This window comes from Ammodytes marinus (genome assembly GCF_949987685.1).
Source record: "Ammodytes marinus genome assembly, chromosome: 21".
NCBI lineage: Eukaryota > Metazoa > Chordata > Actinopteri > Uranoscopiformes > Ammodytidae > Ammodytes > Ammodytes marinus.
The window spans coordinates 3866188-4010366 of NC_137225.1; the positions used below are offsets into that span (position 1 = coordinate 3866188).

Below are 144179 nucleotides of genomic sequence, written 5' to 3' on the forward strand. Positions count from 1 at the left end.
ATGTGTCTCTAAACGCTCCAACTGCTCCAACCGCTCCTCTCGTCTTTTTGGTAGCGCCCCTCTCTGACATGCAGCGTGTGTGTGTGCGCCTGTGTCTGTGTCTGTGTGTGTGTGTGTGCAGCAGCATTACGGCCGAACTGTGGCGCAAAACAAAGTTTTCCCCCCGATGAAATATAGCGTCTGCTAAGGGGATATTTAGGATTCGGGTACGGTGACGTTGAAGAGATAGAAGTGTTTAAAACTTGGAAACTTATAGTCACGTGGCGACCGGTGGCCACACACACCCACCCTGCGTTCCAATACCCGATTGTGTCGTGGGCAAGTGATGGAGAGAGAGAGCGGCGGGTGTGTGAGAGAATAAAGGCTCCTCAAGTGTCAACAACGGCCCCCGGCTATTATTATCTCCCCTGAGCCGAACAGGAGGTGGAATAAGAGATTAACGGCGATATTTTTTTTATCGCCGATAAGAGTCTTGCGTTAACGCAGCACGTTAACGCCGATAACGGCCCACCACTAATAAATAGCTATATACATATTCTCCTCAACACTTCATATTGTAGAAAAGACTTGAGGCAGTGGTGGATGATGCCATATTTAGTAACTAGCTTCTTGTCCTTGAAGGTCTACCATATCTTCTGTAAATTCTCTGAACAGGAGGGGTATAAGCAAGGGAGCGTTGCAAGCTAGAACTTTCACCACTAGATGACGCCAAAATACACACATATTACACACTGTACCTTTAAAAATAGTGCAGGTCTGTTCAAAATGAATCATCCAGTGGTCACATATCAGGATTGGGAATGACTCATAAATTGTGACATACTTTTTATTCCTACTGGGGATGCAATACAACTTAAAATGACAAGGGACATTTTTTTCTTGTTTTTACACCGAAGCTATCACATTAAAATAAAGCTAAATTCAACATACTGTATAACACTGAACTCCAAGTGTCGACCTATGTAAGCTCAAGTAACAAATGTTCCCCTCAGTTTAAGCCATCAGACCAATAAGCATGCACACCCGCACTGTATATGTATCACTTACAAGATGTTAAAAGTACGCACATAAGAACATTTGGATGGCTAATACAGCTGAAGAAAAATGGGAAATGTTACTCTTTTTTTAACCCCAATGGTCAATGTTAACAGTCTAAATTAACATGTACTTCAATATCTAGTTTCTTTGAGAGGGCCAACAGTGCCTATATTCACAATGAAGTTCCATGGCCAATGTGGTTGAGTGTGAGTCAGCTATGTATACAGCACATACAGTCATTTTAATGTGTTTCAAATAAAACAGATATATATCTAGAATCATATACTGTATATATTACATAAATGTAGATTTCTCTTTTTTTTTCTTTGTTCACTTTTGAGCAAATGAACACATGAATTAGGAACAGCGAAAAAACCATAAGAAAGTCCATGAGAGTTATATCCAACACGGTACAGAGTCCATTTGTCACACCGGAGCGCTGCACCTCAGCTGGTGTTTACGTCGACGTCTGTACAAAAAGGTAATCCAACTTGGTTTTACAGGTGACGGGGGTTTAGAGTGGCTAATAACAATGTGCTGGTTGCAGTAGGGTGTGTGTGTGTGTGTGTGTGTGTGTGTGTGTGGAGGGGGTGGGGGAGTGGGGTGGGGCTGGGGGATTGAGTGGCCAACTGTGCTGTCCGCATGGTGAGAGGGGGGAGAAAATCAAAATAAAACAGGCAATCGTTCACTACGAGAGCAAACAGAGAGATAGAGAGAGGGGGGGGGGGAGATAGAGAGAGTGATAGAGAGAACTGGGTGCAAACCATGGCAGTTCTTGGATTTATAACAAGGCATCCCTCACCACACCACACACCAGAAGGAGGACAGCGAGTCCAATGCTGGATGATATTCTTGTACCTGAGAAGAGAAAACAAAAAAAACAAAGGATCAATCAGATGTAAAACAGACATGACATTGTCTGATGTAACCATTGCGATCTTCGTGAATAGACTGATGCAACTCTGCAAGATGGAAAGATGTACATTTTTTCAATAAAAACATTTAAATTATTTGATGTCAGATTCTATTTTTAAATGTAGAAGAAATTTAAAATCAGAACAAAGGTTTGTCAGATGATGTATACCCCCTTATGACATCATAATGAAGCCACACCCCTCATTACCAACCTAACTCATTACAACATCCACCTGTGATAAGCCACACCCCCAGATCCCACTGAATCTGACAGGCAGTCGGCCATATTGAGCAGGTCAGTAATGGCAGACTCACTTCAGCAATGGCACTGTGAGAAATATGAAGGGTTTTTAAGGTTTAATGTGACCTAGAAATTAAACTCATGTTAATTAGTATAACAGATGTCTACCAACCTTAACGGAATCAAGGACTTTCCCTAATCCTCACACAGTAGATGTGTCAGCCTAAACCTAGCCCAACCCTCCCAAAGGGTTGCCCCATCGTATTATGAATTTCAGTGTTAATGCCTGAATCACACATGAAAACCTTTGTATCAATGCAAAGGACAGTCGTAAACAACATACTGTATATGGTTCTTTGGTTTGGAAGGTTAAAACTTAAACTTCCACCCTAAAGCACAAAATGGAAAAAAGCGATACTTCAGCACTGACATCAAATGTCTTTAATGTGTAAACGGCTGCTAAAAAGACAACACAACTGCAAAGGCTGTGAACATTGCTTGTTTTTAAAGAACAGATTTGCACACATTCACTGCAAAATAAATCGTGATATCTTCTGTGTGGGAGTAATCACATTGCCTTCAACACCAGGCCAACCATTATTAGACCATTTCACATTTACATCCATCTGGTTTGTGACTCAACAGGTTATGGAGAGTTACTTTATCGACTTTATTGTTTCCCACTGTCAAGAAACCCAGGACTGTGAAGATGAATTGCTTAATACAGTAACAAAAGCATTGTGTGGGTGTTAAGATGGTTCATTCCCTCCTCAAACACATACAGTACATCATGCATTGGGCGCTCAATGTAATCCCAGAATTGGAATTTAAGGCGAGAAACAGGTGAACACGGTAACATCTTTGACATGACATTTTGCCAGTTGATTACTTACATTCAATCAATTCTTCTTTGTATTAGTTTTCTTTCAAAAACGTTTGATTTAATATTTAAAAAAATGGCAATATTTTGTTTTCAATATTTTGGTCGGATGTAGAATGCCTCATTTGACCTTGGGTATTGGACTGCCATTGTAAAAATACCAGGGACAAAATGAGCAGGGACTTTATCATTAGCTATATCCCTAACAAAGTCTGATGTGTTATTTTGAAAAATCTATCCGATTGTTAACAATAAACCAAATTTAAACCTGTGGTCAACATCATGGCAAATTAAATGTCTTACGACTGGTACTGGTTAACTGCACTTATTGTAACCAATATATGTTCTGCCCCATTTCCAGTCTGATGCTTATGTGAGATGCCAGCAGTTCGTTTTTGTCAGATTTTATTTTTTGCTAATAGTCTTTGGAGGCCTTCAACTTAAAGGAATACTTCACCCATACGGAACCAGCGTTCTATCATTATAAAATAACTATTATAATATAATGAATGAGGTTTTTCTTTCCTCAGTCTTCCCTTAGTCTTCCCTTGGCCCAGCTGTCCTGTTAATCCTGACCCTTACTGTAATGTCACAAGAAGGAAAATGTAGGGTTAGACAGTGAGACCATAAAACACTCTTCCTGCCTTTTCTCAGGCTAGGATGATCCGATTAAAATTTTCTTTGCACATTTATACTACATAGGATCTCCGAGTTCAATACACCTTCATATTCCAACCGGTGAATTAGGTTTTTAAAATGTCCTAATTTTCTTATAATAGCATAATGATCTAAATCTGAGTGAATCTAAGTGCCGGTGCTTGTGTTCTCTCCAATTTTTTTGCGGAATTAATTAGAAAAATAGTTTGCCACATTTGTGTGTACAATTATATGGCACAATGTAAAACCCAATGGACCAGACCGCCCATTTGATGTCTTTGCCCCTGTAAAATTTAAATGTATTTTACCTTTTTATTTTATTTGTTATGCAAAGATCTATATGATGTCAGATACTATGTCAAATCTCAATAAATAATTGTTAAACTAAATAAAAAATGTGTAGACAATAGAGACATTAGCCTCGTTTGAGAAGGAGCCGTCTTGCTCAGACCTGCGCAATTATGACGCATGTCTTGCTTAGCAGCTAGGTTGGACAAGTGTAACGTTGAGGCCGAAGCCTTGTTTTGTTTGTGGTGATGCTGTTACTGGTATTTGTGCCGCCGTGCACATGATGCAATGTTGCGAATGTTTTGTTATATGTTTATTTGCTTGACTGCGTGGCGCGGCATATTGCTGTTGGCGTCATTCTGAGGTATTTAATGTGCCGCTGTGCACACAATGCAAATGTGTTTTGTATTTGGCTGTTTGTGTGTGCTAATGTGTATTATTTGCGAGCTGCGTGCGTCTTAGAGCTGGGGTGGAGGATTTGGGGAGAAAATGGCAGTTGGGATAGAGATTTGAATCCAAATACCTCAACCGCTCCACTTGTTCTCTTTGGTCCCTCCCCTATAGTCCCTCCCTTACACGCTCTACACCAACAAAGTCGTGCCAAAGTGAATGGACAGTCCCAACAGCCAATAAGAACAGAGAATCGGAGCCTTGCTCTGAGTGGTCAAAGTGTACTGCTCATGTTAACTTTGACCAATCAGAAATCACATACCCCAGCTTTAAGGCATTGCTGTTGGCCATGCTGATGTGTTTGCGCTGCTGTGTACTGTTTGCAATTGAGTTTTTTGTAGGCTACACCAATCTGTCATAATATTTATGCGGGCCCTCCCACAAAATCTACATGCCCCCTGTATAGATTTGCTCTGGCGTCTGGTCATTGGGTTTGATGCTGTTCTCAAGCTTCTGTCTGTCTGCATGTGGTAGAGTTGTCCAAAAGAAAAATGATGCTCAGATACTTACTGATACTAAAAGTTAGTTTCTCTACAGCACACAACAACTAGACAGAAACAGTCTCCCCTTCGTACTCTATTTCATCAGCAATATGACAATATGTCACAGGTGTAGCTAATTTTTTTTTGCTCTAGGTTCTGATAGCTTAAGAATTGTTTGTGTTATTTAAAAAAATAATATTCATACCTCCTTATATTTGGGGATTTTCACTCCCCGCAGTATCGAAAAATGGTATTTAGGATCGATATTGGTACACTAGCATGTGGACACACTCAAGAACGTAATGAAACAAAATCGATTCATACTCCGTAATTAGAGTGGTCTGTCTGGCTAGATGTTGGAGCATCTCACTGTATGAATTTTCATATTAGTGGATATCATATCTGACTTTGGCTGGATTTCTCAGCTACAGCTTCTTCCAGTAATTTTTGTTACCTGAGGAAGTCATACAGTATCTGCATGCACCTTGGTGTGTGCTCTCTTTTCCATTTGCCAACTAAAACAATAAAAACCACTACAACAGCAAATCAATAATGCATGAACAACCGTCTCCCTGCTGCTGTGTACAAGTGCAGCTTGATCACCATATACACTGGAGTGAGAGCGGCGCTATTTATAGTCACTTCAACATATTTTATATAATATACATAAGTATATCTGGAACATGTCAGAACTGCCACCAATGAAATGACCCAGCACGGCTGAGTGGCAGTGCACTGACCCATCATGTTAGGTTATAACCAGAGGGAGGGCGAGTAGAAATAGTGCATTTGCTAGAGAGTACTATGTGCACAGAATACAATGATACTTGTTAGGGGCATAACATACGATTCGGTTTTGAATTGAAATGTCGAAGATACAATTTTAAAGGTGCACTATGTCACTTTTGGTGTGTCAGGGAAGTGAACATTTTCAAAGGTACGTATACTATCATAACTCAGGGTGTATTGACATTTGCCGTTTTTAGTTTGATTGAAACAAACTCAGGTGCACTTCCGCCCTCGGTGCGCAAAAACTTAAGCAGCACGGCCCACAGTTTGGTTTTCACAGATATTCTTAGTCTTATAATGATAGAAGTATTCAATACAAAGAATTACATGGAGAGTAAATCTGTTTTGTAAACTAACTGCAGGCTCTGCAAATGTCAACAAATCCCTTACCCCCCTGAAACTATAGTGCGCCTCTAAACATCAACATACCATCATACAACAACAACAACGACACAGCCTATTAAAAAGCGTATGACCTCATAAAATCACCTCCATTATCTTTTGTGCATTGCAGTATTTCAATACAGTATGCTGCAAAGAGGAATGCTTAACGGTCTACAAATATTGCATCGATATCACTTGACACTTATAAGAGCCATTCTCACAGGCCAGCTGTGCAAGTATTACAGACTTCTTGCAGAATTCTTACAAGTTGTGGTAATTCTCCCCAAGGCTCAATCAGTGTATAGCTCAACACAGTATTGCCACTGAACGGCTTAAATCATGTATAATGGTCAACAATCTGGAGGAAATATAAGAACAATTTGCAAGGGGGAAAAACACAGCAGACAGGAAAAAAATATTTCCCATTCTGCAGTGTTGTAAGGTGTTTTTGCCAGTTTTTTTTGTTGTGCCATTTTATAAGAAAGCTACCCTGAAGCAATCTACAAACACAGTGATCCAAGTAAAGTAAGACTCACTTGTGTCACTGTCCATACTGTTAATACCAAAGCAATCAAAAGGTTCACACTACATTCTTTACTAACTGGTTAATGGCAATATGTCTCAGCTGTATCCAACATAAATAAAAAAATATTTTGAAAAATAGACATTTTCCTCGACTGTGACTGAACACATTGGTCCAAACAAGTTCAGTCAGTGCTGTTAATGTACCGCTGATGGATTTTGTCACATGACAAAATAGCAGGACACTAAACACTGGATCGGCTCAATATAGAATATGTAATATTGCCAGGAAGTGCCATTTCACAAAGTTATGATTCATACATGAACACTTAACAATTGCTAATCGTAACGTTTTGCTGTAATTTCCCTTTTGGTTTTTGTTCCCCATTTAATGACTGTCGCCTCTCTTTCATGATCTTCTCAGAAAGATCTCCATGAAGACATTTAGATATTACTGTATATAATGAAATACGCTTCTTGTGATTTCAGCCTTTTTCCAGTAGTCTAAGTTATCCAATAACACTTGCTATTTTCAGAGCAGGATGAAGCTCAACCTCTTAAGTCGTTTAAAATATTGAAATTGTATTTTGTTTTTAGATATTGAAATTGTTGTAACATTCATTGTTATAGGTGCAATTTATATCGACCACTGTTAAGGATAATTCCCCGTTGCTATGGACCAAGAAAAACACAAAAAAATGTAACAGTCTAGATGACGTCCTACATTTTCATATGTCAATACAACAGGGAAAGGATAGCTTTCTTTTACAAACACAGTATCTGACTTTACGGTACAATATGTTCAGAATGGCATAGGTACGCTTTGATTACCTCCTGAGTGTTATCCATGCAAAAAAAATAAGAAAAAAAAGGGAAGGGAAGGGATGAATGGATTGGACATATAATCCCAATTAATTAAGTGCTTTACATTTTTTTTCTCTAATTGCTTTCACTGTCACAGGGTAGATTATTGTAAAAAGCTTGCTATTTAAGTGAATTAGCGCATGTTTTTTTTTACACACATTTGTATAATGTCTCTCTGTATTTGGTGTCTTGCTATGTGAGTCCCTTAGCTGGAGGCTGATTAATTATTCTCTGTGTGAAGGGTGTTTTGGCCCAGAGTGATGGCTGCTCCTCTGTGGCGCTCTTGTTCTCCCTAGATCACCTCAAGCCAAATGAGATGTGGTGGTGGAGAGGAATGAAGGGTCAAAGCCCCGCCATATCTCTCCCCCTAAACCCCCACCCACCGTTCAGCCCTATACAGCCCTTAGCAGGCCACACAATCCAGAGTGTCCCCCTGGAACATTTCCACCCTCTTAGAACCTTCATCCGCTCTGACACAAGAATCTAGTGAATGTCAACATGATTTAGTGAATATTTCATTTTTCACCATATTTTTTTTTTACTATGAGCCAAAGGCCTGCCTCATTTTCAAAGGATTACAAGTTCTCTTATTTATAATTTCTCCCACCCACTACTTCAAGCTCTGTTTTCTTCAAATCCAATCTCGTCTTTTTCTGCTGATGGAGAATAAACTATTCTGTTCGTTTCACAGCATTCTGCTGAGTATGGGTTGTGCATGTGTCATCGGTTACTTGGCTCTCATCGGTTCAGGTTGGATATTCCCCAAGACGCAGGTGAATCATCTAATTTATTTAAGGCCGATGACCATATAGCATGGTATGGAGCACACACATACAAGTAATAACAGAACAAAACAATGGCATACCGCAAGGACAAGATACAACAACCATTACCTATAACAATGAAGGCACTTATTTTACCAATACCTTTTTAACACTATATACTCTGTACTTTTTCCCATAATAATCATATAATCATACATTCACATTGTTAACATTCAAAAACATCATGCTATTCGTCTCCAAAACAATTGTAAAAAAAAAACACAGAGGTTCTCTGGTTTCTATCCAGCCCTTTATCAAACAGCATAGGCTGAACAGACTGTGTTCTAGTTTTTCCAGTTGTTAGTCAAGTCAGATGCTCATGTAAACAGCAGTGGTGATAGCCGGCTGTCAGGGGCCGAACCAAAGCTAGCCTGTGCATGTAAATCTTCAAACAAGTTCAAAGGTTGTTCACTTTGAGGAGGCTTACGCTTGTAGTTTTCTTGTGTTTACAAGACAAGGGGGCCAAATTAAGACCTTGGTAGTTTTGTATGAGTGGTGCACCACTTGAAATACATGTGAGACACGGCAGGAAAAACCATGTCCTTTTCAAGCACTGGTCAATGGCTTTCATAACATGTATTTTTTATATACTAGTATACATCGTTATAAAGTATTCTAATTAAAGTAATCAACTGGCAAAGTTTGCTGATTCAATCTGTACGTAATTTTTTTGTTCCCTTTTCACCTGCAATGTTGAAGCGTTGATATTTTTATCATCAGATTTGGCATCTCTTAACATTTGCCCCGTCCCAGCTGGATCCTCAATAAAGATGGGGACACCATTCAGCCCGATAGAACAGCTTTTTATGAGTGCTGCAGAGGCGGCTGTGCATCTCTCAACGTGTGCGGTTATAAATGCCTTTCACAGCTGCTCCAGGAACACTTCCTTATCAGGCCTTCAGGTAGGGCTGATGTTGTTCCTTATCACACAAGCCTTGTATGAGGACACGTGGATGGTGGTGTGGAAGATGACCAGGGGGGCCAGCCTTCCTGCAGCTGTACTGTAGTTTTCCATTCACATTGTCCAGATTGTTGACCCATCCTTTGATGTGGTTGTAGTCCAAGATGATGGCTGACTTGATCACTGATCCCAGCGCTTGTGTGCAGTCTCCTGAGGAAGACCAAGTTTGTGTTCTGGTGGGAGTGAAAGCACACTTTGAGGATAAGGCCTCTCTCCCTCTTGTTGGATGTTTTTTTTCTTTTACTGGGCCAACCATAGATGATGATCTTTCTCCTCGGGATTGGCTGGCTGAGTTCATGAGAGGTACAGCATTTGACATATGTGACATTGCTACCCCCCCTGAGTCCCTCATTCACATCAAATACAACCCACATCTTTTTTTTCTCTCTCCTGACCTTCACTGGTATGGCTTCCCTGTGGAGACCTGCATCTTCAAAGCATAGCTGGACGTGTGCTGCGGGGGCCACCCATATTTTGATGCCATCATGTGCTAGATTGCAGGGCAGATTTCACCAAAGAGATCCTTGTCAGTTCCAAGGTATGAAATATTACAGAAAAACCTTAACCCTAACTGGCTGCCAAGGATGTTCAACCCACACTACAATACAGCTCACAATGATACCCATCCTTGTTAATACATCGTAAAGGACTGTGAAAGACAGCATCCATAGGGTTTCAAAACAGAGGAAGAGGTTTTCATGCAGATGACATCCCCATAGTCTGAAATGGATGTAGACATGGCTGACTGCACAATTGCCCTTTTGCTGTTAATATCAAAACATGTCTCATTTCCCAAGTACTGAGGGAGCTTCTTGAAGATTTTAATTTTTTTTATTTGAGCTTTTCGTCCAGCCATAAGGCGAGACATTCATAGGAAGGCATGTAGTACATTTTTCAGTGGCTGGTCAGATGAACCCGTTAAACATAGAGGTGATGTCTTTAGCATGTGTCACTGGCTATCTGGTGGACTCCGGGTCATCTTTATGTTGTGCTCTGGTCGTCACAGTGTCGAAGACTGTTATTTTGCATTTTTTTTGCCAATAAAGTCTCTCTTTCAGCTCATCTAAATGGGAAATTATCTTCAATATATTCTTCTTCGGACCAGTTGAGAACTGCCCGCCCTCATGGCTTCAGCAAAGAGAAAACTAGGGTTTCTGTCATCTGCAGCTGCACCCGTACAGCATCCGACTGCTTACACCACGAGTAAACAATACAATTCAAGAACATTTCATTTAGGACGGATATGTTTTTGTTTTGTTTGTGTACTTGAGTCATATTTAGGTTCATGGAGGGCAGCTGCTGCACCTACACAATATTGCAAAATAACATAACAACAACATCATTTCAAGAGATAATTCTATCTATTCTCATTCTCTCATCTAGTGTGTGTGTGTGTGTGTGTGTGTGTGTGTGTGTGTGTGTGTGTGTGTGTGTGTGTGTGTGTGTGTGTGTGTGTGTGTGTTTCTGTGGTGCGTAAATCATTTTATCGCTTCCGGGTCAAAAATGCCCCTAAGGCCATATTTGTACCCTGTTAGTGTACAACTATCAAGGAAATATAAATAGCATTAATTTTACAATGTCATTTAAGCCTATAAACAAATCAAAAATTGTATAACAGTATGTAGTGCTGCATACATTTGTATTCCTGCACAAGCTTATTCATTTCACCACAACATTATATCATGACCCAAGAATAGGAACTACAATTTGGAGATTAAACCAAACTTGAGTGCACAGGAAATATGTCTGTAATCTGCTATTATTTTTTATTAATTATTTCATATTTTTTTATCCAAATGACCTTTGCCATCTCATGTTTTGTCCCATTAACCTCATGTCATTTAGACACGTTCCCAGATAACAGTAATTAACATTGTACACTTGCAAAGTTAGTATTCTATGAATACGAATGAACAGTTGTGTGGGTTATTAAAGTCTGACACTGTCGGCCCCCATTAGATTCACGTTGTGATAAACCGGAGTTGCCCGTGAATTGTACTAGAGAAGTCTTTTGTATTATCCCCATTGGATGCAAGCCACATTGGAATTTGGTTTGATTCTATGGTTTTTATACACCACATAGCTATTTCACCTTGCTCTCATATTAGCATGCATAGCTTGTGTCAGTTTCTTTTCTCCATTTGCTATATCCCTGGCACTTAAAATGCATGTAAGCCATCCACTACAAGTAGAAAGCAATGCTATGTCTAACGCTATTATTCTCATACATAAATCACAGACATTCTTTTTGCATAGTTTTTGTGCGAGTTGTTTTTCACTTTGGAAGTAACCTTGCCGGCGTGCATACTAAAGGTAAAGTTACCACCTCCATTCCTATGCTATTTTCAGGAAACAACAAAGGAATAACATTAGTGAATTATAATTTGCATTTTAATTGCTGAGCAAAGAAGAAAAATAAATATATATATATAAAAAAGGAGTCCAGCAATACAGCTGAATACACAAAGAAACTAACATCACATCCGTGTGGGCAATAGCTGTATTATTTTATTCATCCACATCACTGTGGTTAAAAGCTTCTCTACCCACTTGCTGTCATAGTTGGCTTAACAAGGTCACTGTGTCTTTGCACTCTTTTCTGATTAATTTACGGCTGCATTTGTACACGGTTATTCAGCTGGAGAGAAAGTAGCTCAAAGCAAAGTGAATGCTGAGATAAAGGTTGCCATGACAGCTATGATTTAAAAAAAGTCTGACTTTTGCTCAATGTCTCAGGGTTAACAGTTGTGCATGATGCCCCTTTGAGTTAGCATTTTCTTCATGTATTTCCCTGGCTTTTTTCCTCCTTGGTCCGAGAGACTGCAGACTGATTCATATGTAGGCATAATGAGGGAGAGTTTCTGTCTGAGCTAGGAGAGACCTTTTTCCGGTTTTATCTTGGTGCATTCTGGGTTAGAATAGACCCGCACTGAAGATACTCTTCACTTTGTCCCACTTAACCTGAACACAACACTCAACATTTTGCCAAAATGTTTTTGGCTCAGAGGAAATGGCTATGTGGAATATCAATTCCAGGCCAGCAATGCAGTGAGGTGAATCACCACAGCATCTCCACAGGGAGCTCAAACTGGCTTAGTGCCAATCCCATCTATTCCTGCTGATCCCTGGCCCGGCCGGCTGACTGACTGGCTAGCCGACTGTCTATTTGTACTTGCTTTCTTGCCTGGTGGCTTTTGTTATAAAATTTGCGGTCGGATTTGCTTGTTGACTGATACACAATTTAACCGACAGTCCGGCTGCCTGAGCCATGACTGGGGTTTTTGGCTGACCGACTTGGTTAAATACAATTGGATTTCATTGACTGTTGATCTGTGGGTGAGCGGCGAATGGGAAAACACAGTCTGGTGTGTGACACAAAAATATTCCGAAAACATTAGAATCCACCACATTTGAAGAAATATTACACAGGCGGTTTTATGTGTTTCAGTCAATATTACTGCAGCTGGCTTACAAACCCCTGTAGCCAAAACTGACCTCATCACCATGCAGCTAATGAGGGCCCACCATGGAGTAATTTTACTTTTGTTACAATTTAATTTTAGTATCAGCGAAGGTATGTGGAAATAAAACATGCAGAGAGCTTATGAAATATGATGTTTTGTTTTCTATAAAAGGTCACATATTATGCTAATTTTCAGGTTCGAAATTGTAAAATGGGTTTCTACTTTTAACCGTTTTTCATGGTGTAGCGTCCCTTTATATTTAGCACAGTGCCATTGCTGATCTCCTCTTTTAAGCCTCTGCTTGAAACGCTTCATTCTAGAGCCTATTTAAACCCCATCTTCCAGAAAGCACAGTAGGCTCTGATTGGCCCTAAATCGAACTGTTGGTTTGAAGCAAACCGTCAGTTTTAGACATTATATTGCTGACAGAAATGGTTCTAGTCTATACAAGTCGTGTTCCTGTGTAGTGTCTTCATACCCGCTGAGCACTCACTCAAAGATGTTAGCCAGATTCAAATGTATTCAAAAGACAAAAGTGAGAGCAAGGAAGGACCCACTCAAGCATCAACACCAACCTGAAAGGACACATTGACATTGCGTGCGGCTGCTTGAGCGATATGAACGCAGCCAAGCCAACCAGCAGCCTTGCCGCTCCTAACCACCAACTGCCGATGACTCATTGCTTCTGTTGCTGCCTTTGACACGACGGCCGCAGTATATATATAAAAAAAAGGCAGTTTTTAAAAAATGTGCCGTCTCCTAAAAAACAAGGTCAGTGATCTGTTTTGTTTGTTTGGATGAATGCTTGTGCAATAAAGCTGAGTCCATTTTTTTTGTGTGATGCGGATGGGACAAGGCTAGGGGACAAGTCTGGCCATGGGGGACATATATTTCTGTTTACTTTTTTTCTAACCCCCCCCCGCCCCCCTCCGCATTCAGCTCTGGTCACCTCTGAGCTTTTGAAAGAACAACACTGCCAGGAACAATGGAGGCCGAGCCGTGATCTAACAGCAGCTGACACACTGGTGGGGAGTAGCTGTGAACAAAACACTTTGCTTTTGCTACACTGCTGCAGCCAATCCAATCCAACCCCAGTCACAGTCCCACCCATCTGTTAAAAAAAAGTGCTTCATTGTTAACAGATGCAGCAATGCGGAAAAAAGAAATATATCTGCACTCCTAGGTTTAATTTCATCTCAAGCCATTTACCTATTGTTGATATTCGTCTGCCTCCAAACCTGAGCGTGGCAGTAATAGAACTCTATCGCCCACGGCCTTAACAGCCCCCCGTTCAGAGGCGGCGGCTATGGCTAAGGCATGCCTGAGCAGCCATAGAAAGACATTTATCAGTGTCAGACACACCGCACAGAGGTCTCACAACTCGGCAACACAGTTGTCAGCATAATTTGCCAGCCTCATAATCTCTCCGACTCCGCAGCTCCCCGGGGATTATTCAACTTTTTACCTCTATTCAGTGGCAAGTAATATCTCTCTCTCCCTCTGTTTCGCTTGGAGGTTGCAGATGTATGCCGTGTGAGCCCATTTTGAGCAGGGCCGAGTTAGTGTTTGAACTGGTTGAGAAAAAAAAGATTTTAGACTTTTAGGGATGAGGAGGTGTGTGTGTGTGTGTGTGTGGGGGGGGGGGGGGCGGGGGGTCCAATCATATTTTGATAAGTCAGAGAATTGAAAAGAATGCAGAGAGTAAATGAGAGAGAGTTTGCACTGAGTCACCTAATTGGAGAAATGAGAAATAGAGGGCTACTCTGTTGTTGTGATGTCATGAGGAAATCAGTTTCCTCAGTCATCTTTAATATGCTTACGTAGAAAACATATGAAGAAAGTGTGGACCATTTGGAAGTGCAATGTGCATGATTTTCTTAGAGACATAAAGTCAACTCACGTACACGTTAATATGTTATTGTAAGTGCTAGGTAAAGGATGGCTGATAAATCAAATGTCTTTTATTAGTACACACTTGCAACCAATGGTGTTCAATTTGGTGCATTTATTTTGTATCGGGTTAGTCATTGCTATTTTAGTTTAATTAAAATAACTTATTTGCATCTTAAAGTTGTGTATTATTAAAAAAAATTTAGAGTAAAATATTTTGATACAGACAGTAACGGCGTATAAAAAAAGCTTATAATGCACCGCAAAGATTGTTAAGTCCCTTATTTTAAATTTTCCTTGAAGGATTTTGTTCTCATTTGTCAAAGGAACCCACTGTAAAGACAGCTGACCTAAACCATAATGAAAGAGTTAATCCTCCTCCACCAGCTTGGTTTGCTCCTTTATATATACATATACATTGTGGAGGCTGATGATGTTTGCTCTCACCAAGATGACTCAGTTTGAAATTAAACTGCTCACATCTTGATTTCAGCCTCAGTGTGCTTGATGAAGGACAAAGGTAACATTGATATGCTTTGCAATCTGCTGAATGTAATTACAGACTGTTCCTCTATTAGAGACCCATGATAGAGACATACTGCGGTAAAGCTCATGAATTACATTTGTTCAAGTTCAATACAAATAATTATAACCTTAAAAGAAGGCTATAGTATACGTGAAACACTGTTGTGCGATTATATAATCTTTTAAAATGATAAAATAATGACAACAATAATCTTTTTTTTTCTCAGGGTTCCTGGTTCCAATGAGGTCATTTTCTAAATCTACTGACAGCTATATTTAAAGCAAATGAGGACAATTAAAGAGTCACATAAAACCCAAACTAAATAACTGTGAAAAATAACATTTAAAAAAAACGTTAAATGTTGGGCGAGACTGCTCAGGCTGAGGAAGCCTGCAGCAGGAAGACTCTCGGTAATAAGGTGCGTTTTTTAAAAATCACCAGAAGAAGCATGATTGAGAATCTCGGGAGCTACTCATAAGGGATGGACATTTCTAAAATATAGCTGGCGGCATGGCAATTTAGTGCCTTAAAGATTAAATGTCTTAAAATCAATTTTTTTTCTCCCAAAATGAAAGGTTGAAATGTGTTATCTCTTAGAATTAGTCAGGAGTTGAGCAGCACATTTTTTTTTTAAGTATGCTGGAGGCAGGCACTTGACTTGTAGCTGATCTCTGAATAAAGGGAATTGCAATTCTCCAAACAAGATGAAATAAAAAACCACGGCCATCTTCAATATCTGTGCTGCCGACTGAAAATAAATCCTTAATGTTTTGGCTGTGATCCTGAAGGCTGAAGTAAACAAGACTGCATCACCCAAAGTGCCATAGTTATTGGCTGCTCAGATATTGATGTATACGAGACGGGGACACACTGACATTCAACTCTTTGTCCACAGTGTCCACGTCAGTGTCAGAGAGCAATGGACACAGCACTCCTTCTAGGACAGGAACTTGATTTGTGAAAGTATGAGCAGTGTGCATACAGCCACAGAGGAGATAGGAGAATGTACGTACAAAGAGCAAGTATGTCAAACGTCATAGCCGCTTTTCCCTGGACTAGCCATTTCTCTTATATAATGCTTCACAGCTGGACTCAAAGTTCAATCAGATTAACCTTTGACGCTTGTCATGACCTTTTCGATGTGCAACCAGTCAGTTGACATCTTACTGTAAAGTTACCTGAAGGTAGCCTGGTGAGACCAGTCTGATCTTGTGAGCCTCACATTATGTTATCTCCCTCAGGTCAGTTGGGACTTTCTAAAATGTCCTTGGGTAGGTGTCCATTCAAAAATGACGAGGCCAATCAGGACCCACCCTCTAACCTAACGTTTGTCCCTTATAGTGGAGGCAGCTTTCGATTTGCTCATACAGTCCTCAATCTAGTCTCATGAGATCAGCCATATCTCACTTGTCGGTCCATGTTGACTTCCTCGACTACTAGAACCATTCAGGGGCTGCCTTTCACTAATGGACGGCAAGTGGGGAAGGTCTGGTCTGACTGGAGGCTAGATTGACGACTACATGAACCAATCAGGGGCTGCCTTCCACTAACGGACAGGGTTAGTGTTTCTCCTCTCCACAAAGATTAGAGAAAGTCCAGACAGATATACAACGAAGGAAATAAATGTAAAGCTCGCAAGATCAGACTAGTATCGCCAGGCTGACCTTAAAGAGGAAAAGCTCACAGTATTCTATGTTCCCCAGTTCCCCTGGATGGCACACCACCTGCATAAAAACAATCCGCGATGTTGGCAAGAAGAGTTCAGCACAGCAGAATATCAACACGCTGACAAGGCTGACGGTTTTATGAAAAGGCAGATGGTAACAATAATGCATCCTGCTACCGCAGTTGCAAGTTGTGGTGAAGAGATATATGCTTCACTTCGCATCTCAGGCAGGCTCATAGGGTTGTGAATCAATAACACAGACTCATCGATTACTTGGCCCAGCCCTCTAGGAATTCTAGTTATCAAATCACATTTTCCTGCTTGTACTCTTGTTCTGCAATACATACATTATGTCTTACATATTAGTCTTAGTAAGGTGTTGTGGGGTCACCATGTGATGCCAGAAAAGCTTCAATGTGCCTTGGCATGGATTATCCAAGACCCTGGAACTCTACTGGAGGGATGGACCACCATTCTTCCAAAAGATATTCACTCATTAGGTGTTTTGATGAGTCGATGCATATTGTGTCTAACGTATCAGTCTAAAATGTCACACAGGTGTTCAATCAGTGGAATGTGTTGTCTGCCATAAGGCCATAGAATATTATTCACATCATTTTCATACTCAACAAACCAATGTGATCCTTGAAGAGACCACTAGCATCAGGATATAAATGTTTCTTCATAGGATTAAAGGTGGAGTCGGTGATTCTGGAGATTGCTTGTTTTCCAATCGTGTTTTGCTCCTCACGATCTGCTGCCTGTCTAAAAAAATGCATTGATAATACATAGAGTATGCTCTGTAAACGGGCATGTTGCTAGCTACGGTGGGCAACCTTTTTCACATACCCTTTGCTTTACAAGTTAGTTTACAGAGCCTAGGCTGTGAATTCACACCAACTGTTGTTTTACAGTGTGCAGGCAGTACGGACAGGTAGCGGATCTTGAGGAAAATAGTAACTGATTTTGACATGAAGTGATTTAGACAACAAAGCGAAATACTCCAGAATTACTGACTACACCTTTAGAGTGATCACTCGCAAGGACTTTGTACTTATTTGTAGTGACCCTTTCCTTTATGGGGAACCAGACCAAGCCAGCAAGATCCCCTTCTCAGCATAACAGAGCAACTTGGGCAACCTTATGTGATATACTAATATGATGAAGGAAGACTCATCTGACCTTATCCCTTTTTTCACATCTCTGTAGATCAGTGTCTATGGTTTTTGCAGTTAATGTGCCTTCATCTTTGTAACGGTTTTATGCTCTGCAGCCCTATTATAATATCCCTCTTCAGACCGCATGTTCTTGCTGACAGTCTGATAAAGTCCTGCACTGACATTCTTGGTCACCCAAGGAAGAGTTGCTTTTCTGTTTTTCTTGACATATCAGCCTAATGCACAAACATCACGCTCATCTACCACGCCTGTCGACTACAATGTCCCATCCTGTTTACTGAAGTCTTTCCCACGGATCCAAACGCAAACGTCACTTTAGGCACTTTACTTATTGAAACATGAGCCAGCTGAGCAGTCTCTGTGACTTGAGCTTCTGCCATCTGTGCTCCCAACAATCAGCCATCTTTCAAAGTCACTTATATCTGTTTCCCCTTGCCGTCTTGATACAGAACCACAAGCAAACCTGGGCCTGATTGCCATATTTATTCGTGTCACAGAGTATTATTGGATGCTAATTGCTTAATTGTACCGTGCAGTGCACCTGTGCGGAAGCATCTGCACAGTTTTTTTTTCTCCACTCATTCAGTTTTTCAAATTGTCAACCCAGCAACCTTTTTTAACTAAAGTGTTTCTCATATGCACGAGGGTTAAATAATCTTTACACATGACAACACAAAAAACGATTTGAAAGGCTGAAGCTATCATGCCAGGCCAGTAGGCGGCATAATGTTTCACGTCAAACACCATAGTAGAACAGTGTGAGCATGGGCACTGACCCTCCATTGTTACTTTTTCTTTGTACTATTCTACATACTACAGCTGATCATAAAACATAGTTTGCATGTAGTAAGCATACCACTGGGGCATACTTTTCATTATGTATTTCATCATAACATCGTTCCTTGAAGTTGCCTCTTGCTTATTTATCCATTTTATTGCTAGTTGTTTTGACATGGATGTTCCGTAACTTCCCCCGCGCAGTGGCTTGTGGGTCAGAACGCCAAACAAACCTTGCTGATTTGCGCACTTAAAATGACAACCAGGTGAATTAATGCTGTGCCCTTCGTAATGCAACCCTACCCGAACGGGGCCTTACCTGAGACGCCGTTGTGTTTGTCTGTGTTGGAGGATGTGTGAGAGGTGGATGTGGAGGCCACTTTCTGGTCCGAGCTCATGTTGTCCTGGCCCAGAGAGGAGCTGGACTTCCTGGGCTTCTTGTCCGTCAGGTGCAGTGGGGAGCTCTTCTTGGGGGGCTGCGGTGGCCTCCGGGGCCTCACGGTGGCGTTCACCTTCAGCCAGGCCTGGACTTTGTAATCCACAATCTCCCCGTAGTTGGCTCGCGTCACCCTGCACTCGTATAGTCCCTCGTCACTCTTGCCCACTCTGGAGATTTGCAGCTTGTGCGAGATGTCGTTGCCCTGGACCTTCACTGTCTGTTAGGAGTAATTAAGAGAGGCCACCGTGTCAAAACAGTGGACCGTATGAATAGCACATGACGTTTCATGACACATCATGCAGCCTTATTCTACAACCTGCTACATGAGTTATATTATGTGACATTTGGACACAAATATACAGAAGAAGGTGGACAGAAGGACATAAGTGAAGGAAAATATACATTGTTGAGGGGCCACGGATTGTGGATAGGTTAAGACAGGTCAGGGTTAAGAAAGGTGGTTCTCAAGAATGTGTCATTAGCATATACACGTATTCCCTCCAACCTAGAGGGGTCCAGTATAGCAGCTTTTGTATTATAGTTCTCTACTCTGCTCTACACACCTTTGGTTCTAAGTCCTTTTCTGGAGATTGTTTTCAATTATAAGATAGTACCTCCTCTGTGGTGGTGGTCGGTTTAGAGCCTATGTGTTTCAACTCAGTCTTCATCAGGGCGATTATTTGGTTTTTGAAAAGTGCTGTGTCATAACAGGCTGTGTCATAGTTTGATTTATTAATTCAACATGTAACGTTAACCAACATGCATACTGTATATGCACAGTGATCTCCGCTCTTGCTGCATTTTCTTGTTGGCCACCAAGGGGAGGAACGGCTGTACCTCGAGGTTTTGTTGCCAGTTTTGGGGAAAAAAAGGAGAACAAAAACTAGAGAGACAACAAGCTCGAAGACTGGAACTGATCAGATGGATTGGTAGTTTGTTCTAACCAATCACCATTTAATATTTGGTACCATCTTTATTGGAACTAGGTACCAGGTACTTTAAAGCAGCTCCGAGTAACATTTAAATATCTTTTAAACAGCCTCATGTTTCCTCTCATAATCATAAATTACCAAACAAACGAGACCATCAGTGCAAATAAAGACATTTTTATATAGTTTTTATTACCGCTTTTGGTCTGATCGTACACCGAGTCCGATTTTCGGTTCGCTCGTTCAGGCTCTATGGTCACATATCCGTATTGGTCGCAGATTTCAGTGTGGCGCTGCAACGCAATTTGAGAAGCCTATCCCTCCAGGTGAGGGAAGGGGAGCGGGAGCCTTGTTTGAGACAGTTATATGTCGTCATAATGACTGATAACGGGGCTGAACCATCAAAGAAAAAAAAGAAAATGCAATGAAGAAAAGCTAAAAGGGAGAGTGATAGGCCGGCGGGAGGGCATTGCCAAGCAAATTAGACGAGCGAATTAGACTGCAGTGTTTACTCTTAAATGAATGAGCGGTAGCCTACTAAAACAAAGTTTACTTTGCCTCACCAGCATCATCAGATGACCATTATTCATCTGAAATAGTCATTATTTACAACAACATAAACACATTACCTCATCGTGATCCATACCAACTGCCGTCTCTCGTTCATTCGCTTTGTGTGAGGACACGGACTCTTTCAGCTCCATGAGAGGTGACACTGCATCAACTCATTGCAATCAGGTGTGTGTAGCACTGACTGGCATTAGTTGATGCTGTGTCACTAACCACTCTCACGGAGCCGAAAAGAGTCCGGTGCCCTCACACTTTCAACACACGGACATGCACTATATTGCTTCCTGATCATTTGAATCTCGCACGCCCGGCACGTGCTAGAAAACAGCTTCACGACAGCTGGCGTCGTAAAAATACTACCGCTTTTGTCCAAAGGAGCCGCCAACGTGCCATGTTACTCGTAGTGGCTTTAACATAGTGGAAAACCAAAAATGTGACTAGAGTAGAGATAGAGTAGGTATCATGTAATGGAAAAGTGCCTTATGTGTAACGGTGCCATGTACTGTACAGTGGTGTTTAGAAATGGGTGAATTAAATCAAATCTTCTATCACGGTGCATGTATGTACATTTATATTGCAATATCAATAGACTGTACTGTACATTTGATGTTTTAGAGAACATTTACTGGAAGGTCAACTGACAAACTGATTTTAGAGCTCATTTTAAAAACGAATAATAGCTTGTTAGAGAGAAGAAGAGAAGATAATTCATACAGGATTCCAATTCAATGCTCAGTGACAAAGGTTAGCTTAAGTTCATTTATTTCAAGGTTAGAGCTGGCATTCTATCTAACAGCTATTCATGATAATGTGTGCTCTCTATTTTGTATATGATGCTTCAAGCACTAAGTTACTGTTTAAGGCCCAGCTAAGTGACCCAGAAAGAGGACGCATAGAATGCAGGACACAGATCATGCAGGTACATTAAGGAAGGGAAACGTGTGCAGAACATGTCATCCTGATATTGGAGCCACTGAGTGTTGATGGAAGCAGAAAGGAGACCCAGCAAAGAGGAGAGAAAAGAAAGAAAGATCCTGGTGAATGGATTATATCATTATATAGCTTCATTGGACATTCCTAATTTCTATTTTAAATTTTTTTATTTTTCCTCATTGGTATTCAGACCACCAATATGTATGATTATACAAGACTATGTATACAGTATACTACAGTAGAAAGGAGCCCTTTTTTAAGAAGGTTGTTAATAAAGTTAAGATGTTTGGTTTTTAGAGAGATGCAACTTACAAAGCTAATTATAGATATGGCACAATTTGCATATTTATTCAAACATGTCTGAAAATGTTGCACTAAAGCAAATATTTGTTTTAGTTATCAACTGGCAAAGTCCTATGATGATATCTATAAGGTAAGTGTTTCACCCTTTTCACCTAGAGTGTCTCGCCGAAATGTGGCACAATGCACTCATAATAGAGGTTTACATTTTGTGGGACCTGCAGGTTGTTTGCTGTGCTTGGCTTTTATATTGTTAAACTGCGAGTATTATGGTTGTGCTGATTGGTGAAATAAATCGCTATCATTGATGTAAGGGACGATTGGCAAGTTTGGAGTCAAACTGCCTACTTGTCTCCCTCTCTCTCCCAGAGAGGAAGGCGCTTTAGTTAATAGTTTTTCTCACTGACTTTATAAGCCTGACCATCTCTGAGTGGCGTTCTACTGTAGATCGGCATCTTGGATGTTTTTTTTTACTCGCGTGTCTCACATAGAAAGGCTTTAATTTGAATCCCTGCAGCTGTCTCAGAGTTGCTTCATGCCTCAGCTTTGTCACACGGCAATACGACCTGAATTGTGTGGTTTGCGTCAGTAACAGCAGCCTCATCATCAGCGGACAGGTTTTTGGGTCAGAACCTTGCGGGAGTGGACTGGTTACAGACACACAAGTAGCAGGAGCGGGTGGGTCCAGGTTGAATAAATCAGGCCCTATAGCAGACCTCTAACTTATAAAAGAATCTACCTTTTGACAGAAACAGGTTAACGTATTGCGGGGCCTGTCACTACAATCTACATGACCTGACATTCACATTACATGACGAACTTCTAACACGAGGAGGGCTGTGCGGTTCAGTGGGCATAAGAAAACACACACATACAGAGTGACAGTGGGGGGGCGGGGGGGGGGGGGTAGAGTGGAAAGGTTGCTGGGGCATGAGCGCAGGGAGAGGGAACCACTCTTGACAGTAATAACACACTGCTGCCTCTGATTTCACTGATTAGCTCCTTTCTCTGGCTTGGAGGTGTATTGTTCGGGCAGGAAACAGCCGCTGTTGTGTTTGTGACGCAAGCCAATGTGGGTTTTTGTGACGTGCTCTCTCAAACTTACACTTATTTTGGTCCCCTCGTCATCGGGATCGGGCTCCGGGATCATCTCCATCTAGGAAAAACACACAGAAAAGCGAGAGGGAAGAGAGAATTAGGCAAAGTGATAGTATAGCCTGCTGAGTATGGCTACAGTGGAGCCCTCTAAGAGCCACTCTAAGAGGACACACTCAACCATATGGAATCGTCTACATGGTAGTGTCAGACTCTGTAAAAGCTAAGCAATTACCAACTTTTAACAACTTTTTCTTTTTTTTAAAGGAAAGAAAAAGGGCATCATATGTCCACTGACAGTTATAAATCTTTCATTCGGACATCGACACACGGTGTACAGACCGGGGCACTGCATTGCCGCTGGTCCGCCTTTAAAAATAAATGCGCAAAGATGTCACTCCTCTGATGCCACTGTTTTTGCAGTATTTTTAGATTTTTTGAGTAGTTCTGTGGAGAGGTTAAAGATAACTCCTGGAAAAAGCTGGTCCATGATGCTGTGTGACAAATGTGCAGCTGTCTGAGACAAATAATACCTCAAAACCTCCCTCAGACCAACGGCGTAGGTTTTGATTCAACATTGAGGGGACACACACCATAAGTAAGGGTCCTTTTTGTGGACAATTTTTTTAAGTGAGTGTGTGTGTGCGTGTGTGTGTGTGTGTGTGTGTTTGTTTGTGTCTCACTCCTATTCATACCTCTCCCAGTCCCCTTACCATAACCCCAACCACCCAGCTGTGATGCCTGAACCTAATCGCCAATTTCAGGAACATATGGCTGTGGAACCATTGGGCTGTGGGAACATATGACCCCCCCAAAGATAATATTTTCAGAAAGGCCTTATCACAAGAAATCACATCTTTATTTTTAACATAAAGGATGAGGCGACTCTCACAGGTCCCATATTGGGTTTTTGAAAGTAGATCGGTATTATATTTCTTGGGGGGACAAATGTAGCTCTTCTAAATATTAAGGGTGACATATCCCCTACATCCCACCCAAAAATATACGCCTTTGCGTCAGTCTCTGCGGTAAAGAGCAGCATTACCCATAAACAAAAACATGACAAATAAAACATGACAGAATGCCTGGAATGGCTTTTCAGTAAAGAAATAAATATATGCATAAAAACACAAAAAATACTCAAAAGCAGCAGCAGCGTAACCCTGGGGCTGAAGACAGAGCGAGAGAGAGAGAGAGAGAGAGGGGGGAGAGAGAGAGAAAAAAAGAGAGAGAGGCCCCTGTTTGATCCCCCTGTGGTATAATACGAGCACGGTGGCAAGCACTAAGCCTACAGCCTACATCATGGACTGGGCATTGATTTTAGAGGCTATAATTTATTTATGCCACATCGGATGCCAAATGGATTTGTGCCCGGGAAAAAATAAAACAAAAAGTCTGCTGACTACAGAGCTGAAGAGGAGCAAAAGCAATGCAGCAAGAAAGAAGGCTCGAGAGGAAGGAGAGGTAGTAGTTTCTCCAGAGGACATGGAAACGTTTTGGCATGGCAACGACAAAAAGGAGAGAGAGAGAGGGATAAGGTGGCTACTTATGAGCGTTCCAAGCAGAGACCATTCCTTCAAGTGCCGTAATTACCTTTGGAGAAAAAGCCAGCACATTTTTTTTTACCCCTCTGGGAGATTGTCTCGGCAGACAGGTGATTAATGAACGGAATTAGGCGCCATAGCTCCCCCTCCCCCCCTCTGTCCGCATGTATGCACGACTCTTACATCTCCTCTTCACAGACGGGACCTGGCATCCTCCTATTGTGTCACGCCAGACGTCTTTTAACGGGGGTGAAGGCAGGATTAATTGTCCTCAAGTCTTGGCGTCGGACAGTTTGTGTCTGGTCATCAATTTGAGCCTCCCTTTTTTTTTTTTTTTTTACAAACTTCCCAGTTAGTTATATAGGCTATGGGGCTGTGCAGTCTATATACAGTATATGTGTCACATCATGGGGAAGATGAAGTTAGCCCACTTGAGGATAGATTCTCTATCCCTTGCTCTATTAAAAAATACTACGGCTGCTGTGTTCAGGGAACAAACACGGCCACTGTGACATTTAAGGATACAACCTTTTCTTTTCATTTTATAAATAAAATAAATACTATAACTTATATCTTAAAAATTCATTTTTTTGGCATGTGTTTAAGAAAAAACAGTAAAAGCTGACAATAATTAACAATTGGTAAGCAACCACTGAAGCCCTGGTAAACGACCTTGCGAATCCCTTGAGAATGTCACTTGTGGCAGGTTCTTGTACAAATAGGGATGGCAGCTAGCAACCTGCACTGTTTATACAGTACACAGTGACATCTGCACTGACAAGGCCAAAGAAGGAAGGGATAAAGTGCAGAGGAATTTGGGCAAGATCCTGGGATGGAGAAGCATTTAGAACTGTCTCTTTCAAGACTATTTGAAAGAGTCAAAAGCTATTTATACATGTATACATGTATACAATATTCAGTATACAATATTTTTTTTAAGGACAATATCTCCCTGCTCTGTCTGCGGGTCGGCTGACTGCGCTTGCCTCACTCCCATATAAATAATAATCAATGTCAAACTTCACCTTCATCTTTCAAACGTTTTCCAAAAATATTTCATCCAAATTGACTCTTTGGGTTTGCGGACTCTTAAAACTAAAACATTGGGGCCGTATTTTACGATTTGTGAACCCATTAGTCACCCGGCACTGTACAAATGCAATTTAGGTAATTGTGACATAATGAATGTCCAATATCAATTTAGAATCCTGGCATTTATCATCCGCCATAAAAGGCATTTATCTTCCACTAAGAAGTTGGGTGTGTGTGTGTGTGTGTGTGTGTGTGTGTGTGTGTGTGTGTGTGTGTGTGTGTGTGTGTGTGTGTGTGTGTGTGTGTGTGTGTGTGTGTGTGTGTGTGTGTGTGTGTGTGTGTGTGTGTGTGTGTGTGTGTGTGCGTGTGTGGGTATGTGTGTCCTTTATCAAGAGAAGATAAAAGTTTTATAACCAATGGGCATTTATGTACTGCTTATCAGCGAGTCCAGAACAATTTGTTCCTACATAATGTGTGTAAAACGTTTCAAGAAGTAAGTTTCAAGCGTGTTACAGCTGTGCTTAAATTTTATTTTTTAAAGTTTCCAATGGCACTGTAGGAAGTAAACCTCCATTATTTTCCCATTTATATTTCATTTCCTACGCACGACTGAGTTCTGAGCCAAAAAGATGCGGCCGCGGCGGCGCAAGTATCTCAATTTCAATCGCTTGTCTCTTTATTGCAAAACCCCTTCCACCATGACACGCTGTCATCCTTTCAAGCGAGAATCTCCAATTGAGTTCATGTACATTTTAATCAAAACAGCACTATTGAGTATGCCGAGACTCATTTAACGTCACATGAAAGAAAATGGCTTCATCATTTTAAAACTGAAGTATTAGACTAGACCACCCTGGGTGTTGCTTTGATTGTATTACAGCTCCTACTGTGAGCGCCCTGACCCCTTGCCTGATAGACACTCACGACCAATGAAAACACTTTAAACCAGACGGAATATTTAAATGAGGTTATCCGGCGATCATTGGGTTTTTAACGCAAACACAAACACTCAAGGCGAGGTGAAACTCAGGTCATGGACTTCACATGACACATTAAACCCTGTAATCTTAAAAGCTATAGTGGGGGACAGAAATGTGCCATTATGTGTATATAAATATACTGCAGTGAAAAAGCTTATCACTAGTTTGCATAATATGATACCAGCATATAGTGGTATTGTAATTTACATTAAAGAAGACATCTAATTGTCTTTTAAATGTGACTGGATGGAATATGATTTCATTTGAGATGCTTCTGGGATGTGATATGCATACTAATCGTTCTCAAGACATTATGGATTTAAGGTGAGACGCTGCATGTGAAAAGGGTAATGTTTTTTTACTGATAGATACCATTGTGAAACGTTGTCAGTTCATTACTTACATTAAAACTGTAATTTTTCACATTGCAAATTTGGCATTATCCAACTCATTATGCATACATTTGCATAATTTTGAAATAATCTTCAGAATGGAAAGTTTAGTTGATGTAAGTGCTTTAGAAGTTGAGATTTTTCTTTCCGTATTGAAAAAACTAATGTTGATATAATGGCCGTTAAATATGGTTGTAATGTATGCAAACAGACAAGGTTTAGTCAAATGAAAACCGTAGTGTAAATTCTTGACCGTTGATGTATACTAGCATGAAAGAACACATGTTATGAAAGCAGAAAAGCCACAAAAAGTAAATAATAATGCCTAAAGTGTCTCATCTTGTATTGATGTGATGAACTGTGTGGAGCTCAGCGACAGGTGAGTTTCCCCCATATTAATGATGCATTTGGCATCTTCACATTTTTGGCTATTACACCTGCTTTTTTATTTTGCACATGTGGGAAATGAAATGGCTTGTTGACTTTGCTTCATTAATACATCCCACTCTCTCTTTGCCTCAAATACGCACACTCACGCATGCACACACGCATGCACACACACACGCACACACACACACACACACACACACACACACACACACACACACACACACACACACACAGACACACACACACAGACACACACAGACACACACACACACACACACACACACACACACACACACACACACACACAGCTGCACCGGCCTCACTCCTCAGATGAGTCTATTGATTATCCATCTGCCTTGAGCCAAAACAAACCGTTCTGTAGAAATTTCATTTGCGATAGTTAAGGACTCATCTCGCTCAAACATACTGTTAACGACTGAGTGATTACTCTACAGCCTTTACTGTGCACTGTGTGCCATGTTTGAAGAGTGTTCCTATTTGTGTCAGAATTCCGAATTGAGACCAAAGACCCACGTTTTTAACTTGGTTATAAACAAATCACTATGTACTACAAACTCAACGTATTGTCATTCAAAGATTTGAGTCAAACCAAAATGATCAAGCATGTCTTGGTGTGTTGTTTCTGTGACACAGTTACCATTTGACCTTTCTGAGCTAAATGTTGCCATCTGTTTTTTGTCAACCCCAACAGATCCTTAACATAAAAGTCAGAAACACCTTCAGTTTTGACTGCCCAATGTGTTCGAAGATCACCTTCCTGTAATGTTCTGCATGTCAATTCTGACCAATTGTAGACCGGCTAATGAGCCCCCGACAGATCCAACCAATGAGTGAAGACAACGTTCTCACATGGCTTATAACGCTGCATTTTGGTTCACCCCACAAACGATTGTAGATGTGTGGTGTGTGGCTTTGATATTGATTTGATAAGTAATTTTTCCTCATCAATGCTATTAATTGTTTTGTTACTGGACCTTTTTTCACTACTTAAGTTTACTTTTCATGTGCCATTCCCTTACCTTTGCACACCACGTTTGGTCCACCCCAGACGATCTAAAATGTGCTGTATAGATACTACATTTGATGTGATTTCAAATACATCACTGTTTTTCCACATCCGGTGTACTGAACCTTAAACCTCTAAAAACTCTTAAAAGCCCATATACTCAAAGCTGCTGGCTGTGCTCCCTGCACACCTGAGTCCATTTTGTCATTAGCCGCTGTCTCTTGTCTTGTCGTATTACTGCCTTAAATGAGACATAATGTCAGGAGATTTCCAGGGCAGCATCGTCCGTGGTTTGAAAAGCAGGAAATGTCTGAGGAAAAGATCTGAAAACACCATTTTCTTTCTGTCAGTCTCTCTGAATCAAAGAGCGATGTTTTTCCTCTGTAGGGCCTCCATTTCCACTGCTGCTTAATAACGATACAGGGGATCTTACTGTGTCTCCACCGATGGCAACATATTAGGGTCCAATTTCGTACCATAATAGGTTTGGTAGAAGACACAAATAACCCACAACAGTGGTCAGAGTGCTCTGACTTTGGATCCAATTATATCCACGCAGACACACACACACATACACACTCACACACTTTGATAGAACAAAATAAACTCATGACCCTGCTCTTAAGGGTGTGTATGCTGGCTGTAGGACATTGCAAGCTGAAGTGGAGGTAGATGAATCAACCTCTGACGCATTTTGGACATCACAAATCACAACATGATGTTTAACCAAGATGGGAGTATCTGCTGCAGATGCTTTGATATAATACGACTTGCAAAAAAGGCAGCACAGACGCTAGAGTCAGAGTGAAAGATGTGCTTTGATTTAATTTGATGAAAGTCATAAAGCACAGCTGCCATGATAAAAGCAGAGAACAATGCAGGTCTTTCTGTTCTAGCTCTGGAGAGATGGGAACTGAGAAAAAAGGCCAACAGACACAGCAATACAGAGGAGCATTGGCACTGATCCTCCTCACACCATCCTTTACAATCTACTGTCTCCAACTTGAAATATAGGGCATGTTAAAATGTCATCTTAAAAGAGAAAGCAGTCCTCTGAAAGCAACATTAATTGTCAGTATAGTACATTATTATGAATGCACTCCGCAAGACTTCAAATGCTTGCTTCAAGAGGGCACGCTCTTGAATACCAATGGGTATTTATCACGTTGTTGAATCTTACTTTACCAATATGGTTAAGTACGAAATGTTTCTCTTTTCCATTACATGGTACCGGCTCTTCTTTTTGGTAAAAGTGCCTGCTTCCTACTTTTTTGGTATCTACTCTGTCAAGGATGCAAACAAGTAAGTAAGTACCATGCACTAAAGGCTGATTGGTTAGAGATTGTTGTGTCATCAATGGGCGGCGCCCCGAGAGAGTCTACAAGCATCTCTCTGAAGAGGCAGCATTGCACATAAGCATGCTGGTTTATTTAACATGATGAAAAAGAAAATTAAACAAACTCGATTAAACAGCCTGCTATGGCATGACACATTTCTCAGAGTGGAAAAAAGGACCGAATATTGCAACAACACAATGTGACGAAAATCGCCCTGACGAAGACTGAGTAGAAATGTATAGGCGCTTAACGTTAGGCCCTTAACGTTAGCCGCTAACGTTGCTATGAAGACCAGCTGCACAGAGGAAGTGCTACCGTATGTTGCAATGGAAAGCTCTTAATGGAAAATACATTATGGACAAACTATGGTCAAGTTAAGACAACCAAAACATCTCGTTGAGGGTTAAGGAAAGGTTGTGTTTACATTTCATAACAATGCTTGGTTTAGACAAACTGCTGAATCTTCAGAATTGTATTGAGTATTGAATTAAGACGGCCTTCAAAACTTCAAATCCTTGTGAAATAGGCCCCCTCTTTTACATCACAGCAACATAATACAAGGGGAAACTTTACCATCTCCGCTTATATATCTGTGAAGGTTAAACTTTGCTACATGTTCTACTATTGTGAGACCACTCACTCTATCCACCTCTTCAAAATAACAGGGACAAATCTAGCATGTACACTCCTGTGAACTGTATAAAGTCAGACTTGATGTGGTCTTGCCTCAACTCAAAACAACAACGCTTAAAGTCATACAGTATCCTGTGCTGTGATGTACACCAAGCACAACACTGGATTGTTTAATCAGTTTTATTGCGAGCTCATTCATCTTGTAGAATACACATCTCGGTGTGTATATAAGGCATCCACGAAATTGACAGTGTATTGATGCTCAATGACACATCGCCAATTATAATGGATGTGTTTGGTGTTTTGGCCCTCCATCGAAGATCCATTACCCCGCCAGTACAACTTAATCACATCCAATAATGAGTAAGGACGGTTGCATGCATTTCAAATTCAATCGGTCCTCAAGCTGAGGCCCTGTGTGGCAGCGTGCCTCCTCCCCCCCCCCTTTAAAGGAACAGATAAACGCTATAGGGGGTGGACAGTTAAGAGTACATAAAGCACAGTTAGTTCACCCACTAAAGTGTTTTCTAATTGCAATGCTCAGTGACTTTCTGCTTGAAGATGTTTTGGGTCTAAGCTTAGTTGTTAACCCTAATTACATCCTACAGCTGACAAGGGTCCCATTCACATGCACAACACTAATCTCCTTCACAGCCCATTGGTTTATGACAAGAGCTATGCTAATTACATGTAAAGCCTGCAATTGTGCGTGCGGGAAAAAACACAAAAGCGCTAGAATTGTGTTAGAATTACTCCATTACTTTATCCAATGAAGGGGAAATGATTCTATGACAAGCCAATGTTACGGCAATTAGAGACCAAAGTAGTAGCGCTCTCGTGGAACTGTGAGATGAACTCAAAGCACAACTAGAAATAGAGGTACCGTAACCAAATGGTTCTGCACACTGACACTGAAGATTTTATGACGTCACGAGCACTGCATCCATATCAGCTCTAATCAATATGCTCTGACAAGCTTTGGCAAGTTGACAACTTGACAAAATCTAAATTGATTAAAGCGGCTACGAGTAACATTTAAATATCTTTTAAACAGCCTCATGTTTCCTCTGATAATCATAAATTACCTTTAACAGCAAACGAGACCATCAGTGCAAAGAAAGACGTTTTTAAATAGTTTTTATTACTCCTTTTGGTCTGGTCGCACACCCAGTCCGATTTTCGGTTCGCTCGTGCAGGCTCTATGGTCACATATCCGTATTGGTCGCAGATTTCAGTGTGGCGCTGCAACGTGAATTGAGAAGCCTATCCCTCCAGGTGAGGGAAGGGGAGCGGGAGCCTTGTTTGAGACAGTTATTTGTCGTCATAATGACTGATAACGGGGCTGAACCATCAAAGAAAAAAAAGAGAATGCAATGAAGAAAAGCTAAAAGGGAGAGTGATATAGGCTACGGGGGACGAGGGCGTTGCCAAGCAACGTGTATACAATTTCACGAGAGCGAAACTAGACTGCAGTGTTTACTCCTAAATGAATGAGCGGTTGGTACTAACACAAAGTTTGCTTTGCTTCACCATAATCAGATAACCATTATCTGAAATAGTAATTATTTACAACAACATAAACACATTACCTCATCGTGATCCATACTAACTGCCGTCTCTCGTTCTTTCGCTTTCTGTGAGGACACATCTTTCAGCTCCGTGAGAGAGACACTGCTCAACTCATTGCAATCAGGTGTGTGTGGCAGTGACTGGCATTAGTTGATGCAGTGTCAAAACCACTCTCACGGAGCCGAAAAGAGTCCTCACACTTTCAACACACGGACATGCACTATATTGCTCCCTTCTCAGTTCACACTCACGCGCCTGGCACGCGCTTTGCGACAGCGGGCGTCGTAAAAATACTACCGCTTTTGTCCAAAGGGGACGCCAACGTGCCATGTTACTCGTAGTGGCTTTAACTTTGACAAATACTTTTATTTGTCTCATATGCAGAAATATTTCAGCTAATTTCCAAAAGATGTCAGTAGACGCTTCTCTCAAACCTTGTCTTTCAATTGTAATGTATCTTAGAAAATAAATTTTTTGCCAATTTCTGGACTTATTTAATGAAGCATTGGAATTTAAATTGCTTTACAATTCGTCTTTAAACTGAACAATTCTAAAAAAAAAATCTTTTATGGAGATTTGTGAAAAATGTACAAATACTTTTTAACAAATGTATTATTATAATTTTTTTACTGCATTTTATTGCTCTAAAACTCACACAGTGGTGGGGATACAGTTATGGTGCCATTTTAGACTTGAATCTTCAGTTACATGCAGTCACATAAAAGAAAAAATATATATATACTGTACAATCACTCAACGTTTGTGTCATTTAAAATAATGTATCCAAACAGCTAAATATGAGAGCCACTCACTTCAACTGGTCACTCATTGTCTGAAGCTGTTATTAGTTGTGTAATGAAGCCATCGTTTTGTGCATTTGCCATAGCTCTCAAGTTTAAAAATGTTAATCAGTATGTTGTGAGGGGAGTCGCATTTTGCTTCGGTCTAAATTTCTTTCATTAATCATCCATGAGTTGACAGTGGTCAGACGCTGTGGACATATCACTTGTTTAAACAGTGTTGACACCAGCAAAGTCAAAACAGCCTGCAAGCAAGTGTGTCAGATATATCATCATTAAAGGCTCCTGCGTTAATAAGTCTACTGGACAGTTTAACAGCTCCCGCCAACAGGGAAAAGCATCTCCGGCAGTGAAAGGAATGACCTCATTAGCCAATCAGAGTGAGAGTAGACCTTCATAAAGCATCATTTGTTGCCATCTGAAATCCGAAGGTTCTGGATTATGTCTGGCTAAAATATGTTTAATCCTTACTACCATTTTTAGAGCATTGTTTTGGCATGGTGATTTACGACAGATACAATATGATCATATGTCATGTAATTTATTTAGTTTGATCATGTCATCCAACCCCTTTATTGTCCTCTATATGTCCTGCTTCTCGTCACTATCACATATCAAACAAATGCAAAAAATTACAAAAGTAGAAAATAAGTCTAAAAAAGTAGGGAAATCAAAAACGGTTGGATTTTAAAAATAGAGAATCCATGATGACAGCTCGTATTAGTCGTCGGTTATAGAACAAGTGTGATGAGAAGAAACAGTATTAGATCAGACATGAACACAGAACAATGTCATACACACACACACACACACACACACACACACTGACAAGTCCTTTAAACCAAATGACAATTGTCAATGCCTTTCGAAACCATATGAAGCTTAGCACAAGTTCAAACGGGACAGAATGACAATCGCCTCGCTTCTTTTAATTATTATTTTCTCATTTTGTGTCTGTCTGTCTATCCGCTGTCAGCTTTCAGTGTCAGATCGACCCTGCTTTTCTTTAAACGAATGGATTGTGAAATGAGCTACTTTTGCATGTCCTAAATCAAAACTGCTGTGTGCCTAACTTGAACAGGGCATACTTTGGGTGATCTGACCAAAAAACCCTGCAAGTAAATGATCTCTACATTATTCAGCATGTCGCCCCTTTAAATTTCAAACCTTTGTGGGTTGGCACATAACAAAGGTGCAACCAAATAATGAGAAACAGACTTGGTTGAAATGGGCATGATGAGCCAGCATGAAAATGAATCCCACCTTTGACGAGCTCCTAATTGATTTGACAGTTTAATATTTAGGTCCCGGCATGGCTTTTTTCCATTTTCTAGAGAGAGACAAAAAGGTGAAATGGCCGCGGGTGAGAATTGAAGGCGTTGGAAGGCAAACGCTTAGTCCCTGGAGAATTCTAAAATGAAATGAGAAACACAAAGTGAAATGTCAACTGAAAGCGACGGCCAGGCCGAATGACAAAGGACTTATTACCTGGTAACGGCGGTGAATGCCCTAATGAGAGCCAAGAGGTGACATTTGAGGAGAACGCTGGAATTTGAGACAGCTTTAGTTTGTGACAGCTTTTTTAAAGTCGAGTCAACTTTCTGCAATATGTCGTGTATGTGCCCGACATACAGAGGAATCAAAAATTACGTTTCTCTCCGACCCACGGTGCAATAAGTACAAAATGATCAAATGAGATAAGTAATGTATACAATTGATAAGTCTAGATAGTCCAAAAGTAAGGCAAACCCAAACAGTGCAGAAAAGTAAATACATTTAAATGTGCGATAGAGAACATTATTTACACAATGTGCAATATGCAGTAAACTGAAGAAAACTAAAGTGTACAATATAAGGGCATGAAGCTCAACTGTTCTATTATTCATTGTACATCAGCATCTCCGACTGACATCATTTAGAAAAATACTAGAACTGAGTTGCCCGGAAATCCTCTAGCCCCTGGACAGACCTTTCCATCATGGTCAACAGAGAACAGCATTTCATTTAGAAAAGGTGAAACTACAGAAGCACAATTAATGGGAAGTGCTTTTTCCCCTCCAGTCCCACTTTGTGATTTAGGTCACTTTTACATCAAGGTTTTTTTTTTCAAGCACAGGTCAATTTTGAGATTTTCTTTTACTATGTTGCTTCCATAACATGTATTTTTTTTATAATAGTATAAATAAAAGGTCCACAATGTACATTTAAGTGTTAATTCTACTAAACCCTTTTTGGTTTTTGTCAACTCCTAAAGCACTTCTATAAACTTTCCAATATCATTCTCTGATTTAAATTGTATTGCATTTGAAAATGCATTTTTAAGACCTGTACATAGAACTTTATTTGCTGATTAATGCAATGAAAAAGTCTGTATCCCAAATCTATTCTGTAATAAGTGTGGACACTAAAATTAAGTAAAGATTTGAACTCTGGCTTTATCTAACATGTAGTTTCTTTCTAGAGTTTAAAAGGATGCACATTTACGCATGACTAGTTGGATATTGCCAAGTTTGCACATTATCCAACTTCCAGACAAAATCTGCACTGTATATGGCACTTCTCTTTTGATACATTTTAATAAGTCAGCAATCTCGGTTGAAAAAAAAAATAAATAAAATGATGAAATCAGTTTAGAATTCAGGATCCACTTTCTGATGATCTTAGCTCAATACGGTACAAACACATTGAGGTGTACAGGCTGGATCACTAATGAGTTTCTCCCAAAAACTTGAATGGATTGAAAGTGTTACCCCACAATACTTTTTGATAAGAGTCTTATGTCTCAGTTCAAAGCATTCTAGAGGACCACTGTAATGGTTTGAGACTGTTGAAAAAAAATGGCCACAGGGGGGGTATTAATGGGAGCAGCACACGAAAAAGCTCTTTGAAATAAATAGATCACATTTACAAAATGCAGCCCACACAAGCAAGTTGCTGTGTCAAGTTCAATGACAATTAGCAGTGTATGTGTGTCAGCTTAAAAGAGAAGAAGTTTGGCAGCCGCTTCTTATTTTATAGTGTAAAAGACTATGTTTTTGATGCCAGATAAGGGGGAGGGACGGTTACCAATGATGTTTAATTGTCCTGACTCATAGTTTATGCTTTAGAGTTCAAGTACATGTTCTTCTTTACCCTTCAATCCTTTCAGCTGTTTTTTCCCAGACCTGCCACTAAGCGCTGGCAAATTAAATTTGCTGCGCCTGTTGGTCTGGAAACTCTCCGTTGAAGCTTTTAAAAAAAAAAAAGAAATCTGGACTCACGTTTCAATTGGTTCTAACTTCTAACTAATATGGGCGCGCCAGAGCCCTTTGTATGGTGCTCTGGGGAGGACGTAACCGGATGACGACAGTGACGTGCATGCGACGTCGAAGCCGTGATAGTAAACATCAAAGATGGCTGTGGATATGTTGTGTGAGTTTGAGACTGCTTTGGCCTCGACTCTTTACGATTTGGAAGACGGCACTCAAATATTTCATTAGCAAGTAAGTGAAATGTTCTGTTTTGCCGACCGACCACGGCAAACGTTTAATTTAACAGTTTAACAGCTGTTCGCTAAACGAACGGGGCTTACGTCACCTTGTGCATCGCTCTGATTGGTTGTAGTGCTATCAAACTGCCTGCAGTGGCATTTGAAATGCACGAGTAGGAGCCGCCCCTTGAGTTGGAAATTACTATTGATCGTGGCCAGACCCTCTATCGTTCAAGATATCAGGGTCTGGATTTCCAGGCTACTAGATGTATGGATGTTAGATTGAAATTGTGCCAAATGGTGACCAATTGAAAGATCAAGTTGCACTGATAAGTTCGCCAAAATGCAAACTACATGATAGAAGTGGGTAAAGCATATGCCAAATTGGGATGATCGCTGATGATCATATGCAAAGATGCATAATATGACCCAGTGTGAGAGAACAAACATAGTTGGGGAAACAAATAGAATCTCGCCATCTGTGATTTCAAACCCAATGAACTCTTCAACCCACCAATGAAACTGAAACAGCTGGCTAACATTCTATTTCCAGTATTGTCCACATGTTTCAATTGAGTCTTGTGTCATTTAAAACGGTAGGATGTAATACTTTTACACTCGTAGCATAATTTACTTTACGATTAAAATACAATACAACTTTATTGTCCAAACAATTCATAAGTTTGTCTTCTGCACGGCGGGCAGCTCCGTTTTCAACATCACAAAAATCAAGACAGAACCTAAACCAATACACACATTCAACAACAGAACACCACATTTTAAAGGTACACTATGAACCTTTGGCTGTGTCAGAGAAGTGAACATTTTCTAAGACATATTCTCAACAACAACTCTCGACAACTGAACAAACAAACTTTCCTGTGTGAACTTGGATCCCTGGAGTACTGTTTGAAGTTAGGAAGCTTCTTTAAAAGTGACTGTTTCACTATTGTTGTTGTTTTTTACAGCAGCAGGGACCACAGTTTTGTTTACAACCATATTCTAGTCTTACATTTGGTTCCAGGGGCCTTCAAATGATTTGGATTTGATGATGATATAATTATTCAATACTAAGAGTTAAATGATTGGTTTTGGAAACCAATGGCAAGTTCTGCAAATGTAAACGAATCCGCCTAACCCTGAAACTGAAAAGTGCACCTTTGGCCCATCAGCTTGCATTGGATCTGGGATTAAGCCGCACATTTAGTTACATCTTGACTGGTGCACAAAAGAGTACTGCAGTCTAACTTAAATACATTTTGGAACCCTATACCTCTGATTTACGGTAACCAAATTGTACTCGGTTTTCAGAAAGTGGTTATGGTCAGAGTAAATGTTGTTGGCCAATCATTGGTATGTTTTTATGGTAGTATGATTCCTACAGTTTTTGAAGTGGTTGACCCACTTTACTAGTGTAGCCGGAATGCCAAAACTTATATACTTGTGCTAAAGGCATTGCCATGGCTATAAAGAATGTCCCAGATTTAGTTTCTCATCTGCTACAATGAAGCCCCTGGATTTCTATTATGTAAAGTGCTTGTACATATACTTATTTTCTGTAAAGGAGTGACCCAACCATTTTGTATTAGAAAACCAACCCTTTCAATGCCAGTATTCATAAAGCAGTGGGCCTCCAGGGTCCAATAGCATTCTCCTTAGCAACACCTCTGATACAATGCCATCATTAAGGAGAATGGGGGATAAAATGCCTTGCACATTTGACTATACTAGTTTTGTGTCTTTTTAAAAGCACGTTTCACCACTAGCCTCCATGTTATATTACCGCAGAACTCGACAACTCAAGATGTAGTTTCCACACCCAACAGAACAGGATCTGAGTATTTCACTATTGATCGCTAAAAACTGCCCTATGGTTCCCACACTATTTCTCATTTTTGTAACAGCAAGACTGATGTGTGGTGCTTCATTGCAGAGGGATACCAATGGGAAAGTAGAGCAGAGGCATCTATCAATTCCCACCAAAACACCTTACTTGTTATGCTGTACAATGCGTTCTTTGAATAGTCCCTGTTCTCTGAGGAGATTTTCTGGTTTTCCAACAATGTGCTTTTGTACTGACAACCAGCGCTTGTGTGTTATTGTGAGTGGCATGTGCATTTTCTTTAACAATGCGTTACAGATAAACCAGAGCTCTGAAAACAGCCATTCACTTTTAAAGTCAATGGTACAAAATGTAACTACATTCAAACACTGGGTGTTGTTCTCTTTACAATAATTTTCAATCCAGAGAACAGTATGGAGTCCATCTTCTATGCACTGCTGATACAGTGGCAGGTACACAATGTTAATTAAATTACATCCATGATACCGTTAGGGCGCAGCCATACCATGGCATCCCATAAGAAATTAAGGATGAGTTGTCAACTGCTATATTGTTCAGATGTCCATGACTTGCTTTATAACAATACAACATAGTGTATCTTCCATGCTGTAACATTATTCCCCATATCCATGTAGAAACCCAATGCAAACACACACACACACACACACACACACACACACACACACACACACACACACACACACACACACACACACAGAGTCATTCCCTGGTGTCATTGCTTGCCACTAGATTAAAAGCTGTGAACTTTCAGTGGGCACAGTATGGTAAAATACTGACAGCAGAAAAACCTCTGTGTCTTAAGATGTGTGTGTTCCCAGATCCTGGCCTGTATAAGCCTTATAGAGCAGATGTCGTCAAACTGTGAGACATGCTTCCCCATGGTGGAAGCAGTGCATTGTGGGATAGACATGAGGCAGAGAGACTGTGTGAGGTGGAAGTGTGAAAGTGACAGGGCCGTGCAGGTGGTCTAAAAACAACAGGAAGTGAGTTATTACAGTTTGCCCTGCTGTTCTGGCGAGCTCTTCAAGCAGTGGCAGTGTCACACAGTTCATGGAGGTTATTAAGGTACTGTAAGATAAGATACAATATTCCTTTATTTGTACCACAGATGGGGAAATATATGTCAAATAAAAGCCCTGGTGCCCAAATGTCTATGTAAAAAATCTTCTCAGAGTCAAAGGGAAGTCAAATGTGAATGCTTAGATATATTTTTTGATTGACTTTTTAATTTACACTATCTGAGGTTTATCTCCAATTCTGTCGTACACAAACATAAATAATGCCCCCAAGAAGTCATGGTGAAAAAAAGACTTATGCTTCTGAGAATCACGTTTTCTAAAGTTTCAACTTGTAATCCAGTGAGATACAGGCAGAGCTGTGAACATCCACTGTTGTGATCCATACGATCTTGTGGCCATTAAGCCATGTTCTTCCAATCCATTTGGAATAATTGCTATAATTATGTGATGGCTGCTACTTATCCATATTATGGTAACAACGTATGATAATAGATCTAATTGGATGGAAATGAGTTGGCACATCAATCACACATTCAGGAGTTTCCATTCTTGTCATTTCGATTTGTCAGCGGTATTGATGTTGGCTGTATTCATTTGCAGGTTTAATTGTGATTGCAAACAAGAGTTAATTGAATCACAAAATGAACACGTTAGGAGTTAAAGAGGTATTGAGATGTGTGGAAAAAAAACAGTGCCATTTCAAATAGTCACAGTGGAAAACAAATGCAGTAGTACCACATGGTGCTTAAGGTTATTTAACAATGGCTCTTGGGGGTTTTGGAGGCGAAACCTTTTTGAGTTTTCCTCCAGTGAACCATTGCCAGGCAAAAGGTGTGTATGCTGCATTATTGAGAGGTAGTGCACCGGCAGCGCTTTGATTCTGTAAGCAACAGACCTCTTTAAGCGGATAGAAAAGTGTGTGTGTGTGTGCGCGCGCGTGTGTGTGCGGCCGTCCGTGTGTCTGTGTGTGTGAGAGTGTGAGAGACTCTTCAGAATGCTTTGCCAGGAATCCAAATCAGCTTTTTTGATGTTCAGATGCCCCAACTTCAGAGGGTAATGAAATAGTTATCACAGAAATGTTCGCCAAAGTTAAAAGGGGAGAAATGAAAGCATGGGGGAAAAAAATGGGGAGATATTGCACTTACATGTCACAGAGATTGTGAAACTGCTAAGCTTGAATTTGGCCACGCAAGTTATTTTTTTAAATTCCTGTATATCAGGCTCATATACTGGCATCATTAAAAGCATTATTTGTAAGACACTTTCATAACTCAGAGCATAGCACTTCTTATAACTGCCGGTATTAAAGCCTTCAATCAGCTGGGGGGCAAAATGCCTAGGGATGAGCGTTCTCCAAGTCCCAAAAGCACAAATCCTGTGCCCATCAACCTGACACCAATCTTTTCTGTAATGTTTAATTGCATGTTGCTGGTGCATAATGGATAGTGTTTCAATCTAAAGTAGAAACTCTCTCACTGGCAGGCATTAGTGTCTTAATTCATTTTTACGAGGTTGTGTGTGTGTGTGTGTGTGTGTGTTTTTGGGGGGAGGAAGCAGATATAATACATTTATAAAAATTAACTGTACAACCTAAATGTTTGCCGATATGACAGGAGAGGTTTGACTTTATTGAAGAGATGGTAAAAGTAGAGATTAATTGCAGTAGCTCAGTGGTGGTACTGCAAATGGTACCTCTGTATGATAGTGCTAACAATGATAATGGAACGTTTAGTTGATGGAAGTGCTTTAGAAGTTGAGATTTATCGCTCAGAGTATTACAATATTTTTTTTAGATATTGGCTAGATGGTTGTTTAGGAGAAATATACAGATGCAAACAGACAAGGCTTGGTAAAATGAACACCTTAATGTAGGCCTACATTTTGGGCCTTTGATTTATAGTATGAAAGAAGACTTGTTATGAAAGCTAAATAGGCATACATCTCAAAATGTAAAAGTGCTTGACAAAAAAAAAAATCCCTGCAGCGAAAAACATTTTTGTATGACCACAAACTGGCTTGTCCAACACTGAGCAAGATCGCCATCACATGTGTGGTGAATTCCATTGGCACCAGGATTAAGGCAAATCCTCTGCAAGGTATCTCTGTATTACAGTGGTTTGCTGTGTGCAAAAGGTGCTGCAGAAATACATAAATCAAGGTGGTGTGACAACAGCCAGTCACAGTTATCTCATAGTGCCGAAAGCACCTGTTTCAATTATGTTACTTCTAAGACCCAATTTCAATCCAATCTAAATAATCTTGCTTTGCACCGCTTCTTTTCAATGAAACACCCACTGGTTTGAAATTCTCTTCCCCACGAGTTGCTTTCAAGGTCAGATAAATATCACAACAGCCTGAGCGCTGCTTGCACTGGTTGTAGCGCCAACATGAAAACTAGAGCCTTCAGAAGTGATCGCATGACACAATGTTAGCTGCTATCGCTGCATCAAGGCTTTAGCTTTTGTTTTAAAAAAGCTATTAGCTTCGCTGCTAGCATATGTGTGCGAAGTTTGAAGAAAAATCCCTCAAAGCGTTCTTGAGATAGAGATCACAGGAATGGCCCAGTCAAACTGTGTTTTTCTGTACAAACATATATTTCTGAAAGCCATCCATATAACTAATACAAATAGGTTTAAAAAGGCAAAATATGATGGACTGAGCAAGTTTGATGGCAACATCCTTGAATATAAAATGATATCTACTTTGAGCTGAAATATGAACAACTTACAACCAAATCCATGTTGTACACTGCCACCTAGGGAATCATAAAAATCCAACTTTCCGCATGCACAAACATAATTAACGTTTATTTGTTTCTGCAGATGTAGTGTAGAGCAAATATAGAAAATAATGAAGTAAACATTGAGCTTTTGGACCGGAACCCCTTTAAATGGTACAGAGAAAAGCTGCAAATATGTAAATTCATATTTGTTTGTTTAATTGAATACGACATGTGGCCTACTTGTTTTTTCAATGGTTTTAATTACATTTGATCAGTGTATATTACTCTATCCAGTGATTTTAATGCATAATGTACTGTTGATGAATGATCTTACTTTAATTCATTTATTGTGATAACTTATTGAAAAGTTGGACTCCCTTTTTTTCGAGAAAATAGCACAAACAAACAATAAAACTACCTTTTGATTCATTCTGCTCCAGACACAGTCACTATACACAGTAGTAGAGTAGAGTTGCTCCCTAGACATTGATGATGATTCGAATCATCAGGCAAGTGCCCATTACTCAAATCTCTAGCTGTAAATTTAAGCTTAATTCTGTTGTTTTTGGCCATGTGAGTATACCCACAGAGCAACAGAGGAAAACAGGCAGGCTATTAACTGATGTATGTTTGCCCGTAATGAATAGAAGTGAGTGACTCCCGAGTCCCTGGTTCCTCTCATACCATTTGGGGCAGTGTAGTCACTTTGACTTTTATTTCTCAGCGATCATCATGAAATCTAATCTAATCCAAAAGGCCAAGAGTCCTATGTCCTAGGTTCAGTCCTGCATATTTGCGTTTTGGTCATTTCAGTATACTGGCAAATTTGTCTGATCATTTTGACAAATAAAGTATCAAATCAATGGGTAATGGGTACCGTACTTTTCGGCCTACAAGCCGTGAACTTGAACTTTTTCCCCGTTTTTCGACCCTGTTATCACACAGCACAGTATATATTCTGTAGCTACTGGGGATGGGCGTTAGTAATCGAGTACTCGAGTACTCCTCGTTTCAAATGATCTCGATTGGTGGATGAGGAAAATCGTTTTTTGTTTTTTTTAGTGTTTGTAGCCTTTAGGCCGGCCGGCGGGCCGCCCCTATTTTAAAATGTTATATACGTGTACAAAACGGCACAAAACGGATATAAAGTTTAACAAAATTAAATATTTTGATCCAAGTTAAATAAACTAAGCGTTGTGTCAAACAGAAACCGCAAATAACTGCCACCTCCGTGCAGCGCAGCCAGTGTGTGGTCTCCACAGCACCGCGGAGCTGAATGCGGTGCTGGAAAACTTGGAAAATCACGTAAAGAAGCCAGGCTGACTTCGGGCACATTCGAGCAAACGACATTTAAGAAGCCTTTATTATGGAATATAGGATTGAGATTCAAAAGCCGACGGTGTAACGTTCCGTTAACGAGGAATTAGTCGCGGTAATTAGTCACGGACAGGAGTGAGCATTACGCGGTTGGATATACTAGCCTACTACTTCTACTGCTTTGGTGAGTTATTTAGCCTATATATGTGTTTAAATTGTAGGACAATAATTTTATTGTATTTGCTGCCCTTCTTATTTTAAATGTCTATTTTGAATGTTAGCCAACTACAGCCCATGCTTTTTTTTCTCTCTCTTTTTTCTCTCTCCACCGCAGACCTACTCGATCGGTTTAAATTGTGGCCCGCTTATTTAATTACTTTCAGTTAGGAAAATGTGTTTTAAACTTGTGGAAAATAAATCCTTAATATCATATGGCAACTGTGACTGTTTGACATAAGCATTGAGCGCTTTATTGCGGTGAACCGTTGTTCTGTAGACAGATGCGTTGCGTCCTAAAAATAGAAAAAAGTTTAACGAGGAATCGTTTGATCCTCGAGGAATGCAAGCGATCACACGAGTAGCGAAAACACTCGTGCCCATCCCTAATAGCTACTATTGCACAAAATGGTAACACGTACGTTATGCAAATATGCAACTTGTTTGTTGAAATGTGGGAGCTTCCTCAAGCAGCCATCTCTTTCCCGACAATCCCCTCTGTGCATGAACTCTTACATATGGTAATTAAACATTATAACACCTGCGGCTTATTGTCCAGTGCGGCATATAGTACGGAAAGTACGGTATATTACTTTTTTATAACAAAATATATGTAATGGATGTGACGTTGTAATCCAGGACAGACACTAAAACATAACTCGAAGATATACTGTAACGTAGGTAAGACATGCAGGCTGTTTGAGTGTGAAGCCATTCCAGGTGAGCTGCACTGAAGTGTAGCTGATGCAGGCCATGAATAATGGAGCATTTCTCATGATTCTAGGTGAGGTGTTTTGATGAGAACGCATCAGTGAAAATGTTGAATATTTACAAGAAATGATAGACAGCAGGAACCAGCCGACTCATTTAAATACATATTTCTTCGATCCCTCTCGTGGACATATAGAGCGATCCCGGGGTAACCAGTCTCCGGTTTGGGGTCTAATGTCACTGCATTACTAGTATAAACCCAGGATGCACTCTCGGTGAGTGATACCTCCATCTTCTAGAAGATTTCAGCGACTCCCCTTTGATTGACGGGTTGAAATGACTTTCTTTACTCACCTAAAGTGCTTTCCGTCTGCTTCCACCTGGGGATATTGAATCAGTCAGTCCTTCCACACACACGCGCACACACACACACACACACACACACACACACACACACACACACCCACACACACACACACACGCACGCACGCACTTTTTGATGTTGAAAACAAATTATTTTACTCCGTCAAAGTGTCTGCAGGACTTCAGACTGTCATTGACCCTAGAAGTGTGGGAGTATTCCATTTTTCTATATAAGCCATGCCTTGTGACTCATCCTTCATATTATGTGGGTTTTCTAAAATGAACTAAAGTCTGGAGGACATGATTTCATTATCTCATCTCATTGTGTTGAACTATTTCCTTCAATTTTCTCAGCAAGCTGAACAAGGGAAAACAATGTCAGGTCGACTTTTGTGTAATTTACGGACACATTCAGGCACCTTGAAAGCAGCACACATATCAGTGTTGTGGCATCTCATCTGGGGGAGGGGGGTACGCAAGTAAAGGGGCCACAGGTAATACTTAAATAAAGCAAATAGCCAGGAGTGTCATTTTCAGGCAAATGCAAAAAAGTGCTGCTGCTTCCATCACCTCGGAACGCACCGTGGAAAATTGCCAAAATGTTAATCTGACTGTTGTACAAGCTTGCGACATTTTCCCTCTCCCCCCTCCACACCGACGGCAATCATCAGTTTATTTGTAGTTGTTCTCTCCGCTCTGTTTTCCTACACAGTTCCTCCATTTGCCATGGTTACATCATTGTTACAGACAAAGACAAAACAAAATGAAGACAGAAGAAACCAGATGCTCGGAGTAAATTCAAACAAAAGCTCACAGGATGACTTTAAGACTTATGGCTCTTTTCCGCTGGCACTCGCCAAACCTTGCCCAGCTGAATTGCTTTTCCATTACCACTTTCACTGTACAGCGCAAAGTGGGCTGCGTTGATAGCACTGAATGATGACGAATCAGCATCCTCATTCAGTGACCATTTAGCAACATGTAAATAGCCTCCACTGCTCAGCCAGACATCTTGAATAGCCTACATACAAGAAACACATATTTCAAACTATAAAGCATATTCAACACTGTCTCATTAAAGCTACAATGATTCCCTGCATAACAAGAATAACCTTTACAACCATGTGCTAATTGAGTAGCCCTTAGTCCACTAGCTCAACGCTAATTTATAATGGAAATCGCCATTGACGCGCCAACATATATTAGCCATTCGATCGCGGTAGTATTAAACTATACTGTAACTTTACACCACAGACGTATTATAAGAGCAACAAAAAGCAAAAGACGGCAGATCTTTATACTTTATCAACTAAGGGCGGCCTGTCATTCTTTTTTTTTCTTTATTAGGCCAACAGTTGTGAAACGTTAGGCTACAGTCAGTGGTCAAAATACATTCACACACATAAGCACCAGGGGGCGGCGCATCATTAGTTTAATGCGTGCCCACAAACGGGTCGCCCTGCTGTAAGAGAAGAGCAAACCAGACCAAACCAGACCGAACTGAGCCAGCACATGTATATAGAAAAGAAAACATTAAGGTGGCCATCTAAATTAGGTTTCAGGAGTCAGAGAATAATGTATGTAAAGACTTGGATGATTAGGCAGTGTGTCACAGGATGAGGTGGGTTTTAAAATGAGCTCATCCCGAAGCTTGCCGGAATAGAAAAAAGCAAACATAATGACTACAGCAATTTGAGGAACACAGAGATGGGTTTCAGGCTGTGTTTGAGGTGACCTTGACCCACTGAGTAAAGGCTCATTTAGTTTGCATTAAAACTCAATTCATTTCATATTAACATTAGTAATATTAAAAAGGCTTCATGTACTGCCAACCCCACTGGGAAATAACAGCAGCTTTATGTAGAGCTTATTATTTGCCAGCCATACAGACTGTATGCGGGGGTCATGCACGGTTATTAATTTCCAAGGGGAAGTGATCAGTTCTTGTGTGCTGGTGGAAATTAATCAACGGCGTTATTTTTCTTTACTTCAATAGAGGCGCATGATGCACAAACGTAAGTATGTGCTTTCATATACAATTCCTTTTAAGCTGTACTAATAACAACAAAAATGTATTGTAACATTTGATTACTTTACTACATGTAATGGAAATGGGGTTGCATGCAGTGTTTGTGTTTTGATGGCCCGTTTTCCTGAATTCTGTTGTCCATCATTAACACACTTAATTTTAGTATGTTGGACTCAAAACTTGACTAGACATAGTATACTCAAAGATGTTGAGTAACCTTTGTCTTGATAAGTGTCCAGTATAAAAACACCAGGTTAGAATGAGTTTGGGGAGTTCAATTGGTTCACATTAGTTAAAAAATGCAAAAAGCTCCTCCTTTCCCCTGTGCTCATTGCCTTCTCTGGTGCCTCCTTTTAAAAGGCTACTGCGCACTTTAAGTAATGTGCAGCAACCAATATGATGCTTCATTTGAAAAGCTATTAACTCTAACACTAACTACAGTCAACAATTAGCCTGTTTCAGTGCAGAGCAATTATGAGCTCCAGAATATCCAATGCAGCATGATGAGAAAACGGCCTACAGGAGGTTTAGTAAAGCTTGAAAAAAGATTCATAATTGTTTTGATAAATGTTTTATTTTTTGTAATGCTGTTGATTACAGTTGTCTTTTTTTTGTTATTCTTATTTCTTTTTTTTTCGTCCAGCACAAAAAAAGCTCCCGGTGTTTCACATAATAAAAGGTTCAGGGCTAAGATGGGCCAACACATTGACCACATGATGAAACATTAATATGCAGAGTGCCTGTGATCATACCGCCTGACCTTGGGTTTCAGACAATGAGTCGTCACAGTTCATTAAATCCACCTTACGATAAAGGACTGCCCACTTTGCGGAACTTATGACAAATGTAATTTCACTCTATAAAAAATGAAGAAGTAATTAAAAAAAGTACTAGGGTCAACAAGAAAAAAGACATGATAATACAATTTAAATGTAACTTCTTCTTGTGTTCTACCACCACAGCCTGTTTCCACGGAGCAGTACAGTTCGGAGTGGTACGATATGGTATGGTTTGGTACAGAACGGTTAGACCCTAGATCTGGCTTGTGTTTCCACTGCCAACAGCACTCTTACTTGGTAGGCGGGGGTATATGGTAACAATAATGACATCATAGCAGCACGTCACAGTGTAGCCGTCACAGTGTAGCCCGCAAATTAATACAATGAAGAGCAAGAACGTACGGTGGCGCTGAGCATTCACCAAATAAAAAAAAGTTTCAGAGCAGGATCTCGTAATTACGAGATAATATCTCGTAATTACGAGATAAGTATCTCGTAATTACGAGATAAGTATCTCGTAATTACGAGATAAGGATCTCGTAATTACGAGATAAGGATCTCGTAATTACGAGATAAGGATCACCCTCTCATTCATCAATAACGATGTCTGTGTGTGTGTGTGTGTGTGTGTGTGTGTGTGTGTGTGTGTGTGTGTTTGTGTGCAGACGAGGTGAACCTAGCTATAGGAAAACATAGGCAATAGCCTTGGTTTCCGGACTACAATGGGCCCCATAATCAATACAATTATTTTAAATATTTGTTTACTGTTCATTCATTAAGGCTGTTACATACTCCGCGAGAAGAAAGAACAAAGTTCTCGGTGACAGAGCTGCGAGAAGTTCTTTCTGGTCTGACATTACATACTTCACGAGAACTCAACTGCCGAACTCCTCACCGCGGCGCATTGTTACCATGGTAATTTACTCAGTAGCGCCAGCTGATTTCACTTCGCTTTCCTCATTGACTTCAGACTGACCAATCACACAATAGTTCTCGGACAAGCTGCGAGAAGAAAGTTCGGCCCGGGTGATGTGTCGAGAACAAGCTGCGAGAACAGCTAAACAAGAGCTAAGAGAAGAAAATGACGTCATTTTCTTCACGCAGCTCTGTCACCGAGAACTTTGTTCTTTCTTCTCGCGGAGTATGTAACAGCCTTTAATCAGCGATCGCATTGGGAAATGAGGGACACACTTTCACTTTTTATATGCAGTTTGTTCATTATGAGCCACCGGAGCCACCGTACTGTGTTGCCTCATCCAATCAGAATGCCCGGTGGGCTAGTTCACTTTTACCTCCTGTTTGTTACTGTATCGGAACGCAGTTTTATTGAATGCTTTGATTAAATGCAGTCGTTAAACTCGGTGTAATCCATGACTCATACAAACACATAAGAACTTTCTACAAGGAGGGCATGACAATGAGTATAGCCATGTCAATTAACTGTGTGCAGATATATAGTCACTGGGACTATTCAGGAGAAAAGCCCAGTCGGACCTCAGCAGCTGATCACGGGCGTAAAGCCGAAAGTGTGTCCCTCAGTAGCCTACCCGATGCGATCGCTGATTAATGAATGAACAGTAGCCTAAACAAATATTTAAAATAAGTTTATTGATTATGGGGCCCATTGTAGTCCGGAAACCAAGGCTATTGCCTACGTTTTCCTATGGCTAGGTTCACCTCATCTGCACACAAACACACACACAGACATCGTTATTGATGAATGAGAGGGCGATCCTTATCTCGTAATTACGAGATCTTTATCTCGTAATTACGAGATAATTATCTCGTAATTACGAGATATTATCTCGTAATTACGAGATCCTGCAGTGAAACTTTTTTTTATTTGGTGAATGCTCAGCGCCACCGTAAGAACGTGACAAGAGTTAGCACAAATTCCTCAAAAGACATCCAGATAAAGATTAATTGCTCTTTCCAAGGTGATAATACATTGCGGTTTATCTAGCGCAGGGGTGTCCAAACGGCCCGCTTTTTATTGGCCCGCGGCCGATTTTAAAAATATAATGCAATATGGCCCTTTGAAAAAAATATATATATATATTTTTTTTTTGCATTTCTTAGTTAACCCACTAGTGCAGGGGTGTCAAAACTGATTGATTGGCCCTTGGCACATTTTAAAAATATAATGTAATATGGCCCTTTTAATTTTTAAATAATCTAAATGCACTCATTATATTACAGAGAAATATGTCCCATAAAAGAAAAAGAGCACCAAGGCCATCCCAGAGGACCCTGCATAATATTTAAATTTAAATTAATATTATTATGGAAAATCCATGTGTCCTTCTCCAATAGCTTCTAATTCATCTGACACAGTGTTTAAATTTTTTTTCATACAAAATTCTTCAGCTTTAGCCTCTTAATTTCCCTCTCAAAGTGCACCAGATTCATGCATTTCACTTTAAAAACTTAAAAAAATCTCTAGTAGACTCTACTCCAACGAAAGGGTGACAAAAATAGGCACGGCACGGTACGCTCTGTGCCTGCTGGTAATAACATGTGTGAACAATTATAAATAGACATAACTTTATAATAATAATTGTTTATCAGGTATCTGTGGTCTGTGCCTACACACAAAAGTGATCCATGTAACAGTCAAAAGTTCCCCAATCCACTATCTAATATCTAACATTTGGGGTACAGGCACTAGCCAAGCAAAGGGCATAACTTCATAGTTCCAGGTAATAAAATCCATAAAATTAAAATGTAAAATTACCAACTACTATCTGCTAAAAGGTAGACATGGCTAACATTTTTTTTTAACCTTTATTTATACAGGTATATCCCATTGAGACCGAATACTCTTTTCCTTTCCCACGTTACCATTCACACACACATTCATACACCGATAGCAGGTTAACTATCAACATTCACACGAGGCAAGTTGGGTGAAGTGTCTTGCCCAAGGACACAACAACTATGACATAGGTGGCAGGGCGGGGATCGAACATCCAACCCTTTGATCATCGGCCAACCCGCTCTACCAACTGAGCCACAGTCGCCCCCAAACATGATGGCTTATAGAGCTGCTTTAGAATAAACAGACATTTATTACCATCTTTACCCCCAGGGTCAGAGGAGGAGATCGATATTATTTTCATCCAGCACACAGATGCTTAACCTAGCTTATCACATAGTCTGGAATCAAGGAGAGGCTTTTAACATAGCCGTATTAAAAGTAACACCAAAGCTGTCCTTTAATTGTTCACTTTAAATCCTTATTGACGTGTAGAAATGTAAACTCGACAAGTTATATCTGTAGTTGCTGGCGAAAGAGCTATTTATTGCCATGTCAAAAATCCTGTTGTTATTCTGAGGTGTTAAATGTAGGCAGACATCTCACTTGTTTGGCTTTGCAGAGCATCTTGGTTTCAGTTTATTTCTAAACACTTTGTTACAGTCAGTGAATATTCATCATCAAAACTAATTTGCTAAATAAACTAAAGCTGACAACATTCCATTTTACACACAACAGCTAGGGGTCCCAATTAGTTAAACATACACCAATCCATAGCATTAAGTGAGATATGGAGTTGTATAGAAACTGACAAAGGCAATGTGTTTTACTGTTCTCACTGCTCTGGCTAGTATCTTCAATGAACACTCGAGGCCAGCAGTTGTTCATCAATTGGCTTCAGCAAATGCTGCATGGTCAGGTTAAAGGTGTATGTATGATTGAAAGAAATTGATTGTCAGGTCCATCTTAAAGCATCTGAAGCCCTTTTCACTCACAATTGTATTCAAGCTGGAATTTGGGGAGGGGGGGTGGGGGGGGGATGGGTTGCATCCGACAATTGCTATATCTTCCATAAACCATCAACCCAGCAGGCATGTCCAGTTTACCCAACGTACGGGCAGCCGTTTGGAGTTGAAGTGGGAGCACTGGCACTTTTCTTTCAAGTAATAGTTCTGTCCTCTTTTCAAATGTACAACCAAGGGAAATACCATGAATACCTCAGCAAGGATCATCCAAAGGATTGCACCTTAATACCTGTTCAAGTGTCTTTTTCATCTCCCCTCTCTCTCCCTGAAGCTTTTTGAACCCCACCTTTTGAGTGTGACTATTCGGAACAACCATTACTAAACCACCGTTGCGCTTTAAACGTGACTGAGTTGATACCAGGACATAGGAAATGTACCAATGAATCCTCTGCAAGCCTCTCTCTAAAAGCCCGATTGAATTGTGGTTGAAACAAACTACTGTGAGCAGAGTAATTGCAGAAAAAAATACATTTTGGCCAATAGGGTTCAAGCATTAAAGGTGCACCATGCAGTTTCAGAGAAAGGGTATTTGTTTATGAGTTATGAGAATATACCTTAGAAAATGTTCACTTCTCTGACCCACCCAACATTACACAGTGCACCTTTAATGGCATGTATTCCCCATTTCTTATGACTGAATATACATTTTAGTCCTATCCCCTTTGAACATCATGAGGGGGAAATAAATAATACTGGAAATAAAAAGGAAAGACAGGGATGCAGGAAATCATTAGTTTGGCTCAATAAAAATATCCTTGCTGGATGCGTCGCGGCTCCGTCTGAGTTATGTCCCCCAAACAATCGGCCGTAATTGTTTGGAGGCGGCCCCCGATCGATAAAAGGGATTATTGGCACTGACAACACATGAGTACATATCAGTGTGTGATCAGTGTCATAACTGTTCTAGTGCAACAATACATTACATTTAATATCCTCCGGACTGCTATCCATGCCGGCGCAGGCCTGGAGCAATTAAAGGCAGAATCAATGCCCCGAGTCAAAACAGTGTGACAGCTCTATTATCCCTGGATATAGGAGGCCTAGTGGAGTCCCATTTCTCTGCTTCTCTCGCTCTCTCTCTCTCTCTCTCTTTCTCTCTCTCTCTCTCTGGTGCCCACACACACACACGCACACACACATGTTGTGTTTTCATCACTTCCGAGGACATTACATTGACTTATATTCGTTTCCTGGAGATTTGCTCTAACCATAACCACTACTTGCCTAACCGTTACCCTAACCTTAACCTAAACCTTAACCTAAACCTTAACCAAAACATAACTCTAACCTTACCTTAAAGCAAGTCTTCACCCTCAAATGTCATTATTAAATTATGGGGACTTCCATTTTGTCTCCAAAAGGAAGGTGCGGCACCACAATGTCACTGTGTAAACTGAGAAATGTCCCCACAACATGCGTTATAATCATAAAACCAGCCCACACACACATATCATACCCACACAGATTCTCTCTCATCCGTCTTTAACTATCTGCAGTGGAGTAGATACAAAGGCCTGCGTTATCACACACACATAATACACCAACCTTTTTATATTTTCAGCCATTTTCTTTCCTCTTTTCTTTTCAAGAAGGTATGTATACCATCTATCCATCTGCAATAATCCCTTCTGGAATTGTCTTCTACACTTTTCCCTCCATTACCTGCCTTTGCCCTTACTGTCTCCCTGTCTGTCAGTATCATTCTTTCTACCTCAGATATCCAGCCAGTCACTGTCAGCCGCATATCAGCGCTGACAAGGCTTTCATCCGTAATGTGCTCAGGCTCCTACCGCTATATACTCCAAAGGGACCATAGTTGAAAATGATTTTTATGCATGCGTTTGTTCCTTTTTTGACACTTAATACCTTGCTTCAATGGCCACTATAGCTACAAAAGGGCTTAAAATTATCTCAAATAAATCTTTCAAAAGTATAATCCCCCCCCCCACACACACACACACACACATACACTCAGGCAGCCTAACACCTATAAGGCCCGGAGATACTGAGCCGACCGAGCAAAGAAAAGAGCCTTTTTTTTACTACAGCCGTTAGGACATTGTGTTTTGCTAATGGAGGGGAAAAAAAGAAAAGAAAAAGGTGGCCATAAACAAATATGTAGAAACAAGAAATACCGTCTGGTGGTTTTTATGCCTCTGCAAGACATACAATTCCCCAACGGTGAAAGTCCAGTGGTGGTAGGCAAGGTGTTGAAGAAGGCAACGCTCCTAAGAAGCTACTGTATGGCACAAGGTCACTGCAACCTGACAATTTGTAAGGTCACAGTAACCTTCGACCTTAGAAAATCTATTCATTTAATCTTTGAGTCAGTCCAAATTTGACAAAAATCCCTCTAAGCGTTCTTAGGATATGACCTTAACAATAGTCAAGGTCACATTGATCTTGACCTTTGACCTCTAAGATATGATCAGTTTATCTGTGAGTAAGATTGGACATTTGCGCAAAGTTTGAAGAAAAATCCCTCAAAGCGTTCATGAGATATTGCGCTCACTAGTAAGGCCCGGGCAGAATTCATCTCAAAGACATTTGCTTCATTCTGTGTTATGACGAGAGAGATGGTGTCTCATAGCCTGGCATTCCCAGACCTGCCACTAGGCGCTGGCAAATTAAATTTGGTCTGGAAACTCTCTGTTGAAGCTTTTTCAAAAAGACCAGAAATCCGGGCTCACGTTTCAATTGGTTCTATCTAATATGGGCGCGCCAGAGCCCTTTGTATGGTACTCTGGGGAGGACGTAACCGGATGACGACAGTGACGTGCATGCGACGTCGATGCCGTGATAGTAAACATCAAAGATGGCTGCGGATATGTTGTGTGAGTTTGAGACTGCTTTTTAACTGCAATTTAACAGTTTAACAGCTGTCACCTTGTGCATCGCTCTGATTGGTTGTAGTGCTATCCAACTGCGTGCAGTGGCATTTGAAATGCACGAGTAGGAGCCGCCCCTTGAGTTGGAAATTACTATTGATCGTGGGCAAACCCTCTATCGTTCAAGATATCACGGTCTGGATTTCCAGGCTAGGTGTCTCACACATTGCTCCAAAATCAGGTTCAATGGTTGAAATGTGGTGACTATGAAGGCCACAGCATACAGTATGAGTCACATTACGTACAGTGCTCATCACACGCACCATTCATTCATTGTCCCGGATGGAAGCATCTGCGTTTATTATGTTTCTCCACTCATTCTACATATTTTTCCCCCTTTTAATTTACCACTGTCTTAGCAGCCAGACAGACAGACAGCTGTCTTTCTCACACACTCTGCCGTTGGATCAACACGAGGGGGTTCGCCTAAACAACCAGTGAGAAGGAGCGACCACAGCCAACACACAATGCCAACACACACTGCCAGAGCTGAGAGCAGCAATCAGCCACAGATGCTCAATGCTGGTGCCCATTATCTTCTAAAATAGGCCGGAATTGACAGGCTAAGTCTTGGCAATTTTGTGGGAGCCACTTAATTGTTCTTAAAATATATTTTGTCATATCTATTTATGAGGTAAATTACATGAATTATGTAAGAAAATCCCCACATGTCCCTCTGTAACTCGTTTTGCTGTTTATTCATTTCAATGAAAGGAGATGCGGCCACTAAAAACATGTACATAAATACAGTTCTTTCAATAAAAAAAGGCAAATTAAAATATGTTCGTAAGTCAAAATGAACGAGTGTTCAGTGTAAATTCCAGTCTGCGGTTGAACTTGTGCAGTCCATAAGTACCATGGTGGTTGGTAGGACTAATGCCAGCAGACGGACGGGGCTGAGTAATGAGGAAGTCACCGTACCTGCTGGCTCCTTCCATGTTTTTTGGTGACTTGACTGTCAGAATGTGCCATAATGAAGGGTTAGGGTTAGTGTAGCAACCTGTAGACTGCCACCGTCGACACGTGAGAATTTGTACTAGCTTCTGTAACAAATCCGATGTTTCATTTAACCCTGGAATATAAACTAGGTCCTGTTGTACTGCAATCTATGGAAGGATATTTGGCCCATAATCATAATATACACTTTAAGGAGGAAATAAAAATGTTGAGAATAAACTCAAATTTATTAATTAATAAATCAATAACTCATACGCAAAAACATTTTAAAACACACATTTTAAACACTCTCTCGAGGATAAATAAAAGTTAAATGAAAAAAAATGAAATGTAGCTTTGCCACAAGCTAATTTTGACTGAAACCAAACGTCCTCTAAGCTCCACTAATAACTGCGCTGCACTGTAATGAAAATCTGTCGCTTTTGTGCCCCACTTGAGATTGGTAACATTCCATACACTCACTCTATATGGCAAGGATACTAACCGTGATACAAGACTACATGTTTGTCAATTCACAATGAGCGAGCCTATGACAAATCAAGGGCTGTGTTTAATGCTTGCCACTATGTGACCGTGTTAAGGAATGTCAAAGCTAAACTGACAATAACGCCAAAAGCTCTCTCTGCCATTTCAATCAGGGGGAGACTTAAATGAATCAGAGGTTTTAAGAATGGAAAAATGTATTTATCGACATAGTGATGAAGACTACATTTCAAAGGAATCCTTGGCGATTAATGTCATGAATTTTAATGTCATCTGAAGGGGGGAGGGGTCAGTGAAGCCAAGGGTTGTGTAGAATGACTGATTCCGATTGGTAGGCCTATCATTAAAAGGACTGGAGGTGAGTGGGGTAGAGGAAGGGTTGCATCGATCAAACTGAAATGACGACTGACAGCAGAGAAAGACAGCGACATGGTGATTGGCTCACGGAGCTTGGGTTGAATATGATGCCAATGAGTCAGCTTCGAAAAAAATTTATTAAAGGTTCAGTCAAAAAAATAATTGTACCTTTGTACCTTTTATCTATACTACTATGAAAACAGACATGTTTTGGAAGCAAACTAGACAAAAATCGCAATATTTACCAGGGTGGTGTCTGTTTTTTTTTATCTTATTTTAAAGTTAATTTCCACAAACCTGAAGCAACAATCATCTTGATTAGTTTACAAGTTTACCAAAAAGTCTCAATCGGATGATAGTATACTGTATGAAAACTCTAAAACACAAAGTGTGTACACTACATCACTGTGTCAGTCTGTTTACAATCTCATGTCAAAAAATCAAAACATGGTCTCTCCATATCTGAAGAATGTATTTGTATTCAGTGACACCACTAGAATGCGAAGAGAGTGGGGGGAAAAAAAACCTGAGGCTCATTGGGACAGACAATTAATCTTTTTCATCCCTGTCTCCACCCATGCATTAATCCTGCCCTGCTACTGATTATGATTTATAATGACTTCATATTGCCACTAACATACGGTTATGAACCATTTTGAATCTCTAAAGATACACCACTGAGTCATTTAGATATATCTAATAAAATACAAGTCCTTTTTTTCTATGTTCACCAGCCTTCACAGTGACTCCACAATGTCCAGACAAAGCCAGAGATAATGATGTTCACTATATGAAATGTGTTTGGGTTTTGGCAAAGACTATGAATCTTCCCAGAAACCTTTAAACAGGGAGCGCTCCTTTGTCTATGTGTAGGCCTCCATTCACTGTGACTCGGCAGCCATTTTAGATTCTAGATTCAAGATTGACAGGCTTTATTTGTCACATGATCATACAAAATATGCAGTGAATGTCGTGGTGTGAAAAAAAAATACAAAAGAATTAAATGAAAATAGAATTAAATAGAATATAAGTTTTACCAGAATATATACACACAATAAATATAAGGTATTAAGTTACTGTGAGTAATTACATATGTATAAATAGATACAAATTAAAAATTAAAACTAGATCAAAAGGTAGATTTATGTAAGTTATATAGGATATGATAGAGAGAAAAAAAGGTGATTGGAAATGGTTAGAGGTAGAGCAATCTGGCAGTGGGCATGTAATTAGCTAGATCTCAGTAAAGATATGTGAATAAAGGGGGACTGCTATAGCAATTAGTGGAAATGAATCACGATGGCCAATAAAAGTCCACTACATTAGATCCAAGCCCCCTCAGGGAAAGCATTATGGGGCCACCAGTCTTGTGAGCTGAAACAAATCATCTTCCACACTTCTCCTCTGGCAATAGCCGGCTGCCATTAGGATCCAGGAAAAAAAAATACTGCCTTCCCCCGTATGTATCTTTCAGTTGTCCAGCCCTCCAGCTTTCACTGAAGCGTCCTACTGTCCAAAACAAACAAGCTTTGTACTTTTTTTTTTAAACACCAGTTTATCTGTACATTATTCCGTTAGTGTGCACCGCTTTCTCAGATGCACTTTTGAACTCTACACGATACAGTTGCTTTATCTATTATTCATTGTTAAACAAAAAAGAGATTCGACAAGATCTTGGAGGAAAGTAATTGCTCGTGATGAACTCTAGTGTATCATTAAAAGGTGGAGTGTCAGTGATTCTTGAGAATGCTTGTTGTTTACAGAGCCTAGGCTGTGTATTAACACTGGAATTTTTTTCAGCACACACAAACACACACACACACACACACACACACACACACACACACACACACACACACACACACTGTACGGACAAGGTAGCAGATTGTGAACAGGTAATCACTGATTTTGACAAAAAGGGATTTTCAGAACAAGTATTCTCCAGAATCACTGACTGACCTTAACCGTGGTTGTTTGAGTCGCTGCTGTTTCTGACGGTAGTATGGCAATGGAAGAAAATCGAGGATGACAAGCATGCCATGAAATGAGTAATATGATTGTTGACAAAACATTTTGCATTAATAAACACTTCAAATGTCCTTATATTTGATTGTAATTACAATACAGGGGTTATTATCAGTAGGCTACATTATTACCCAAGATGTATTTGTGGGGAGTCCTAACTGAACTGTTTTTAAAGGAAAACCCAGACCAACCAGACTCATATAATTTGAAGCATAGCATTCTGTCTGGGTGTTACATTGTAAAAGATATCGAGAGAACATCTGAAGCCAGGTACATAAATTTGATGTGTGTATCCTTGAGGAGTGACAAACGTGTTGAATGCATTTTCCTTTCTCCCGAAAACATTTGCAAAAGATGAGATTTTCGAAAAACCTGCAGTGTTTTTGATTTATGTCACACTGGCAGGCAGCCGTCTTCTCCCCTTGCCCTTGCTTGGCAGAGGGCTGTGTTTCTCGATGCGTTAACGCCACCGACTGCTGTGTGAGAACAGTTTGCAGGAATGTGTGTATGCATATATATCATCTCCTAAGTGCATGAGAAACAAACCTACAGTGTTATCTTATGGGTGTATTTTTCTCTACACTTCTAGACAAGCCATTGACTTCCATTCATTTGGGATTGTTCTAAAAGTAAATTGGCAGTTGTGTCACCATCTCCATGAACCTCAAGTCGGCATATTTTTTTCTGTCAATGTTGTATTACTGCAATTTTCTCACAGATGTATCTATTTGAAACGTTTATGTTTGTGATACAACATTTGAAGAGTTTGCTTTCTCATCTTCACACAGCACATAAAAGGCCTTTGTATATATATTTTCCTGCAATTAAAAAAACAACAGACATTTTTCCTACAAGTGTGCCGGGTTTATACTATAAACACTGAGGGGCTGATGAAAAAAAAGGCCAGCAATAGTAACACTAGATGGTAATCATGGTAATTATGAAAACATCAATTTTCCTTATCAAAAAACGTAAATGTTATAATTAATAGCACCGCCGCTAGGACATGTACAGGCAAGATTAATGGTGCTCTTAATGAGATCTCTGGCTCACAGACACCAGAGTATTGAGCTTCTTTTTTTTTTTTTTTTTGCTGAATTAAAACCTGAGAGCAACTTAGATGGATGCCTTGAGTCTATAACATGGACATCTCATAAGATGGAAGCCGAATTGGAAAAAAAATGGCGTACTATATATTTTTCGTGGAAAGGTGCTCAGTTTTGTTGTTGATTCAGCTTTTGGAAAATATATGTATCTGAATTCAAGAGCCAGTCTTATGATTGATATATTTGACACTTTATTAATTGGCTTATAACGTTGGGGGTGCATACATATTGGCTGATACATATCTGAAAAGTGATACAGTAGAAATGGCACTCAAAGATAAATCTACACCACATAACACCCACTCAAATTCTGTGTGAAATTTGATAAAAATCAATATAGCTGCAATCTTTGAAGGCCATTTGTTCTCTGTATGTCCGGGTTCCACCTGTCCCATCCCTCCCAGCTACCTCAATCACACCTCTCCTTCCAGCAATCTGTTTCCTGAAAACATTTCCAAACTATTTTCAACACTTGTGCCTGACAACTTTACAATGCATTTGCCATTTTAAAAAAACCATGAAGCCCTGCCATAAAGTATGCCAGTGGCACCGCAAAACCGCCCCATGCCAATTTAGGAAGAAAAAATGTGCGCTCACAGTACAGTTAAGGTGAGTGATGCTAATGTAACCAGCAGCAAGTGCTACTTTGAAAGCACTCATGCCCAGAAGTCCCCCCTTGGTTGAAGGCAGTGATGGAAGACATAAGTGGTTTTTCTTTACCAATATACAGTGTAGTTGAAAATAATCCAATTTTGATAAATGAACCTGAGCCAAAGTGAAAAATAATCAAAAGAAACTATAACCTCCTTGGGAACTAATGCTAAAATATTACCCAGTTATGATCACATGTTTATTGTTGTTGATTTTACAGCAGACTTAACCTTTGAGGATGTTTCTGGATAAGTTCTCAACAATTCAGGATCAACTGGATCTCCTAGATTTAAACATCCTATACAAGGAACTTTGAAATGTTTGTGAAACAGTCACATTTTCCTCTGATGATTCTAAATGACCTGTAACAGCAAACGAGACCGTCAGTGAAAATAATGCTATTTTTTATGGAGTTATTATTAATGCCTTTGCTTGGGTCTGAATCCCTACCAACTCAGACCAAATGATTTACAGCAGGCACACAGGAAAAGCCTGTGTTTATGAATGCTACTAGATCAAAGTTGACTTTGCTTCACCAGCGTCATATTACCATTATCAATCTGACATTCTTTGCAGCTACTTTACTGAACATAGATAAATATCAAATCCAAATGAATCTAACCTATTGCACGTATTTAATAACAATGGAATCAAAGAGTACCCATTGAATTTTAATTGCAAAATTGTCGTTTTGTTTGTTTTCAAAGTAGACAGTGCTGTATATAGATATTTAATTGCCTGAGTGGGGGAGTGACGTACAGTACCTGTCCATCAAATCTAATATTGAAAGTTATCAAAGGTCTCCTGTTACAATAGTAATTTTGCCCCAATAATTCTAATTAAAATAAAGTTGCAGAAGAAAAAAAGGAGAAATGTACATGTGCAAAAAACACAATCAACAAGGGTTGTGCAAACAAACAAAAACACGCGCCTGTGTCAGGCTGCACGGCACAGAGTGAGTGAGCCAGATAAAGGGCAGAAACGTTGGCAAGCTTTCCAACAATGGGAGATCCAATCCAATAGAGCTGACATCAAAGGGCTTGAAACCATCCGTATAGGCATTTTGGAGAAGCCATCTGATTCAATTTGAAAAAGGGGACTTCTCTCAGTCTCTGGGCAAGTGCTTTTGTGTCACCAAAATGGATTCCGTTTCCCCTTTGGTGACAAGTGTAACAGCGGGGTCAAGAAGAAAATAGTGACAGCAAAGGATCCACTGATTGAATTATCTGTTCCTCTGTTTAGGAAAAGGCAGACATGAGATCCAACCCCTCCTTTTATCTCTAGTGGTGGCTAGACATAAAAGTACCAGGGGCACCACATAAAAAACAAAAACAATAAAGAGACTTTTGTGTTTTTACGACCGTGTATAGCTGTGACAGTGAAATTTCCACCCTTTTGTGTACAAGGAGAGAAAACATATAATTCCAGGCTTTTGGCAAGACAATAACAAGGCTGTGTCCGACAGAAGAAGAAGAATAGGAGTGTGTGTGTGTGTGTGTGTGTGTGTGTGTGTGTGTGTGTGTGTGTGTGTGTGTGTGTGTGTGTGCGTGTGTGTGTGTAGTTTGGGGGATGTTCAGATCCCCTCACTAGCAGAAGAGAAAATGCATTTTCAAACTTTTTTTTTGTGTGTGCTAAAAATGGAAACGAAGCAGGATGAATTGCTTTTTTTGAGCCAAGGTGGAGAATGAAAACCTCGGTGATAAAACGCACTGTAATGGTGAGGCACGGATATTTTGTGAAATGAATACAAGCGTCGCATCAGCAGCCGCGGTTTTATATTTTCAATGCAATCCTCGCTGCCATATCAGCAATACAAATATATAATATATAAGAGCTTGTGCATTCAGATCGACGTGCAGGAACATAGTCAGTGTATATATATAAGCTGATTTCCATTGGTGTCAAAGCCGCCAGCCAACCTTAACACCTCCATCATTACAGCGTGTATTGCAATCTGCCTCTGCTATCGAACAGCAAAAGGATAAACCATCTCTCTAATCCATGTTTAATTTCCTGTCCCCCCTGTGATGTATATAAGCCCTCTCTCTGCCATCACTGGTCATTATCTGCTACTGATTGAAGCACCAAAAGGCATTTGGTGGATTATGGGAAAGCTGTTGGTAAATATTATGGCTCCAGTAAAATGTATGGACGGTGGGAGAGCATTTGTGATTGACAGGCATACTAATATATAACTTTTGTATGATTTTTTTTCCAGAGCCGATACCCTGTGGTAACCTATTATTATTATTATTATTATTATTATTATTATTATTATTATTATTATTATTAAGGGGGCTCGAGATCCTAATATGCTAAATGCATTTTTTCCATGTTTTTTCAACATTAATTTGGGTCCCAGGTGTGACTAGAACCTCCCAAAGTATGAGAAAAAAAACTACCCTATCTTTTTCTCCACTTCTTCTGAAAAGCTTTGTTCAAAAACCACAGTCAAGTAGTGAAGGCGTCATAAAGGTAGAGGCCACGCCCCCTCATTACCAACATAACTTCTAACCTCCACCTGTGATACACCACACCCCCCGATACCCCTGAATCTAACTGGCAGTTAGATTTAAACTGGTTTGATGAGGGCCAACCAGAGCAGACTAAGCTATTTGGAATGCAGGGCTTAAAGAGACAGGCTCTAAAACGGAGCATTTCAGACAGAGTGAAAAGAGGATATTTAGCTATGCCACTGTGAGATATATAAAAGGTTTTTTGGACTGTACATGATAAAAAAAAAAGTTGCTAGTAGAAGCCAAAATTACATTTTTGAACCTGAAAATGATCTTAAAATGTGACCTTTAAGTTATTGTGTTTTTGAAGTTCTTGACATTTCCAGCCAATATAAATGTCCATGTTGGTTGATCTTCACATTGATTGATACATTTCTATCTGTACTCATGAAATATGTTCAAAACATATTTTTTTTTACAATTTATAAACAGATGAACTCCTAATGAATAAACACTTTTTTTAAACTGAAAATCATACAAAGTTCAACTTTAATTGAGGCCCAGAGCTAACAAGCTAGTGTTAGCGCTCATTCCCCGAACATGGCCTTGCAGCAGGGACAGTGAGTCCACTTTGTTCATGTCGACACTCTGACCAGTAAACAAGACTGTCTCCATGCATGTGGTAAATTAGGGTTTTGTTCTTGTATGCATGTATGACTCTCTTCTAGTTATTTCCCCTGAGGCATCCTGTATCCTTATTGCATCACACCTCCCATATGTTTCTTCCATCTGCGCCCGGTCCACTCATCCCTCCCTCCCTCCCTCCATTAACCTCCTTCCCTCTGCAGCATGTCAATGAACCCAACATTGCCCCCACAATCCGACAATACAACACATTTCTCGCATCAGGTCTTCCTGGCAAAGCAGAATTCACAGGAAAAAGATCAATGAAAGAAAATACAAATAGATGCATTGTTAACCTTTCTGTGATTCCATGCATAGGCATCAAGAAGGCTGCATAGGCATTTTCGTGTTGTCCTTCTGTCAGAATGTATGTACTGTCTGTCTGTACGCCTGACCGTCCCGGGACAATCTTGTAAGCGCATTATCTCATGAACACTTTGAGGGATTTTTCTTCAAACTGGACACAAATGTCCACCCTAATTCACGGATGAACTGATTAGAATTTGAAGGTCATGCCACACCAACACAATATCTCAAGAACGCTTTGAGGGATTTTTGTTAAATTTGGCACAAACTCATACATGGATATCAGGATAAGCTGATTCAATTTTGAGGGGTCAAATGTCACTGTGACTTCACGTATTGTGAGCGCAATAACTCACAAACACTGTCCAGGATTTTCTTTAAAGTTTGCACACATGATGACTCAAAGATGAACTGAATCCATTTTTGAGGTCAAGGGTCAATGTGACCTTACATATTGTGAGCTATTGGTGACCTTGTACCATAGGGTAGCTTCTTAGGAGCTTTACTTTCTTTAAAGCATTGCCTACCACCACTGTAATGTTGCCGTTCTGCAACTGTGTGCCTGACAGAGGCATATGACTGCAAGGCTGTTGTTCTAGTCTATTGATTTCAGTGGTTTTCATAACGTGTCTCGCTTATTTAATCAATTTAACAAAAGATGAAAATGACATCTTCATGTGAGATCAGACCATGTGGCAGGCCAAGCAACACAAACACTGCAAGGCTGGTGGAGTGTCATAATGCCGTTAAAGGCAGACCAAATTAAAATTATGCAAATCCAAACAGACAAATAAAATCCTTGAAAAGAGTAAAATTATTCTCAGGGACCTTCAAAATATCAAACCGCATTATGTTTGTATTGCGTGACATTCCACAATGAGTCATTCTAGCGCTTTGATTTTTGAAAAGAAGAGAAAAGCAGACAGGCTTTCCGAATGAGATTTATCAATATGGAGAAGTAATGCTGGGGCGCTTTCTTTTTTCCATTTCTGAGATAGCACAGTGTCGGGCTGACAGAGCTCCATCTGTCACTTTCTCTCACACAACAACAGTCAATCATATTCCACAACACTCACTGCATTGCCATCATGGGACAATAAGATGCCCTCTAACTAGAGAACCTTGGCACAACCTTTCCTCGGTGTTGCCATTGTCAATTATTCACCACTCAAAACATCTATTATGCGCCTTTTAGAGTTCACTATAAAGCAGACAGATTGAGATAGTCTATATATGCTTTATTTTGTTCACTTATACTCCACATGTGTGTGTGTGTGTTTTAAGCCCTGATATACCTCCCTCCTCTGAGCCGTAGAGCTCCATTGTTGTCCAAAAACTTTTAAAGACACATCAGGTATGGTTGGGCGGTAGTACCCAAGGCGTATCCCAGGATATTTAAACATAGCAATGGTAATCCTTTAACTAGAACATTCTGTGGAAATGTTCCTTTAATTACCGTTATGAAAAAATGTGCAATGTCTGTGCAATGTGGGAACGTTTCTAATACATGCCTTATTAGTGCCTTATGATGTCATAAGGCTCTCATAAGGCATGTATTAGTGATTTAGTTTGTTTCCTTTGTTTGGACCATAGGTTGTATTGAGTTACATTGTGATGTGTTCAAGTGCTGTTCACTAAAAAAATAGATTTGGCGCAGGTAACTGTATGGTGTTTAGTTCAATGTAACTTGTAAAATGTAGTGTTAGGCCAGAAACTAAAGCAAGCAGGCTAAATGAGAGTAGAAATAGGTATTACCCAGCGGTAATACCGTGTACCCGGGAGAGAATTTGGGGAAAGGATTAAAGGTATGAAAAATTGGATTCCGCCAAACCCTAGTAGGTGCCATGTTTTTTCATACACAAACACACTGTAGTTTATTTAGACTCAAACCCACACACACTCTCTGCTGCCCCAAATACTAACAAGAGCTCCAGATTTGGATTAACCTTTCGCTGAAAATATATTTACCCCAATAATCGCGCTATTTATCCTGTTTAAGTAATGTCTGTTCAAATCTACAATGCACTAATTTACAGTAAAAACTTAAGATATGCTAATTGATTTTAGGAGGGAAACAAACAAGCTTAAAGTCACTTCAATTAGAGGTCAGACTATTGAGCATGCACAATCATATAAATACCTTGAGACTATCATTGACGATGAATTGAATTTTGAAGCTCTCTGTGAGGCTTGGTGTAAAAAAGGGTTACCGGCAGTTTTATTGTTTTAAGGAAAGTGTCACATTTTCACATTGATCCAACCATCGTGGCCATGTTTTATTGTGCTTTCATTAAATCTGTACTTTCAGTTCGGCAGGTTTGTCTCGTATAATATTAACAGAGAACACTGGAAGCCTATCCTTTTTATCCATAATTGCTATGGTTTTACACTGTCAACAATTTATTAAAAAAGTAGATCTCTAGAGTGTTACTTTTACTCTGAGCTGTCGCAAAGGTTAAGCTGAAGGAATGACAGGCAATACAGTTGTAGAGTCACTTGAGTTTCAACACTATGCACATTAGGGATACTTCAATTTTTTTTGTGTGTGGGGGGGTGACAGAAATGAACACAAGATCAGCTTTCTAACATAACAATGCAGTAGATGCAACAGCTTTCAGTGGTTTTGAAAGGGAAGCTGTCCTTCCATGACCGATGACTGTCGCCCAGCCTCTGACAGTGAGTGCTAATCAGTCAACTAGTGGAAAATGAAAGCCTGACGGGACTCTTTCATGTGCATGCCACACACACACACACACACACACACACACACACACACACACACACACACACACACACACACACACACACACACACACACACACACACACACACACACACACACACACAAGCATGCATTGCACACAAACACACACACACACAGCAAAGCCTCCCGCGGAGAACTCATACTCACCGCAAAACCATTTGGAAAGCCATTACAATCATTACAGACGTTTGTGTGTGTGCATAGAGCGGTTGACGGGGGGTTGATGAGAGCAGTTACCGGGGACTCATCATAGTGTATCACCCAGTGCAGTTATCTGACTGTGTAAAGCATTTGGGAGAGGCTGCTGCAGTTCAGCCAGTGATGGAGGGGCGGGCATTAGGACAGTAAGGTCACACAGAGAGCACCGTGGCCCCATGGATTTTATGCCTCCCATGCTGTTACACGCACTGAATTTATCAACCTCAACTGATTAAGGTGAGACACGGCAGGCAAAAGCATGATTTGTCAAAGGACTGGTCATTTTTGAGACTTTTGTCTATTTTGTTTCCATAACACGTCTTCTTTTATGTTAGTTTTAACAAAAGGTCCAAGACGAAGATTTATGTGTTTATTAGAATGAACCTTGTCGAGTGTTTGCGTCTGTATATGTTCTCCTATACAACCATCTTTAAGTAACGGCCATTATCTCAACTCTTGTTTTTCAATACTCAACTTCTAAAGCACGTACTGCACATCATCTAAACATTGCATTATAATTCTAAGCACTATCCTGAAGGTTACTAACAGAGGGCTTTGTTCATATCTTCTTAGAAAACATGCCAAAAGTGCATTTTTAAGACTTGTATAAAGTATTTTCGATTAATAAAATGCAAAATGGCTGTATCCAAAATTGGTTCTGTAAAACACTTTGGACACTAATATGTTTGTTAAAATGAAATCAATATCTGGTAAGGTTTCATGATAATTAGTAAGGTCAATTAAGTTAGATAAGTTAACAATGAAGATGATGATGATGAAGTTAACATTGCACCCTATTCTCCTGCTGTGCCTGGCCTATAGAGAGCGAAAGCTTGCTTTGGCTTGTGTGCGGTTTTTGTGTCTGGTTTATTTAAGTGTCATTTGTATTCTGACTGCAAGGCCCTCAGCTGATCCCTATCTCCCCTGCTATAGGGCTATGTCATCGCATCATATCCGCTTTCCTTTTTTTTCTTAATTCGTATGACTTTAACAGACACATCACGCAACCTTTTAACATTTCCCAGGTCTAGTCATCCAGGGCTTGAATCCAGCAGCACTATAGCAGCAGCCCGGCCATTCACTCACTCCAGGTGGTTTTTGAGGAATCAAATGCGGTATGAATTTTTAAACAGCAACACATCTGCGCCCCAGTCACCCAGCATCCTCTCTCTTCCTTTGTGCCTTTTCAGCTTGATCCGGCTTGGGATATTCATACTGTCGAGGTTTTACAGTAGCCTTTTCTGATATCCCACATATGCAAGGATATTTATCCAAAATCATTACATTTATTGTTAGCTTTTTTTTTCTATATATATACACAGGTACATGCAAGTGCAAACTCCGTCGTAAGAAAACAGCCTCAGCTTTTCTCCTGATATCCAAACATAATCCCCACACCAAATAGAATTACCAGTGGACCGCGTTGTAAAGATTTTGCTCAATAAATTGATCTTATGGCAAAACAAAAGCCGTAGGATTAGCGGGATAAGAAAAGAGAGCGAGAGAGAGAGAGATCAATCCCCAAGAAGAATCCAATCCATCTCTTCAGAATAGAAGGGATTTAGTTTTTGAAAACCAAACGGGGAATTTACTAAAGTATTGTTCAATTGAAATACATTGAAATGAGGCTCTTTGTCAAATTGTGACCAAGTGGCTATTTTCTGTTCTTGCTATGCTGATTCTGAGAGGCAGGTCAAAGTAGCAATGCAGAAATACCCAGCCTCAGGGTTTTACTTATTTATTGTCGGTGTATTTATGACCTTGGCCATGATTTTTCCTCTTGGCTGATTTACTGTTTATTACATCATAAGGGTAAGTACAGAGCTGACTGAGGGTGGTAAGATGAACAGAGGGAACATCTATATTAAGTAGATAGTTTGAATTAGGAGTTTGTGTTCAAAACTATTCAATTTATCATTTGCAATGGCATGCTCACATGATAGTTTGACGCAAAATCACTGCAAAGGGAAAACAAGGTAGACATACAGACTGTAGTTACCCAACCATTATGCCGGTGCCTTCAAGTCAGTTTAAGTTTTTTTTTATTGATTGTGCCTGCACTCTAGTTCAGGTCTGGCATGCTACACTGCTCTTAAAGCAAAATAATTATATATATTTATTTATTTTTGGTGGGGGGGTATAATAAATCTAACTAAACTAAAGGTATAAAGGTAACAATATGCAGCAAGTAAATCATAACTTTGAAGTATTGATAAATAAGGGAATATACATGTTTATATGAACATATAACTTAGATGGACCTTGACTTTAGCTTGGTTTATCAATGAGTATCATAATGTATTAACTGTACGTATGGTGAACTATTAAGATGTATGCAACCTGGAGGGGTCAGGATCCCGCCTACTTACTTTGTTTTGTTTTTCTTGTGAATCACTGCCTATCTTTTTTAAGGTTTCTAGAAAACGTGTTTTGAAATTAAATGAAATATCCATAGAAAATGACATTTGAAAAAGATGAAGCATCAATTAAAATGCCACACAAATGTCACCTTAATGATGTTGTTTTAAAATGAACGAGAACACAAGTTTACGGGGATCAACATCTCTAAAAAGTTGCTAAATGTTCACTCACAACATCTTAAAGTTGTTTACCTACAACATTACACTCGTAGCAGCTGCGGCATAATTAATATTTTATGGTTGCTTATAAAAACTCCAAAAACACTTGGTTAAGGTTAGGGAGAAGGCTTTAAGTAGAAGATGAACAAGAAAATCAGCAATGCAGTGAAGCAAAAGACATGACGTGAAGTCTTTTTATCAATATTAAATATAATATAAATTCATGATCTTTTTCGACTATGGCTTATTTTATTTGTTTGCCTAAACCTAACCATAGCCTTTAATCTGGACATGCTCTCTGATCAATAACATCAAAGCCATCATTCACCCTAACACCTCCCTTTGACTCCTGACTGGCAGACCAATGTAGCACTTTGTTGATTGAAATCATTTTTTATTTATTATTTTGCCTGTCAACATATTTCAAGGCAGCTATATTTTCCATTTAAAATAGTTGGCAACAATTGAGTCATATACAGGTGTAAGTTCTAGAAGACATGGTTGAGGTCGCAAGTGCACACTGCTGCTTCACTCTCAGCGGTCAAATGTTTTGTCTATTTTGCTTCCATAACATTTTTTTCTTTTAAACTAGTGAAATGTCCAAAATGTACATTTAGGTGTTTATTTGACTAAACCTTGTCTGTTTTTGTCTGTATAGTTCTCCTATATAACCATTTTTAACCATTATCTTAACATTATTTTTGTTCAATTCTCAACTTCTAAAGCACTTAGATCAACTAAACTATCCATTATCATTCTTAGCACTATTCTGAAGGTCATTACAGAAGGATTTGTTCATATGTTTGTAACTGTCTGATTTATGATACTATGTGTTATAAAAAAGCAAGCTGGAAATGCATGTTTGAGACCTGTATAGGGAAAATAATAGTTTTAATGCCATTTTGTCAACTGGCTAAGTTGCATGATGATATCTACGAGTTAAAAATGTTATCCTATTCACCTTGAAGTATCACCATCTCATTACTGATATCCTGCCCAGTTGATTTCCAGAACATAGAATATATTTAACACCAAAACATGAATGTCTTTACTGTTACATTTTTAACAGAATAATTGTTGAATGATAGACGTGCTATAGAAGCCCTCAGGCTTAAAATGTCCTCATAACAGAATCATTGAATTATCCTAATATCCATAAAACAATCCATACAATAATAATCATGAGCAATCATGCCCTTACATTGCCTCATTGTTTGTAGTATACAAAGAAAAAAGAGTGATGACCTATGACTTCTACAGCAATCTGCTCATGTTCTGTAAAGACACATGTCTAGTTCCAGAGCATCTTTACTCTTTGACTTGGATCAACAACATGACAAGCAGTGCGCAGACCCTGCCAGCAGCATCAACCCTGGATGTCGTGAATATGTGAAAGTTGTTTGTATCTGTGTGTGTGTGTGTGTGCGTGCGTGTATGTGTTTGTGTGTTTGTGTGTGTGTGTGCATAATTATGACCTGGCAGCGAGTCATTTCTAATCTTAGAGGAGAATCATTTAGCTCTTGTTGTGGAAGCGCGAGCCAAACACCAGCTCTCTCTCTCTCTCTCTCTCTCTCTAGTGACATGTTTAGTTGTTTCCTTTTTTCTCTATGCCAGGCCATTCTCACAGAATACCATGAAATGAGATTAAACTTTGCACAAGGAAAATGTATGAAGGCTATTAGGCAGACATGGGGGACTCGAGTCACATGACTTGACTCGAGTCGCAAATTTGAGGACTTGAGACTTGCTTGACTAACACTGATAAAAGACTCGACTTGACTTTGACTTGGTCTTCGTGACTTGGGACAGATGACTCGAAATGACTTGAATTTTTAAAAGTTAGATTACGTTAGAAATTATGTTTTATTTTGAAACATGATCGGGTGATTTTACAGCGCGCTGCACGGACAAACAGCGTCAGCAGGTCAACACAGGAGCAGCAGTCATGGAGGCGGCTAGACCTTTCTTTATATGTCCATGGGCTAGACCAAGAATAATTCACGTGAGCCTCCCACACGCTTAACCCAATCACAGTAAATATGATAATATTCTTGTTTTCCATGTTAAAAGTAAGCTACTTGGAAATTGAAAGTAGCCTAAATGTGGTTGAAAGAAAAGGAAATGTGCGGAGTTGATCATATGTGATAGATAAGGGGTCGCTATTGGATGCAGACATTATGAGATTCGGACCTTTGCTGTAAGAAAATGTTGTCAACTGGACCCATTTCAATTTTAGTTGAAGACCCTTCGGTCAGACCAAGAATAATTCAATTGTAGTTCAAGGATGATGTTGTCGATGACGGTATGAAGAAGAGAACTGTGGAATGCAGGTCTTTTAAATGTAGAAACTGGGTTAGATCATATGATTTTTGTATGACTTGACTTGTGACTTGCTTGATTCTCACCACAGTGACTTGGACTTGCTTGAGACTTGAAGGTTATGACTTGAGACTTGCTTGTGACTTGCACATTAGTGACTTACCCCCACCTCTGCTATTTGGTCCATTAAAACAATTTGATTTTGTAACTGCAAATTGAACTCTGCTGTAGTCTAATGCTCTCCATCATGTAAACAAAGAACATTTGAGTATTGTAGATTACTTTTTGGTTACTGGGAACTAAGATAATTTTGAGAGCAATCCATCTCCTGCTGCTATGACGACTCACTGGAGCAGAAAATGTGGATTCATCCACGGTTGAAATTAGGTCTTAACCAGAACAGAGCAGGCAAACATATTTTCAGCAAATTATTTTCGGCAAGTTTTTAAAAACAAAGTGTATCATAAATCAGACAATCAGTCTTATTTGTGGCTGACACAACATTTTATACTGTCAGACACACTGGAATGAGAGGATTCTATGGGGTTAGATTATGGTGTGGTTCAACTATTATAGTTGACCTACTTCATATTAATACAACTGTGGCAAATGTATTTGTATTAGTATTTTCAGCTCAGATTTAAATTTGGATTCATACCCTCTATTTTTTCACTACAAACAAAATAAGTTTGTATACACTTGCAGTGTCTTGCCTTGAATACCATTTTTTATTTATTTTTTTCTAGGGAATTCCAGCTAAAGATGAAAAAATAACCCAATCTCACAGTAGAACATTCATTTGTAAAGTTGAAAACTTGGTGCTGGTTGGTTGAAAGTTGAAGATCAAGTATCCGCCCGACACTACTATTTCACTGTGAACCTGGCTGCTGTCTGTTTTCCTAGGCTTTCCCTCTTTTCATGTCATCTCTTTCAAAGATCCAACAACTCTCACTTTTCATCCGTGCAGCTGATATTTGCATAAACATATTTGCATTCTAAGACTTTGCACTCATTTCCTCTAGATTTTCACGAGACCAGCTGCTTTCCAAGCTCACACAGCCTGGACTCTGTTCCCATCCAACACTGCAACACTGCAGAACACACACACACACACACACACACACACACTCTCTTCTTGTACTTCTATCTTTTTGAGGACACTCATTGACATTCCCTGGCCCCAAACTATAACCTTAACCATCAGAACTAATACCTGACCCCAACCCTCACAACAACAGCCCTTTGAAGAACTGAGTACCAGGCAAAATGTCCGCACTATACACAAATGTCCTCACTCCGATGGATTCAAAGCTTAAACTGGTCCTCACAAAGATGTCTGTACACACACACACACACACACACACACACACACACACACACACACACACACACACACACACACACACACACACACACACGGCGGCTTTCATTTCAAGCAGAGCTTCCTGATAAGAAATGTGGGGTAACAATGTGATGTCTGCATCAATAGGGCCACTTCAGCCCAACATCCAATAATAGTCATGTGGGATCAAAACACATCAAAGCCTGGCCGCTGCCACTATGAGAGCCCCGGCAACAATGGAACAATAATTAAAGCCATATGGATATCCAACCGCCCCACTTTTACGAACACACACACACATACACACCCCAACACACACACACACACACACACACACACACACACACACACACACACACACACACACACACACACACACACACACACACACACACACACACACATACACACACCCCAACACACACTCCAATCCCCCTTCCTCGTTGTCACAGAAATAGAAAACAGCACCGTTTGATGTCTGTCATGACAATACAATACAGAAGCCCTTCCAAATCTTGACATGCACGCCAGACCTGCCATACAATATTGTAAGCAAGTCATTTCCATCCAGCCATCCATTTGAATGCAGTATACACACTGAAGACACTCTCATCCACTAAGCAGCGACTCATTATTTGGGGGCGAGTGGAAGCTGTCAAATAGGCAGAAGAAGTAATGCAACAGCAATACATAACAAAAAATGCCAGCACACTTCCAATGCACTGTTTTAATGAGGCAATGAACAAGAATATGCTTTGGCTGTATTGATTGAGTCACATTCATGAATAATCAGGCTCATTTACTTACATTTTTTATGTAATTAATAGCCAAAATGAGCTATTTTTTTGCTCCCCCTACAGTACATGATTAATTATTAATGAATTAATAATTAAAACTAATTATTGATGGACCTGTGAGTGAAGGGGATTATGTTAGCTGTTTGTGGGAAAGAAGGGCCTTTTAAGCTATCAAATCAAACACAGGCACAGATTTCGGGAGGGGGGGGGTGGGGATTTTTTGACTGTCATGGCTTTATGTCAAATTGTAAGCCTATATGGCCTTAACAAGGTCTCATTCTGTATTATGATTTGTTGGTAAAAAATATGCATCCCAAAATGTTTGTGATATGTTTTAAATGTGCGAGATTACATATTTGAAAGCAATACAGAATACCTGAGAGCCTTACTTCATTATACAACATTACTTGTGTGTCATCGCCGGGAACCTTAATGTTGTCTTTTACTTTACAGAAATAAAGACAGTTCCATCAAGAATTGACGCAGAGGAGGCAGAAGTCAGTGTACACAATTTCACCAAAATGACGCTCAAAACTTTAGTGTGTGTGTGTGTGTGTGTGTGTGTGTGTGTGTGTGTGTGTGTGTGTGTGTGTCTCTCATGTTGAAACAAACCTTCGCCCATAAAAATCAAATATGAATTAAACTGAACTCGAACTGAAGTTACAAATCCAAATGTTTGGCTAAAACAATGGACATTGAAAGTCTTTATAATGATTTCCTATTTGCATGGAACTGCCTCTGCAGTGTGGAATTAAATCTAACAGTGGATCCATATAGGACAAGTCTAAAATTGAAGATAAAAAAAATAGATAAAAACAAGTTTGTAATCACTTAGCGGCTTGTGCTATTTGAATGTCGTTACATGTCAGTCCTTGTGAGGAAAAATCGTCCAGTTAACATGTAGTAGCGTCAGTGCCTGTCATTCCGGAGGCTGCTTCTGCACTAATGCACACGACGCTGCATGATGACATAAGGCGCTTGTGCGTAATAGCGCGGCACGGGTACTTGTTGTATGCTCCCCTTATTCCCTTTATTAGCGGGTGTGCTCTAAATAAAACTCGCCTGGTTCCTGATTAGGGAAAGGGAGGGGGGGTTAAAAAAATCTCCCTTGTACCTCTTCTGGATCCACGGTCTCCTCGCTGTTAGTGGGCTCCGGCTCTCTGACGAACCACCACTGGATCTCCAGATACACGGAGGAGGTTCCGCTCTGGAAAGCGCACGCCATTTCTATGTTCTGTCCCTCTTTCACCGTCATGTTGGAGGGCAGATCCGTGAAGCGACCTGCAGATGGGAGACACGGGAAACAGAGAGGGGGGGGGGGTGGTGTTGATATGATTTGGGGGACAGTTGGTGTGATCTCTGCACGCAACATATAACATAGCCATACATTCATCACTTAAAATGAACGGTCCGCAGAAGCTAGTTGGGTATACTCGCTCACTCACACACACACTCACACACACACACACACACACACACACACACACACACACACACACACACACACACACACACACACACACACACACACACACACACACACACACACACACACACACAGCAGCTGTGTTATTGAAAGCAAAGCGCTTGATAAAGGTACGTTATTGTCGGCGTGTCAGCGGTGGGGGCTCCCCTCACCACCAGCACCCCCCGCTCCCCCCATCCTGTCACAGATACTGATGCGTCTTCATTAGGGATTTACATAACGCACACTCGCACGCACCGTAGGCTACATTATTTAGATATTTAATTAAGAGCAGGTCGAGATTTCTATGGGATTTTTTATTTTTTTTTACCGTTGTTGTTTGTGCCATCCTATGATCTCTCAATATGAATCAGAAGCTAAATAAACTTTAACTCGCAGCTCGAGAGGGGAAAAAACACAAGAAAGCACAAACGGAGAAAAAAAAAAGCTTGAAATAATACATGAGTTTGGATTGAGAGAAGCCGAAGCGAGACTAGCCTGGGGGAGCGAGAGAGGGAGAGAGTGTCGACGATAGAGTGAGGGTATTCGTGCTCGCAAAAACTTTCGTTCCAACCCGTCATTTCAATGGTGTAAAAAAGACACCGAAGCGGTGTTTTGGGACAATTATGGGTTTGCATGTGGTTTAGGAATGCAGATACAAGGAGGAATAGGGGGGCGCAGAGGCAGTTTGAATGAGTTCAATCTCAGTCAGAAACGGAGCAGGGCATAATACGCTATACGCATAATAGTGGAGCGTCCGTCGTTTTCAGGACCATGGACAGCACAGCCGCATAGAGCAGCTGACCGCGGTGCTGAAACCAATGCAACGATCGCTTCACTTTTCATGCCATTGAGAAGAAGAAGTCTCTGAGAATAAGTTACGTTTCTTGAGCAGACTATCTATTTGGTTGCACGATTCTTGAAAATGCAAGAATTGAAGAAAAAAAGCCGTCCGCTGAAATGACTTGATCACACAACAGTCACCAGTTGCATTTCTTTTCATCACCACGCTATAATAATTTAAGAAAAAAACGCAACATTTTTCCATCTTTGATGGTGAGCTGTTTCCCTATCGTATGGGCTTATAACAATCCATCTCACTTAAAAGCCTATTTTACTGTTTACCTCCTAATAGAGGTCCCCTTTGCTTTTACCAGAAAAGGCTGCGCACTTTTAACACTTTCTCCTTCCACCAATGCAGGGCGGCGATCCCCGGACACGATCACACCGACACGGACTGTTTTGTAAAAGAAAGAAAAAGAGAAAAAGAAACAACTGCAATTCTTACCTTCGAAGCAGAATCCCAATTGCACACATAATCCGATTAGGAAAACAAATCCAACAGTATCGTGAGAGGTCCACATCATTCCAATATAGAGAAGGCTTTTTTCCTTTTTTACATCAGCCGAAACGGTGGTAAAAAAAAGAGAGACGAATCTATCCCCAAAAGAAAAAAAGATATATCGCCAACAACACGCCAGCAAAAAAATCAAACAGTTGCTGGGCGAGTGTTTTTAAACGGAGATTGCCGAAGGTGGAACATGCTGCCAAAAAAAACTACAGCTGTGTCGTTTGCAAGAAGTTTTTTTTTTATTCCCGCTCCTCTGTGTGTGTGTCTGTGCAGTAGAAACGGTGGTGTCGACTGCCTGGCTGTGCTCGAGTGCTGTGGATATAAAGCGGGTGGCTGCTGCTGCTGCGGTCTTCCGTCTAACGCTATACCGGAGACACGTCAGTCTAGTGGATCAGTGTGGTATCCTCACACACACACACACACACACACACACACACACACACACACACACACACACACACACACACACACACACACACACACACACACACACACACACAAAATAAACCTATAGAATAGTCCGCATCCACCTATAGTGTAGTATACACTGCTGTCACCTGGACCGCTCGATTTGGAGCGTTGTTTTGCGTCAAATGCAAACAAGTGTATCTCAAAGGGGGCATTTTATTTTGAAATGTTTGAATATTAACCGCCAAATGGAGTGTGCCTTGAGCATTCTTTTTATCACATATGTTTTAAATTCCCTGTGATAATGTCTCTTTAATAACATTAATAGAATAGAAAACGTCCCCTTTGAAATATACACAATACTATCATTTAAAGAAGAGCTTGTACATATTGAGTGTGGGCAGGGCCACCCATAAAGGGAGAGAAAGTGGGAACACTTATTGCTAGGGCCCCAACCCAGCATGTTTTTGCTAGCCAAAAGAAGCTAAACTTTATTTTGAACCAACATAGTCACAATAACTTTATTATTACAAAAACGATTTCCGTATGTTATAAGTCAAACATATCATATTTCATCTTGAAAACATAAAATAGTATGAGTCTTTTTTTCTCTCCTTAGTAGCCTTCACATGTAACGTCAAAACCGCCATATGCAGGTATGCTTCACATATAAATTTGACTTATACTATAGATGAAGGCAGTTTATTTTAGGTTAGGCTTTTTAAGTTAGTTGTTTTGTGTGTTTTGTCATTTTCCCTGGAACTTCGGAGATATTCCGAGCAGGAAATGTTGTACTGCCGGTTCAAAATAGACAAATGCTATATCTTATTTCCCTGTTCAAAAATACAGAGTGTTTTTGTGTGTGTGTGTGTGTGTGTGTGTGTGTGTGTGTGTGTGTGTCCACACTAGTGTCAGTGAACGATAGTCCACTGTTGGTAATGTGATGTGTGTGTGTACGTCCATCATGTGGCCCCCCCATCATGGAGTAAGTCTCTCTCCAAACACATGTCTGTTTAAGGAACGAGTAGCATGCGTAAAGGGGGGGCCCATTGACTATTCACGGGCCCAGCCATTTGTGTGACGTGGGCCTTAGTGTGTGGGTGTGTCCAAGTGCTTCTGCAAGCCCGTAGACACTGCGACAGCCTGTCCGAGTGGCTATAAAACAAGATTTGATCCCTTTGATTGATGCAAACAGGGGACGGGGACGGGGGGGACGGGGGGGGGGGGGGGGTTGCGACCCGGCAAAGCACAGGGGCCAAGTACAGCACGTCCTCTGAGTCATTAAGATAGAAGAGAGAGATTTTTTGCCAGTAATATTATTAGTCTCGTGAGAACACCTTGCCCTTTCTGCTGCAACAGGGTACAAACTGTGCCACTCCTAATATTTGCTCTTTAATTGATTCAGAGACCAATCAGGGGAATCATTCCATTTCCCCCCTTCCATCAACACATGTTGACGTTTTTAAAGTGACTGGCTGGATAATCGCTGGTCCCCCGTTGCCATTTTGGTAGCTGTATTGTACTTCGGGGTTTAAAGTGACACCGGCCCTGCGTTTCAAATCACATACTCACTTCTTCTTCTTTTTTTCTATATTACAACTTTTAGTATGCTGGTTGGCACATCACAACATGTAATTGGGTGTAGTCAGACATCCGGGTATTTTTTTGCATACTGCATTTGACAAGCATGTTTAGGGACATCCTAAATCTGTTTCTGGCATACTAAATAATATGGAAGCATAGGTAATGGAACACAGTGGCAGTAGTGACATTTAACAAACACAGTTATCCCAATGGTCTTGAATGACACATAAACAATCACCCGGATTGTTGTTGCTGTATCTGTTTTGCTAGGTACGTGTAAGACCGAGAAACATTCCACGAAAAGCACAAAAAAGGCAACATTTCACTATTAAAGTATTTTAAAAATACATAATTCATTTTTAATTATTCCAGTCATACATTTCCCCTACTTATTGAGCTTTTCTATATTTTTTTTATATTGTGTGTTCTCCATGAGAAACTATAGCCACCACCTCTTATCCAGCTGTAGCTCTGTTCAAGTGTTTTGTTGCCAATTAAGATTTTGAGGGGAGGGGGCATAATCTTGACGTTATTTAGACAGGGGGACAGTAGAGAAGTGACAGTGGATATGCGGTTATGTTTACATTTCAAGTTTTACTTAAAGCAATACTGACATGCTGCTGTGTGTATTGACGGGGTTATTGGTTATTGTAATTAATCATGCTGTCCGTACAGGCTGCAATTAAGAGTTTGCAATCTCTTGATCGGGAATAAATTATATCCCATAAATTAGACACATCAATTTATTTTCCAAAGTTATAGCTCTTTTATCGATAGTGTACATAATTAATGCACATACTGTATGGGTACCTCTTTATTTAAATACCAGTTTACAGAGTCTGTGCTGTGTATTAGCACCAGGTTTTCTTTTTCAGCACACACAGTACGGATCGTGAGGAGATGTTCACCAATTTGGAAAAAAAAGTGATTTTGACAACAAGCTGTATACAGAATCGCTGACTCCACCTCTAATGGGTAACCTGGGAACTGATATATGAGAAAATGCAGATGTTTCAACTGTACTTTATTTATTTAAAATTACCTCAGCTTACGTTAAATATATACAATGATGTTATTGATTTAAAATACCCCCAGTTTCTATGGTGCACTCCTAAGAGAGGTACCAGACATGAAATACATGTATCTTGTATATTTGTTTCCAACAACATGTTAATCGTAAACATAGAGTGAGAAATCATGGTTTTTCTCAATGATTTATCAGGATATATTTCAGCTATTGAATGTTATCATACAATGATCTGATGTTTTTTTTTCTCTCCTGTGGCCCTCAAACTCTTCTGTACTTCAGTATGTAGTGTAGTGTAGTAAAAAGAAAGAGTCTTTGATTTGGAACGCAGGGTAAGTTTGCACCTGTGTGGGAGTGGGGCTTCTCCAAAACACTGTTCATACCTGCACTTTTATGTGACCTTTATATATTACAGCTAATGAGCGTTTCTATTGATCGTCCCCCTTTTTTATTGTAGTCAAGTTGTGAGCTGTGTGTGTGTGTGTGTGTGTGTGTGTGTGTGTGTGTGTGTTTGTGTGTGTGTGTGTGTGTGTAAAAGGAGCCCGTGCTGTGGTCAGCTTCTGCCTCTTGTCAAGTCAAAGTCAGATGTTGACATCCGATAGCCAGAGGTTACTGGTGCTCAGAGTGCCTGACACAACACAGTAGAATGAGGGCACCTTAAGAGTCACCTTCTAAGCAGGTGATTCCCCAACATATAGGCCGAAAAGATTAAGTCCTAGATTGGCTGTGAATTTGGATCATAAAGAGATCTAATGTGGTGGTATGAAAATGCTAAATAATCTATCTATCTATCTATCTATCTATCTATCTATCTATCTATCTATCTATCTATCTATCTATCTATCTATCTATCTATCTATCTATCTATCTATCTATCTATCTCATCAAAAGTCAAGCCGATTTGCTTTTCACATATCAGAACAAACATCGTATGAGTTAAAATCGTCAAATGATTTTCAAGTGAAAGAAAAAGAAAAAGGTTCCAAACACATTTGTGAACAGCACAAAAAGAGGCTTGCTTCATACACTTTTCATTCTCTTTGATGGAATTCAGATGAAAAGTTGCCTCATTATTACAGAGAAATTATTTGATGAGTATGCAGCAAAGTTTTTTCCAAATTCAACAGAAAAAAATTCAGAATTGTTAAATTCAAAGTTGGAATCAACTGTGAACTTTTGATTCTTAATTTCAAAGTGCGTGATTAAAAACTCCATTTGAGTCCGAAAGCTGCAGTCCTGTATCAAAGAATGATATGATTTTAATAAGAAAAGCATCCAAATGCTAGCCTGGAAATCCAGACCCTGATATCTTGAACGATAGACGGTCTGGCGATGATCAATATTAATTTCCAACTCAAGGGGCGGCTCCTACTCGTGCATTTCAAATGCCACTGCACGCAGTTGGATAGTACTACAACCAATCAGAGCGATGCACAAGGCGACGTAAGCCCCTTTCGTTTAGCGAACAGCTGTTAAACTGTTAAATTAAACGTTTGCCGTTGACGGTCGGCAAAATAGAACATTCCACTTACTTGCTAATGAAAGATTTGAGTGCCGTCTTCCAAATCGTAAAGGGTCGAGGCCAAAGCAGTCTCAAACTCACACAACATATCTCTGATGTTTACTATCACGGCTTCAACGTCGCATGCACGTCACTGTCGTCATCCGGTTACGTCCTCCCCAGAGTACCATATAAGGGGCTCTGGCGCGCCCGCCAGATTTCTGGCTTTCTTGATAAAGCTTCAACGGAGCGTGTCCAGACCAACACGCGCAGCAAATTTAATTTGCCAGCGCCTAGTGGCAGGTCTGGGAATGCCAGGCTATCCAAATGCAGTATAAAATACCAATAAATCACACTTGGAATCAAATTTTATTTTTGTATTACTTCGCATACCAAAATAAACTTCAATAAAAAAAAGTTATTCTTTGACAATTTTTTTCCTCCGCCTCATCTCAGTACAGCGCCATTTCATTAGCTGTATATTTCCTCTAGGATATTCACTCACTATGCAAATAAAACATGTTTGATCTCATGATACAAATCCAAGCAACTCTTGAAAGATACACAATCCGGGAGCCTTGCTGTGAGAACGCTGCCATGTAGATGTGTGATAGTGTAATCTCAATAATCTGATACAGCATGTCCTTCTTGTTTGATTAAAGGATTGACTATGTGGAGCTACGAGCAACAAACCGTATAACACTAGACTGGAGCTAGCGTGTTCCAGACAACATGATACACTTACTGACCCCTATCTCTGCCCCTCTAGTCAGCTACACACTGTTTTTCCAAGTAAAAGAGAAAAATAAAATCTGCATCCGTTTCGTCCTAAAGGCCTGAATATAACCGGTTTTATGTTTTGTTGACCGCTAGCAGCTGTGTGAATGATGACTCTTGTCTGTCAAGAGCAAAAGCACAGAATAGAAAACATGTTGTTATACAGCGACATCACCCAGGGTTAAATGAACCCATGGAGCTACAGTGGCACCACATACACACAAAGTATAGGGCGGATAAGCCACCGAGGTCTTTTGCATTCATTTTCCTTAAACATGAAAAAAAAAATGTATAATTAAAGCTACAGTGCGTAACTTTTTTAATATAAATGAATGTTGGTTATATTCAAGCCATCACCAAACGAGTTGACACAGAGTTTATTAAGCCTATCAGCTCCACACACCTCTGTCTGTGTTTCTCAGTATGGTAGCGTTTACAAACTGGTGTCGCCCAAGAAGCGCCCAAGAAATGTTTCAGTTGTTGATTCTACTGCTAATAAAAATATTTAGATTCAAAACCCAGCAATCCAGGCAAATAACTGCACTGCTACATGTATAGGAGCGGACGTTGTAGTTGACAACCCATTCAAACTTCAAAAACATTTGATCAAAGTATACATTTTTGGAGGTGAAGATACATACGGTATATCATGAAAATAAATATCCCAATATATTGCTGTATTGATATTGGCACAGCCCGACTATCCATACACTTTAGCATTGTTAGACTATTATATTATGGACAGTTAAACATGAAGTATGGAGATGGATGCAGCAGAACCAGAGATGATGTCTGTTTCATTTCACACATTTTACCTTTTGAGAAACCTTGGCACTTAACGTTTAGAACACATTACAACCAACAGCTCAGCTTGAGATTGTGGGTGTTAGGTGGCTTGTGTGTCACATCACAGGGATGGGTCAACAGATCAGCGCAACTTTGAAACAGGAGATGGCTGTGGTCACACCAACAGTAAATGCTCAGTTTCATTTAACCGTGAGCACAATGTTTCCCTGACCTTTCTGAGTAGTTACTGAAACCTTAAAGTCAGACTGGTGTCAGATCAAAAAACATGTGTGGGAATCACATTTTTCTAAAATAGTGACTTGTAGCAGTGTCATTTTTAAAGGCAGTAAGAAATGAGACATTTGGTGATTTAGTTTGAACGGAGGACACTTGAGGTCATGAACCCATTGCCTCTTTGGTGGAGTTAGAATTCGAAATGCCGTCACTGGATGGATATATTTTACAATATATCTGACAAGGAAAGACAAATATTGGATATATTTAGGTTTGAATACATTTTAACACTAAAATAACGAATGAAGGATTCAGCATTGTGCGTTTGTGTCATAGTGGAGAAGGCTTAATGTGTATTCTTCATGGTGCAAAAAAAAAAAAAAAAATTCACAACATAATCGACCAATTGTCAAAATGAATAAAACCTTTTACAGACTTCATTTTTCTTGAGGACCTGGTCGACTTACTTTGGTTATTAATATTTTTAAATCGTGGCTACTGTTTGGCTTCTTTCTTTTTTTTGGACCAGCTCTTGTTTTGTTTATGAAATAACATCCATTCACTCTATATGTTTTTCGCTGCATTGACACAGCTGCTGCAAACATTGATCATTACTAAGAAACCCCCCCCCCCCGACAACTTTAAAAAACGTGAGCAAAAGTGTCCCCCTCTACTGCAGCAGACCTCAAGTGCATCTCCGCTGTCAAGACATACCATCTGCCCTGCTGCCAGTACAATAGCCATTAGGCCGTTGAAACCACAGTGTTAGCTGGAGCACTGCCAGCATCCATTTTGTCAGCCTGAGCACACTCCAACGCGGGCTAGGCTGAGGGCAACAGAGTGCATCAAAAAATAATTAAACACTTTTTCCAGGGTGATGATGCAAGCAGTAATTAATTGCCTTTTTGCATTCAGTAATGTTCATTAATGTTAACTCCCACAATAATAATACTCTTTCTACCAAACTCTCTCATCTCTCCCGTTATCTTGCCAGCCCAAGGTTTCATGCTTATAATATTATCGGGTTGCGAAAGACCAAGCAAGCATATGAATAAGATCCAAAGCTCCAAATAGCCATTGAATTAAAGTGCACCGTAAGCAATATCTACACAACACTAATGTGTACACAGAGAAGACTTAGGTGAGCCAATGTCTGTGAATAAAGGGTACATTTTTAACTAATAATTGATATTTATGGGTTAAACAATATTTTTTGTTTGTATTACAATTTGTTTCAGAAATGTTTGAATAATAAGGCAAATGTGTACATTTTTAACTAATTATGCATAGGCTTACATGTTATTTTTTTGTTTATTTAAATGTTGGATAAAGCCAGACTAAATATCATTATTTAATTTTTAAATATAGTAGTGTCCAAAGTTTTCCCAGAACAGATTTCTTTAACGCTTTCTACAGGTCGTAAAAATGCATTTTCTGTCCTGAAGTGCCTGCTGTGTCTTCTCGCCTTTTACAAACAATTAAAATATAAAAATGAAGTTCATCTGGATTCAACGGAATTGTTTATTTTGCGCTTCACTGCTCTGAAATTTGTGTATGATTGTTTGTTTGTTGTTTTTTTTTCGGGACGAATGGTTGTCAATTCTTCTTAAGATCATCAAGTTGTCAGCACACTGTCACATGTCAGATCCTTCCTGAAGCAGCCTGATGTCACAATGATGCAGTGCTGGTGTTGTGAGAGCAGCGGGAGAGGTGTAACAGACAAGTCTGAGTCGTGCCTTTGTACCCTTAATGCTGGCATGGTGTCACTTATGAAATAATTAGTCGAGGTGTGTGTGTGTGTGTGTGTGTGTGTGTGTGTGTGTGTGTGTGTGTGTGTGTGTGTGTGTGTGTGTGTGTGTGTGTCATTACTCAGTGTAACTGCTCAAAATACAAAAAAATACAATAGAAGTTTTACAAGAATATATCCACAAAAGAAAGATACAATATTAAGCTGCTGCAAGTATTTGCATGTTTAGAAGTGGTTGAAATTACAAATATTAAATAGATAACAATAAAAATTAAAAATAGTTAAACACTCTATACTGAGACACACATTGGGTTTGTTGTTGGTTCTTTATTCACATTGTGTTAAGCTTAGATGGAAGAAAAAGCCATGTATCTGGTTCCACAGGATGTCACCCACAGGTTTTGTGGAGGAGGAAGTATGCATGGTTTTGGATAAACAACGATGAGGGCTGACAGTGACAAGATGACACCTGTCAATCAAACAACACAGCCAAAAGCAGACTTTAAACAATGCTGAAGATATGACATCTGTAAAAGAAAACAGCTATCAAAATATATATTTATATCAAAATATATTTATATTTCTTTAAAAAAATATATAATATGTTTCTTCTACAGCAGCTGAGCACTTTAGTTTAGTCTGTATCAAACATTACTAAAAAAAGGAGGAATGACTGCATTTGTTAGGGACTATTTTCAGCAGCGGATGAATCTACATTTGGCGTTTCAGTGAGTGTTTGGGGCTGCATGATGGTGTACAGTATGTGGGATCAATAAAGGAACATGTCACTCAGTGCAACATTGTGGCTCACTGATGTGTTTAAAGGTCATATGCTGCTCTTTCTCAGTTTAAAAATAGATATTTAGGTTTCTACTACCAACTGTTTTAATGATGTAGTGTCCAAAAAAACTTTATATTTCTCACAGTCCTATTGCTGAATCTCCTGTTTTCAGCCTCCATCGAAAACGCTCCGTTCTTTTTAAGCCCAGCCTTCTGAAAATCCCAGTCTGCTCTGACTGGCCCTATATCTACCTTCCTGTTTGAATCTTACTGCCAGTTAGATTCAGGGGTATATGGGGTTGTGACTTATCACAGGTGGAGGTTGTACTAAGTTAGGTTGGTAATAAGGGGGGGTGCGGCTTCTCCTGTTATGACATCATAAGGGGAGAGAAAGCTGACTAAGGTTTTTGAACACAGGTTTTCAGAAAGGTGGAGAAAAAGAAGGAGTGTTGTTTTTCTGATACATTGGAAGTCTCTAGACACAATGGGGACCCATATTAATGTTGAAATACATTAAACATACATTTTGCAATAAAGGGGGCCTTTAATAATTGTTAGTTGGACAGCAATGGAGCTCTATGGCTCAGAGGAAGAAGATATATCAGACTATGGATACACACAACATACTTGTGAGTGAATAAAGTCCTTTTCTGCCATATGAGTTATATCAGTCTCAGACTGATCACTCTGTGGTTATTGGTTTGAAACCTCTGCCTCTGTACATGAAACGCTAAGTTAGTTTGTTGACTCTTAAGATAAAGCTTACCTCACGACTGTGTTCGCCAGTCAGTCTCTAGTGTGTCTGTGTGTGCTGTTTGTCGGTTAATCTTCATCAAAAGCTGTTTCCCTGAACGTTACCCTGTAAACTGAACGGCAATACAATTCTTCATACAACTATAAATAATAAAAAAAAAGAAGGCCAACCCAGAAGTTACAAAGCTCCAATTTGGGCTTGTAAATAGACATTTTCAAAGGCATGATTGAACAGCATTGTGCATAAAAAAGATATTGCAATGAAAGAGCACTACAAAACAATGAGCTTCAAATGCTTGAATGGTAACTGGTACATTGTCAGAGAATAGCAGACAAATTGTTACCTAAAGTGTAATAGTTTTTTTAAACGCATTGTCACCTTCAACTGCATTCACTGAATAGAATGCTGGATCAGCTAACCCATATTTAACGGAGCAACGCCATGCCTGTCATTTCATACGAGAGCAAACTTAGCTTTTATTCTTATAGGCAGATTAAAAGTTGAATGCTGAACTACTTCTTATCTGTCGTAGTAAGAAATGCTTCCATACAACCATTTGTATCAAGGGTATTCCTTCTCAACATGTTTGCAGTGGCTTTGCATAACAACTCAGATCACTTAAGCAACCATGCAAGTGTCAAACGTGGGGTTGACCTTAACAACATTGCACGTATAGACCGTTTCCTCAGATCTATGGCTAAACTGCAAAAGCCGTCACTGCTAAATGATCATGCGGACCATCACTGGTATCAAGGGAGGCATGTGTCCTCTGAGCAATGTGTTTTGGTATAAAAAGGACCACTGAACGCCGGATGAAAAATTCATGGGCCAACCTCAGACGTGTTTTGTAATCCTGAATTATCATGTCCCACTCTGTTTATGTTTGCTTGTCAGAAACCGCTTCATTCCTGCATCCCAGACTCACAACGGACTCCATTCTTCTTGCTGCTCTCTCTCTGGCTAAATAGATTTTCGGTCGCTCCAAGAACGGGGTCCGGTGCCGTAATAGCAGGACTAGAGGTGCACCCATTGGGTGTAGGTTTTATAAACAACATTTTGGGTATACATTAAACAGAAGAGAGTGTCAAATCACCTTGTGAACTGTATTCTGATCAATTTATATATACAGTATATTTTCTGTCTTTATACATGGTGAAAATTTATTTATTTATTTAAAGGAAAATATAACATGCAGGTACCCGATGACACAATTATAATTGAATACTAGAAAACCGCCAGCCTCGCATCGGCGGCGCCCTCCCGTCGGCCTGGCCCAAAACGCATCGCCGAAAACAGCCGCCACGCTCTTTCCTGAAGACAAGTCCTAAGTTTTGGTCAATGGCAGCAATGTTTCTTGAGCTACTTCGCTAAAAAAATATACACGTGTGTATGTCGGTCCCCTGAGGCTGTGTACAGAATTTGGTGATGATAAGTTGGAAATCCATAAAGTTAGAAAAGAAAAAACGATCTGTATTCAAAATCTGTTCTGGGAACATTTTGGACACTTCTATGTGTTAAAAATTAAATAATGATATTTACTCTGGCTTTATCCAACATCTATATTAAATGCATTGTGTCATTGAGCAAGGCACTTGAACCCAAACACTGCTCCAGGGCACAATGACCCCCTTCTGTATAAATGCATGTACAGTATCTCACAAAAGTGAGTACACCCCTCACATTTCTTCACATTTTTCTTTATATCTTTCCATGGGACAACACTGAAGAAATGACACTTTGATACAATGTAAAGTAGTCAGTGTACAGCTTGTATAACAGTGTAAATTTACTGTCCCCTCAAAATAACTCGACACACAGCCATTAATGTCTAAACTGTTGGCAACAAAAGTGAGTACACCCCTTAGAAAAAATGTACAAATCGGGCCCAAAGTGTAAATATTTTGTGTGGCCACCATTATTTTCCAGCACTGCCTTAACCCTCTTGGGCATGTAGTTCACTAGAGCTTCACAGGTTGCAACTGGAACCCTCTTCCACCCATTTATGACAGCATAACAGAGCTGGTGGATATTAAAGACCTTGCGCTCCTCCACCGTCTGTTTGAGGATGCCCCAAAGATGCTCAATAGGGTTTAGGTCTGGAGACATGCTTGGCCAGGCCATAACCTTTACCCTCAGCTTTTTTAGCAAGCCACTGGTCGTCTTGGAGGTGTGTTTGGGGTCGTTATCATGTTGCAATACCACCCTGCGGCCCAGTTTACGAAGGTTGAGTGCACGTGGTCGGCGTCGTACACAGAGGTTGGCTTTGGAAAATAGACGTATGAGTGCTGCCAGCATTGCTGAAGGGCTTGAAGGGGTGGGGGGTCAACCTGTCAGTGCTCAGACCATACGCCGCACTCTGCATCATACTGGTGTGCATGGCTGTCATCCCAGAAGGAAGCCTATTCTAAAGATGATGCACAAGAAACCCCACAAAAAGTTTGCTGAAGACAAACAGACTACGGACATGGATTACTGCAACCATGTCCTGTGGTCTGATGAGACCAAAATACATTTATTTGGTTCAGATGGTGTTAAGAGTGTGGAGCGGCAACCAGGTGAGGAGTACAAAGACAAGTGTGTCTTGCCTTATAGTCAAGCATGGTGGTTGGAGTGTCATGGTCTGGGGCTGCATGAGTGCTGCCAGCACTGGGGATCTACAGTTCATTGAATTCTAACATGTACTGTGACATACTGAAGCAGAGCATGATCCCCTCCCTTCATAAACTGGGCCGCAGGGCAGTACTGCAACATGATAACGACCCCAAACACACCTCCGAACGACCACTGGCTTGCTAAAGAAGCTGAGGGTAAAGGTTATGGACTGGCCAAGCATGTCTCCAGTCTTAAACCCTATTGAGCATCTTTGGGGCATCCTCAAACGGGAGATGGAGGAGCGCAAGGACTCTAATATCCACCAGCTCCTTGATGTCGTCATGAATGGGTGGAAGAGGGTTCCAGTTGCAACCTGTGAAGCTCTAGTGAACTACATGCCCAAGAGGGTTAAGGCAGTGATAGAAAATAATGATGGCAAAACAAAATATTGACACTTTGGGCCCAATTTGGAAATTTTTTCTTAGGGGTGTACTCACTTTTGTTGCCAACAGTTTAGACATTAATGGCTGTGTGTCGAGTTATTTTGAGGGGACAGTAAATTTACACTGTTATACAAGCTGTACACTGACTACTTGACATTGTATTAAAGTGTCATTTATTCAGTGTTGTCGCATGGAAAGATATAATGAAATATTTGAAGAAATGTTAGGGGTGTACTCACTTTTGTGAGATACTGTATGTGTTAGAGATGTGTTGGAAGGGATCGCGAAAACAACATTTTGATTACCGTGTGTGACTTGCCTTGCGTGTGTGTAATTGACAAATAAAACCTTAAACTTCTGTACAGCTTTCAGATGCGTATTTAACCTGAAGGACAGACTAATGCAAACAGATGTCTTCATTTCAATTTCTATCAGCCCTCATAGTACAGTGTTTAGCACAGTGATGTATCAGATTAATGGCCTCGGCATAATAAATAAAACTAGAAATCCCGCGGAGATTTGGAAAGTACGGGCCGCCCCCGCGCGAGTCGGGGAAGGGAAAAAATCACGGCCGACCCCCGCGGTCCCAGAGGCTTTACCGTAGAGCGACGCGAGCCGCGCGCGTCCGACAAACGACGAGTCGATCGGAGTCGGGGGGAAAGCGGCGTGGCCCGGCAAACATCGCGTCGGCGAATGACGGTTTTCGCATTTGCGGCGCCCCCTGTGGGTTAACCTCGACGAGCTTAGAGGGACACGCCACCGCATGTCTTCCGCACGTATCCCGCGAGTTTCACGACGATAGGACCTACGGGCAACGAGTTATGGCCAATTTGTAATTAAGCCCCGCCCCTGCGTAAACGTTTTAGTCAATGGCGGCAATGTTTTCCAAGCTATCCTACTGATATTTTTCGCAGACGTGCGTCATAGTCCCCCGGGCCTTCGTGAGAAATTTGGTGTCGATAGAGTAAAACTGGAAAAAGTTGTGGTTAAAACCCTGTTTTTCAGTGTATGCTAATTAGCCGAAAATATTTCCAGGTTGACTTTTATGGTCCAAGAGGCTTTTTTGTAGATCACCGTAACATACACCTGTGTGAGAAATTTCAAGTCAATCGGACTTACGGTGTGCGGGGTGTGGCCTCTCAAACTTTCTTCAGTCTGGGTTTAATTATAGCGCCCCCTAGCGGAAATTACAAAAAAATTCTGAGAGGCTATATTGTAGAGCACCATGACCTGTACATGTGCAATCAATTTCAAGTCAATCGGAGTCGGGTGACTTTTGTGGCGCCCCCTATGGGTTAATCGCGATAAGCTTCTAGGGACATGCTACTACATGACTTCTGCACATACCCAGCAAGTTTCATGATGATAGGACCTATGGTTAAGGAGTTATGGCCAATTTGTGGATAGGCCCCGCCCCTGTGGCGCCCCCTATGGGTTAATCGCGATAAGCTTCGAGGGACATGCTACCACATGACTTCTGCACTCACCCAGCAAGTTTGATGATGATAGAACCTATTGTTAAGGAGTTATAGCCAATTTGTGGATAGGCCCCGCCCCTGTGGCGCCCCCTATGGTTAAATCGCGATAAGCTTAGAAGGACATACTACTACATGACTTCTGCACATACCCAGCAAGTTTGATGATGATAGGACCTACGGTTAAGGAGTTATGGCCATCGTGTTATTAAGCCCCGCCCATTGGTGGCGCCCCCTATGGGTTGATCTCGATAAGCTTCGATGGACATGCAACCACATGACTTCTGCACATACCCAGCAAGTTTGATGATGATAGGACCTACGGTTAAGGAGTTATGGCCAACGTGTTATGAAGCCCCGCCCATTTGTGGCGCCCCCTTTGGGTTAATCTCGATATGCTTCGATGGACATGCTACCACATGACTTCTGCACATACCCAGCAAGTTTCATGATGATAGGACCTATGGTTAAGGAGTTATGGCCAACGTGTTATTATGCCCCGCCCCTGCGTAAACGTTTTGGTCAATGGCGGCCATGTTTTTCAAGTTGTCCTACTAATCTTTTACGGGTATGTTTATTGTAGTCCCCCGGGGCTTCACAAGAAATTTGGTGTTGATACAGTCAAATGTCAGAAAGTTCTGGATAACACGCTGTTTTTCACTTTATGCTAATTAGCGGGAAATATTCCCAGAAGAATTTTTATGGTCCCAGAGGCTTTTTTGTAGAGCACCCTAACATACACCTGTGTGAGAAATTTCAAGTCAATCGGAGTTACGGCGTGCGGGGCGTGGCCTCTCAAACTTTTTTCAGTCGGGACTTCATTACAGCGCCCCCTAGCGGAAATGGAAAAAACTGTATAATAGCACACCCCGGGGGGTGGAGACGCACGTTGTGTGAAATTTTTGCATGTCTGCGTGTAACGGTGTGGGAGGAGAAGCAGCTAGAAAATGTGAGGCAGAATAAGAAGAAGAAGAAGTCAGAAGAATAAGTATGGTGGAGAGTAATAATTACGGATCCCCAGTTACACTGGGGACCCGTACTTAACTAACAGTAGTACCAATACCTTAAGAGTTCCTTGTAAACATCCATAACCCATTGACAGACCAGACTGAAGTTGCACTCTATTTTTAAATAAGATTTCAGATCTGCTTTTGTTGGACTGTTCTACACATTATGTCTTTCTGCCTCAGCTTCCTTTTTCTTTTTCTTACCATTGAAGAAACATTTCTCATCCGCAGACACTTGAATACAATGTATACGTGAATACATTTCTATTATAATCAATAGAAATGGGAAAATCATCCTGTGTTTACCCCGTCTCTATTCATAGCAGTATTTTACGTCAGGTGTTGTCTGCAAGAACACTCTTTGATCCTCTCAGCATCACTCTCTCTCTCTTCTGCATCCGTGAGTCATGTCGCCTGTATCTGTTGTTCCCTCTGCCAGCTATTCACGCTATTGTTTGTCTTCTCAGAATCATATTCTCCAGTTATGTTTTGCAATTTATTTATCTTACAACGGGGTGTGTGCATCTTATCCTAGACGTCCGCGAGGCTGCCTTTTATATTTGTTTGGTTGACGCAATGGTCCAAGGCAAATTCAGAATACTCTCTAAACCGCATACATTAGTCAATAAGGGCAAATGTCATTGCTTCAATCGTGAACTATTTTTTTTTTTAAATGAAAGAATGTCACTGCTGAACCTTTGAAAAATATTCGCAATGTAGTTATCTTGAGTACTAAGAAAATATTTAAATAACAAAAGAAATGGCCACAATATCCAGAAATGATCTTAAAGGGAAAGAAAAAGTCATCATGAACCAGTCAAACGTGAATGAGCCAGGTCTATTCTATTCATACGTATTTCTCTTGCTCTTTATTGTAATAGTACTACTGCTGCCACTGTCTACTGTAAATATACAACATGTACTGTATTGTATGTCTATCCATCCTGGAAGAGGCACTGGTTCTCGGTTCTCCTTTCTAGAGGATTCACGATGCATTTTACGCTAAAAGTTTTTTGTGGATTATTTTTTCCCCCTTGTATAACGGATGCTGTATCTGGCACAGATGGCACACTTGTGATTTGTCTGTTAAAAAGGAGAAGGACTTGAGTTGAAACAGATCTCAGGACACACAGAAGGACACACTGTTTGCTGTCATAGGGGCTTGCACATTAATGACCCATGAGGCCTGGGTTTGATTGAATGCATGATTGTAGAAGCTAATTGCTCCCCACTTCTTTCACACACGCTGACCTTTGACAAATGAGATATTCGTGTGGAATCAGTTTATTGTGAAAAGGGCCCTTCTCCGCCAGCCCTTGATCTTATCAACTAATGATTGAAGCAAACACTATCAGTGTTGAGGGGGGACCTGTAAGCCAATGTGTCTCTCTCTCTCTCTCTCTCTCTCTCTCTCTCTCTCTCTCTCTCTCTCTCTCTCTCTCTCTCTCTAGCTTTAAAGCAAAGCCAGCCACACATCAATGAAAACATCTCATCAAACATTTAACGCTATCAGATACCGCGGCAAATCCATTTTGAATGTGCTGAGGGCCCCAGGTATAATTACAACCACGTGATGATAAATAATATCTTGAAAGTTGGAAGGACACATTGAGTGCATTCATGTTTCCGCCCAGACACATGTGCACATGAGGAGGTTATTTGATAGCAGCATGGAAATCATGACACAATTTCTCAGGTAATGCTAATTACCTGTCTCGCTGTGGTGGATTTCAGCAAGCCAACAGGCCTATATTTTAGATAGTAGGACGCCGTCAAACCCAAGGCCTTCGCACTGTGTGTGTCTAATGAAATAATAACATGGAGCGGATCTTGAGAAAATGTAAGGAAATTCAATCTATTTATGACCCCATGCACAGATTGTTGTCTGGTGGGACTCCTGTATAGGGGAAGTTCAATACCATGAAACATAGAAAGTCAGTAGGGAAGATATTTCTTCTGCTGTAGAAATGAGGAAGCCGAATTCACTCAAGGAACCAGTTGATTCTTAGTTGAGGCCGGTTTATTGCCACGTGTAGATAGAATCAGCTTGAACAAGACTCCAGCCCAGATTCTGTGACATACAAAGATCACATGACTCCTTTATATTCTCTTCCATATGTCCCCAGCGATACTGAGATACTACATGAGATGTGGACCATTTAAATGTACAGTGTGAAATAACGGTGTATTGTGGCATTATCAGGTGGTGAAAGAGCTGCATTGCAATACTCCATTTCTATCCCTCCCTCCCATTCAGACACATTTACAGAAGCTAGGGTGGCCTTCAAGGACAAGAAGCTAGTCATTTAGTTATGTATTCTATAGTACTTCTTCTTCGTCTTTCCAACAGGCGCATGTCCCCAGGAGGCCCACTATATATAAAAATGTGTAAGGCTGTTAAGGTTTTCTGTTCTGTGCTACTGTAGAAACATGGCGGTGCAACATGGCGGCCTCAGCGCCCCACTCCATTGTAGATTTTAAGAAAATCCTCATTCTAATGTAACCAGAACTACTTTTATTTTCAAGCGAATATTAAAACACACTTGATAATATTATATTCCATTTCTACCAAGTCTGAAACATGTTCTCTACACACTGTACCTCTCTAAATTCTTGAATTAGGAATATCTCCTCATGAGAAATTATTAGGCTTTAAATGTGTTCCCGGTATAGATGGGGTGCCAAATTAAAATTATACCCGACATAAGGCTCCACCTCGAGCCTCCAGAATAGCTTCAGTGCTCCTTGTCACTGAGTGTATCCCTCCTGTGAACTCCACAGGAGGGATGAGCAGCGTTCTGTCTAAAGATATTCCCTCATTTGGTCTTCAGAGGATAGGGACGGACATGCTCGAGATCTGATGGCTGTTGAAGGCTGTGGTGTATAATTCATGTCATTTCCATCATCATCAACTCATGCTGTACCCCCGTATAGAAGCGTATGCATTAGTTATGTTTCTTTCAATTCATTTATAATATTGTGTGAGTCCAGGTACGTGAGAGAAGTGTGAGAAAAAACAACTATATCTCTTTCTCAACCTCCACCTTTCTGAAAACCTGTCCTCAAAATATCCAGTCAGATGTATATCCCCTTATGACGTCGTAAGGGGGAGAAGCCGCCCCCCACACATTACCAATATAACATATCACTACCTCCACATGTAATACGCACACCCCCAGATCCCCCTAAATCTACCTGGCAGTTTGATTCAAACCGCCAGTTGGATTCAAGGCCAATCAGAGCAGAGTGAGCTTTTTTGGAAGGCGGGTCTTAAAGAGACAGGCTCTAAAACGGAGTGTTTCAGAGAGAGGCCGAAAAGAGGAGATTAAGCCATGGCACTGTGAGATAATATCAAGAAATATCAAGGTTTTCTCTTGGACATTAAACCATAAAAAAAATGTTTTTTTAGTAGAAACCCAAACAGTACAATTTTGAACCTGAAAACGATCACAATAGCCGACCTTTAAATCATAAAAGTGATTTTATTGACCCAGCTCTAATGTGTTTGCCTCCATCAGCCGAGAAGACGTACAGAGTTAGAGGACCAAATTCCAGTGATAGACAGACACACACTAAAGGCTTGAGACCTTTGTGAGTCCAGAGGGTGACAGCCAGTCCTCCTGCATCATTAACCCAGTTTGTTGTGAGGACCGGGCTGCCATTGTGATCTTGTGTTTTTTTGGCAAGCTGTGTTATCAGTAGTGATGGGGAGACTGATTGCGGCTACACAAGGGGACGGAAATTTTCACAGCCCCATCTATCACAGCTTCAGATAAACAGATGGAAGACTGTCGGCAGTCCAGGCTGAACTCACAGCATCCTCCCCTCTCAACATTAAAAAGCTAAGGATTCAATAGATCGGGCTAAAAGAAAAAAGAGTTAAAAGATACACCCGGGGCAAAGATTCTCTTTAATGCAAAACAGGGTTGGACTGTGCTATGGACACTGTTTTCATAGATATTTTTTCGTAGATATAATGTAAATATAAAATGCTATTTTTTAGATAAAGAAAGATTAAACAACTTATTTCATATTTACATATATATTCTTATGATGATGATGAGATTCAATGTATTTGTCATTGCACCATTACAGAACAACAAAATGTATTATACTCTAATTAAAACATACATATGAATATCACATTCAATTTCTACCAAGTCGGTTCTGAAAAAGGACAATTCATTACACACTGCACCTTTAAAAAAGCGTTAAACCTTCAACTTAATTCACCTTGAAGCCTCTAAATGTGATGTCAATAAACCTGAACAAATTGGCCAATAACAGTCCATCACTATGTGTACTCATCAGAATCTCTCCATTCATTAGCTTTCATTTAGCTTTGTCAATGGATGTTGCTGTTACAACTTTGACAAGAGCATGCATCATTTGAACTGTGTATGGCAGGAATTATATCTATATTGGATGATTCTCTCACTCAAGTATTCACATCTAGTGCTAGTCTAGGACATAGTGTTCCCTATATATGTAGTGAGGTGGAAAATAAGGGTGTGGAGTTTGGGGTTGGGGGGGGGGGGTGTTTAGAATTTCAGACCAGTTTATGTTGTCTCATCACAGGCGTGCTATTAACATTTACCGTTGTATTAAAGGGGCACAGGAAGTAACCTTGACCAATGTGGGCTTTAGAATTCCAGGACGAAGGGAAGGTCCAATGAAAGACACTTCAGGGTTTCATTATGGTAATTGTAGGAGCGTGACCCTTACAATACTAAATAAATAAATAAATCATTTGCCATTGCCATAAATATGTCCTAACATATATAGGAGATGCCATGCACAGATATTAGTGAGGGTTTTACAATGTTACCATTCTTCTTTAACTGAAGACTCTTTGGATGGCACCATTTGTTTTGGATTGAATATCTCACAGATTTTTTACACACGTGATTAAAACCTCCCCCCCTCCTTTTTTTCCTACCACAGACTAGATAAAAGCATGATTAGTCAAAAGTAATACATAAACCAGTATGTACACATACTGACATTATTTCAAGGTAATGTCATGCAGAATAAATTAAAAGGAAATGCAAGCCACCTGTCATTGTGTGGGGTATTAAGGACTCACCCGGGAGAACAATGACTATTTAGATGTGTTTGTCAAACCGTGGTGAACCGGGGGGGGGGGGGGGGGGGGGGGGCGCACATCAGACGACACTTCCATGTGTCTTTTCCACGGGGCATGGGCAATATGATGCAAGTTTTTATTATGGACTCCTGCAGACCCTTGTGGGGTTTACGTGAAGCTTTGAACAGTCCAATCAATTACTTTCTCTCTTTGAGTCCATACGACTCAATGTTTAATCTTCTCGGTTTGTTTTTGTATTATGCCAGCGTGAACAGGAAACTGGACCACAGCTAAAGGCATCAGTGGACCCGCCAAATGAAATACACATGTGACCACGATCAAAAGTTTGCGATAGTTGATTGAAATTCTGAATGTACAAACACAACATGCCGCGGATAATACCGGTTGTGTGGAGTTGTATGAAATCGGCTTCAAAGTGCGCTGGAGTACCACGGTTGTCGTGTTACATTAAATAACGTGAGGTTGTAGCTACCGTTGAAAATATAGACACGATTTTGTATCAAATATCAGAAGCAGTATCTCTCTAAGACTGATCGGCACACACCTGCTAGATAATGGAACAACTCGAAAATGTTCTCAGCCACTGTTCCTGGAAGCGATTGTTACAGTGGCCATGGTTAATTATCCCCTGCATGATTGTAGATTGTAGGACCTTGCTTTCCTGATTGAATGCTGGCTAAACTAGAGGGAGGACAGCCTGGGCAAAGATGGCAGCATAATAAGCACACAAGAGCAGACGGTGGTACTGACTTTAAAACAACTGGCCCCCGGAAGTTCAAAATCCAAGGCTAATGAGTGTGCGTGTGTGTGTGTGTGTGTGTGTGTGTGTGTGTGTGTGTGTGTGTAAAACCTGGAGAGTGAGGACATTTTTGTAAAGTGAGAACATTTTGGCCAGTTCTCACTTTGGGACAGGCCTTTAAAGGGCTGTTTGAAGGTTAAGACACGGTTTTAAAGTACAGGTATAAATCAGGGTTAGCTTAGGGTTTTTGTAATGTTTAGGGTTAGGCATTTAGGTTTCATGGTTAGGGTAAGGGCCGAGAGAATGCATTATGTCGATGAATGTCCTCACAAGTATAACTGTACAAACGTGTTTGTGTGTGCTAAGTGTGTGTGTGTTCTGTAACGTTATGCAGGGATGATTCATGACAACAGGCCAGTGACTCACCCTTAAAACAGAGGAGGTGACAATGATAGAACGCCACAGTTAAGAAAATAACATACCATGCTGTAAATAACATGAGATATTCCCAGTCTGTTCTTTTGTTTTCATTCTGCAATTACTGTAAGTGACTTTTATGTATTTTAAAGGTGCACTATACTATGTAATTTCAGGTGAGTCAAAATGTCCTTCTCCTAACTGAATTAAAAATAAACTTAAAATTAGATCCCTGGAACACTGTTTGATGTTAGAAAGCTTCCTGAAAAACGTACGGTTTTGGTGTTGTTATTTACAGCAGCAGAGCCCACAGTTTGGTTAAAACACATACATTCTAGTCTTACGTTTGGTTCTAGCAGGTGCCTTAAAATATATTTATATGATTTAAGATGATAGAATTATACAATTCTAAGAATTAAATGGAGATGAAATATGTTTTGTAAACTTAAGGCTCAGAATTTTTACTTTTTTTAATCCTCCTCCTCTGAAACTGCATAGTGCACCTTTAAGAAAGAAAAAGAGAGTGAAGACTCAGTAGTGAAAAGGTTAACTTTCACCAAGCACCAGCACTACTTAGCATTCTGGAAGGATGCGGCTCTCAACCTGCGAGTCAATCTGTCATTAAATCACCAGCAGACCCATCTATGAGACACGTGACGCGGGGACATCAATAAGCCATCTCTAGGCTCAGCTGACGAATTGATCATTGTTATCCTGAGTGGCCGTTTGCCATTGGCACTACAAGGCTCGAATCTATGGGGGAGAATGGAAGTCGCTTATAGATAAGGTGTATAGGCCCGGGGTGTGTCAGTTCATCATACTGTGCCAGACAATATGTTCCATTATATACTTAAGGTAAGACATTTAGTTCCAAAAAAAAAAATATGTTTAAGACCTGTACATTTTGATAAATAAAGTTTAAAAAAAGTTCTATGCTACGACAAGTATTGGGGCCATGTTATAAGAAGAACAAACAAAAAAAACTATTTTCGAGAATAAGTCGGAAAATGTTATGAGATTTAATATATTCCAAGAATAAAGTCTTTATTTTGCAAGAATACAATTTGCAATATTATGAGAATAAAGAAAAACAATGAACCAAAACAACACTCTTCCTGCACAAGAGACAATTTCCTCCAATCCGTGTCATTCTTTCTGCTGAACAGACACAGTTTCTTGTATATTCTTGTCCAGATACATGATAACGTGGTGCTAATGGCCTGAAAGCAAGAAGCTAAACCAAACTAATCACTAAACGCTCCTGTGTGCTTGTTGTGACTCGTTTATTTATGTTGCGCTCGTTATTTTTGGAAAGTTGTGTCATTTAAGAAACCAAAAACATATCGATAGGTAACCGCAGATTAGTCAGTAGCCTATGTAAACAAGACGTAGTGACTATACGAGGGCAGAAGAGAGATTGATGTTAAGATCCAGAACCGTATGGATTTGAACCAGAACACATGGAGGAGCAAATAGGTCTAGGCTACATGCTTTGGAAAGGGAGCGGGCGAGGAGAAAGGCTGAGGCTGCTGCTACATTGAGTGGATAAATGGAAAAAAGTTTCAATAACTGCAAATTGAGTGACCAAAGCTGGCAAATTGTCACTCGTTGTGACACAGTCCTTCTTCAATTCATATGTCAAGTCTTTCCATTGATGGCTGCTCTAGGTCCCACTCAGTGCAGCAAAGAAGCTCGTTTTCTGTCATAGGTTGAGAAGCCCCACACCGACGCCGCTTGTGACTTTCCCCCTTCGTCCCCAGGCTGTTCACCTGCCTCAGCCTCTCTCCACGCACGCTCCCCTTCCACCACATGTGGTTTCTCCTCTGTGGTTCAAATCCAATCCGGTTCTGGATCTGAGCAGCAATCTCTCTTCTGCTCTGTAGTTCATCTGCGGTAGTTTACACATGCGCACTGTGCCGTGCCAGGTAAAGTCGTGTGTCGTGTTTTGTTGTAAGTAAACAACTGGCAACGTTTCATCATAACTTTAAGTTAAAGGGCTCTCAAACGATTACAAGTTTTAATCAGATTAATCAAAGGTTGCTGTGGATTAATCACGATAAATCAGGATTAATTCTACCATTTGAAATAAACCCAATTTCTTTTTTAATTTTCTGTAAAACAAAACTGTATAGAGAAATACATTGATGAATATAAATAGTTTAGACAGTTTTTTTGCTCTTGTATTTTTGTAATAAGAGTGCACATTCAAATCCTTGTATCCAACTCTGTGTATGATTTATTTATTATTTTTTTCCAGATACAAGGCCTTCACATTTATCAAACAAAAAGCCAAAGAAGTGTTTTCAAAATTGCTGCTGGGGTAATTGTGGGAGGGCAGGTTGCTTCACATCCTCGACCCTGTGTGTCCTTTTAAAAAAATAGTGTTGTAAATATAACAAGCAACCATGAACTGTATTCCTTTTGATTGAGTGCACCTTGTACCCACCTTGATTTGGATTTCAAGTGGATGGTGAGTAAGAAAAAAAAAAAAAACTATTCTCTAATGTTCCAATGAAAATATATGTGTTATGAAAATATGTATGTTTTCTGTAAATGACTGGGGGATGGATGGTGGCAGCAGCTCACTTGTTGAGCCTTGGTTTCAAATCAGCTACATATATTAAATTATAAAATAATAACTCAACCCTGAATTAAGTGCCAAATAGAGCTGTACACCACTCCTGGCTCTCAAATCCCACAGCCTAATTTCAACAGAATGATTCCATCATACTATAATTGGTCAACAAATAATTACGTTTTCAATTTTATGCCACTTCAGGGTTTGCAGATCTGGTCTCATTAAACCCTTTCGCTACTTTTTTTCTTCTTCTGCAAGGTGAAACCCTTGGACAATTAATGGCTTTAGCCTGTGCTGAGGTGCAACCATAAAGCATTTTTCCCCCACTTAATGTAATCATAAAATGTGTCAAAAATCTGTTCCGTGCTTTATTAGCCTGTGAAGAGGGGAATTATGAGTACATCCAATTATATTGGGAAGCCACCAACCAAATGTCATTGAGGGGCTCGCAAGACCCCAGCTTTATATTAATGCTCAATGAGTCTTTGCCACATATCATGATAAAGCACTGATGGATGGCACAAGTGGTGAATTATGAAGTGTGTGTGTGTGTGTGTGTGTGTGTGTGTGTGTGTGTGTGTGTGTGTGTGTGTGTGTGTGTGTCTGTGTTCATGCGCGCATGCGTGCGAGCCGCTCTGGGAATCTCTGCGTGTGATGATCCCTAATGAGGGACTAAATGAAGCACTTGTAATGTTGTATGGAGGTTTGAATACCTCATTTACGTTTGCTTAAGGCGAGACATTGCAGGTGACTAAGGCTTAATGTGGCAATATCTAACAAATTATGCGAACATTTGCATCTCGTGAAAAAAAAACTGAGTACACATCTTTATTTCATGTTTACAACACATTAGTGTCTTTTTACATATTATAAATAAAAAAAAGTAGTATGTTTTTGACTGCAGAGTATCACCTACGTAAATGCAGGATTCACATATGAACACAAAATCAAAACACAATTACATGTGGTATGCACACGAAGAAGGTGCTCAGTTTAACACTTACAGAGCCTAGACAAACAATGGATTTATTTTCAGTGCACGCACAGTAAGGACAGGAAGTGGATCGTGACGAAATATTCACTGATTTTGACAAAAAGTGACTTTGAAAACTAGCATTCTTTCTCCAGATTAGCTGACTCCGCCTTTAAATCTAAATTGCATTGATGTGATGTGTGGTACATTTTAATGGTAAACTACTGAGATCCACAATAAGGGAGGCTTCTGTCCTCTCACCTTGTGCAGATAAGAAGCAGGAATTGCATTACCAGTCTGATGTGCTACCCACTGATGGCTTTAAACACGTACAGAATCATGTCTCACTATCTGCAGCAGCTAAATGTGTGATGTCTGGTTTGAGTTATAGCTGTTACTGCTCCTTTCACTGGAAATTCTTTATCTCATGTCACCTGTAAAAAATAATAAATTGGAACAAGTGCCGTGCCTTTTAGTGGTTTCCTGCTGATAGTTAATATATTTCTTACTGAAAATCTCCAAATGTATATAAGCCACAAAGACTTATTGGCAAAGTATTTCTCCACTCCCCTAGTGCACACAAATCTTCAAATTGTTTCAAGGGGAAGCCCCTCTTATAGCAGTACAATATTATTAACATTTAATTAACAAAATGTCTTGTTACTTTTTCTACAAACGCTTGTGCATTGTTTCCTTAAAGGTGTGCACAGAAACAAAAGGGTTATGCTTGTTGGACAAATCCTTTATCCTTTTTCTTCTTGTACTTTTCAGTGAGGCCAATAACCGTTTTCTATGGCCCCCATATTTCTTTCTTAAATGACGTGTTAAGCAATAGAGGCAGTTGTCAGGGTAAGGAACAGAAATAATCAGGTTTCTACTAACTACTTGCTCAAGTATGGTCCGATCATGTTACTATGGCAATACAATTGGTGTCTGACCTTTGATGTGCCGGCAATAGGTCGTTAAATCCAGAGATGTGAGACCCGAGAACAGTTTTGCATCGATGAGCTTATTTTTAGAAAAAAATCAAGCCAGGAGACTCTGAAGCAAGCTAACATGGGTATTGACAGTCTAACCCAATTTCAATGCTATTTAGATAATTAGTGATACCAATTACCATCCCAAAAGGTTGAAATGTTCAGATCTGGAAATATACAGAATCATTGGCAGTTTGTAAGTCTTTTTTTCTGATTTGTTTTGCATTCCCTGTGACTTATTACTGAATAATTGCCGTCAGCATTACACTGACAGCAACTGGTCAGTGTAATGCTCTGGTAAATGAATCCTAATGTTCTGTTGTCGTGGATACCCTGTCTTATTAAACAACTTAAACAAAACAAGAACATTCTACTATTAGCTTGATGATTCGGTGATATTTCATAAGAATTACTAAAGACTGAAGACATGTTTCTGATATTTGCTATACCAGGAATTGACTGACAGAAGACATGATTAAATCCAATAGATTTTTAAAACCCTCTGTATCTGTGCATGGTGTAACAGGACTTTTTAATTATTGGAGTACCTCTCTCTAATCCCAAAGTGGTTAAGGTTTGCAAATCAGTTCACTTCCGGCTTGCTGAGGGTGAAGAGCTATTTACTGAGAGCAGCGGAGAACTCAGATTCACAGCATTAAAAATCTCTGAACATCTCTGGAGATGTCCAAAAAAGGAAAAACCACTGATAAGGGAATCGAGGAAGACAAAGTTTTTGCGGAAGAAATGAAAAAAACAGTTGGCAGACTTGAAGAAAGGAATGTATAGGCTACTAGAGAAGAAATGGACAAGGCCATATCACTATCTGCATTGTCACAGGCAGAGAGGAAAATAGAGACCTAAAATGATCTGTGTATTAGAATGAATCTTCTTAAAAAAAAGAAAAAAAAAATTCTAACTGTAGTAGCTGTGTATCTGTGTATCTGAATCTTATGGCAGTGGGGGCGGGACCCGATAAGCCTTTGGCTTCTCCTGCTTCCCTTCGGACGATAACACAAAGTAATATGTATGAATATGCAATGAGAAAATTATGTATTATGTGTAATTGTCCGGAAGAATAATTAATAAATAAATAAATAAATGGATCATTATTACAGCTTGCTCATAACAGGTCGAACAGGGAGTTGAAGCTTCTCTAAACATCAGTAATGTCAGTAGGAGGATAAACCAGGGATGTCCCATTGACATGTGTATGTCTTCCACTCAGAACTGATTTCTTAAGTGTATCTAACTCATGGACCCAGCTAAATCTGACACTATCCTTTCCCAAGCTATTTGACAGACTAAATGTCCTGGTTGAAAACTATGGAGTTAAAAGGCTTACATTTTTTAATAAGGTAAATGGAGAGTTGGGAGAATGCCTTCTGAAAGTGACATGACAGGATCAGCTATAGGGAAGACGTATGGCTCTGATAGAGTAAGGGAAACACCGGAACACTAAATCAACTTTGATTGTACAGTGGTGTTACAGTGGAGTGGAGCTTTTTCTTCTTCTTTTTTTTAACCTCATAAATAACTGATCCAGCATATGTCTAAAAATCACTCTTTGTCAAATAAATACATATATTTGTGTGCAGGCATACCATATAAAACATACAAAATAGGGTCTGTGGCTCAACCAGTCTTATTATTGAATTGCTGACGGTTTGATCCCCAGCCTCTCTGGTGCACGTTTTGAAATTTCCTTGAGCAATTCCTCCTGTGTGTGTGTGTGTGTGTGTGTTGTGTGTGTGTGTGTGTGTGTGTGTGCCGAGTGTGTAAGTCTCCTCAGTAGATAGGTACATACTACCGCCAAGATCTCATACACGCCTCCCCGTGGCACACATTACGGGTACCTTGCGGTCCCAGGCTACGTTGTACGGGATCTCGGAGCAGCAGTGGGCCCCAGAGACGTGGCATGCAGGCCCATTGGTGAGTGGAAATGTCCTGTCTCCCGTCAACCACTGTCCCATTATGGGTAAATAACCCCAGCTTGGGTAAATAGTGAAGACCCAAAGGGCAGAGCAGGCGGAAGATGGTGGGTGTGAGAACCACCACACCGACTGGCAAGGCAGAAGAAGACAACCCCACAGCCACGTGGGTTAACTCGGGAGGGTACAGTGGCTAGGGGAGCAAACCCAGAAGAGAAGACCAACCTGCACCTGGGGACAGGCGCAGGCGGAGTCCAACTGACCGGACCAGCCCCCTGCAACTCCTGCTAGACGAAGGTCGTCATGGGTTCCCTCATGCCACTGGAGGTCTATCTGGTAGGAGTGGAGATGATGTGAGTGAGGTCTGCACACCCACACATTAATCCTCACCTATGCCCCTCCCCCCCTAAAGTCCTGTGGTTTTGTGGAATGGTGGTGGATACAGGCCAAGGATGTGGCTGGGAGTATCTTGCTAAACCATGCACACAGGCGGCAATTGAGTGATGGTTGTTAGGACTGTGGGATGCTTTGTGTAACATTCGCACACTGTTGGACCTGGCATCCTCTGCCTCAACTGATTTTAGCCGATTGAGAGCTATGAAAGATTGACATATAACTCCGACTAAGCCTAGACGACCTAGCTTAAGTGTTGGAAAACTGTTGTCTATTCCCACAACACGTTCTTAGCATTCATTCTATTTCTAGCTTGTCTCCCCTTTATTAAAACCTATTTTCCCAGAAAATCCAGCAGCAGCTGCCTGGATCTGGAAATGAGGTTAATGAAAGTGAACCAAAAACAGAAAAAAAACACTGTGCTGGGCCATAAAAGCAAAAGGAGCCAGGTAATAATTCAACCACGGGTCACAAGATCGCTGGTTTTACCCTATGCAGATCAGGACTTATGAGCAAGCTCCACATTCACGTACACTATTTACTGAGTCAGAGAAAGCCTAAGTCAATGACTAAATCATGTAGAGAGACTGCAGTATTAGTCATACTGTAATGTCCTAGCTACATTTCTTTTGAGAGAAAGAACGAGAGAAAGAATTGCATTTTTTTTAAAGAGCAAATGTGACTGTCACAACAACAACAACTTCAGAAAAGCATCCGTGTGGCAAAGAGACAGACAATGTTTTCCACATCACTGCTGGTTTCGCTCTGGCCTGATGATTGGCCCCCAGCCAACCAGCCCCATACACACACACACACCCTTCTCTTCCACTGCTAGGACTCTTTACAGCCAGCTATAAACAATAAGCAGAGAGCCTTCCTTGTCAATGTGCCCAAACGAACGCAACAGCAGCAAGCCGTCTCCGGGGGTCATCTCATTAATGCGGGAGGATTATTGCTGGGTCCCTGGGCCGAATGCTGGGGCCCCCGCTGTCTCTGAATAGGGGTCATTATGGGAGGTAATGAAGAGGGGTGAGCAATGAGTTTTGGGGCCGCCTTGGCAAAGAGGGGGGGCGGCTGCTTCAAATGTCAAACGCCACAATGTAATCATCACTTTGTCCACAGGAACTGGCGGGGGATGCACTTTATTTGTTTGTTGGCGTAACCAGCAGTGTGGAAACTGCAGAGATGGAGTCATGAGTGGACTGGATATGAAAGGGGGACGAGGGAGTTTCGCTTTAGCAGTAGAAATTGAGCTCCTCTTTGAGAATGCTAATGTTTGAAGGAGTTCTGTGTTGATTCTGTGACTGGGCTGTTCTGTGGGTATCTGTCGTCTCTCTCTAGGAATTTTTGATCAGTTAGATCTTCATGACATGTTTTTTGGACTGAAAAGGAAAACATTCCACTTCCTCTGCAACAGACCAAAGAGAATCCTTTGGCAATTTTTTTTCAAATGTACATTGCAAACATGGACGAATTGGGTCGGAAGGGACTTTCTCATATACATTTTAATGATGACTAGTCTTTAAAAAAAAACATTGAGGAAAATCAAGCACAATGTCAACGCTTTAGGAGCCCTTCAGCCTCAACGTTCTTCTAGACAATTACCAAGCTGTTCTAACGTGTGGTGTGCTGTTTATTGTTAATATAACGGCCCGTCATCAGACACATGTAGCGGATGGATTTACACACATTGATTGCTCTCTCAAGTTATCCAAGTCAGAGCTTTTTGAATGGGCAGAGATGGTTATTTTAAGTGTGTCTTTATGAATTTTCTTGTTAAACGTCAGTGTAGGCTGTCGTTTTGGGTTCATCCCCACCGCCACACGGTATGTGCATTCCTAATAAATTGACGTCAGGATCGTCGTCTTTGCGCGTTGCGTCTCATTAGCATCTGTTCTTTGGCTGGAGTACACCTCTCCCAAGTGTGCCGTGGCCGAGGAAGTGTACCGTGCTTGAGTACGGATGGCCTACCCACACTGGTCAAACGTACTAGACTTCAGGGGGCAAACGTACTTGGGCACGGTACAGATGGCCTAGTGTGAGTGCGCCCTAAGTCCACATTTGGATTGACCAAAACCTGCAGAAAGGTACAGATTTGTTCATTTGAGTTCCCCATTGTAACATTCTTTATTTGATTTCAGAGTTGAAATGGGAGAGAGGGGGGATGACATGGTCCGCGGATCGGACTTGAACCCGCGACCACTGCAACGAAGACCGGAGCCAATAATGGTAGGCGCTCTATCCACTACGCCACCACAGCGCCACGACATTGGATATTAATATCAATGTGCCATTAAATAAATGTTAAAAACTAAATAGATTAACAAGTTGGATTGATTGCTCGGGTTGAAGCACCCTCCATGTTTCAAATGATTGTCCCTTCTTTCCTCGCTGTCAGAATAACTCTAGGACACAAGACACACACTACTCCAAAAACTAATATTACGCACAGCGGGCACAGTGTGAAGGCCTTCATTAAATATTTAAAACCTCCCAACAAAAAAATTAGATTTAACTGTTGACTGACCGTGTGCTTTTTCTCTCAGCGGTGTTTTGAAAGGGTTTTTACACTGAGATCAGTTGTAGAAAAGCAGCACACCTACAAACCCCCTATTCTATTCTATTCCATTGTTTCATTTTCAACTTGAAGGAGTCTTTAAGAACTAAGCTTAAAGGACATAAGTAGGGCTGTCAAATTAACGCATTCATTTCGATTAATTAATCACAGAAAAATTAACGCGATTTAAAAAATGAACGCAGATGAATCGCACTTCTATAATGCCCTTTGATCCGGTGCAAAAGTGGTGCGCAGCTGCACCGAGCTGCACCTGTAGCTTGCATACACGGCCCGCACGGGTGAAAGGGAGAAAAGTAAAGAGAGAAGCTGGGGGAAAGGGCGGGGCCGACGGCTCTATGGACGGTTTATGGGATGGTTCGGGCAAATAAGCATGAAGGTAGGAAGACATCTTATTTTATTCTCCGCAGTGTCTTTGCATTATTGATTTAGTGGGTGCAACAATGTAGTTTCAAAAGTATCTCTCAATCTTCCTCCGTGTGTACAATTTTGTTTGCTAGCTGTCTCGTCTCCCGAGTAAACGGACACCCGCCCCGTGTGTGTGTGTGTCAATATTTTTGCCTATGAGTACGACGATGGGGAATGAATCGGCATAGGCATCTGTGGCAGTGCAGCGCTGTCTGTTGTGGAGACAGAAGTTACGAGAGACGGAGAGAGAGAGAAAGAGAAAGAGAGAGAGAGAGAGAGAGAGAGAGGGGGGGAGAGAAACATACTGTAGCACGCTATACAGCTGTTTATAAACAGGTATAAAAGTGTCACAAAAGTATGCGATTAATTTAGATTAATTAATCACAGAGCCTGTAATTAATTAGATACATTTTTTTAATCGCTTGACAGCCCTAGACATAAGACATATTTGGTTTTTCAAATATGAACAGAAGAAGCAGAACTCATTTCCTCTATGTTACCAGCACATATCTGCAGCGGCACCAACAGCATCTGCTGTCATCTCACTGTGGGTCGCATTGCATGTGTTCTTCCTCACCTTTTAAAAAATGTAATCATAAAGATGCATAATAAAATATAGATAAAATATTCAATAACCTCTGCGTGTCCTGGTTTTAATTAGGGCGAACATTTGTCACTTTATCATGTTTAAATGATAGAATGGGAGAGTTCAGAAAAGGTTCAGCAGACTTGTTGATGCATTGCTGGAGTCAATCCTCTGTAAAGGATACAAAGCCGTTTCAATGTAAATACAACTCACATTTTTCTCTTCTGGAAGTTTTTATTATGCTTTTGTTTCAATAACATTATCAGCGAAACATGTAATGAATATTAATAAGCTTGGTCCAAAATGATGTGTCATGAATGCCTTTAAGATACCAAAATAGTTTGCCTAGTGCAAAACCTCAGCCAGAGCTCACAATGTGTGGTGAATATGAGGATAAGGCCTCAAATGGGGCCTTTAGTATGCACCGTGAACATATCCATATTATAGAAGATGAAGCAGAACTGATGTACTCAACTCTTCCGTCCTTAACGCTCTCTCTCTCTCTCTCTCTCTCTCTCTCTCTCTCTCTCTCTCTCTCTCTCTCTATATATATATTATTTCAAATAATCTGAATTTATATTTAGTAACCTAATTTGACGTACATTGAATTCACCTTAGGGCACCACCCTTCAAAAAGGGAAAATCATGCCAATTAATTGATTCAGCCTCAAATCTGGAGGCTTCTAATAGGTTCTTCAGATCTTTGGATATACTCAACCCCACACTGTCTGACTCTTTTCACAGATCTGCCAGTGGCTTCTCTCTCTCTCTCTCTTGCTCTCTCTCTCTTAGCAGTCAAGTCAACTCTACTGGGCTGGGTGTCCTCTCAAATAAGGTCTATTGAACTATTTCATCTTAAGCTATAAGGAGTTTTTTAAGTGTATGCATGTCTATTTCTCTATAACTTCATCCTAACAACCTATCTTACGTACATGATCTACTGAGGGGGTCCCTGGATACCCCAAGAATAAGATAGTGGAAGAAACAACCCTCATAGCAAAATGTGAATTTATTTTTACCTCAAACATTATTAGCTAATTTCATCTGAGAAAAAAACACTAAGGAAAAAATTTAATTTGGATATTGTATTTGATGAATATATACTTTGATGCGAATTGCAGCTTTTATCCCAAGTATAATCCCCATAAGAACTTATTTATGATCGTTTTGATCTGGCCTCATTTAGTTTCAGGTCATTTCAGTAAACATTATTTGTGTTTTAAGTTGGAATCAACCTAGATAATTTAGACCTTGATATAAAATAAAGATTAACCCCGATCATTCATACTTCAACATTCATTGATTGTGTGTATTTTTCAGTATGAAAGTAGAGAGGGACCCCTTGTCAATAGAAAGACTCAATGAATGTAAATCTTGTGTAGATTTTCATTTTGTATTAACATAATGTCAAATGAATGGTGTGTACATGTGGTTCATGCTATGTCCAGTTCATACTGGCATGTTGTGACAAGAGGAGCAAACATTTCACCATCTGATGCCTCTGTGTCTGTCTCCTTCAAAATGAGTGACAGAGAGTGTACCTACCACCCCTGATGGTGTGGTTTAAAAAAAAACACTAATTAAAAAGGGAATGAGAAAAACAATGATATGAAAACATTGCAACACGTTAATTAACAAAGTCATGAACAATTGGAATTATAGAGTAAAGCACCTGTGAGATATGACTAAACAAGTTTACCTCTGAGTAGGATGATGGTCAATTATGTAAGCTTGCCCTTCTCTCCTGCTGAACTATCTTAACAACGATGGTATTTGCTGGAATATCAAACTGATAGGCATTATTATAAACAATTCACAGTATGGGTTGCATACACATTTGCGCTGTTTTTGGCTGGGCACGTGTCTTTCCCAACAAATGACCTAACAAATGTTGTCATTGCAATTGCATTTTCCTTTTTGATCTCTGTAGGAGTCCTTGATCAATTCCAGGGGTCACCCAGAGCTGCACAAACTCTCATTAATTGGCCAGTTATCAATTCACTTTCAACCAGCACTGCATTTTTGTTTTACATCTAAAAAGGACACGTGAAGAAGACATTTTGTAAATTTTCTCTAATCTCTCAATGAATTAAATAAATTGCTCATAATTGTCTATTTTCATCAAGCTACAAAAGGGCTGTTGCTTTCAACTTATCACCCCAACACACACAAGTGGAAGTGGGATGCCAGTGAGGGATCATGTTATCATCACTTCTTTAGTGACTCCCACTGCGTGGTCACGCACCTTTGCGCACACCTTATGCACTCTGCCCTGCTCCTCACTGCTAGGTGAAATGAAACAGGTGTTGACTCATTGTGTATTGGAGGAAGCGCATGCCTGTCTACGGCATCTAAAACAAGAAATGAGTTAGCAGCAATATATACCCATGCTAGCAGCTAAAGACGAGTACTAACTGCCAACTTTCATTAAAACCTCCCCTTCTAATTCACGTGCACGTAAAGGACTACAGTGTCGCCTGATTTATCCAACATTTGTAGGTTAAAATCATTTTGCGGTTAAGGAGATGGGAAATTATAGAAAATGAAAAAAAAAATTGCAATAAAGATATTTTTTCATAAATATTCTGTTGAATAATCTAAGAGTGTTTGAAACTCCTCTTACCTCACTCTTTTTTTTTGTTTCTGATAATATGTATTTTTCCTTAAAGAGGACCTATTATACAACTTTTCTGGTCTTAATTTCTTGTTTTACACTGCTATAGAGCAACCTGACACGAATCACATCACAAAAAACTATGTAGATTTTCGGGAAGCTCTTTCTCTTATTTTGGCGATTCAGCATGCACTGTAAACACTTTGCTTTTGACATTTCCGCCCCCTCCCCTCCCTTCCTGAAAACTCAACTTCGTTGTGATTGGTTACCTTTCTTACGGAACACTTTCAGTGGCGGGAGGTGCGAGCATGGACCTATAAGGGCGCGACACAAGTAGGAAACGGTAGGAAAGTGGCAGCATTACCATACATGGAAACATCCGCGTGGTGACGACACCAAGTTACATGCGACGTCACGAAGTTACAAAGCGTCAAGCCGCTTTGAACACGTGACTTCTCGACTGGCTAGAATAGTGTCTCGTGCTCTGCACAGACACCCCAGATGGTAAGCAGGGAATACGTCGAAATGCATGTACGTCATTATTTGATAATCTAGTATGGTTAAACATGACTATAAATCATCACAACAACGTTTATAGGTCATAAAAGTCAAAAAGTATCATAGGTCCGCTTTAATACAAAAAGCGCCCCACAAGCACAGGTGTAATGAGGAGTGAGTGAATCTTCTAGTCAAGTTTTTTAGTTTTTTTCATTCTTTACACAGCTACTTAAACAGCACAGTATACTGTGTGCACAACCGAGTGCAAGACCACCCATTCCTGGAGAATAATAACACTTGCATGTAAAATTAGCTATGAAATGATCGCTACTTTTTTTAACTGCCCACATGTACTTTAGGTAAATTGAAAATCCTTTTTACTTGTATTGGAGACTAAGCATATATAATTGTCATCTCTAAGTTTGTTGTAGTATGTGCTTCTTAAATGGAAATCACTGTACAGTATAATATTCTAAATGAAGATAACTTTTGCATTGGTTGAAAAACACTTCAGTATTAGTATCTGGCCACATACTACACATATTAATGTAGATTTGGGAATATGTAGATATTGCAAAGTCTTTTTTCTTAGAAGACACAACAGTGCAACCAGATGCTGAAGTCATGCAGAAGCTTGCAATGTTCATTATTAACACATGGTATGTCACCATATGTGCATTGTCAACAAATCATAATCACATTAGTTTCACGAGTTGAATTTGCAGCATTAAAGTATATACAGTATGGATTAGCTGTTAATCCGCTGGTTTATGGCTGCGTTGACATGGGAACTATTTTTGAACACATCTGAGTCTTCTTTCTGCTATTCTGAATGCTTGGTTGGCGGCAGTCGTTTGACTCCTCAATGTGTATTGTGTTTGGAGCACTGCCCTGGGCGCTCCCAGTTCTCTGCCTTTAAGTGCTGAGCACAATCTCAGTATTAGACAGAGGAAGACACAGCAGCAGGGCCTGGAGACAGACGTACACGTTTCCCACTAGAGTGTTGTTAACTCTAAGTATACATCCTCCCACAAGGAATCATCCATTTGTATCTTCCATCACATTATCTCCCTTTCTTTATGTGCAAAACAAAACAAAAAACAGCCCACTGTGTACAAGATTCAACATCCAATATGTCATAGGCACAACAATTACAGCAGCAGTCTTTGGCAATGAAATTCTTAAGCCTCGGGCTCTAAACAAGTTAAGAGAGCCACCTGTGACACAAATAAAAAAACACAAAGGTAGTGCAAGGACACAGTACAGATAGAAATGTAGAGAGTAGGTACACCATTTAAATATAAGGTAAATTAAAAGTTCTATTATCGAGAGATCTGCACTCCAAAGCCGAGTGTTTGCTGTGACACATCCATCCTTCACATTTTGATCAGAGACAAAGCAGCAATAGCACCAAAGGGAGCGGGGACCCAAATGTTCTTTTCCTTCCACATTTTCAAGTTCCACCTCAGGAATCCCAAAGTGCTCCTGGAAGCAGCTGGGAGACGTAATGGCTCCAGCGTGCCCTTGCTCAGCCCCTGGGGGTCAGCCAGTCAAGCCTGGAACACCTCCAGAGAGAGAGAGACACCCCATGGGAACCTTTAGCAAGTGTCTAAACCACCTAGACTGGTAGCCCTCAGTGCAAAGCAGAAACACACAACATTCACGTATTAACTGACAATAAGGGTTACCATGTATGGAATCCATAAAAAGGTTATTTAAAAAAGAATTGGCATGTGAATAATGTGTGAAATATATACTGAATATTAAACTATAATTGGGGAAATAATGAAATACATTTAAGGGTTCACTTTTTATTTTATATTACGCATTTATTTTTTTAAATAGTTCTATTTTTTTATAGTGTTATTTTTTCAAGATGCATTTTTCATGAAAATGATGTCAACATGTTAACCTGTCGAATATTAACTTCACTGAAATGAAAATGCCAACTTGCCAATTGAAACCTATGGTATTGCTGCCACCAGGGAAATAAAAAATGGACACCATTATTTCCCATAATTATGAGATAAGGATCTCATTATTACAAGAGCCACTACTTTGCTAGAACCACACAATCAGTGGAAAGAAAGAAAGTTGGAAAGATATCCAATATCCAGTATCAATAACTCATAAGTAAGACCGTTATTAAAACCCAAACAAAGCATCTTTGCCAAGTTCGGCAGACAATGGGCTACTGCCTTATTTTTACTGAAACCAATCGTTATGGCTGTAAGCTCCACTAATTTGCTCTCTGTGGAGCAGACCTTGAGATAAGACCAGAGCACAGGGACCATCTACAAATGGCAACACAGAAAATGAGAAAAATATTCAGTACCATCATATAAGGTATGATTTTCTCTCTATTCTCTCGTTTGCTTTAAAAAAAAATCCATTCAATTATTCATATTAGTTCTAACTGCATTACTTTACAAACTGTATAGCAAAAGATCCTGTCATCACCATGGGAAAATTGTAACTCAAGCAACTCAAGTCTAATCATTACAAACTTTTGATCATTTAGCCATTCTGGAGCCAAATGCTCCATTTGAGCGCACAGCACAAAAGCATTGTTGCAGCGGGAAGCATTGTGTTGTACAGTATAGCGTGTGTTCATCTAAAGGTTCCCCCCCTGCCAGTTGGCCCTGCTGTATAGCCCAGGGGAAAGTGGATCTCCATAAAATGCAGATTGCCAGCTTGGGCGATGACTATCTTAGAGCTGCTGAGATGAGATGACACATTATGCAAATGGCGTCGCCCCTATTTCACTCATAGACGGCTGTGTGTCACGCAGGAACAGACATGAGTAATGTAAACAGCGTGGGCAGATGTTTGGCGCTCGGGCAACTGACAAGACCAGACTGACACGTTGAAGATTTCATATTTACCAAGAGAGAAATGACTTTTCCCTTCTCTTTCCATCACTGGACCTTGATGGGATTGTGTGTGTGTGTGTGTGTGTGTGTGTGTGTGTGTGTGTGTGTGTGTGTGTGTGTGTGTGTGTGTGTGTGTGTGTTGGTGTGTGTTGGTGTGAATGTATGTGTGTGTAAGCTGTCCTAATATTTGGTAGGAATTGTATTTATATTGCAAGTTACTAATTATGTTGTGTTTACCCAATGAAAGGGAATACCAAACAATTTCCGAAGCTTTGTCAGAATCAAGATATGGGAGATATACTGTATGAATACTGTATATACGTATATATGTATGTATACAAGATAATAAAGCAAAAGGCGTTTGTTAATTCCTTTCCAGCTTGCAAAGATGTGAGCAAGCATAACAAATGCCAATTTTTATTATGCCAATCCTGTTGCCATATATTCATTGGTTAATTCTATTGAGTTGTAATAATTAAAAATGTTTGCATTAAAAAAACAAATGAAGCCTATTGTTACGCACGGTCCTATGTTGTAGGGCTTAAAATGTAAAGTTGATGCTATAGAAATCTCTACAAAAAAACTCGAAGAGGGTTTTTTTTTTTTACCGACAGAACGTTTTAAGAATGCTTGTCTATTCCCCTTGAGCTCATGCAAATGTGTCTTCCAGGTCCCAAAAAGTTCAAAGACTTTCATATGCTAACAGATATCAAGAGCAACAATGTGTATGCTAAGCAGCGCCCCATATTTCCCAGACAGTATTGCTGCTGTCAACATGACCCCATTTACACCTGCTGTTTAAAAAGCATTCACATCTGGACAGCTTATCTTGCATGTTAATACAAAGATACAAGAGCAAACAGTTACACTAGGACTGGAGCGGGGCCAATTGGAAATACAGTGATGAGTGTCTATGATATGTGTAATTGTATTCAAGTAGCCCTATGGCAATTATAAGTTCAGCTATGAAGCTCTGGTACTTGAATATTACAATGTTATGGCCCTTATACACTGAACTTAAATTCCATGATGGGCTTCAAATAGTACACTACACATGTATAGTACATTTATTAACAGTCCGACGTATTGTGTATGTGGACACCCAGGTATTGTATTCATCAACAATGTCCATCTTTGTTCCGTTGATTGTCATATACAGTGTAGGCTTATAATAAGTTGCTGTGCTTTTTTCTTGATGGATGGACATGGTGTGTAAGTTACTGATGTTTACTAAGTAACTGTTGTTTTTCTCAGTGTAGGTAGGCTACATTTGATGCTTTGGCTTTCACTTCTCTCCAGTGTGTGTGTGTGTGTGTGTGTGTGTGTGTGTGTGTGTGTGTGCGGACGATCATTCGCTTGTGTTTCAAAGGTGGGAAGCACAAGAAAAATATTTGGAAAGGAGCCAAACACAGTTGTGTCATGCTGCTGGGTAGAAGGTATTCTGCAGGTAGAACGCATGGTGCCACTAGAAGAAATATCATTACTGCCGAGGGAGCAAGACCAGGTCGAAAACCTATTACATGGACAGTCACTGGGCTAAATTGTGGCCAAACTGTGGTACGTGTATTTAGTGGAAAGTGTCTCTATTTGGTGTAAGGAGCCGCTGTGAGGAGGTAATTTAGGACCTTACCACGTATCGTTAGAAAAGCTCCTGAGGACATTATTGAGGACTGTTCGCACCTGTTCATTTTGAAAAGAGCAACAGCCAATGGAGTGGGGGGGAGGGGGGGACCCAAACACTGGAACAGCAAACGATGTATCTTCATCACTCACTCATTAACTCAGGGACAGACTTTCACATTTATAGGTCTGGCATTTAATTCTACAGGTAATTAACTTTTGCAGACAGACATGTTGTATGCTGAGACATTATCACTGCAGGTTTAACACAAACAAAATGTCACAGTGGAGAATTTCATTTGATTGTTAAAATGGAAGTCGGTGGAGGTTGAAAAGCCATTACTGCAGACAGCAGGTCCCGACCTCTCTTGGAAGCAAAGCGAAACCTGACAAATCCTACCTGACTGGTGGACCATTTACAAAGCGTTCGCCATTGCTCCACAATCACACCATCTTTTAAAACAATTTGCCCCATATTTCGGAATAAGAAATAGTAGTCATGACTTAGGATATTTTGGATATAATCGTAGGATGAGTAAATATTGCCATTTACATTAAAACAAATTTGGATAATATATAATTTAGGAAACATAGATAGTATATAAAATGGAGGAAGTGTCATGGCTGATCTCAATTCACCGAGGAGCATCCCTTTTTCTTGGCTCATGCGAGCCACCATCTTGCCAGAGTTTGACTCCGCCTCACTTCCTCGTACCAAAAAAGGGCATGTAGTGACGTTGGGGGGGAGGGAGATACTCCCATGTAGCTGAAGTACCGTGACATACACCGAGTTAGCAACATTAGCACGAGCCAGGAGCTAGGCTAACAGCACTCGCTCTACTAGTTAGCCTACCGGTAGACGGTAGAAAAGAGCTGAACAGTTTCTCAATATCACCTCCCAGCACCTGAGAGAGGGCATTAAAAAGCTCATAGCTGAAACAAATGTCTCCTAGTGTTGACTAAGGGCTGAACAAGCTGATCTCAATGTATTTGTAATAATATTAATCTTATTTTGGTCTACAGATTGAACATGTTATTAAAGGCCTACTTCACCGGTTTGAATATGAAGGTGTATTGAATTCTGAGATCCTATGTAGTATAAATGTGCGAAAAAAATTGAAATCGGTTCATCCTAGCCTGAGAAAAGGCCTTCTCGTGACATCTGTGATGTCACGAGAAGGCCTTCTCGTGACATCACAGAAAGAGAAATATAGGGTTAAAAAAAAAAACTTACTTTGTAAATATTACTGTGATGTCTTTTACTGTGACATCACAGTAATATTTACAAGTACGTTTTTTTTAACCCTATATTTCTCTTTCTGTGATGTCACGAGAAGGAGAAATATAGGGTTAAAAAAAACACTCTTTCTGCCTTTTCTCAGGCTAGGATGAACCGATTTTATTTTTTTTTGCACATTTATACTACATAGGATCTCAGAATTCAATTCACCTTCATATTCAAACCGGTGAAGTAGGCCTTTAACAGTAAGACATGACAAGGGAGGACACATTCAATCTATAAACAGATGAGAACACTTATCTAATAGCCTATAATTTTGAATATAAATACATATATTATATAAAATATTTAGAGCAAGTCTTTATGTTAAGGTACAACAGTTAAATTAAATGATTAAATACACTGTGTGGCTCCAGTAATGTTTTGGGTGGAAGAGGGGAGCACAGTAGCTCATGATAGAACCATTTTTACACCCCTTGCCCAGCTGTAACTTTGCTCAAATACAAAAAAATATCAGTTTTTGTATATAGTCCAATATCACAAATAACCATTTGCTACAGTGGGCTTTACAGCCCATCGGTGGACCAAAGAGTAGCTGAAAACCATACATGAGTAAGGGTGGAGATTCCATATCACACATCTAATCTTCTATACAGCCATCGTTGAAAGCATCCTCACCTCATCCATCAGTCAGATTTGGCAGCCTCGACTCACTCTCCCGGAAGATATGAACATCAACAGGGCATCCAAAATTATTGGCACCCCCATACCATCCCTTGAATTACTATCCTGCAAACTGACACTACGCAGAGCCCGCAAGATCATCTCTGATCCCACTCACCCTCCACACAATGCCGTCCAGCTACTTCTGTGAGGCGTTAACTTACAGGACAATTGCCTACAAAACAACCCGGTTCAAAAACTGTTGTATTCCCACTACAATTAACATTCTAAAATCTGAACGCTGAGGATTAAGCATTAACACATTTGTATTATGTAATGTGCCTGTCTGTATCTATGTTTAATGTTCAATGTAAATTTGGAACCTTTACATTGGAACTAGGTAATCAATAATTTTTTCAAAAAATAACGTTTGGAATAAAGGAAGAAACAGCAAAAATTGTATATTTATTTTTTAGTTAATGCAGATGTAAATATACATATATATATATATATACATATATATATATTTACTTCTGCATTAACTCACACAGTATATGATAACCGTCATAATATCCACGGATAACACCGCTGCGGAATCACAGCCACAACTGTATTTAATTTAAGTTTATAGGACTGTTATAAAAATAAAATAAAAAAAACACAACCATCGTTTTATCCGCGGAACGGAGCCGGTTTTACGAATGCACATAGCCCCTTCATCTATAAACATTAATGAGCGCAAACTTGTGAGAATATATTTTGTCACAAAAGTGTTCCTATGCCATAGGTTTAACCCATAGTAAAAGGTTTAAGTGGACCGATCAGCCCAACTTTAGTATCTGAACCGATACCATTACGTGCCCAGGTCTGACCATAGACTGTCGTTAGCGGCATGCATGGAACCTCGGGCCCGGGCAGGTGACGCACCGGCTCCACATGCATGCAGCCAACCTGATTTATGATATGATTTAAACAGATATTCAACACATATTCAACACAGTACCTGGCCCAAATACGGCCCGAACCCTCCCGGTGCTCAAGTCATGGTAGTGGCTATTTATTTAGCTGGCATAACAGAGCTAACACTGTCACTGTTACACTCGCAAAACCAACACATTTTAATGTGTTCTATAGGTTACAGTATACGGCTGTAACATAACAATAATAATTGTAAATACAGTGTTACTCACCGAAAAAACTGGCAACCACAGTCCTTAAACCATCGTTGGTACAGTTTACCGAAGAACAAGACGGCTTGGCTTCAAGCAGCACACGGATGGAGGAATGAACGCACTGCTGTGGACTTCAAGAGGACGGAGTTAGCATGCTAAGCCTGGCAACTAGCCTTCGAGACTGGGTGACGGACAGAGGCTAGCTGTCAATCAAGAGGCCGCGCCCCTAATATTCATACATTTTAACCTCCAATAGAATAAAAACTAGTCTGGTAGAAAAAAAATCACCCACTAGAATGTTTTTTTAATCCAGGCCTGAAATAGGTTTAATAATGCTGTGAAAACTACATTGGAGTCAATGAGAAATGGCTGTCTTCTGCATACAGCCCCCAGTGGCCACCGGGAGGTACTGCAATGTTAGTCACTTCCGCATTGGATGCCGGGAGAACCAGCCGTGGTTGGGGATTGGTAGGAAATGATAAAGTATAGCACAGAGCTACAGTATAGCCTTAATTGGTCGGACCTCACAATATAATACAATTAGCTAAAGCTATAAAATAAAACATGTGCATATTATAGGTTATGGCTACATATAGGCTCTATGTCCATAACATATGATATATACCATGCTTCAATACTTGTTATTATTTACTGATATTTGTGGATCCATATTGCACAGTATGCCCAAATAATCAACATTTTAAAATCAATATGCAATCACTGGAGTTTGACAAATGAGCCGTGACTAAACCTTGACCGAGACATTAGATAGTCATTGTCCAAATGCTTTTATCAGCTGACCAGAAGGGTAGTTCTGTTGTATCCTCTTACCGTAGTTTTAAACAATGACATAAAATGGAGGCATGGCCCTTGCAAAACGCGTGTGCCCTTATATAATAAACGCAACTTGTATAATGAGTAGGGGTGGGAATCTCTTGGCACCTCACGATTCGATTCGATTCCGATTCAGAGGTCAACGATTCGATTGAAAATCGATTTTCAATGCATCTCAATGCAAACATTTTTTTATGTACATACCCATGTGTGAATTTCAAAAATATATTTATATGCACATCTGAGTTTGCTACTCGGAGTTTGCTAATCACTTCCTACTTTTGTGATGATCATTAAAGACAATCAACAGATGAATTGCCTTCTCTAATATTGTATTAAGAGAAAAGCTTTTCTTGTCACAAATATGACTTTCTATGAACAGTGCAATAATCAATGCATCTTGCATTTCAACACAATATGGAAGTATGTAAAAACTAAACCGATTCAGTTTTATTTTATTTCTAATCTCGTAAATCATGTTTCTATAGGATTTCTATTCTATTATCTATTATTTTCTATGTCATTTCAACACATTGTACAAAAAGTATGGCTTGGAATTCAGCTCTCATACAAAAACGTAAACAGAGATAAAGCCGGTGCAGGTCATGGGTTTGCTGCTCTCAGCCCTTTTGAAGCCACTTTGGAAACAACTCGCACATGTGTAGTGTGCATGCGCAATGGCGCAGGAAGTATTAGTATTTACAAAAAAAAATATATATATATATATATATATATATAAAATCGATTATTAACTTTTCTGAATCGATTCAGAATCGTCCGAGAGAGAATCGATATTAATCGGAAAATCGATTTTTTTTCCCACCCCTAATAAGGAGCATACTGTATAGCAATAGCAAGGGCTATTCAATTAGTTTTGAATGGGGGCCGGTTGGTGGAAATTATCCAAAATGAGGGGCTAGAAAAAAATGCCTAAAATTTATGAGCATCACATCAATAGCTACATATACTGTAAAACACTACAACAACATAGGAGTGCATATATTGTCTTTATTTTATCAAATAGAGTTCACCAGCTTATCAAAAAAAATCCCTATTTGATTAACATAGGCTGCCTGTTTAAGTGTTTAACAATCTTATCATCAGTTCAGGAAAACACAATAGGTTAACTCTTCAACAGCTTATCAAAATACATAGAAATAAATGTACTCTAAGTGCAACAGCTTATCAGATTCAGAAGTCTTTATTTGCCATGACATATAAATAATATAATAATAAATAATAAATAAAGAAGTGCCAAAGTGCCAAGAGATCAAGTGATACGACAGACCATTAGGTCACTGAGTGTGGAGACAGGTCAGGCCTAGGTTTACTAAGAGTGCAACAGCTTATCAAAAAACATAGAAATAAATGTAGGCTACTCTGCTACAAATGTGTTTGTCAAGGGGTCACTGTCCAGGGTCATGCGAGGCGCGGCGTAGAGCGCCGCGGCGAACATTTTGGCTGTATTTTGCTCAAAGATGCCAATGCACAGTACAGAAATAAACAACTGCTTATTTGAATATAAAAAAACTACAGACACTGACTTTACAGTTGTGCAATTTTGTTTGCTATGTGAAGGTACAACTTTTGTGCAAACATGCAGACAGTACAAAGCAAAGTTCTACTGGTGCAATATTATGCAGACACACTAAATACAAATAATGGACCATACACTTACACTGCGGTACAATCCCGCGCGCAAAGCTGCATACACAGAGCAGCTGATAGAGAAACGCTTGGAGACACATGTGCACATTTGTTTACTGCAGATCGCGGACTTTCGCGCAGTTATGACCATGCAAAAGCACACATCGCGCGTGCTAGTACATTAATTGTGCACCACAAAAAAAATAGAAAATAAAAATAAAATGCTATTGAATAGCCCTGCTGTATAGGGTTGCCCAGCTCTGTCTACAGGTGAAAACATTATCTCTATAGTTATAGTTATTATTGTCACTATTAGCGCAATATTATGCAGACACACTAAATACAAATAATGGACCATACACTTACACTGCGGTACAATCCCGCGCGCAAAGCTGCATACACAGAGCAGCTGATAGAGAAACGCTTGGAGACACATGTGCACATTTGTTTACTGCAGATCGCGGACTTTCGCGCAGTTATGACCATGCAAAAGCACACATCGCGCGTGCTAGTACATTAATTGTGCACCACAAAAAAAATAGAAAATAAAAATAAAATGCTATTGAATAGCCCTGCTGTATAGGGTTGCCCAGCTCTGTCTACAGGTGAAAACATTATCTCTATAGTTATAGTTATTATTGTCACTATTAGCACAAACCTCCTGTCTGTACTAGAACATGTCATCTCTCTAGGAAGAAACATCCCATCTGTGGGTTGAAGGGTCTTTAAACAAGACGTAGCCACAGGAGGGAAATCATAGTGTATTGTGGTTTCATTGTGTTTCTTGATGCTTAGACCTTGTTAGAGACAAAGGTTGTCAACTATATACAACATTTTACAGATTAAAATTGTTATTATGGGAAGCGCTTAACATCAGAATATTAGCATTGTAATCATGTTTATGCTAGCATGCTGATGTTAGCATTCAGCAAAAAGCACCCATCCAGTTTCACAAAGCTGCTAGACTGCACTTAAAGAATTGGACAGAGTCCAATGACAAACGCACACAAGGAGCACTTTAGAAACGTTGCTCCAGCAATGTTCACATTTTTTGCTATTTTGGAACACAGTTCCTTTTTTTTAGTATCAGCATGATGGTGTGTAATGTCTCAGGCTGACATTGTTAAATGTCTTGGTGTCATATACAGCCATGGTGTCCTTGTCACTAGAATCCCCACATCAGGTGTTCTGCCAAGATAGCTTTTCAGTGTAGCCATAATAAGAAAGCAAGAATGAACCCATGTCTTTCACTATCTGAATTTTGATTTGGATCCATACATTCATCTCCTTAAAGGCTCTATTATTGTAATTTCCTTTTCTCTGGCCCATAGCCTATACCCTCAGTCATCAATCAATAGTCTGCAACATGTCACTGCTGCAAGAATCCTAGCAAGAACCAGAAAATGCGACCGCTCCATTCCAATCTTGATCTTTCAGCTGCTAATACACACTAGAGCTGACTGCCCCACACTGACTTATAAAGCACTACATGATCGAACACCTGATTGCCTCCAAGATCTCATTCGACGACATACACCAGCGTGCCTCCTATTTTCAAGAGCTTCTGCTAACCAATCTATTCCAAAAACTTACAAAATATTGCCTGGTTGAAGAGCATTTTCACATTGTGTTCGCTTATCTGTGGAACAGTCATCCAATTTATATCAGAGAAGCTCCTTTTCTGGACATCTTTAAAGGTGCTCCGAGGAACTTTCAGTTTATGCTCATTATTGCATCCCCTTTGGACAAAAACTGTAGTGTTTTTACCAGGCTAGCTATAGTTCCTGGGTGAATGTACCCATGATAAAGGCATTAAGAAAAACTATGTAAAAATAGCATTCTTTGCAGTGATGGTCTTGTTTGCTGTTACATGTCATTTATGATCATCAGGGGAAAAATGAGACCCTTTCAGAACTATTTAAAAATCATTGTATCAACTTAAGGTAAGACTTAATTTCATCTTCTTTATTTGTCATAAAAGGTGTGATTTAGTGTAACCATGCATGATTTTTATTTTATTGCCATATGTGAATGTTTTAGCTCTATCTGTTTAAAGTAATGCTGTTCTGAAACATATGGCATGTTCTGTTCCTGTTTTTCATTATTTTTTTTTAAAGTTTCTCGAGACATTTTCATCTTATTATACTTTTTAAATGCAACAGCTGTCAATGCAGCTAGTATGGCATTTGTTGCAGCGTTGTTATATTGAAATCCAAGGGAATTAGGTGTACCTTTCCCTTAACAATATTTCATTGGACTATACTGAGCTGTGGGATGAACAAAAATTAGTAATTCAATAAGTTTATTTCGCTTTTCCCTCTTGCCTCAAACTCTCACATATCTCCTTGGCCCCTTGCATTTTCTATTTTCGTTGTGTAACACCTTTACAGTTACACCTTTACAGTTTCCTTTCCCAAGGCGTAACAATGTTGCTTCGCCACAACCGTGTTCCAGCTATTCATAACTCGCCTCTGACTGTCGCTGTCTCCTTCCCCCTCTGTCTGCTCTTTGCTACCAGTGTTTAGTACCTGCTGGCTTTCTGACCAGCTTATTAGCATTGGAATTTGTGGCCAAGCAGTGGAGTTTTCTCCCGGAGGCCAAAGGAAGCCAGACTTCCCTGTGTTTTAGACTGTAGTTGTCATCCATTAAAAGCATTCATATTAAAAGTGTTGGTAATTCTTTATTGCTTTCTTTATTGCTGTGTTGCTGTCATTTCTTCCCCATTTTTTCTCCACTCATTGAGTATTTCACAAGTTTTTACTCTATCAGCCCCCGCGGACCCTGAGGTCCTCCGGTACTGGCCTTTTGACCATACCACAGATACATTCTAAAAAGCACGGGGAGGCGGCTTTCAGTTTTTCTGGGCCCCGACTGTGGAACAGCCTGCCGGAGAGCCTCAGGGTCGCGGAGACTGTTGAGGTTTTTAAAAAGAGGCTCAACACCCACCTTTTTAACCAGGCTTTTAATTGATTTTTTTTTCTATTTTATAAATTCTTCTTAATTTATTTTATGCTGTGCTTGTGTTTTAAGCCTCTATATTCTAATTTTTTAGTCTCTTCTGTTTTTAGCCTCTATGCCTTTATGTCTTATTCTACTGTTTAAAACTGTCAGTTTTTAATCTCCAGTGTTTCTGCATGGGGGCCTGCCAGACTGGGGGTGCTGTCCTGTGGGCGGTTTCGGCCCGGGTAGCTGTGGCTCCGCAGCGGCGCGGTGTGGGGCCTCTTGTCTGCCCGGGTTGGGGTGGTCCCTGTGGCAGCGCTCTCTGCAGCCTTGGACAGGGATCGCTCCCAGTGTGGCTGGCCACGCCGCCGGTCTCAGTGCCCAGCCATGTCTCTTTAGTGATAGCTAGTGTATGTGTGAGTTTGTTTGTGTGTGTGTGTGTGTGTGTGTGTGTGTGTGTGTGTGTGTGTGTGTGTGTGTGTGTGTGTGTGTGTGTGTATGAGTGTGTATGTCTCTGTGTATGTATATGGGGGTGGGAGGGTTGGGTTCTTTTTGTTTTCTTCTCTTGATTTTATCAGCTGTTTTTATCCGTATTTTTCTGTTGTTGTTTTTATTCGTTGTAAGGCACTTTGAGCTATTCTTGAGTATGAAAAGTGCGATATAAATGAAAGTTGATTGATTGATTGATGTAATGACCGAAACAGTGCCCCTCTAAATGCTACATACTGAATATGGAGCAAAACACGACATCACACAATGTATGTCTGGGAGGAAGCCAGCCCGAGGTGGAATCCCTTGGTGAAAAAAAAGTATGTTTGCATTGTTATCATATTAGCATATTAGCAAGTGCAGTTATGGATGATTGGAGATTTAGAGATCTTAGTAAACAATTATTTTACCAAACTGCCACTTGAGCAGCAACTAAAAATCAAAGGCAGGCCAATGGCGAAGCTTAAGCAGGGTGTGAAGAGAAAGAAAGGTTTTCGCACGTTCAATGAAGATAACTATGTCCGCACCGAGTGGCTAAGTGGTAGCTGTTTTACTTATTCCTCCATTTTATACTGTATGCCCCACCAGACCAAAGCCAATTCCATGTATTTGTAAACTAACTTGGCCATAAATGTGAGTGTAATTCTGATTTATTCAAGAGACATACTTGAACCTTGGACTTTTTTGCCACAACTTTTTTAAGACACATTCGTCTTTTGTGAAATAGTTTACAGCACATCAAAAGAGGATTAAATAGAAGGGGATCCTTCAATACAGCAGAGAGGCTATCATTTTCCCTTTGGGTTTTATTTTGCAGATCTGTCTCTTACTGGCCGATGGACAAAAAGTTGCAGCGGAGTGAACCCGTTGCTGTGTTTTAAAGATTGTAAGAAATATTTTTCAGTATGGACAGGGCTGTACAGTGCGACAGTTTTGATCGCATTTGCTACTGAAATTGATCACGTGCGATGATGAATACAACTCCAATCGCACTCGTGCTAGTGTTGCCACCCGTCCCGTTTTTCCCAGAATTGTTCTCTTTTTTTCACCAGCTGTGACCCGTTTTTTGGGGAAAATGCCAAAACCTCATTTGATTTCCTTCCTTCGTTCAGTAGTTAAGGCCGTCTCGCACGGGCCGAGGAGTTTGTTGCGCCCGCTATTGCATCGGAGAGGCGGGCGGGCAGGGGCGGTCTTAACGATCTCGGGGCCCGTTTCAAGACCCTGTGTGGGGCCCCACACTTTTTTTTTTTTTTTTTTTTTCTTTTTTTTAATAAATAATGCTTGTGCATGCTGCCCGCGAAAATAAAAAAGATTGTGGAAACCAGTTGGTTCATAGACGGATTATGAGATAATGGGCCCAGACTCTTTGTACCGTTTTAAAGTTAAATGCATCAGAGCAGAGGAACATTTTAATCAAATCTTGAGCTGCAGAAGGAACATTATTTTTCTTAAACAGGCACTCTTTACTCTGCAACTGTGAAAACAGTACAGTAGATTGGTCTGCAGACTCATGTTATATGATGGAGGGGCCCATTGCAACAGATACAGGGTGGAAAGCTACTTTTCATGAACAGTATAGAATTTACACATAGCAAGCTTATTCCTGTTTGTGTGTGGGGGGCTTAGCTGTCCCTCATGAAGCCCCTTAGACAGAGCTAATAATGCTTTTGTTTTGCACTTGCTTTTCTATTTGTCACCTAGTTGGGGCCATGATGATTTATTTCCTTATATTTAGGCTATTCCTTGTTGGACCCTGTTATTGACATGAGTGACTGAGCTCTTTGACAATGCAACATTTAAAGTTACTATCAGTATTTCTGGCTTAGGCCCCCCCCCCCGAGCCCTTGGGCCCCTGGGCATGGTTGCATGCAATATTATTCTCAAAGTGCACCAGATTGATGAATTTTACTTTAAAAGGTTGCATTTTTTTCTTCCGGGGCCCCCCTACAAGGTCCAGGGTCCCCACCCACCTCAGTCTCCCTATTTAGCCTATACTGTAAAAAGCACTGTAGGTGTGTATGGTTATTATAGGTCATTACACTGGTCAGTCTGAACTGGTAGCCTAATAATGGCCGAGCCCTCCGCCCCAAACATTCAAGTGTCCCTTTTTTTCCTAAATCCAAGGTGGCAACCCTAACTAGTGCGACAGCCTGCCAAATTGCAATTGGCAGGTTAGATTATTTTGTCTAAATTGCAATCAGTGCACCCCTATTAATTTTTCTACAATTATTACTGCACACACTAGGAAATAATATTAATTGAGAATCTCAAATGAGACCAAGATGACATGCTCAAAGGTAATTAGAGCGAAATGCAAGGGTTAAGGTTATGCAAGTTTTCGATCATACTTTGTGTGCTACCAAATTTATTTTTGTGCTACTGATTTTTTTTGCTTGCTAGCACCAGTGCTACCACTTTAAAAAATAAGCGTACAGCCCTGAGTATGGAGGAGATTAATGTTGCAACAGCTTGTCTGGCACATGTCCATATATATGTTATATACATACATTACATATGGCTTTGATTAAATTGCAATGGGACCGAGGCTAACAAGGGAGCCATAAATCAACAATTTTGCGTGAAACCAGTGACCACTTTAAATCAAGTTATATTTTAAGCGTGATTGCTTGAAATTTCAATGCAAGACTTCTATCTTAAATGGAGTATTTGTACACTGCAGTGTTTTCTACTTTGAGGATATAAACACACCTCTGCCCTTCACTTGCTGGTGTAATGTCCTGATCTAACATTGTCAATGCTAGATTTCAGATTACCATATTACCTTAATTAACACAAGGTGAGATGTTTCTAGAGGTGTATTCTCATCTAAACAACTGTCTTGTGGTTTTAACTTCCTCCGTCGCACCCACCAATCCAAAGCATGTCATGGATTTTATTCTGTTCCATCTCCTCTACCGCCTCCATCGTAGTGATGAAACGCTCTGTTCCTTTGTTTGATTGTTTAATTACAAGAAAATCATTGGTTATTTCAGGGTACATAGCACACAGTGTGAATAGCTGTAGTTTCTACAGTATATTATTTTTCTCTGATACAACTACTGACACTGCTACATTAATTTTTTTTGTCTGCTGATTTTCAAACAGCAGGACTTTAAACTCCATGACGAAAAAGCCACAATGACACTTTTGTAAATGAAAATTGGACACAAATAGAGTATAACAAATCACCTCATACAGAGATGTGGGTGCATCTATTATGATAAGGATGAGTAAGTACCGACAAATATGCACCTACTGTGAATTTTTTAGGAGATGCCTAATCAGGGACAGGGGTTGCAAATTAGTTTCGACTAACACCTGTATGCGTGGCATCTGTTTTATGTTTTTATAATATGAAACAATGTTTTTAATGCATTTGTCCTTAATAAAGAAATAAAAAATAAAATGTGGGAAATTGATGACAATTTTTAACAGCAATGAATGTCTGCTGAATCTGATTTGGGACACCCAGTGTCACAGAAATATTTGGAGATATTCTTGCATGAGGGCTATCGAATGTAAACACCAATGTTGCTTTTGAGATCTTTTAAATGCAACTTCTCAAGGTTTTGAGCAACTTTACGTACATTCCTTTCACCTCCATTGTATTGGCCACTTAAAGGGAAGTGTACAATATGTATTTTTTTGCTTGCGGTGAGATGGCCCTGGCCTGGTTCTATCAGACCATCGTACTTCATTTCATTTGACCAGAAGGTCTGGAACTGCTCAATGGACAAACGTTCACTCACTTGGAGGAGGGTGTCTGTTGAGGTTTAAAATGATTGGATCTGCCAAGTGCCACCCCGGATCTGCCATAACCAATCGCATAGCGTTTGGTCGTGACATACTGTATGTCTTGTGCCGGGACCGGCCGGAAACCAACAAAACTCAGCATAGCTTGTTCTTGCTCCGGCTTTGATTTGATCAATATTCGGCAGCATTGCCACAACAGCCTGAATAGCTTCTCTTGTATCCTTATCCATTGTCTTCCTGTGACTACAATTGAAACTGGCGCACCACCTCGACGTCATCATTCTCAGCCATCCCTCTGTTCGCTGATTGGACCGGCAGAAATTTGTTGGAGCAGGAACCCATGAATACACCGCAGCCCCAGACTGACTACTAGCCTGGCTCCGCCCGCCTACTCAAATTTAATTTTCCCTTCAGTAGTCAGTCTGGGGGTGCGGTGCATTTCTCAGTTTTCTCAGGAAAATCTACAGACGTCCAGGGGTGGACTGGGACAAAAATTCAGCCCTGGCATTTTTGGCCATGGCAGCCCACCATGATTATTTATACGATATGTGGAGGCAGGGGCGTTGCTCCAAATTCTGGGCCCCTATACAGGAAGTCCTGATGGGCCCTCTGAGAGGCAATCTTACAATACAAACATGTAAAAGCTATGTTTGTCTATAGTCCAAAACGTATGAGTGACTGGTCACTCTCTGAGCCAGATAACAACACAATGTTTCTATTGATGAATGACCAAATCATTACGCGTACTTGAACACAACCCCTGGTCTAATGACTCTTAATAACCATGCACACACACAGTGTTTCTCACAGGAATTTGGGAGACTGTGTCGTGGACCCTGGACCTTCTAGAGGGTCCGGGGGAATGCTCCCCCGGAAGATTTTTTTTCAAATGTTAAAGTAAAATTCATCAATCTGGTGCACTTTGAAGAGAAAACTAAGGATAAATCAACTGTTTCCTATGTAAGCTATTTAGTAGGCTATTATTTGCTGGAATAATGTATAGACACAGATGACCAAAAAGCAGAAAGAAGAAAGGTACATGTTTAAAAAATCCAGTCAGCTTCGGGAATTTTTTTCCTTTGTTTGTATTTTTTAATGGCCCAATATAGGCCCCTGATCTTCGTAGCCCCGAACAATGTTATTTAAGAAATAACATAAATGTACTGACGAATGAAAGGCCCATGAAATCTTTTTTTTCCCTAAATAACGTTTTTCTGGGCCTTCAAAGATCAGGGGCCTATATTGAGCCAGTAAAAAAAAAAAAAAAAAATATATATAGGGGAAGGTGGGGTGATTTGTGCAACTTTTTACTCAAAGTGATTTTAAAGTGAGGCCTTGACAGTTATGTCTCCAACTCAAATATGTACATATATTTCAGGATGTTGTGCATCCCTGGCAATAAAAACTTTGGATCTGGAATAAACTGTTTAAGAAATATAGCTTTCGGAAAAAAAGTTGTCTTGTCGCACAAATCACCCCACGTAGTGGGGTGATTTGTGCGTCATTGTGTCACAATGACAAAGTCACCATCATCATCTTTCTGGCCATCTGAACTCTCATCAGTGGTGTCGTTAAGTGGAATTGAGATGTCACTCTCTTCTGAGCTACTGTAGACAATCACTTTCTTTTGGTGACCAGCGTATACAGCCATGCCACTGGCACAACTCTCAGAAATGTACTTTGCACTAGTTGCTCCGTGCTTGTGGAACCAACTGCCACCTGACAAATGTGATTCCCCCTACATTTCTGCCTTTAAATCAAGGCTCAAAACACCAATGTACACCCTGGTGTTTCCTCCCCATTAACCTCTGCACTACTTACTTACCTCTGCACTACTATCTGTGTTTATGTGGATGTATGGGCTTTACGTCTTTTATTTTGGTTATTGTTATTTTACCTTCATTGTTTACCTACTGAATGCACTATGTACAGCACTTTGGACAGTGCAAACTGTCATAAATGTGCTTTTATAAATACATTTTACTTACTTACTTACTTATAACTCACCCAGGCCCTTGCGCACAAATCACCCCATCCCCAGAATTTTGGATAATAGGCATGATGCAGCAATTTAGGTTTGACATTGTGCTAACTATATAGACTCAAAGTGTAGCATACCAAAGCACTAAAACATGTGTCAAATGTTTTCAAACGTGTCTATAATTGTTCAGACACAATAATCAAAAAACCTTGATCATGGAAATTTTACTTTGAAAGGCAAAACACAGTTTTTTGAGCTTAAATGTGCTTATATCTTATTCCTTGTGTCTCCCTTCTTTACAGGATGAGTCAAATGGATGGCTCTTCTTAAATATGTGGTCACATTTCCAATTTCTTCCACGGTTTTCTAGAAACAAGGGGTTTTGCAACTTCCAAAATGCACAAATCACCCCACCTTCCCCTATATATATTTTTTTTTGGGTGCAGCCCCCCTCTGCCTTAGGCCCCCCAAGCCTGTCCGCAGTCCGACGGCCCTGAACGTAACTGACCATCGTCAGATGCTCATAATTACGGAGTAGAAGTTGAATGCATGATAATACAATTTAATGCAGCCTCTGAATGGGCGGCCCTCTGCTGTGTGTGTGATTGGGCCAGGCCCAGCCTAGAACCGATCATAATGAGTAATGGCCTGGGACAAAGTTTTATTTAACTTTCAGGTGAAGTTGACAGCCTGCACGCACAATTATATGTCCATGGCACTCCCGAGAGGGAAGGGCCCTCGGCCCTCGGCTGTGTGACTTGGCCGGGCCGGGCCGAGTCACACAGCCGAGGGTCCATTAAAAAAAAAAAAAAAAAAAAGATTTTTTTTTTTTTTTTTTTTTTAATAAATGGACCCGGCCCAAAATGCCTGCCGGCCCACCGGGACGATGCCCGGTATGCCAGATGGCCAGTCCACCCCTGCAGACGTCCAATCAGCGAACAGAGCGATTTGCTGAGAACGATGACGTCGAAGTCGCGCTCCAGTTTTAGTTGAATGCTGCGTTCCTTTATAAGACTTAGTAGTTCCGAGTTCCGACCTGACTGTGTTCCAGTGCATCTGCTCGCGAAAGAATGGACAACCTTTCTCGTCCAAATAACTAAACGTTTGGCTCTTGCAAGTTACCGTTGCCAGGTACCGGTAGATCCATAGACCACAATATGTAGTGAAGTCGGAAATTTCTGAGTTCCCTGTGTAACTGGAACGCACCGTCAGAAGCTGGCTCATGACACACTTGACGACCAAACGTTATGCGATTGGTTGGCTAATCCAGAGTGGCACTAGGCAGATCCAATAGTTTTAAACTTCAACAGACACCCGCCTTCAAGTGAGTGAACGTTTGCCAATTACAGCACTTCCAGACCTTCTGTACAAATGAAATTAAGTACGATGGTCTGATTGGACCAGGCTAACTGACTACTGAAGTGAAAATTAAATTTGAGCGGAAGTAGGTAGGTGGGCGGCGCCAGGCTAAGATGACCCTTTAACATGAAAGCAACTTCACTGGTTTCATACATTGATCTGATAAGGGTAGTTCTCTCTTCCCTGGACCTAGGAGGACTCCACCAGCCAGGCCAACAACAAGTGCCTGTCAACACTCCTCGGCCACTGACTGAATACAAAGAAACAAATCTGGGGGGCTCAGACACACTCTTAGCTGAGTATGTTAAAGGCCTTGAAAAATATATTGCCACTACTTGAGGCTCAGGGAATGTAATTGTGTTTTTTAGTTTCTCTATCCTCTTTGATTCCTCATGCATGTCTCCTGGGTGACTCTTGCATTGAATAACCTGTAGTAGTGTGCGGATGAGGCAGCAAAAGAAAAGCTCTGGCAGAGGCACTCAAACATGTAACATCATTGCAGTTGATGTTTAATAAAGCTTCCAGACAGCCTTTCACTGATCCCTCCGGACATTAGGCTGTAAGACTCTAGCTTTGCAGCACCGGAACTCTTGACTAATTTTGATTGGGCTTAAGGCAGATTTCATGTCAGAGTTTAATCATGTCGACTTGCATTCAACTTCTCCAGGTGATTAAAAAAGTCTCCTGCGAAAAAATCGGTTTTAATTATAGTCCATTGAAACATGCAGCGGATTATAATCTGTTTCCAAGGTATTAAAAAAAATGTAATAGAGACAAGCGCAGAGATACAATTGTGATTCAAATGTACCCTGATTTCCCCAAATGGGGGAGGGGGGAAAGGGGGTGCAATTGTAGGTCAAAGTTCTACATCATTGGTGGAGCACGACTGGTCTACTGCTGCTGTATTTGAAGAAAAGCTAGCTTTAGGCATTGCTTGGTTTTCTGGGGGAGGTCATGGGGATAAATACATTCCGTCCGGGCATAATTTGATCAGAGACATTTGTTTTGTCGTGGAACTGGGAAAGCTGAAGCGGAAATAGAGGCATTTGATGGGTCATACTCTACGTTTCATTTAATTTTCATCGAAATTGGTGATGCCGACAAAAACACTTGTGAAATCAGAGTGGCCCTACACAGGCCTGAGTTTTTCATATACAGTATGTTGTTAAAAGACCAGTGCATAATTAATGCAGAAGGTTCCTGTGTGCTTGTTTGGTATATTGTATGATTTTTTCCTTGGCCACTCCACAGCCAGTAGTAGGCATGTGCAGACATAGACCTATAAGGGGGCTTTTATGCATCTGCCTCTATGGCCTTTTCAAAGAAAGCATGCATTTGTCATTTTTGATGAAGCAGCTAGATGAAGGGGTTTTTGTCCTTCAACCTTGGGGCGGTTGGGGTTAGATCTTCAGGAACCAGGGGGCTGGCTCCATCCGGAATGGCGGCCTTATTCTGCCGCAGACTCTACAGCTCGCCAACTGTCAGCCTCTTAAAAGGTAGACTATGGCCCATATATCACACATGAAGTCCAGAAAATATTCAGATAATCTGACCAGAAGAATTGTGCTGATATATATTATAGTCTAATACATTATCACTAAAAAAATACATTTTCCTGCACTACATTTACGGTTCATACGTAGATGTTTGCTAATCATACTTCTGCCTAACTACATAGGATGTAAATGCACATCCTTTATTTGTAATGCACTATAATTGTATTGTGACTTAAGTAAAGAATCGGAGTACTTCCTCCACTGTTACTATATTGAAACAAGACATAAGTCTATTGTATCAATACCTATAATATACTGATCCAACAACCCCTAATAATCACCCTGTGTAAAAATTGAATGCAGATTTTTGGCACCACTCGCCAAATTAACATGAAACATGTCATCCAGACGGGTGCACTTGTGTGAAGTAAATACAGCATTTGTCAGTGGCAGAGTGTGGCACAGCTGTGCCCCAGTGAGAAAAAAAGGCTCCTATTAGTGCGCTAAAAGGAAAAATATGACCAAGGTCAACGTGCACTCATGCGTACAATGGGAAAAGTTTGCTAGAACTCTTGGTACTGTGACAAAGTTACACTGTTGCTGATACATTGGGCCAACATGAATTTTTTTTTAATCAAATACATGAAAAGGCATTTACTTCTTCAAAGAGTAAAACTCTAATGAGATTTAACTTAAAGGGAAAAATGTGAATGCAGATTGTAACAGCTAAACCTCATCGTGTCCTCTGAAAGACTCTGAAAGTGAATTAGGACTTTCAAGTTATAAAGAAACATCCAACCACCACTGTAATTTTTTCCTGTGAGGGTGAAACCATTTCTTCGTTTTTCTTTAACAAAAAAACACACTCTTTGTTGTGCCTCCGTGGTGGTCCGTGCAATCATGCAACAACAAACACCTTTTGATGTAAAAAGGCTGCGTTCACTCTCCATCAAAAACCATGCAGGGAAGAAGAAGTGTAGCTTAATTAACCAACATCTAAAAATAGACAAGGTTGGGAAATAGACACTTTTATTCCGTGTGTTGAAATGAGAAACGCCTTTGTACCAACCACAGTCCGGTTGCAAACACGAAGCAACACTAGATATGTAGGGCAGACTTGGTGAAGGAGAAAGTACGCTGAAGGGCATTTTGAAGTTGGACCAGGGAATACAAATCAGACCCTCTTGAGCTCTGTCAGACACATCAGCCCCCCTTGTGTCATTAAAAAAAAGTACAAGAGATTCTTCTTTTTGAGATGGATGACTGCAATGAATCAAACTTTGACCTCGCAAAGATAATTCCCCTAGCTGACCTGTGGACTATAGTGTCTTAAAAAGAACATTTTCAGACAGGCAGTTAAAAACCTTAGGGGGGAGTAGGAAGGTGAAAGGGGGACAGAAAGAAAGGAGCTGGATGAAGAGATACATAGGGATAGAAGAGGTGAAGAGGGCGGGAATAACAGAAGAATGGGACTGTATGTTTGAAGGTGAGATGGTGACTGAGGTTTAGGACAGGAGCCAAAATCAGATGGGAATGGCCCTGTCCATGAAAAGATGTTTATATTTCATGACAGTCCAAACCAGAGAACATACGTTACCATTTTAAAAAATGGGCACTAAAATAACTAGGTGTGCTTTAAGCAGTGTGTGTACATTTCAAATACTAGCTATTTCATCTTTTGAAATAACATGAGATTAATTGTATTAGGCTAGTACGGCCCTAGCCCCAGACAGTTGTCATCATGCAGCCATAGACTTAGAATAGAATCAAATAAAACATTAAAACTCCATGGGAAAGGCAGGGGTAAGGGCAAGACCATTTAAGTTTGATATATCCGCAAAATTCTTCATTTTACAGTCCAACCACCAGTTATAACCACACACTCATTACTCACATCAATTAATCCAGACAAATCTAGATAATTGGATTTAGCATTCCGCTTGTAACTCTCCGTACCCACACACAGAAGATACAGATACGCGTAATGATAGTTCAGTGGCTGACAATGAGACAAGCCTGATATATTGGAAAAAGGCTTATTGAGACCAGACTTTGGACGTGAGGCCTGCGCTCACTACAACCCACAAAGGAGGTGGTTTAAAACCTATTACTGAGATTACTGGGAATCATCTTTTTTTTTTGTCCTGCTACTACAAAAACATTGTCCCCGTAATAGAGAGTGAAGACTTGGATCCCATTTCAAAGGAAACACCTCTGCTTACCAGCTATGTTTGGTAACAGGAATAAACAAAACAAAACAAAAAAGGCTTTATCAATAATATAATGTGCCTTCAATGACATGCCAGTGGTGGAGTGGTTAGATTTGAAGCACAATGTGGTTACTGTATTTGTTGACCCTGGATCCTTTCTGTCGCTTAAATGGCCTCCAGTAGCATCGTCATAGCGACGGTCACACTTTGTGTATTACCCCACAGTTGCCAGGTTTGCAATTTTTCTGCCAAACTTGTCGTAAATTCTGGAGTTTAATTTGCGGGGCTGCTTTCACATTGTAGAACATTTGTCAGGAGGCTTCAGTTTCTGCAAATAGATAGAACACTACAAATGTCCTGGAAAGCGTACAGTATTGACACTGCAGTTAAATGTCTGGCAACCCAGAGCAGAGAGGCCAGCAGGCTTGCTTTAATACTGGCACAGGGATATGGAGCTGGTGCAGGCTGCAAGCTAGATAAGGTTAGTTTTTACTCAAGGTTTTATGAAAGAGTGACGAGAGAAGCCATTTGAGTGGACAGAATTAGTGAATATGAAGATGTATTTGGAGATAATAACAAGGTAGGTGAAGGATGAGGACAGAGTTTTTACAGATCGTGTTGGCTTAATGAGTCAAGATATATGATTATTACTGTTGAGGGAGAAAATGAGTGATCGATGACACATCTGACATCCATTTTTCAATTCAGACATCCATTATCCATGTATAACAGAGGTTTGGCGACCTGACACTCAATTTAACACAGATTGAGCCATTTATTTAAATCATATTGAATCTAAACTTAAAGTTTTTTTTTTGCCATTTATAACGTCTAATTTGTTTTTTCAAGTAAACAATTGTATCGTTTTGAAAGTGAAATGCCGTGTCATTGCCGATTCCTTGGATCCATTTTTGTTGTGTGTTAGGGTGTATTCACACTGGGAAAGTCCACTAGTTCACTTGCTTTGGTCCAAACCAAATAGAGTTTAGATTTATTTATTTTTTGGTGTGGTCCACTTTCATATTGCCCCTTTTGCAAGTGAACCAGCATTACGAAGCAAAACCACACGTGATCTGAGGTCATTCATTCATTGGACAGACATTCTGGAGTGGAGAGAAGCAGGAAGCACAAAGTGAAAACTGCAAAATATATAACTGATACGATATGGGGTTAAAAATAATAAATACATAAAAAGGCCTACATCTAGCCTATAAATAAAATAAATAAAAACATAAAATATTGTTGTTTCATATAGTTTGCTATGTAGGCCTGTGTCAATGTGTGGCTTGTAGCCTACGATGTGAAACATAATATTTACTGTATTTTTGCTGCTGGACGTGCGGCTAGCGAGGAATAGGCTCAAGCTGACACACAGCTGATTTAGCCGTGTGTCAGCTGAGTGTGAGTTTGGCGCGGGTCAGCTCCAAACTGACACGGGGATAGTATTGACGGTCCCGTAACATGGGAATCAAAATAAAAACACGCACTTCAAAGCGCAGCGTGAACCTGTTGTCACTGTGCGGGAGACGCTCCCCTCTCCTTCATCTGATCGCTGAACACATCAGCATGTGTACGCGTCCTGTCTATCAAATGTAATATATTCGCTCTGGGCTCCCGGTCAAACCACAACTAATCTTCCTAACAATGGCGACAACAACACTTTCCCATAATGTGAAGCTGACAGCGATTTATTAAAAAAGAAAAGGCACAGTGCTTCCTGCAATTGGGTCGGATCGAGTCCGGACAAATTCACACCACAAACGAACTGCAGCAGAGCGCTTGTTTGGTCCGCCCCCGAGTGCGATTGCTGTATTCACACATGTCTGTAAGATGCCCACCGAAGGCAGAAGTGCATCTGAGTTCGTTTCAACCGAACTAAACACGGCATGTGTGAATACACCCTTAAACTGTGCTGTACTGAAAAGCTGAGGACATTGAGGGTGTATTCACACAGGGAAAGTCCGCTAGTTCACTTGCTTTGGTCCAGACCAAATAGAGTTTAGATTTTTTTTGTTTGGTGTGGTCCACTTTCATATTGCCCCTTTTGCAAGTGAACTAGCATTACGAAGCAAAACTACACGTGAGCTGAGGTAATTCATTCATTGGACAGACATTCTGGGGTGGAGAGAAGCAGGAAGAACGAAGTAAAAACTGCGAAATATATCATTGATATAATATGGGGTTAAAATAATAAAAATACCTACATCTAGCCTATTAATAAAGAAGAAAAAAATCAAATTATTGTTGTTTCATATGGTTATAATATGAAGCCCTATGACAATGCCACGTTATGTGGCTTGTAGCCTACGATGTGAAACATCATTTTTACTGTATTTTTGCTGCTGGACGTGCGGCTCGCGAGCAGAATAGGCTCATGCCGACAATCTGCTGATTAAGCCGTGTATCAGCTGGGTGTCAGTTCGGCGCAGTTCAGCACCAAACTGACACGGGGATAGTATTGACGGTCCCGTACATGGGAAGCAAAATAAAAACACACAGAATTGGCATTGCATCTGAGTTCGTTTCAACCGAACTAAACACGGCATGTGTGAATAGACCCTTAAACTGTGCTGTACAGAAAAGCTGAGGACATTGAAAGGGAGTTCTAGCAGCAACAGGAAAAATCTGTCTGCAGCTCTAGAAGATGGATTGCCATCCATTGCGCAGGAGCTGAGAGCTGTGTCCTCTGTGGCAGCAGCTCTCAGTTGGACCACTTGAGCCATTGTAGTGCTCAAGTGGTATCTTGTCTGACAATGTCTATCAGTGCCCTGCGGGCGGGGTGGGTAGAGGCAGCCAACCAGTCAAATAGTATTAGTATTGATGTGGGGTGACAGCACTAACTACTACACTTCTATTTTCATAAAGTATCAATGACTAAATTAACTGTAATGGATATTTTATTCTGCAACCTAAAGAGATACGAATGATACTGTATGAGCATGTTGTAGTGTATGTTAGTAAATCAACAGTAAAAGCTTTGTTACTGCTAAAGTATATCTTCATATATATATTTTTTTTTGAGAGTTAATGTTTCCATGTTAAATTTGTACACCTATAATATGTAAATGTAACGGGGAGCTTTTACAAACTTAAGCTAGCTTTAGATGTTGGACTTTGCCCTTTAGAGCACATAGATAATTATTTTGAAGGAGAGAACCATTAAATCTCTTGTTTTTCTACAAATTAAAGGACACTACACTGAGAGACAGAGTTAGACCCAGGACAATAAGACGACCTTTATGCACTATTAGCATAATATGATGCATGGACAGTTGTGTAGTTGCATGCACTGAAGTGTGACGACAGGACTGTGGTCTCCAGCAGCTTGAGGTCCATCACGAAAGTCAGCTGAGAAGTGACTGCCTCAGTGATCCACACCCAGATCAGATTGCTGAAATGATCCCATATCAGTCAGACGCTGGTCACTGCTATGGTTATAACAGTTGCCTCACTATGTTTTCACTGTTCGTTCACTGTACTGTACTTTCACCTCTGGGCATTTGTATGTTTCGCAAAGGCATATAACCACCAGACAGTTCATTTTGGCAAAATTTGAAAGGATTTCATCTCTGATTGCACAACCTGCGCTAGTGACAGTTTGCAGTTGGTTAATCTTGTGAAACTGTTAAAGGCCTACTTCACCGGTTTGAATATGAAGGTGTATTGAATTCTGAGATCCTATGTAGTATAAATGTGCAACAAAAATTGAAATCGGTTCATCCTAGCCTGAGAAAAGGCAGAAAGAGTGTTTTTTTAACCCTATATTTCTCTTTCTCGTGACATCACAGAAAGAGAGATATAGGGATAAAAAAAACTTACTTTGTAAATATTACTGTGATGTCTTTTACTGTGACATCACAGTAATATTTACAAAGTATGTTTTTTTACCCTATATTTCTCTTTCTGTGATGTCACGAGAAAGAGAAATATAGGGTTAAAAAAAACCTTTTCTCAGGCTAGGATGAACCGATTTTTTTTTTTTTTGCACATTTATACTACATAGGATCTCAGAATTCAATACACCTTCATATTCAAACCGGTGAAGTAGGCCTTTAAGCAGCAGATTGCTTTTCTACGGGCTAGCGCGCGGTTTCATTACGTATATGCCCTGTAAACGTAGGGTAATGCTCACGCAAATTACCAGAACAGCAAGAAAAACGGCAGACTACATCCCATTTCTAAAAGTGTTGCTACCGTCTTTGCTTTGTGGGCATACTTAAAGCCACTACGAGTAACATGGCACGTTGGCGTCCCCTTTGGACAAAAGCGGTAGTATTTTTACGACGCCCGCTGTCGCAAAGCTGTTTACTAGCGCGTGACAGGCGCGTGAGTGTGAACTGAGAAGGGAGCAATATAGTGCATGTCTGTGTGTTGAAAGTGTGAGGACTCTTTTCGGCTCCGTGAGAGTGGTTTTGACACTGCATCGACTAATGCCAGTCACTGCCACACACACCTGATTGCAATGAGTTGAGCAGTGTCACCTAACTACTCTCTCTCACGGAGCTGAAAGACGTGTCCTCACAGAAAGCGAATGAACGAGAGACGGCAGTTAGTATGGATCACGATGAGGTAATGTGTTTATGTTGTTGTAAATAATGACTATTTCAGATAATGGTTATCTGATGATGGTGAAGCAAAGCAAACTTTGTGTTAGTACCAACCGCTCATTCATTTAGGAGTAAACACTGCAGTCTAGTTTCGCTCTCGTGAAATTGTATACACGTTGCTTGGCAACGCCCTCCCGCCCGACTATCACTCTCCCTTTTAGCTTTTCTTCATTGCATTTTAATTTTGTTCTTTGATGGTTCAGCCCCGTTATCAGTCATTATGACAACAAATAACTGTCTCAAACAAGGCTCCCGCTCCCCTTCCCTCACCTGGAGGGATAGGCTTCTCAAATCACGTTGCTGCGCCACACTGAAATCTGCGACCAATATGGATATGTGACCATAGAGCCTGCACGAGCGAACCGAAAATCGGACTGGGTGTGCGACCAGACCAAAAGCAGTAATAAAAACTATTTAAAAACGTCTTTCTTTGCACTGATGGTCTCGTTTGCTGTTAAAGGTCATTTATGATTATCAGAGGAAACATGAGGCTGTTTAAAAGATATTTAAATGTTACTCGTAGCCGCTTTAACCAGGCATCCTTGCGGCAGTCACAAAGTTTTAGAACTTATCCCACCCCGATCCCCTGGCAAAAGCTATTTTTGGTTCTAGACCAGCAAAGAAAGTGGCGCCACTGTGGAACTTTTCCTGGTGAAAAAACTTTTTTTCGTGGAAACACAAATAACTGGTTTGCGATAAAGGACCTGCTCCGTCCCTCCCCTCATTCATCAAATCCCCCTCTAGACTTTAACATAGCTTCAGCAACACCCCCACCAAAGTCAGTACACTGAGCCCCCATCTCCCTCCCTTTCTGTTTCCAGCAGTTATAAGACGCAGCTGGAGACAATGCACCACAATAAGCACCAATGCCGGTCTGGATGGTGTCATTCCCCGGCTCCTGAAGATCTGCGCCAACCTGCTATGCGGGATTATACAGCACCTCCTTAACCTGCGTCTGAGCCCGTACACGGTGCCAGTGCTGTGCGAGACATCCATTTCAGTACCCAAAAAGTATCAGCCATCAAGGACTTAAGACCATTTGCTTTAACGTCCCACATCATGCAAGTCCTGTAAAGGATGACATGGCCGAACCCTAACACTGGCCGAATATCAGACCTCAGTTGAGCTTCTCCCTGGACCCATTGCAGCTTTTCTATCCATCTCTAATCTACAGCGACAACATATTGTACATAATTTACAAGTAGTTACAGATGAAGTGCAACCCTGCAGTGTTCCAGTTGCACTGTGAGAAGTCTTCTCAGATTTCATGTCAAGGCCATCTTATCTTTTCAACAGAGTTTATGTAAAGTACATGTGATATCTTGAACTCACATTATATTATTGCACTTAGATGTAATAGATTAGAAAACATAAATACTACTGGCTGAAATATGCAGGATAAGCAGCAAATATTACTAAGTGGCCATACATCTGCTCTTCTAGTGTAAGCCTATGTGGATTTAGACAGTAAAGGGAACTGATGACTATCTTTTTTTCCAGACACTAGTTCCCTTCTGTTACGCTCTCAGTCCAATCTCAAGTGTGTCTGTCATCAAAGCAATGATCTGTTTAGATTTCTGAAATGGACAGCCTGTGTTAATTTTCCTGTATTCTCAGCATGATTTTTTCCGTATGGGAGAGATGAGCTGGGCAGGCTGATGACAATAGAGAATGAGAGGCAGGGAATCTCTCGCCTGGCTCTGCAGGCAATGAGCTATCGGAGCCCTGCGGAGTTCAATCAATAGCATGTGTACTGCAATCTGTCCACAATGTTTGTGCCCAAATACTGCTGCTCTCACAATACAAACTGCCTTGTATTGTAATGTATCAGATGTCAAGGTTTCTTCCTTTTGGAGAGTTTTTCTTGTGAAAAAACAAACATTTTGATGTTCAACAAGATTGCCTGTGTCTGTGCACACTCCAGCGTGGATGCATTTGAGGAAATGATAGTTGGTCCTGTATTTAGCTGCTGTTGTATTCATTCACTAAAGATATTTGAAGCAATATTGGCAAACCCACAAAGAAAAAGGTAGATTACAGCAAAAATAAGCTTCACAGTTCTATACAACCTGTATTTGCAATTCATAAAGTCTCAAGAATAGCACTGGTCACATCTATGTGCTATGTAAATGTATTTCACAGCGTGAGTAGCTCTTGATATTTTTTTCCCAGAATCATCTGAATGACCTTCAGCTGCTCAGAAATGGAAGGCCACCAATTATGCAAAATGAAGGGCATGAATGTGGGTATTTCTTATTTATTGGCAGTAAAGGCCTACCAAGGTAGCCTAGATGTCCATCTCTCCAGCCTTATTCCTCCAGCTCCTCTTTGGAAGATCCCAAGAGGCCAGTTGTAATATATAAAACTGGGTATATACTGTCCACCTAAATTGGTCTCCCATGACTAATTTTGGAATCGGCTATCCAACGGCCTGTCTTCTCAAAAGTTCGGATGGATATGTGGCAGGTCAGATATACTGTCTACCGTCTACAGTTTAAGATATTGCACGGTATGATTTCCCTCATGTGTTCTTTCTAAAGCTCCATAATAACTGTAGTAGGCTTGTTTTTTATATAAATCATTGTAGTATTTTACATTTTGTGGCTAAAATTATAGTTTTGACTCAGATTTTAAGCAAAGTCCCCATCTTTAATATTTGTTGTGAAGATGTATTAAGAGCATGGTTTATTGCCATACTGATGCCTTCTACTTAAAGGCCTACTTCACCGGTTTGAATATGAAGGTGTATTGAATTCTGAGATCCTATGTAGTATACATGTGCAAAAAAAAATTAAATCGGTTCATCCTAGCCTGAGAAAAGGCAGAAAGAGTGTTTTTTTAACCCTATATTTCTCTTTCTCGTGACATCACAGAAAGAGAAATATAGGGTTAAAAAAAACTTACTTTGTAAATATTACTGTGATGTCTTTTACTGTGACATCACAGTAATATTTACAAAGTACGTTTTTTTTAACCCTATATTTCTCTTTCTGTGATGTCACGAGAAAGAGAAATATAGGGTTAAAAAAACACTCTTTCTGCCTTTTCTCAGGCTAGGATGAACCGATTTAAAACATTTTTGCACATTTATACTACATAGGATCTCAGAATTCAATACACCTTCATATTCAAACCGGTGAAGTAGGCCTTTAAGAATATGTTGCTTTCCATGTGCTGTTATTTAACATGAGAAGGAGAAGACCTAAACATCTAAAACATATGCCATGATTTAGAATCTCCCACAACTACTAAACCTCATACCAGACAGGAGTATAGAAAAATGAAAGTAATGGCAAAGAGATAAGGTACCGGTATATCATAAGTTATGTAAGATATCCTAATAAAATGTCAGTTTTCTGAAAAATAAACAGTCCAAGTCCACATCAACATAGGTGTTTAAATTGTTGATCTAATAAACTAATTAAAACGGAATGAAAAGCCGGCAAATAATAAAGCATATATTAGCACCTAGAACGCTAGTAAGTACTTAGTGACACTGTCCGACTGCAGTTGTCAGATAGCATACATTACATTAAAGTGCATCGATCCCACAATGGCGGACAGGTAGGAAGTGCAAGGCGCATTCACATTCTAGAAACTCTGTTGAAGAGAATGAATGGCCTTGACGTGACGTGTGAATCCGACAAGAGTTCTCACAGTACACTATAACTCCAGACACTGTGGGACTCCACTTAATTTGCAACTACTTGTGATTGACGGCAAGAAGACAGTAACATTTCACACTGTTATGTAGCTCTGAAGCCCTGGAGGTCCATCCATCAGCTGTCTTTCTTTAACACAAGTCACTGGATAATTCCTGTGCATCCATGGTTTTTGCTTATACTGAACACCAGATGAACTTCAGCTTGTGCTATTTCATACAGGGCTGGCACAATGGACTGACCAATGGATACTGAACCAGATGCAATAAGCATAGTTTTACCTTATCTCAGGGTGTATTCACACATGCCGTGTTTAGTTCAGTTGAAACAAACTCAGATGCACTTCCGCCTTCGGTGCGCATCTTTCAGACAGGTGTGAATACAGCAATCGCACTCGGGGGCGGACCAAACAAACGCTCCGAGACCCAGCTGAAGAGGTGGTCTCGATGCGCTTCAAAACGCACTCTGCTGCAGTTCGTTTGTGGTGTGAATTTGGCCGGACTCGATCCGACCCAATTGCAGGAAGCACTGTGCCTTTTCTCTTTTAATAAATCGCTGTCAGCTTCACATTATAGGAAAGTGTTGTTGTCGCCATTGTTAGGAAGATTAGTTGTGGTTTGACCGGGAGCCCCGAGCAAATATATTACATTTGATAGACAGGACGCGTAAACATGCTGAATGTGTTCAGCGATCAGATGAAGGAGAGGGGAGCGTCTCCCGCACATTGACAACAGGTTCACACTGAGCTTTGTATGAAGTGCGTGTTTTTATTTTGCTTCCCATGTTACGGGACCGTCAATACTATCCCTGTGTCAGTTTGGAGCTTGCGCCGAACTCACACCCAGCTGATACACGGCTAAATCAGCTGTGTGTCAGCTTGAGCCTATTCCTCGCGAGCCGCGCGTCCAGCAGCAAAAATACAGTAAATATTATGTTTCACATCGTAGGCTACAAGCCACACA

At 40.3% G+C, this 144179-nt stretch overlaps 1 protein-coding gene across 1 annotated transcript; it reads right to left on the reverse strand.

The window, feature by feature from the left end:
* Positions 1-1819: 1819 nt before the first annotated feature.
* Positions 1820-75779, reverse strand: vstm2a (V-set and transmembrane domain containing 2A; the record flags this gene model as incomplete). Its single annotated transcript, XM_080049966.1, has 5 exons — positions 1820-1896; positions 19116-19452; positions 23073-23123; positions 74062-74228; positions 75701-75779. The coding sequence occupies 5 exons, from the start codon at positions 75777-75779 to the stop codon at positions 1820-1822; spliced, it is 711 nt and encodes a 236-aa protein (XP_079906092.1).
* Positions 75780-144179: the final 68400 nt, after the last annotated feature.